General features: G+C 44.7%; 1 protein-coding gene across 1 annotated transcript; it reads left to right on the plus strand.

The window, feature by feature from the left end:
- Positions 1 to 2,423: 2,423 nt before the first annotated feature.
- CNMD (chondromodulin) lies at positions 2,424 to 107,727 on the plus strand. The gene is made up of 7 exons (XM_069205319.1): positions 2,424 to 2,579; positions 6,105 to 6,245; positions 25,714 to 25,854; positions 45,312 to 45,425; positions 48,298 to 48,451; positions 66,059 to 66,246; positions 106,933 to 107,727. Exons 1-7 carry the CDS (start codon positions 2,508 to 2,510, stop codon positions 107,152 to 107,154), a joined length of 1,032 nt encoding a protein of 343 aa, XP_069061420.1. The 5' UTR covers positions 2,424 to 2,507; the 3' UTR covers positions 107,155 to 107,727.
- Positions 107,728 to 144,179: the final 36,452 nt, after the last annotated feature.

The raw sequence follows: 144,179 nt of genomic DNA on the forward strand, positions 1-144,179 counted from the left end.
GTGTGTCTGAGTGAATTCACAAGGAGCTGTCAACTAAGCCCAGCCAGATGTGGATTGTAAGGCACAGAAAGATTTAAGTGCAAAGAAATGCTCACTTTCTAAAAGTGGCATTTCTAGAATAGTAATATTAAATCCGACTTCACCAGTCAGCAGGATTTTGTATTACCATTCTGGCCATACTAAATATGACCTTCCTGCTCCTTTCAGATCAGCAGCTGCCACTTCAACAATGTATGAGGGCAGCCCCAATGTTAGCCTATGAAGGGAGCAGGCCTCACAGTAGTGTAAAAACGAATTTAGGAGTTTTACACTACCAGGACATATAACTACACAGGTACATGTCCTGCCTTTTACCCTCACAGCACCCTGCTCTAGGGGTTATCTAGGGCACACATTAGGGGTGACTTATATGTAGAAAAAGGGGAGTTCTAGGCTTGGCAAGTACCTTTAAATGCCAAGTCGAAGTGGTAGTGAAACTGCACACACAGGCCTTGCAATGGCAGGCCTGAGACAAGGTTAAGGGGGCTACTTAAGTGGGTGGCACAACCAGTGCTGCAGGCCCACTAGTAGCATTTAATCTACAGGCCCTAGGCACATATAGTGCACATTACTAGGGACTTATAAGTAAATTAAATAGTCCAATCAGGTATGATCCAAAGTTACCATGTTTAAAAAGGGAGAGAGCATATGCACTTTAGCACTGGTTAGCAGTGGTAAAGTGCGCAGAGTCTAAAAGCCAGCAAAACAGGGTCCAAAAAGTGGAGGGAAGCAGGTAAAAAGTTAGGGGTGAATACCCTAAGGCATGTCAGGTCTAACAGATAGTCTTGTGCAGGCGGCTCCCGTGTGAGGTGGAGCCCAGCACTGCCTTGAAGGGACATCTGCAATAGCTCGCTTTGGGTCTTCACTGTAGAAACAGCAGCAGGAAATGTGAGAGAACACTTGACAATCGAATTAATATATATAGTCCTCTCCCCAGGATAAATGTCAATAGAAAGTCATTCTCAAAGAAAGGAATACCTTTCAATCACCGTAAGCCTACGCTCCACCAAGAGTTCTTCTTACACTTCGGAATAATCTTCTGGAGTGTTTCAATCCTTCTGCAGTAAAGTGATAGACTCCTCAGCCCCTCTCAGCCATGCCGTGTCTAAGGGTGAAAGATTCCAGAATCTATGGTATGGTAGGGGTAGAAGCCCCAGCCCCTGTGCCCTACCCAAAGCCATGAGTAGGACAATCCAGTCCTCTGGTAGTCCCCTGGTGGCTGTCTTATTCTTCCAGATATGGAACTATCCTAATAATTACATTTGAAAAATGGTCCATAGCATGCAGTACTTGCTTCCATTTTTGTGCAAAGTTTTAATGGTGAGCATGCTTGATAAATGCTGGGTGTGGTTGCTGTGCGTGCATTCCTTAATTTGCAATTTAATTTAGCCTTAATGTCCAGGGCTGCTTTTGGGCCCCTGTCTAGCCCTTCTTTCTCCATTTGGTTTGTCCTATATGTCTTGCTCTGTAGGTTTGTTCTGGACTATCACAGGTGCTGCCCTTTCTTTCAATTATCTGCTCTCACCCAGTATGTAAATGGTTTGTTGGTTGTCTCTGATACATTGGATCAGTGCAAATGTGATGTTTTATGTCTCCTTATTGAGTTACCAGAGAATTAGCATAAGACACCCAAACATGTTATTGCGCTGTCTCCCATGTGTGCACTATCTGTGTAATCATAGTTCTGAAGAAGGAAAGCACCTCTCTAATGATCGTATTTAGATAATTCTTAAGGATGCTTGTCTCACTACTGTAAACCAGATGTGCGCATTTCCAAGTGTGGCTTGTCATTCCCAGGAATGGATTTTAGGTTAAGCCCCTACAAGATATCACAAAAATATCTGAATCTTTACCTTGGTCCCAGGAAGAAGAGCAAACCCTCCCTTGTTTGAATAAGCAAAGTCACCTAAAGGCTGTATTTTTTAGCCTTTGTCGGTACACACTTCAAACACCAGATATAAATACAAAACACTTTTAAATGTGTTCTAGATCTTCTTCAAAGATCCATGGCTACTAATTAAAGTAAACAACGACAGACAAGTCCTGTTACAATAGACTATTTACAATTTTGTGTAGTCCTCTTTAGTATCATCTGGAGGCCTTTGCAGACTTAAAACAAGAAAATGGCTGCTATTTTTCACTTGGAAAGATGGCAACCCTACCAGTGGGTGGTATGGACGGCGGGGGGTGCACGGCTGGAAGGGGGTGCACTGACGGGGGTAGGAGGTAGGAGTTTGACGGACAGGCGCTGAGGCCTGGGAGGGAGGGCTAGGGAGTGAGCGTTAGGGAAATGAATAGTTGCGCAGCGGTAGGATGGACTGAGGGGCAGGAGTGAGGATTGTGACGGACAGGAGAAGTGGAGGGGCGCTGGAGGAGCAGGGGCCGAGAGGGGGTGGACGGAGAGGGCGGGCCCATCTTGTTGCACTGCGTGTAGAGCGGGGCCCAGGGTCAGACCCGGAGCCGCAGCCATGGGAGAGAGTTCAGAGAAAGTGCCCATCGCTCTGGCGGGGCCCGAGGACGTGGAGCAATGCCTACCGCCGGTGAGTACCGCTGCACCGGGGTCGTGCATAGAAAGTTTCATAGAACAGCGTCCGGTGCAACTCACGCCTACTTTAGGGGGAAGCGGTATTTTAGGTGCGATAGTGGCTAGGTAAATTAACTGTGCAGGGTACAGGAGAGTGCCTAGATGCAAAGATGCAGGGAGATGTGTGTGCCTAAATGCGGAACTGGTAAACACTGTGGGGGCACTCGGTTCGGTGATTCCTTCGGGTGCAGTTGTACAGGTTTGTGGATGTAGATTATATTGTGATAATCTCCGGCAGGGGGGGTGGGGGGTGAAGTGAGCGGCGATCACTAGTTAACTTTAAAAAAAGACTTTGTGGCTGGACGTTGCTGCAGAGCTTCACCTGTCATCTCTAATGACATTACAACTAGCACCGCTGCTGGTGGGAACATGTCTGAGCAGCTCTGTGCCTCAAGCCCAGCGATCTGACGGGGCTTGCTCTCGCATGCCAAAAATACAGAGAGCCCAGGCTGGCGGCCAGCCCAAGAAATACAATTCACGCCCAGACAATAGTTATTGGAATGATAGCAATCCATATATTCACTGTTTTATCTGCTTACTCGGGATTGTTTGCAGGTGCCATTTGAGAGCATGGCGGCTGATTTATTCGATGCTGGTACTGTCCCTGTGTATATAAATTCGTTCAACTCAAGGGGGTAAGATGCTCCCATTAAGTATGTCAGCTCCTTTGAGGATTGTTGACACTGCCCAGTTCTCAGCAGGAGTGCAATCCTTTTAATAAGAGTACCCGCACTTCTCACTACTCTGGGATAGTGAGTACCTCCACCTTTATAGTGCCATTTCGAGCTCTGGATAGGCGCTCTACTAAACAAGCCACTAGTGAGGAGGAGTGGTGATACTTCTCCATGAAAAGTCGAAAAGTTCTTCTAAGTTATATTGATGCTGCCTACTGGAGTATCTGCTAATACTTCCCATTAAATAACTGTTGATCGGCGTTCTCTGCCCCTTTAAATATTTGCCAGTCCTGTCGAAAAAGGAATTGAGACTACCAAATTGTGTTTTTCGCAGTTTTATACAGCGTAAACTTGACCCGAACGCATTGGAACACTTTACCTGAGCGCCAGCTACGTTACACAAGGGCACATTCATTCTTTGGTGGGCACGGGCACATTAAGTGATTTACCCAGAATCACTGAATGCCGACGCCGAAACTCAAACCTGGTCCCCCAGTTCTAAAGTCGCCAGTTCTGGCCGTTACGCCACATCCTCTTACAGTTCTACCTATAATTGTTGGTGATGTTCCATCATGCATTTGCCTGGCGTTGGTCCTTCCAACTATATCACACGCAGACCATGCCAATTACATATATGACAGTTCAGCGGAAGAATTCTGAACCGGTACATTAAATATGCGTAGGCATTAATTCACTGCCCCATTAAATATACGTCACTCACTCTGACGAGTGGCACTGCTGCCCCGTGGCAAATTCGGCAATTCGATTCGCGAACTGCCACACCACATTTCTGGTTGTTCTGGCGGGGTATGCAGGGACTTAGTGTGGGAGTTTTTTTGGGGGGGGTGCACATGAGCAGCGGGAAGATGGCTAGCCGGGCTGTGGGTGAGCTGATGTATCAGCGCTCTGCGTGTGGTGTGTGCACTCTTCGGGAGGTGATGTGTCGTGCGCTCTGCGTGTGGTCTGTGCACTCTTCCTGAGGTGTTGTATCGTGCGCTCTGCGTGTGGTGTGTGCACTCTTCGGAGGTGATGTGTCTTGCGCTCTCCGTGTGGTGTGTGCACTCTTCCTGAGATATTGTATCGTGCGCTCTGCGTGTGGTGTGTGCACTCTTCCTGAGGTATTGTATCGTGCGCTCTGCGTGTGGTGTGTGCACTCTTCGGAGGTGATGTATCGTGCGCTCTCCGTGTGGTGTGTGCACTCTTCCTGAGGTATTGTATCGTGCGCTCTGCGTGTGGTGTGTGCACTCTTCCTGAGGTATTGTATCGTGCGCTCTGCGTGTGGTGTATGCACTCTTCCTGAAGTGTTGTATCGTGCGCTCTGCGTGTGGTGTGTGCACTCTTCGGGAGGTGATGTGTCGTGCGCTCTCCGTGTGGTGTGTGCACTCTTCCTGAGGTGTTGTATCGTGCGCTCTGCGTGTCGTGTGTGCACTCTTCGGAGGTGATGTGTCGTGCGCTCTCCGTGTGGTGTGTGCACTCTTCCTGAGGTATTGTATCGTGCGCTCTGCGTGTGGTGTGTGCACTCTTCCTGAGGTATTGTATCGTGCGCTCTGCGTGTGGTGTATGCACTCTTCCTGAAGTGTTGTATCGTGCGCTCTGCGTGTGGTGTGCGCACTCTTCGGGAGGTGATGTGTCGTGCGCTCTCCGTGTGGTGTGTGCACTCTTCCTGAGGTGTTGTATCGTGCGCTCTGCGTGTCGTGTGTGCACTCTTCGGAGGTGATGTGTCGTGCGCTCTCCGTGTGGTGTGTGCACTCTTCCTGAGGTATTGTATCGTGCGCTCTGCGTGTGGTGTGTGCACTCTTCCTGAGGTATTGTATCGTGCGCTCTGCGTGTGGTGTATGCACTCTTCCTGAAGTGTTGTATCGTGCGCTCTGCGTGTGGTGTGCGCACTCTTCGGGAGGTGATGTGTCGTGCGCTCTCCGTGTGGTGTGTGCACTCTTCCTGAGGTGTTGTATCGTGCGCTCTGCGTGTCGTGTGTGCACTCTTCGGAGGTGATGTGTCGTGCGCTCTCCGTGTGGTGTGTGCACTCTTCCTGAGGTATTGTATCGTGCGCTCTGCGTGTGGTGTGTGCACTCTTCCTGAGGTATTGTATCGTGCGCTCTGCGTGTGGTGTATGCACTCTTCCTGAAGTGTTGTATCGTGCGCTCTGCGTGTGGTGTGCGCACTCTTCGGGAGGTGATGTGTCGTGCGCTCTGCGTGTGGTGTATGCACTCTTCCTGAGGTGTTGTATCGTGCGCTCTGCTGTGGTGTGTGCACTCTTCTGGAGGTGATGTGCCGTGCGCTCTCCGTGTGGTGTGTGCACTCTTCCTGAGTTGTTGTATCGAGCGCTCTCCGTGTGGTGTGTGCACTCTTCCTGAGGTGTTGTATCGTGCGCTCTGCGTGTGGTGTGTGCACTCTTCGGAGGTGATGTGTCGTGCGCTCTCCGTGTGGTGTGTGCACTCTTCGGAGGTGATGTGTCGTGCGCTCTGCGTGTGGTGTGTGCACTCTTCCTGAGGTGTTGTATCGGGCGCTCTCCGTGTGGTCTGTGCACTCTTCCTGAGGTATTGTATCGTGCGCTCTGCGTGTGGTGTGTGCACTCTTCCTGAGGTGTTGTATCGAGCGCTCTCCGTGTGGTGTATGCACTCTTCCCGAGGTGTTGTATCGTGCGCTCTGCGTGTGCAGTCTTCGTGAGGTGATGTATCGTGCGCTCTCTGTGTGGAGTTGTATCGTGCGCTCTGCGTGAGGGGATGAATCGGGCGGTCTGCGTGTGGTGATTTATCGTGTACTCCTCGCGCGGTCATGTTTGTTGTGATCTCTGCCTTCTCTTCCAGGCTTACACAGCTGTGTCGCTGAAGCCCCCCAGCGGTAGTCGCCTACTGAAGATAGGGGCCATTGCGCTCATCTCCGGGGCGCTGCTGCTGCTCTTCGGCGCCATCGGGGCCTTCTACTTCTGGAAAGTCAACGACAAGCACGTAAGTGTATAAGTGACAAGGCCGGTAGTGGTAGGTGCTAGCGTAGGAGACCATGCCACTGTCTGCAAACTGCGAAGTGAAAGTTATGAATGAAAGGTTAGATGGTCTCTTCGGCTGCGCCAGGGCCGAGAGGTGTTTATTTTCTCCAAGGAGCTTGCCTGCTCTGGAAACAGAGGGTTCTTTCACACCACGAGAACTCGTGTTTGCAGGTAGGAGAGCTGGAGGCAGGATTCATTCATTCTCCTGGCCATGTAGACTTCATTACTCATAGGTTATACATTCGCACACACGACAGATACGCTTTCACCGCAGGAGTGAATATTAATGAAAAATTCAGATTCGGACCGAGACCACGGCAGCTGGAGTTTCCTCCGCAAACCATCAGTCTGGAGCCGAGTGTATGAAGATTCCACACCAGAGCCCACACCCTTCTCCCCAATCTAGAATAAATATGTGGAAGGAATTCATAACTACAAACAAGCAAAAACAGCCAATTACATACTATTTTATATGGATGGGTGGGGTAGTGGCTGGATTACCAGGTAGTAACAATTTATTCTCCACCCCAGCACAGGTTAAAATGCTCTAAAATTTGAATCACGAGGGTCCCCTTTCTAGTGGTGTCCCATGTAGCCAGTGGAAGCCCATATTGCCATAGAAGGAACCGCTACACAACACATGCAACATACATATAAAACAAATGTAGGTTCACATCGATTTCTTGTTGCAGAGAGTTCAAATATTTATCCAGACAAAGACAGTTTTGGGTAGATTTTTTTTTTCATGGGATCTTAAAACGTCATACAACTCTGAAGATATACATTCTGGCGAATCCATGCAGAGGCAGCTCAGCATGGATTCCACTCAGTGTTCGACTGAGCAAGAACCATCCACACACAATGCACAGAGGGTGCCGAGATTTCTTGCTGCACATTGAGATCTTTTGAAAAAAACCTTTCCAGCTACCAAAAACAATAGCTAAAAGGAAACAGAGAGTAAGAGAATGCTGTTTAAGGTAGAGGCTATGGAGCAGTAGCAAGAGCAGTCAGAATTAAGGGCCTGGGAATCTTCCCTGTCATCAGTGTCACACTACGGTACTCCATGAAACACCAAAATCAAAGCTGCTTACACCCCAGGACGCCTGGTATACATTATAGCAAGCATCCTGAGGTTGTCCGAGTGCACTAACCTCCAACATTCATTAAAAGCATCTCGGATTACCTGTTGAAAAGTGAATCTGGCACCAAATGACTGCTTCTTTTGAGATTGGGATACAGGGATTTCACCTGGAGGATTGTCCCTTTCTGAAAACTAAGGGTCCTACTCCCAATCTGCATTTTGTAGTACCTAGTAGTGGTACAATAATACTACTAGAGTACTACAAAATGCTATTCATAACCTCTGGCTCTCCTCTTTTTTTGCGGAGATCTTTCATGACTGCGGAATCTCTTCACAAGTAAGTATACCTTTTAGTAGTAAATGTAGGAGGGACAGAGGGGAGTGGCATGGAAAATGAGCAATACTTATGACTAAAGGGGAGGGAATTATGGGGTTTAGGGAGTGCTAGGCAGGGGTGCACGGAGGGGCATGCACCCACCCACAAGAGTACACCCATTGCTATTTCTAATCTTAGTACAGCTACAAAGGTGTCCAAAACAGTAGCAAGCTATTCCAGCCCAGAACTGGAATACATTGAACACTGTACATGGCCAATCACTGGTATTGCAACACCCTTCCTTAGAAAAAAGATGGAGATAGGAAATAATGTTGAATCAAATTAGATTATTTAAAATAGTTTATAGATAAACATAATTTAATTTTTTTAAAACATCTTTCAAAATAATACATATTATATGATTATAAAATATTTTAATATACTTTTTAAAGAAAATTAGATCTGGTGATCACAATTTATAATCACATCAAAAACACCCCTTGGAACAGAATTGAGAAAATACATTCAATGTTGTTCAAGGAGGAAGAAAATACCTGCAAAACATGATTTCCTCCTCTGTGAGGTTATTTGGGAACAAGTTATTTAGCGTTTAATCCTAGAATGAACGTAGTGGTATATAAGGTGTTCATTAATCCTGCTAAACGTTTTTACATAGGAGCACAATAACGTTTTTAGAGTAAAAAAACTCAAACAGTGCAAAGCTGGCAGCTCTGACTACCGAGGGCTCTATGAGGATAGATGCAGTGAGTGATTAGGCAGTACTGTTGTACCCCCAAACTTTGTGCCAAAAGCTCACTGCAGAAAAAAGACACATCTTAGTGTTTGCTTATTGTCACAGTTCTCCATTAGAAGTTTTTCACAAAGCACAACGTGTCTCTACGTGTTTTGGAAGCATTACTAACTTGAAGAAGTATTTTTATATCAGGACTGACTTCTCAAATTCAAGTCATCTGTAAGTGGAGCCACAAAACCCAACCTCCAGGATCACTATAAGTGTCTGGCACCGAATGACCCACTGGGAGTTTTGCTGGTATACAATATGTTTCTGTCTCAGCACTTTCTGCACTCTTCATCCTCAAGAAGTAAGTTCCATGGGGGAAAGAGTCTTGAATTGCAGGTGACTCTGGTCTCCTTCAGTCCAGTGGGTCAGTAGGAACCTGGTGTTACCAGTCCTGGATCACATTATTCATATCAGAAGTTCAGGCAGAGCTGTAGGCAACTCTCTCCAATGGGATCACTTAGACAGGCAGCAATTGACCAATGTGGCAGATAGGGCCATATTATTTTCTTTCCGCGGGTCAGTGCAGAGTCTCTCATTGAAGTGGGTCTAGTGGAATGTTTTAAATAGTAAACCAATCAGCCATTGGTGGTGAGATCTAACCTATCCTAATAAATTTACAGGTTTCCTACTTCCAGTTTTTCAGCAAAGTGATCCTCTTAATTTCCTGTGGACACGCTGCGGGGAATAAAAATTATGCCATATCCATACAGCAAAAGCCTTGTGTCAGCTGTACAGATCACTGCCAATCTCATCCCTAACCTTACAGGAAATTGCTCCTCTGTAGCACTTGGCCTGGGTTTCCCGTAAAGCAAGGTGTTATGTGAAAATGTGTACCTCATAACCACGAAACCCATGGTTCTAAAATTAAATCACCAAGAAAACCATAACCACATATTAATTTTGTAATGGGGTACCTTGATCTGACATTGCCTGTACACAATTGTGGGAGTGGGGTAAGAGAACAGTTCCAAAGGAATCACTCAGATGCAAAAGGGGCCCTGGTAATACACACACAGTAAGAAATGGTAACTCAGTAAAGATAATGTGTTTCTTGGTAATGGGTTTCTTTATTTTCACATAGATTCCACTAGGAGGGCTCTGTCCTCTAATCCTCCGTGTTCTCTCTGTTGAATGAGGAATTCTACATCATAACTGTTCTAAATGGATTCGGTAGCTGGACTGTAACTTCACCATGCCTGTTTTCAGCCTGTCATTCATTTTCCAATCAAAAGTTACACATTAGATGCAACATAACTTTTACCTAGCGGTAAACAGTCTTTTGACAGAAATTGGTAGAAAAACATGTAGCCAGATTTAAGTTGAAAATTATGGTGAGCGTAGCTGCGCCAAATTTGGCAGCGTCATGCACCGTCATTTTCAAAATGCAGGGTTCCACCATATTTACAATAATACGGCACACCCCTGTGTTTCCCCCAGCGCTAGTGCAAAATTTTCTGCTGTGTGCCAACGCAACCACCCTTGCACCATAGTGCAAGGATGGTGGGTTGAGAGGGAGATTGTTTCGTGCAGGAAGGGACACCTTCTTCCACAACAACAATCTTCAATGGTGATTTGTTCCTTCTATGTGTCATAGAAAGAGCAAAAAACGAATAGAAATTAAAGCATTTCTCCTCATTGTGCCACTCTAAGGTCACCCCTGGGGTGGGTGTTAGATTTTAGTGCTGCCTCAGGTTTACAAAAACTCGTAAATTTGGGGCAGCCTCAAAATGCAATGGGTGTTGCTGTGGCCCGCCCACATCAACACCCATTGCACACCCCTTCCACGCAAAGTGCTTGGAAAGTCAGTAGCCAGTTGTGGAGAATCAGTACTGACCACTGCTGAGAGCCCCAAGAGACCAATCCTCGATATCCAAATGTTGCACCCGAGTCTGCCCGACCCAGGAGTGTCATCTGAGTCCTATTGGTCACCCAAGAGGGACACTACCTTCCACCAAAGGATACTGCTGTACCTGCTGTGGACAGTGACTGGTAGCAGAGCATGATCTTGCCTTCTACTGGCTCAAAGAGGACTTCAAGGGGCCACAACCTCTGTTGCCAAAGTCACTCCACCTGACCATTGAACCAAGGAGTAACCTCAAGGATACCCCCATCGACAGCACAGCATCAAGAGTATCCTTGAGCATCCTTCCTCTCCTGCATCCCCAGCATCAGGACTCTTTTGAAGTCTATTGCGGTTGTGATGTGAAGTTCAGAAGTGGACAGGAAAATGCTTTGGTGACCAAGTAACTATCCAAAGACTCCTTAGTGGCCCCTTGACCTTCTCCCTCCCAGAGTTGGTCACCCTAGTCTAGTAGTGGTGGCCAAACACAACTCTTTGAAGCTTTTAAAAAGTTTCCAAACTTTACGATCACTAATACTTGTTTGTGTCTAAAAATACTGAGAATCACACTTAATTTAAAACATATATATCCAGAATCCTCAGGTGGATTTTCTTCATCTTGGACTCTAATAATTCATAAAAATACAATCTAATTTTACAAATTACTGTCTGATTTTTCTTTTGTTTAAGAATAGCTGTTCAAAGCCACAGCTACAGAGGGTCAAACTACTTTTGCAAATGAAACCGAATGCACCCAAGACAGTTTTGCGAGTGTATTACAGTAAAGTAAAGTCGCACAACCATACCATATAATATCCCAATCCTTACAAAATGTAAAAATAAAAATTACATCAACATGATTAAAATGCAATGGGGGGAATCAGAGATATACATTTTAAAAGTTTTTGTGTAAAAAGCACCAAATAAAAGTATAGTGCCAATCAGACATCAGTGTGAGCGGTTGACTTGGACCTAGTAGTGATTTCAAGCTGACCATGATAGAGCAGATATCAGACATACCAATGGATTGTTCCAGTCAAAGTTTTTAGCTTTTGATGTAGTCTTTTTCATTGAAGTCAAAACCCTCCACTGTAGCAAGGTTGAAGTCCTCTCATCAGCAGGTATTATTCACACCTTCGCTGGCCAAGACTTCTGGGAGTTAATTTTTTTTGGAGCTCAAAAACCTCCAGAGGGTTATGCCTGGATGCTGTAGTTGGGATTAATATCTTAGCAGTGAGGGTCCACTGAAGTCTTCCTTTAGACAGCAAAGCTGGGAGTGGGACAACCCTTATTTTGTTGCTTGCTGAAGGTTGCACCTTGGGCAGAAAGCCATGTGTTGTTAGCTCTGGTCCTCCGGAGATAGAACATTTTTCAAGTTCCAACTTTTCCAGGCTTTTAAAGTAGTTTCTATTGGTCACTTCAAAGGCTTCCAGGACCTCAGGGACAGCACTTGAAGTCAAAGACCTACTTCAACAGAGGCCACCAGCAAAGTCCAGTATAGGTCCACTAGCCTGGGTGCCCATTGGCTAGTGACTGCATCACCCCTCCCAAGAGCACTTTCCTGGCATAAATATGACACCTCTGGTACCCTAAACCACAGATCACTACAGAATTGGAGAAAGGACCAAAGAAGGACTGCCCTTCTGATACCCGGACCTGGCAAAGGAAGGCTGTACCGGCTGCAAGTCAGTAGCCACTTCTGGAGAATTGGTACTGACTGCTGCTGAGAGCTCCAAAAGACCGATTGTCGATGCCCAAAAGTTGCACCCATGTCTGCTGGGCCCAGGAGTGTCATCTGAGTCCATATTAGTCACCCAAGACGGACACTAGCCTCCACAAAGGAGACTGCTGGAACTGCTGTGGACAAAGACTGGTAGCCCAGCATGAGCTGGCCTACTGGCTCAGAAAGGACTTTAAGGGACCACAACCTCTGTGGTCCTCCTAGTGGTCAGTCGGTCACTTCAGGGAAAGCCCTCTTGCAGTTTTTGATGTCCCTGTAGCCACACAGGAGGTCAGCTAACTGGCCCTTGGGTTCCACTTATTTGGCCTGCATTGAAGTGGCAGCAGAGCTAGTCTTTTAGGTCTCTCCAAACAGGTCACAGACAACACGTTTGTTGAGTCCTCGTTTGTTCTTCTGCAGGTCCAGGTATATTCTGAGGAGCTTAGGGTGAGGGGCAGCTTCTGCACAATTCACTAACCAGTGGGTGTTGGTGACTCCTGGCCACTCCATAAGGAAGGAGAAAAAAAGTTCCTAAGGGCACCTTCCCCCATTTGCAAAGCATCCTATATGTCTTACTGCAAACTATTCTACATTACATTATTTTAAGTGGAATTGATTATGGTAGAACCCTTCTGCCCCTAAAGGAAGCTGGTAGCCCGCCAAGGGTGTGTCTAGGGAAATGAGCGGCCCCTCCTTCCCCCATACTAAACTGGTTCTGGGACCAGCTCTCTCTCCCAGTGCGGTAGTGAAAGTATGGCTACACTGTGTCGTGGGATCAAAAGGACTACTTCTTCAGGCCTCATGTTACATTTAACTGTGAATGGACAGGCCTCACCAGGTCCTTTTCAAGTTAATTGGGTTTCTGAGCCCTTCACTAAGACTCTACCTAAGAGAGGATAAGCCACATTTCTCACTGCTGGGTCTCTCTGCCAAAATAACCAATCCATTGTTACTGCTGTGGGAGCAGGTTTCAAACCTCATTGGAGGGAAAGCACTAACTTGGGACAGGTGCTGGCAGGCTAATACTTAGCCTTCTGAAGCTTCAAACAGGCAAAGTATAACTTTCTAAAGTTTGTCTTTCCTGTCTATTTATTAAAAAAACAACTTTGTCACTAAATTGGATTTTTAATAAATATTAAAATAATTGATTGAAATAATTCTGTAGCTGAAACTTTAGCAAAAATAGTATTTAATTGTGCTTTAGCTTTTCTTATAGGAATTTCTCCAGCCCTTTACTGAATTTGGGGACTAGTTGCTGTAGGAGCATGCCAACCTGAAATTCTAATGTGTCAAGTTTACATACTAAGTACCATACTGTGTGGGGTACAAGGGGTTAAGGGTGACTTAATATTTAAAGTTTGGGTTCTTTCCTGACAAAAGGGTTATTTTGTTAAGTTATCCTACCGGTTTAAAAGCTGCAGCAGTCAGGCACACGTGGGTGAGAAGTCATATCTTTCCTTGTCAGCCTAGTGAATATCTCAATAGGTTCTTCTGTCTACAGGTGGCATTTAACTTTCCATTCATTGCTGTATTTTCCTTCATCCTATGCTATGGCCCTACTGGAAAGTTAAATATGAGGATAAGCACATTTTACCATGTTTTAGGGGGGCAGGGTACATACACTGGGGACTGAACAGGAATACTCCAGTGTGCAGATTTCAAAAAGTGGCAAAACCAGTCATCAAAAAAGGGCGTAACAACACAAAAAGAAGAATTTTTCTTATAGTTGGATATTGCATGCTGATATTATGTAGACTTTTCATGATGTCTTCACAAATATTTGAGGTTTATTTTTTCAGAAAACATTTAATGGGTGATGTGCGAACAGCTGGTATGGGGACCATTCATGGTTAATGTGGGAGTTTCTTTTCCTACTAATATGCTTATCAAATTACTTTCATAAAGCACACTTTAGCCCTTTGGCAAATATCTTGTGATGGAGCTTCGATCTCCCTTTAACAATTGTATGTGGCATCTAACCAGTTGTGGACAAAAGATTGATTATGAAATGCTTTAAACAACAATGAACTCCTTTGAAGATTCTAAAAGTTCTTTCAGATTTTCTAAACTTTTTCACGGGCATGAAAAATGAAGCTTGTGCCTTTTTCGTTTTCTGTATTAGTGGTGGTTTTGGTGTATTTTGGACCTTTTTTCTGCTATTAACAAATCATGAGATAAAAGTCCTCTGTTTGGCTTGTAAATCCTGGGCTGCCCTGCTCACTATGGGCCCTTTCTTTTTTTTTATATATGTATTTCTTTATTGACATTTGAACAAAACAACAACATGTTGCAGAGTGGGCAGCAATATTTCAGTTTCATATTTTCAATATCATGACAAACAGTTGCAACAACCCAACAATCATAATTGCCTCAATGTTGCTGGCCAAAATAGAAAGAGTACAAGGTAGGAGAATATGGTGCATTAATGAACCAACTTAGCAGTGTGATTTGGATCATTGTGTCCCACCCATCAGAAGAGTAGCCAATAATATATAAAAACTGAAATAATAATGAACCTTTTCAAATGTCTGGCTGGAGTCACCACTGGGGGGTGTAGGAAGGGGCAGAGTAGTGAAGGGCAGATATGATGTATAACAGTGTCATCCAAGTGAAGAGATGTGCAGATGTGGTGGTGTATGTGCCGCCTGACAGCATGTCAGGATGCCTGCAGCTATGGGCTATATTGATGGCCAAGTTGCGCAGCAACATATATACACAAAGAGTATGGGGTGTGGTGAGAGGACCAGTGATAGCGAAGTTGCCCTTAGTCCAAGAATCCCGGATTTTGAGATTTGGTGTTGTGTCAGGCGTAACTGTGAAGAGGAAGGGAAAGTTTCCTTTACGGACTAGGTGGTCTCACACACATAATATTGTCTTGCTTCATCTGATGACCACCTAGCCCCACCAGGTAGGACAATGCCACCTGGATGGACTCAGCCTCCAAATTAAAAGAACTAGGGGGGAGTGCTGAAATTAGAGTTATCTGGATAAACAAGGGATCCAGTTGTGCTATGGAAGGTGTAAAAATACCTAATCAGTCACCTGTTTAATGATACACCTTTAATCGTGGTGACTGCTGGTATGGATAAAAGAAATGATGGGACACCTACTGAGAATAATGACTCGAATGGTCACCTAATTGTTGATACATGGCCAACATGTTTCTGCCCACTACGGAGAGCAAAGGAGGTCTGGGGGCATTCGTCAGGGCCTAGGATCCCTAAATATCTATATTAAATAATCTAGTAAAATGGGATTACCTCCTACAGAGGTGCTTTAGTAAGGAAATGAAAGGAAGCCTACCTGTTGGTAGCTTGACCATGGTAGTCTAGAACAAGAACGATAATTTTTATAGCGTTTCATCAAAGTGTGACACCGCAAACAACAACACACGAGTGAGTGACTCAGCATGCTTAGATTAATCACAAGTGCATGCTCTAACATGGTGAAGATCTGACGCCCTAAATAGTGGTAGCAGGTCTCATTTAAAGGAACTAAGGAACACACTTTCTTACCCTATTCCTGGTAGGCTATTTGCCTCTGGTCTATGGGAGGGTGGGAGTCCCCTTATAGTCACACACTAGAAATAGAGAGGAAATAGAACGCAAGAAAAGCTAAAGGTAACTACTAGGTAAGAGGCAAAAACGTCAATGGTGTGCACTGATTACAAGTGCAAAATGTAGGTAATCCCTGAAAGGTGTTGGTTGTAAAGGCAGGTTTAGAGGAAAAAGTCATAGTCAGTACATACGCGCTCAAATAAAATAACAGAAAATAAAAGTTGTTACCAAGGATCCACGGCTACCCTGGGATCGTATGGGTATCGTTGGAAAGAATGCAAAATTAGCGAAAGAAGGTCTACAAATGCCCTCATACACATACATAATAGCAGCGTAGACTGGAGGTGAAAAGCTCACACACAGACACACATAAAAGTAAATAATTCAAGTACAAGGTACAGTTAGCACTCGTCATCAAAATACAGTTTTATCTGCACTAAGGTCCTTTGCGTTGGTATAGCGCGAGGTAGGTTCCAGAAAGGACTCGCTACTGCAAAGGGTGGCACCCACCTTTAGCACCTAATCCGATCCCCTCCCTGACCGCTTGTCTGTTGAGGTCGGGGAGGGACAGAAGTTTAAATGGCCCAGCGGCGCAGTAATAGCGTCGCAGTAGATGGTACGTGGAGCACGACGCTCCACTGGAACCGGAGGATTGCCGGCCCATCCGACTCGCGCCAGGCAACATATGAAGGGTAGTTCCACGGCTGCCTGGGGAGCCGAACGTCAGAAGGCACGGACTCAGCTGAAAGTCAGAGTCCTTGGGAATCATGGGAATTGTAGTCCCATGATTCCCCGAAGTCCGCAAATTGTATATCCTGGGTTTTAGCAGGGGCAGGGTAAAAGGGGGAGGGGTGGAGGGGGGGGAGAAGGGGGAAGGAGGAGAAAAGGGGGGGGAGGGAAGGAGAATAAACACAGGGGGAGAAGAAGCAAAAACGAGGGGAAGGATAAAGAGGAGAAAGAGAGGGGGAGGAGGGAGGCGTGAGGGAAATGAGAAAGAAAAGGGGAAAGGTGGGGTAAAGAAGTGGGAGAGGGGGAAGGAAAGGGGGAAGGGAAAAACAAAAGGGGGAGAAAACAAACAGACAAACAAAAACAAAAAGGGGGTGTTTATGGTGGGGACATGGACAACAGGAGAGGAAAGAAGCAAGGAGGGCGAGGGGGAAAGTGAGGGGATGGAGGGCACTTGAACGAACGGGAAACAAAAAAGACAAGAAAATACCTAAGACCTGGAGAACAGACAAGATCAAGAGCAAAGATCGAAGAGAACAAGAGAGAAAGAAAGAAAATAAGAAAAGAAAAGAAAAGGCAGGGCTGCAGGCGCCTTCTCATCGTTTACCTCAGTATGTATGCAAGTATTTTAGCAGACAGTGTTTCTGTCAGGTTATTTATACAGGCGGTGATGTAGCAGTGCATTGGCACACCTTAATATTCTGAACGATTGCGTATTTCTTACAGTTGACCCATCATGGCCCTTATTGAAGTAATGTTCAACGCCTTCCAGTGCGATACGAGCTCGACCCAAATATCTTTATTTTGAGGGAACCCTTCGCCTCCTTTACAGTCTACAAAACATCCAGAGACACCATGAGAGCATATTCTCAAGACCAGTGAACCCAGTGGTGGCCGGTAATCTTAGAAGGGAGGGGGGTGGCGGGGACGTACATGCACACATGCACATTCACACACATTCATTCACACATGCGCGCACGCACACATCCATTCACAACACGTATTATCAAATATTCAAACATACAGGCATGCACCAAACATTCATAAAAAAAAAAAAACACACACACACACACTTACCTTCAGCTCTGCCTCAGAGGTCCCAGGAGGTTTGGGACTGCTGCCTTCCCTCGCTGGCTAAGGCAGCAGTCCAACCTTGTCACAGAGTGGTATGTGGTCAGTGAGACTGCTTACCCCACCCCACTCTGTGACGCGGAGTCACTGATTGACATTCGGCCCTGGGCGCTTCCGAGCTTAAAACTGAAGTGCCCAGGTCTGAAGCAATCAATGACGTTCCCCTTGTTATGAGGGTGGGCGCCTTGAGACACCTTTGCTAGGCTGAAAAGGTCACGCCCACAGGGCTGTGACTTCTTCAGCCCAGCAAAGTTCAGGTCAGGCAGCCGGGTGCTTGCGCTATCTAGCTCCTGACTGCCTGACCTGAAAATGAAGAGTGTTTGTCAGGCTGACCTTTGCTCAGCCTGACAGACAGTGTTCTTGAGGGGCCAAAGGTGGAGGGGCGTGGCCCCTCGGCCCCAAAGGATGGCCACGGCTGAGTGAACCTTCTGCACTGTAAGTGTAACCAGGCTCTGCTCGACTGCCTTTACCAGGCGTGCCTCATCTTCCTGCAAGTAGATTCACTATGCATGAAAAATAAAGACAGATACCCACAACTAATCAATGTGAAATATTTGTTTTTCTGAGAATAAGAAGATGCCATTACGGAGTCGGCTGATCCAAAGTGCACAAAAACGTTTGAACACATAATGTCCGGAAGTCGGTTGGCTAAGTATAGGAGTGATGGATTTCTGTGGCAATGTCGATGGTTCTGCTCCAAAACCCGGCGCACAAATACATATATCATCGCCTGAAAAGGCGTAATTACATACGTGAGAGTCCTTCCTGGGAGAGAAAGGAAAAATCAATAACTATTTCTCGCCGAAGGGAAATTATATTTTTTAAGTTAATGGATTTGGCAGTCTCCTATTACACTTGTGAGAAAGTAGTGTATCCACTCGTCTCCTAGCACCATGGGAGGGAGGACTGGGATAGAAAAAGGCACAGGAATCAAAATAAAAGTGCCCCCTGATAATTAATTAGAAAGCTAAATAAAATGGCCAATGTTTGCAAATTGGGGCAGTTTTGAACTTGTAAAGACACGCTGTGTAAATGTTTTGCACGTTTTGGGAGACTGCATGCATTTGAGCTTGCTACAGGGAAATCGACAGTAAAAACCGGCTGGAAAAAAATATAGAACAGGTTAACAGCCTAAATAACTGGCGCACACACTGAGTTTCCCGTGGAGCACTGCCTGATTTCCCTATAGGCCAGTCCAAACCCGGACCAGCACTATACTCAGTATGATATTGCCTGCCTTGTACCCTTTTATTTTAATATATAAATATGTTTCTAGTTTTCCTAAGAGATTGTCAGAGGTGACTCTGGAGAACATTGGTGTATGTGGTCCTTTACCTCTTTTTTCATTATTTGCATACATAAGATACACCTGTGACATTGCTACAAAGACAATAGTACATAGCATTATGCATGCAGTACACAACTTGCTAGGATGAAAGAGCATGCTACTGAAGTGTGGCACATAAATCGCCTTATCCTACCTCTTATGGTAACTCTTTGGGTATCACGTTGAGCCGCACCTTGGCATAAGTAATATTTCATCAGATATGACAACTGCTTTCTATGTACCTGTGCAGATCCACAGATGGCATTAGCAGTGGAAGCTCTACCCCCACCCCACTCTGACAGGAAGAACTAAGAACCCATCAGAAGGCTACACACAGCAAGGGGAGCATTGAGCTGCCGCAGCACTGCATTGGACCTATGTTGGACCTCATGAGTAGAAAAGGCCTTTTTCGATTTGCCCATAATGATGGGCCCTATAAATGGATCTGAACCAAACTTAACTCTCACTTCGGAAGTGCCAAATTTCTTGAAGCTCTGCGCAGGGAAAACCGTTAAAGGAGAGGGTAAAAAAAACACGTGTTGTCCCATTGTAGCTCCCACAACACATTTTACTTGCAGCTGCAGCAAAAAGTGTGAATACTGTATGCTGAGCTTGGTATAATAGTAGAAATCTACTCAGAAAATGTGCTTTTCGTTATTGTGATGTAAATTGTTCAGTAGTGTTTTAAACATTAGCAATGGAAAGGATTCCAATGGTTTTGAAAGGACTGATACCCTTTTATATCTTGGACATGTAAAGTCGTGATTTCAAAATCATGATTTCTGTAAATCACATTTGAATTTTTTGACATAAAAAAAAAATTGTGCCATCTTGAAAATTGCGATTTCGACCCAAATCATGGTCATATCGCCATAAGAAAAATATTCAACAGCAAATGGTAAGCCCTAAAAAATTAATTTGTCATTGTAATTTTACTTAGAGCTGATAACACACAGCTGCCATTTTCTATTCAGAAATAGGCTCCCTTTTTTGAAAGTCTCGATTTTAAGATTAATTGTAAATTTTACAATTTGTGATTTTCATGAGAATCACATTTTTTAATAACAAAAAAAACAATGCTGTGGCCCTGCAGCCAAAAATATTCTGCATGCACAAGAAGGCCAGTGTGAGTTGGCAGCCCACAACACGGACTAGCTTCAAAACATAGACAAGTGAACACAGTACAACAAAACCAAAACCCCAAAAAATCACGTAGAAAGTACAGTTAAATGTTAATTATGGTTCAAAGTCCAAAAAACTGAAAAACGCCTGGAATTTTCCATTTATGTAATTTATGCAATTCACAACACGCACATTAACAGACAGACCCCCTCATGCTCAGTACACATATTTAATGATGATACAGAGAAAACAACTGTCTACCAATAGCAAAAGAGGGCAGGCAGGGGGCATCTTTTATAGTGTGCATTTTGCACTGCAGACCATAACAGGTGAATTTCAGGTGCTTTTTCAGTTTTTTATTCTCTGAACCATAACTATCCTTTTTACTGCTTTTTCAGGATATATATATATATATATATATATATATATATATATATATATATATATATATATATATATATTTGGCACAGGACCTCACTTCTAGACAAGCTATCTGTCAATTTCCATTGCACATGATGAAGACCATATGTAGAAGGGGTCGACTGCATGATGGGTTAAGACAGGCCCTGGCCACAGGCTCTGAAAATCCTCTTCCACTGGGCACGTTCATAGACCAATGCCAGCTTGGGGGTGACCACAAAGGTGGCTGCTTGCAGGGCCTAGCAGCATGCCAATCATGGCCCCAGGCCAGACCCAGGGTCCAAAAGTTAGGTGTGGAGTAGAGCTTGACCACAGGCCAATCCATTCGGCTCACTCTCACTGCATAGGGCCAGTGGTCATGTACAGTGCGTCATTGGCCGAATGAGTGAGGGCCATGGGCAACAGTGGTTGACTGCATGTTGGGTCAGCAGAGAGTTTGGCTTCAGGTCCTGCATCACCTCCTTGCTGGTGGGGCATTAGCTGAAAGAGAGTTTGACTGCACTGTCTTCCGTAGACCAGGTCCTGAGGCTGACACTGGGAGCAGCATGCTTTCGGTGCTCACTGAGATCGACACAGAGCTTGGCCACAGCCAGGCCCTTTGGCAAACCAACAATCCACTTGACTAAAGACCGTTAACTGCAGTGAAGTGATCAAGGAGGTTTGCACATAGTGGAATATACTTTTATGGGAGTTTGTTGTAGTATCTTGTGAAAAGAAAAATCAAGAAACTTTGTTAAGGGTAACTAATGGTTCTTTTCGCTCATGAGGCATTGATATATGTTTTAAAAGAAGAACACTGAAATAACCTAAGAACACCCAATTATGCTTTGGTTATGAATCAGAATCACTGATCACCTTACCCGTGACAGCACTAATGACGTCTTAGATGATGTCATTGATGAAATCACATATAACGTCACTGTTGAGGGCTTAAGATAATATCAAAACATACATGACAGAAAAATCACTCAAGGCACGGGTCGGGGGCTTTTTCCACTCCCACCATGAAAGCAATTCCATAGCAAGTAAAATCTATGGCGTTGCTATCCACACAGTATGGCCTGCACTAATGGTAACTATTTCAACTTTTCAGTAGTTTTTCTGTAGATTGTGATTCATAACCATAACAACACTTCACCTGTGTATCTTTCAGAGTGCAGAGAGTAGTGGTATTTCTCACCAATCACCACCATTGTTGGGACTGGGCAAAAAAAGGTCACGATCCACAGAGGTGCAGCCTCGAATTGGTCCCGAAGCCCCTCCCTTCCTTCTCCCGGTGGTCTGCATGCACAGTGCATGCCATGCTGTTTTGACATACGTAGTAGCTATAGACAAAGGTATACAACAGTTTCACCACACACAGGCCTGACTACGTGCAGTGAGACAGAATCACACTAGTTTCCTTCGGTCAACAGCTTCTAAAATGAAATCTGTGAGACAATAAGCATTGCTCGCTCAAGTCACTTGAGCTGAACTGTGTTAATATGGGATTTCACTTTTTCACTGCAATTTTAAGTAAGTGAAAGTTTTTTTTTTACTACTAAACTTATTCAAATATAATCGTCTGTCTTCCCTCACTCTCTCCCCCTTTCACCTTTTTTGACTCTCCGTTTCCCTTTCTCACTCTGTTAGAGTTTCGAGAAATAAAACCCAACAATAACAGATTTGATATGTTCTTGCCAGTTTGCAATGGCGGGTTAAGTTTGACTAGTTTGCCGTCATCTGCGGGGCATTAAATCAATGTCTCTAAACTTATTTTATAGTTTACATGACACATAATGTATACCATTCGATAATAGCTTATACAACCCAAAATACATTCACACCACCTTCCCCTGAGTTAAAAGTGTAGGAGAGCTTTCATTACTATCCCTAACGCCAGTCAGAGACTGGTTGATATCAGGCAGGACCCGATTTGATCACGGCAGATACATAGAAGTCCACCCAAAAATATTTTAAAGACAGTCACAAACTGTTGGAGGGGAACATATTTGATTCCCTCTGTTCTACTCTAAAATACAATATTATGCACTAAGCTATCCACTGCGAGTTTTCACTAGTGGTTAACAAATGTACACAGTGCGTAGAATGGCCATTTTATCGCAATTTTTGTTCGCTGCACTATCGAAGGACCAAGCTAATGACAGATGATCTAGCTGGGTTAGACAACTTAGGTGACCCAGGCTCCTTCCTAGTCTATCTAAGTATTAATGGGGCTCTGTGGCTTTCCCTAAATATCCCCAGACACCCGCCCCCCATGGCCGGTGATACAGGAAGGTGGCAGTCTCTCAAGGCACCAACAGAAAGCAGGTGCTAGACTAGCAATAGAGCATAGGTGCTCACATACATTTTCTCAGGTGCCAAAAGGTAGGTACTGGGATGTGACCAAGGCCCACATTGCGGCCTGCAGTGACTGAAGTTAGAAAAATACTGTGTTCATCAGTGGGTTACTCGTTAAGCCTATTTTTGGAGTTCAATTCCGCAACATTCTCCTCTAAAGTAGGCTGCCAACCTCTCTAGGATATATAGATCTTTCCAGACATTTAGGGGCATACTTAAAAAAAATGGCGCTTTTTCTTGCGCCCCTTAGCGCCCCTTAGCGCCCTGCTAACGCCACCATCTGTGCGCTGTATTTAAAATACGGCGCACCATGGCAGTAGTTAGGGGACTAGTGTCAGAATTTTTTACGGAAGTCCGGCGCTTTACAGGCTTAGCATCAAAAATTCTGACGCTAATCCTGCGAAGCACCCAGAGGCCCATTGTAACCAATGGAAGCCTCCTTTTAATGCCTGCTCTGAGCAGGTGTCAAAAGTCCCAGGAAAAATGGCGCAAGGGAATCTCTTAGATTTCCTTGCGCCATTTTTTTGGCCCCCCTAACAGGGTAACGCCCCCTTTGCATACATTATGCCTGGCGCCGGCATAATGTAGAGCAAAGGGTTACAAAGTGGCACAGTGCATGCATTGCGCCACTTTATGAACATGGTTCGGCGTTTTTGGCCTTCTAAAGCCACATTACCATAAAAAATAATGCAATGTGGTGTTGGAATAGCGCTAGGGGCTCCTCAATATGCCCCTTAGTTTATCACGGATGACAACCATATCTAAGTTTCAGTCCCTTTACTGTCTCCAATGTTAGCCTTGAGTGCTCGCTTACACCAGCCTAGAAGAGTCACGTGGACAAACGGAGTACCTTGATTATCCAATTGGAACTAAGTCATAGTGGGACATAAATGTGAAAAAGGTACACTTAAGGAATGCTGTCTTATTAACTACCTTCTCCCCCAGAAAGAAACGTTTCACAATCATCTTTCAACATTGTTTTTCTTATCACAGAAACACTGGAAGTGCTTAGAAACAGACTTAAGTAGGTTAGTGAGTGCAATAAAAACACACAGATTGCACTACCGACAAGGTGGACAATTCTCAGCTATGTATACACTACAACCCCGTGCCGTACAGTGAGTAGGTTTTAGCCCTGCATCTTGGGGACCTGGTGTCTTATCCCGGCATTAATAACTTGCCCATTCTATTATAAATCAGGCCTTACCTTCTGCCCCTCCCCCCGCAAAACAGAGGCATTTACCTCCAGAGGGCAGACGCTGGGCCTCCTCACTGGAGCCATCCTCGCGCAAGATGTGGTGTTGTGAGCAAGCTAGATATTATGCAGAACGAAGATGTGGTTTTTAACCCCGGCTTCCCCATGTGACCAAATTGTGTGCTCGTGGGCAATGACATTTTGAAATTATTTCTCAGTTTCTATTTTTTTGTTGCTACGATTGAAAGTACTTAGAATCATGCAAAGCACAGGTTGTAAGTGTATATATAATAAGAAAGCTGGGCTGAAACACAAAACACTTCGGATATAGCCCCAAGGTTTTGTCGTTTATTCGCAATGAAAAAAGTTAAACCTTGTAAAAATAGTTCTTTAATCTTGGGTCTCCTGTTGACCAAACTGTTTGATCTTGGACACATTGTGTTGTGCCTATCCGGTTGTCACCTTCGGTACCCAGTGTGTTTTTCATTCATACAGGTTCGTGATGCCATTTTTTATGGTTAAATGTACATAGTAGACAGGTAATGACGACCTGGACCACAGCTTTCTTTAAATAATGAAACTCTAGTGCACAGGCTTTAGATGGCAAGATGTCTCAGTGAGTTGAACGGTCACTAACGAAAAGCATGGTGAGCTGAAGATCTAGAGTTAGAATACAGTCGAGGCAGACATCCTTCCATCCTTCAGGGATTGGTAAATTACGTAATATGAGTTGGTTGATAGTAACATGCATTATTTATAGTGGTTAGAAACATCAGAAGTGCGATATGAATAACTGTGTAAAAAAATACATATCACTATTGTTACTGAACAGACTCAAATCATGTCCCCTTCAGTACATTATGCTGACAAAGCTATGGGGGGATTCCACCTTCCAACACAGTTATGATATAAAATCGATTCCTGAAGTGACGTTTTATTTCCCTTTTTATACAGACTGTAAAATTGCCTAAATTCATGATTCTGCATATCTAATTCGATGGGGTCTTCTTGGTAACTAGCCCCTGGGTGGGCCATTAATTCAATTTCTCTAATGTGAAGGCTTCAGGGCGCCTCTTACTGATTTATGGCCTCTCCTTGCCTGTTAAGTAGGCTTTCACGTCATTCTTAGTAGCCTCTCAGAAAATAAGCCTGTTCCTTAGCTTACGTTGGAAAGGACACTTGAATTCAGATGCTCCTTAACCCCAATAAACAATGAAATAAACACTGGCGCCTCACAAGAACGTTTTCACAGCTTGTATTTAGAATTTGCAGAGCTGTGCAGAGGAGCTTCTTCAAGGGTTCCTTAAGTCTTCACCCTGTTTTCTTAAACTTTATTTTGTCAGCGACCCCAAAAGTAAACAGAAGCAGAGAGCTTCTGTTCACAAAGGCGTCTTGAAAAGATGTGGCTGGCCGGATGTGCTCCCGGGCCGTACAGGGAGTACCCCGGCACCAGAGGCATGAAATATAAACCAATTGCTAGAGAAGGTGATTAGTAAAACGCCATTTCAAGAAGGAAGCCGAAAATCTTTTCATCGACCCTGCGCCCTCCCTCTGGATTCTGTCGCAGTAAAGGTCAATCTAGGCTTGGCTGACACTCTGGGTCCTGGAATGTTAGTCTAAGGTACAATACTCACTCACAATTCCATATCATATGATTTTAGAAAAAAAAGATGAACGATGCTGTTCTGGTGTGAACAGAGTCACAGACCAAACAATGGGACCACAGTTAAGGCACTGCTGGACGGCGACTGGGTCTTGGGTGTAGCTGGTCTTGTGCGAAGGGAACTTGATGACTAGTCAAGAACAAAGCAAGCAGTGTCTGCTCTGCTAACGCTGTTTGGGCTTCATTGCAGGTGTACAATGTCCACTACACGATGAGCATCAATGGAAAAATACAGGAAGGTTCCATGGAAATCGATGCCGGAAGCAATCTGGAGACTTTCAAGACGGGAAGTGGAAGCGAGGAGGCAGTCGAAGTGCACGATTTCCATATTGTAAGTTATCGACAGTTTTTTTAAGGTTTATCAGTCGGTGGTGCAAAAACACTGATATTTTGCACTTCAGCAATTGAAACCTCTCTGTGACACCATTAACCACCCCTCCTTTGCCATACGTCAATGTCTGCTCTGTTCTTAAAGAAAGGTGTGATTGTTCGGATTAATTGGGCTCACTGTGATATTGAGATGTTGCAGAACAAAAAGAAGATTAATATCATGAATAGAAATAGTTTATTTTTTTGTCTCAGTCCCGGTCAAAGTTATTCTCCTAATGTTGACATTGCCGCAGTTCTCGTGCAACAGGACCAGACACAGGGCAGCTGCCATCATTGTGCTGCCTGAGACTAGAGACCAAGGCAAAGACTAGTTGTTTCATAAAGTAGAAATGTGCTTCTTTTCAGCATCTGTAAGACCCCTCTTAAGACCCCCAATTGCCCTGGGTGCCTCCACCCCTGCCTGTGCCGCCTCTCCCATTCCAACTGTGTCACTACTCGTGTGCCCTTAGTTGTGCCACCTGTATCATCCAACCTGTGCCCAATGTCATGCACCCGCACCGCCTGTGTCCCCAATCCATCGTTCTCACCACCATTCATGCCCCCTGTGTGAGCATTCAGGCGGAGCCTCCCTCCAGCAGCCCAATGTGAGGCTCTGTTTTAATGTTGCAATGAGATGAGATCAGAAGCAGGTATGACCCCAGCCTTGCTCTTTCTGGTTGCCTCTTGAGCATAGACCCAAAGTCAGCAACTGCTTCCTGCACTCTCGCCACACAACACACAATCACTGAAAAGAAAACTGGATGAAAAGTGCTCACCGAAAATATACATGAACAAATCTAGGAGTGGCCCAGGAGAGAAAATAAATAGCAGGTGGTGGCAAGGGCTCTTTCTTCCTGGAGGTCAGCTGCTTAAAATATGCAAAATGAGGAAGTGGCTGACATTAAACCATTTCCCTGACATTGAACTATGTTCAATCATGTCTCTGGCCCCAGACAGTGGCGTAACAAAACTTGAGGGGGGGCCCCCTGCAAAGTCCCTGGAGAGTCCCCTTCCCTCTAGACCCAGTCAGCGGCCTGCCCCCCGTGCACAGTGCACACCTGGAGCTCAGTCGCCCCCGCAACGCGGGGCTCCATGGGCCTTTGTTATGCCACTGGCCCCAGAATGCTTGATAACATCACCTGTAGACTGACAACTAGTTCATGCCACTGTATGGCAACATTGTGTTCTGTACATCCTACAAACTCCTAAGCATCAGCCTCTGCTCATTGCTGAGTATGTAAATCTTACTGGGCCCTTTTTAATGCCCTAAAGTGATATGTTCACTGGAAGCCATGTGTAGGAAGTTGACTCTGTATATACTATTTCAAAGTAAGAAATAGTGTGCACAGAGTCCAAGGGTTCCCCTTAGAGGTAAGATAGTGGCAAAATTAGATAATTCTAATGCTCTATTTTGTAGTAGTGTGGTCGAACAGTAGGCTTATCAGCGGGTAGTGTTAAGCATTTGTTGTACACACACAAGCAATAAATGAGGAACACACACTCAAAGACTTACTCCAGGCCAATAGGTTTTTATATTGAAAAATATCTTTTCTTAGTTTATTTTAAGAACCACAGGTTCAAGATTTGCAGTAAACACATTAAATGCAAGGTACTTCGTACTTGTATAGCGCACTACTCACCCGTTAGGGTCTCAAGGCGCTGTACACATACCGCTGTGGAACCCCTCCTGGCTTTTCCCTGTGAGGTGCCCACTCCTGGGCAACCTCCAAGGTGAAGCCAGGCATCCCAGCACTGTTGGGGCCATTGTGGAGATTAAGCAAGCTATTGCCCAGAGTTACAGAGTGGGAGCCATGAATTAGATTAGGCACCGATGCAAAAATTACCAGGTCCGGGGAAATTGAGCCCAAGACCCGCCGAGGCAGGAATTGAACCCTGGTCCCAGGCCAGATTTCTACACCAGGGTCTGCCCCTCTAACCATTGAGCCACACTTCTCCACTTAGATACGTTAGGAACTTTGAATAAAAGCAATATCATATACAGTCTTTGTACAAATGGCAATAAGCTATTTTCAAAGTGGACACTGCAAAAATCAACAGTTCCTGGGGGAGGTAAGTAAAGGTTAGATTAGGAGGTAAGTAAAACACTTAAAAGTCTCAGTTCTGGGGCATAGGCAGCCCACCGTTGAGGGTTCAAGGCAACCCCAAAGTTACCACACCAGCAGCTCAGGGCCGGTCAGGTGCAGAGGTCAAAGAGGTGCCCAAAACACACAGGCGCCTATGGAGAACAGGGGTGCTCCGGTTCCAGTCTGCCAGCAGGTAAGTACCTGCGTCCTCGGGGGGCAAACCAGGGGGGTTTTGTAGAGCACTGGGGGGGGGGACACAAGTAGGCACACAAAACGCACCCTCAGCGGCACAGGGGCGGCCGGGTGCAGTGTGCAAAGAAGGCGTCGGGTTTTAGGTAGAAAACAATGGAGGGACCCGGGGGTCACTCTAGCGGTGCAGGCAGGCACAGGGGAGGGTGTCTTCTCGGGACTGCCACCACCTGGGCTAGGCAGAGGGTCGACTGAGGGTCACTCCTGCACTGAGGTTCGGTTCCTTCAGGTCCTAGGGGCTGCGGGTGCAGTGTTGGTTCCAGGCGTCAGTTCCCTTGTTACAGGCAGTCGCGGTCAGGGGGAGCCTCTGGATTCCCTCTGCAGGTGTCGCTGTGGGGGCTCAGGGGGCTCTGGTTACTCACGGGCTCGCAGTTGCCGGGGAGTCCTCCCTGAGGTGTTGGTTCTCTGAATCTCAAGCCGGGGGCGTCGGGTGCAGAGTGAGAAGTCTCATGCTTCCGGCGGGAAATGTGCAGTCTTTGGAAGTTGCTTCTTTGTTGCAAAGAAGTAGCTGTTTTTTTAACAGGGACGCTGTTCATGGGAGTTTCTTGGTCCTTTAGTCCAGGGCAGTCCTCTGAGGCTTCAGAGGTCGCTGGTCCCTGCTGAATGCGTCGCTGGTTGCAGGTTTTCAAAGTCGGAGACAGGCCGGTAGGGCTGGGGCCAAAGCAGTTGTCATCTTCCTCCTTCTCTGCAGGCTTGTAGGTCAGCAGTCCTTCTTGTTTCTTCAGGTTGCAGGGATCTGATTTCCTGGGTTCTGGGGTGCCCCTAAATAATGTAGGGGTGTGTTTAGGTCTGGGAGGACAGTAGCCAATGGCTACTGTCCTGGAGGGTGGCTACACCCTCTTTGTGCCTCCTCCATGTGGGGAGGGGGGCACATCCCTAATCCTATTAAGGGAATCCTACAAAATCAAGATGGAGGATTTCTAAAGGCAGGGGTCAACTCAGCTCAAGACACCTTAGGGGCTGTCCTCCTTCTTTTTCTCATGATCTCCCCTGGACTTGCCACCATAAGTGGGTTCTGTGTCCAGGGGCGGGCATCTCCACTAGCTGGAGTGCCCTGGGGCATTGTAACACGAAGCTTGAGCCTTTGAGGCTCACTGCTAGGTGTTACAGTTCCTGCAGGGGGGAGGTGTTAAGCATCTCCACCCAGTGCAGGCTTTTTTTTTGGCCTCAGAGAGCACAAAGGCTCTCACCCCAGGGGGTCAGAAACTCATCATTCAGCAGCAGGCTGTCACAGACCAGTCAGTCCTGCACTGAAAGATTGGGTAAAATACAGGGGCCATCTCTAAGATGCCCTCTGTGTGCATTTTTAAATAACTCCAACAGTGGCATCAGTGTAGGTTTATTATTCTGATAAGTTTGATACCAAACTTCCCGGTGTTCAGTGTAGTCATTATGGAGCTGTGGAGTTCGTTTTTGACAAACTCCCAGACCATATACTTAATATGGCCACACTGTACTTACAATGTCTAACAATAGACTTAGAAACTGTAGGGGCATATTGCTCATGCAGCTATGCCCTCACCTGTGGTATAGATCACCCTACCTTAGGGCTGTAAGGCCTGCTAGAGGGGTGACTTACCTATGGCACAGGCAGTATTTTGTGTGCATGGAATCCTGAGGGGGATGCCATGTTGACTTTGCCTTTTTCTCCCCACCAACACACACAATCTGCAATGGCAGTGTGCATGTGTTAGGTGAGGGGTCCCTTAGGGTGGCACAACATGTCCTTGGTCACAAGGCCCTTGGTACCACTGGTACCTTTTACAGGGGACTTATCTGGGTGTCAGGGATGTGCCAATTGTGGAACAATGGTACATTTTTAAGTGAAAGAACACTGGTGCTGGGGCCTGGTTAGCAGAGTCCCAGCACACTTCTCAGTCAAGTGAGCATCAATATCAGGCAAAAAGTGGGGGGTAACTGCAACAGGGAGCCATTTTCCTACACCATGTTGTTGAGGATGTGCCTAATCGTATGTGCAGGCGTTTACAAGGTGTCCTATCTGCAGTTTCTCATTCAGCGCATCACAGTATTCAAAGAAAATCACAAAGGGAAAGGGGGAGTCAACTATGAATAAGTATTGCCATATTATCATTTAAAGTATTTACAGCAGATGTTTAAAAACTGTGGGGTGGGTTTTCACCCCGTGGGTTGATGAATTGATGTTGATGGGTGCCAAGGTCTGGCCAAAAGGAGCAATTAATTTGCGCCTGAAGAAAACAGATAAACATCATGTTGAACAACAGCACTGTGATTTTCTTGAATGAAAAGTATGGAGGTGATCAGCTGTCTGGTAGGCAAACAGAAAATTTTATCATTTGTGTTTTGTCTGGAAGTAGGTTTCAAAGAAGAGCCTCCCAATAAACCCCAATGTCTCGTACTCATTTCTGATAAAATATCACACTGTAAATACTTTCAGTGTAAGTAACATCACCTAGGATCTGGAACAATATCCCTGTATCCATAAGGACTGCCCCATCATTGCTGTAGCTTAGGAAAGAATTGAAGACACATCTCTTTAAAGAACACTACAACACCATGCAGTAACAATACAAAATCAGCTTCCTCTCCTATCACACGTTGACTAAATGCTTGTTTTTGACTGCAGTGCTCCGCTGCCTTTTCAGCTAGGTTTGCACTATAGAAATACTACATCCATGCACATATACATACATACATACAACATAACAGCAATGTTTGAATTGTTAAATATGTAAAAATTGCCAAGTGGTGCAACTGCATTCATTTTGGGACTTTTAATATCTAGTATGTAAGGATCAGAATATCCGGTCTGCAAGCTATTTTTTAATTACTGAAGAACAGTGGTTCGGTAAGTTCTTATTTCAAAATACATGAATATTTGCAGAGCATCGCTTATTGAACAAGACAATGTTAGTCTACAGCCATAATTAATGACACTAGTCTCTCACTTGTAGACACTGTTTTAATAAATATCAACAGTTTTTGTACATTTTTACCTTGTACATATAGAATAACAGACATATGCTTGGTTTTCCCATGTTCACAGAAAACAAATAACAATGAATGTAACTAAAATGTGTAAATAGAACAAAACAAACAACCAGAAAAATACAGGCCTAGATTTACTAGGCCTTTGCATTGCCCTTGCTTCTCGCAAGGTGACGCAGGGCAGCGTAAAAGCTTATTTGGAATTTACAAAGCCAATCAAGGCCTGATTTGCATGACCTTGTATGGCTTGTAAAGAAATGTAACACAACACAGCTGCTTGCGCTGTGTTACGTTACATTTCAACTTGGCAGGCATTTCATGAGTGGAGCATGGGCGTTTCTTTATATCCGCCCATGAATTTTGTTTCATCCCCAGATTTACTACAGCTATTAAACCTGGGAATATGTTAAAACGATACACTTTCCCCAGTGAGGTGAAATGAGGAGAAATATATTTATTTCTCTTTCTTATTTCTTCCTTGAACGTGTGCTGCATTCCGCCATACACATAGAAAGAGGAAAATGCGTCTAAGGATTGTTTTGTGCAGGAATGTGTCACTTCCAGGACAAAGGCAACCCTGCCAGTAACATAGGCATCCTTGCACCGTGGTGCAAGGGTGCCTGCATTGGCACTGGGCAGCACCAGTGCACCAGCATACGGAGAGAGCAGAAATGCTTCATATCTTTGAAAATATGGAGCCTTTCTGCTCTCTCCCTTTCATGCAACGCAGCACAGTGCAGCAACTTTGCTTGCTGCCCTGCGTTGCATGAAATATTAGTAAATATGCTCCACAATGTTTCATATTCAATCTATTTCCACAGCATCTATTTCGTTTAATGTGAAGGAGCCTCAGTTTGTTTGTTTCAGTATCACCAGGACTGGAATATTTATGGGACACATAATAGAACAGTAGAATGTCCCTTAAATTATGCATACCAGTTCAACCATAAACATGCCTGGGGATATTGAATGGTCTTTTCATGAAAGATCGATATTCTGCGCTGCCATGCGTAGAATATCGATCTTTGGTGCTAATGTCCCCAAAATTCACCTCAGGACAGCTGGCATAGATTCATCAGATGATCTGCCATCATTTGGGTGGCGTCACACCGAGGGATACCAGATCAGTGGGGGAACTGGAAGATTCTCCAGCATTGGGTTGTCCACCTTTTGACACCCTGAGGGCCATATTTATACTTTTCGACGCACAACTGCGCCAACGCAGTTGTGCGTCAAAAAATCGAATGCCGGCTAACGCCATTCTGAAGCGCCATGCGGGCGCCGTATTTATTCAATGACGTTAGCCGGCGGAGCTGCCTGGTGTGCGTAAAAAAAAATGACTTACACCAGGCAGCGCCGGCGTAGGGGAATATGGAGCTTGGGCGTCAAAAAATGGGGCAAGTCAGGCTGAGGCAAAATTTTCGCCTCAACCCGATTTGCGCCATTTTCTTTGACTCCCAACCCCCATTGAAATGACTCCTGTCTTAGCAAAGACAGGAGTCATGCCCCCTTGCCCAATGGCCATGCCCAGGGGACTTATGTCCCTGGGCATGGTCATTGGGCATAGTGGCATGTAGGGGAGCACAAATCAGGCCCCCCTATGCCACAATTTTTTTTAAAAAAAAATACTTACCAGAACTCACCTTAAGTTCCCTGGGATGGGTCCCTCCATCCTTGGGCATCCTCCTGGGGTGGGCAAGGGTGGCAGGGGGTGTCCCTGGGGGCATGGGAGGGACCCTCTGGGCTCCTTCCGAGCCCACAGGTCCCTTAACGCCTGCCCTGACCAGGCGCTAAAAAACGACGCAAAAGCGGCTGGACGTCATTTTTTTTGACCCGCCCACTCCCGGGCGTCATTTTTGCCCGGGAGTGTAAATACGGCACACATGCCTCTGAGTCATTTTTTAGGAGGGAACGCCTACCTTGCATATCATTAACGCAAAGTAGGTGTCCACGCTAAAAAATGACGCAAACTCCATGAACTTTGGCGCTAGACGCGTCTAACGCCAGAGTATAAATATGGAGTTTGTTTTGCGTCTAATTTGCGTTAAAAAAAACGACGCAAATCCGGCGCAAACAGAGTATAAATATGGCCCTAAGTGGCCTGTTGGGAAAGGTAGATTTCCATTGATTTGTGGCAGCAGCTGCGTTTCCGTTCCTGTCTTAATCGGGTCCTTAAGCTACTTCAGTGAAGCAGCGACTTTGAAGGCTTTGAAGCAGTTTTAAATGAGTCGAAAAAGTTTGAGCAGTAAATGAGAAGTGGTCAATGAAACCTTTCTAGGAAACATCCACCTGGGGTTTGGCACCTATAGCTGAGGGTGGTTTCAATTACATGTGAAATAGAATCCTGCACTTGAAAGATTCCTAAATAGTCTTACTGGATTAAGAAGAACTAAATACCTGCATGAAACAATGTACTTATTTAACAGACTGTAGAGCACCATTGTCCTGGACCCTAAGCAATAGAATATGCTACAAGATAAAATGTAAAAGTATGATTAGATAACTTGGTTATTCAATTGGAATGACATTGTATGTTAAACCCGGGACACCAAGGGCAAATTACAGTGTCCAGTGTGTTGCTCGCCCACGTGTCACGGCGGACACTTCTGAATACTTTCCATAGCAGCTGCAATGGTGCAATAGAGGCCTCTAAGGTTCCTGCGTTTTTTTGCTTTTCCAGAGCTCAGCCCTGGCATGTCCTGGCCTACATGGAGCGCTGCAGGCTCAGTGACAGAGACGTTTGATCCTCAATTGAAAGTGAATTGACTAAAAGTGACCCGATATAATTTTTTTATTTTTGAGTAAAAATAGATGTATTAAGATCGACATGTGCATGAGAGTGGATACGAACAGTGTTGATTAAATGTTTGAATGTTAAAACATATAACTAAAAAACATTTCCACTCCATGTGAATAACATTCACAGCATGGGGCAGATTGACACTGCAGACAGAGGCAGGTTAGCCTGATGCAGATTGTTAATCTGGGCTGAGTGTGCATGTTAATTCCTTCCAGTGTAAACTGCAAATGGCACTTAAAGTAAAGTTCCTGCTTCCTTGAAATAGCGTGGCTCTTGCTGCTCGGCCTACCGCTGTCAGGTTGGGTTGAGAATTGAGTGTCCTCAGTCTGCAGCCTCAGGCGCCATCATTTAGAGCCCTGACGGTTAATACCTCGTGGCCCTGATGTCCCATTTTATGATTCATGGGGAGATTACAAAAATGTCCTCCAGGGCTGACTGACAGATGTGCCGTGCACTGCATTCATCTCAGCCTGACTGCAATTTATTACGTTCCCACTAACACTTCGAGGTGTTGAAAACAACATCCCATTTACCTCATTACATTTCTTTGTAGATTTGTATTGCCCAACATATAATTGGTAATATTTTGTTTTTTTACACGTTATAAAGTATATGAGGGAGAATTTTAGGTGATATGTAAGAGATTTCTTTTATCAAAAAACAACAAATATTAATTTAGATCTTATGTTACAGGCCCTTCAAAGTTGTCAGCTAGGCATCACCAACCTCAGATTCGTTGTGACACTGTCATAAGTAAACACAATCTTAACCACCAGCAAAAGACCGAATCAGACATTTATTTGAGCCTATCTGTCTCAGGCGCGTTGTTGGATTCGGTTAAGATGATCGCATAGGAATCCACTCGGTCACGTTGAGCGACTGTCACCAACAGTTCTATTATGTTGTGCTATGTTATGTAATTCTTATATGACTCTCCATCCCAGGAAGTGGCTTCCTGGCGCTAAAACCAAGCCTGTGCTACACAACGAAGATGGTAGTTTCCCAGAGTGTCCTGAAGTGGCCTTTAGGTAACATGTTCAGTATATATACAAAGACCTATTAAATAAAGACATAAATAAAAGCTTCTTATTGCAAGTTGCGTGCATTCCAGAGGTTTTTCCAGAGCACGAGATCGTAATCCACGATAAAGAAGGAAAATTCGGACATTATATTACTGCAAAAGCTTTGCAAAACAACTTAAGAGCCCTACCATTTCTAAATACAAGATATGTCTATATGGATGCTCAACTCCCTAGCAAGGTGTGCTGGATGGATGGCTGGTTTGTTGGGCTGAATTGGCCACCACCCCTTTGTTTTCAAAATCTAGTAGCCGCAAACATTTGTAAATCAAAAGGTTTGCAAACATTTGTAAAAGGTAGGAACTGTGTAGGAAAGATGACTTGTTTTTAATGACAAAGTACCCAAGGCTTTTCTTATGTCTTCCAGAGATAACCATGATCAGACCACACAGGGCTGTAGAATTAAGGGTCTCATTTACAAGTGCCTTGCTGCGCCACCATGCGCAACAAGGAAATGGCAGAAATGCACCATATCTACAAGATACAGCACATTTATGTCCTCCCCCCCTGCACTGGTGCACACATTGATGCCATGCACCAATGCAGGCACCCTTGCACCATGGTGAAAGGAAAGGGTGCCTGATTTGTGGGTATGATTGTTTATGTGCAGGAAGGTGCGGGAATTATTGTTTTTGTGCAGGGAGGGACACCTTCCTGCACAAAAACAATCACAAGAGGTATTTTCCTCTTTTTGTGTGGAAAAGGAAAAAACGGGGGGAAATAAAGATATTTCTCTCCATTGCGTCACTCTTACGTCATCCCTGAGGTGATGTAGGAATCTGATGCGTTCCCAGACTTGTAAATATGGGAATGCGTTAGATTCCTTCTAGTTCCATGGGTGCTGCTTGGGACTACAACTACAAATAATAATAAAGATGATCGTGATTGTAGTAAGCTGGTTCTTTATATAGTATACCAAAATAAGGTACACTGTGTAAAGAGTACAGGGGTTCCCTTACGAGTGGATAGGGGCTTGCTCTAGCAATCCCAATGTGCTTTTTTAGGGGGGGTAGTGTGGTCAAGCAGCCTTAGGCTTATCAGAGAGGAGTGTTAGACATTTATCAAAGGCACACAGTCAATAAATTAGACACACAACTCAATAAGGAGATCCACAGCAATTTACAAAAATAATAAGTATCTTTATATATGTTTAGCCACCAGAATCAATACGATCAGGTAAGTACATTTTGCAACAGAAATTATCACAAGTTTGAAAAGTCAGCACAGTGCAATTTTCTGAAGCTGCAATGTTATCATATGGAGGAAAAACAAATATGGCACACAGGTACTCAGCAGTGACCTACAGGACCAATATTCCAGACTTTAGGTTAGTATGGGATAGGGTTTAGGCCCCACCAACAGGTGAACTCGGGCTGCACTGGGGCAGTTGGGTGCAGCAGTTTAGTTCAGCGTCGGGTGCTCTGTTGAAGTCAATGGGGGTCGGTCCGGTCAGAAATGCACTGCAGGCAGGGACTGGAGGTCCAGTCTGGTTGAACCAATAATGGGGTTCCGTTCTTGCAATGCTTAGGGATATAGGTACACAAGTGGTTCTCTTCTCCCCAGTCCACAGCAGCCAGGTGCGGAGGTGCAAGGGACCTACAGATTCCCATCACCGTTTGCGGTTGTGGTAGAGGGGGATCTGCAGAAAGAGGCTGCAGGTGTGTACTGGGGGTCCAGTCCCACCGAACCATCAAGAGGGCTTCAGTCTCACAAGGCTGAGATGTAGGGGCACCAGTATTCCTCTTCTCTTTGATCCAGGGCAGTCGGGTGCAAAGGTGCAGTTGACCTTCAGGTTTCTGTCATCGGAGGTGGTCACGGTAAAGGGGGTCCTACACAAAGAGACTGCAGGGGTTGGTGTGAAGGTCACACTGCGGAGACCCATGATGAACTTTGTCTCTGGAAGGCCTGCGGACTGCACTGGCACCGTCGGCCCACCTCAACTCGGGCTAGGGGGCACTGGGGGCAGTGGTGATGTCCAGCATCGGGTTTTGGCTGTCCAGAGTCCTCCTCAGAGTTATGAGTGCCTGCAAGATGCAGGGAATCAGCTTTGCTACTCCACTGGCGTTCCCTGTGGTGGGGTGAAGGCCTGCAGTGCTCCTGGGCTTTTGGAGGTTTCATCAACTAGAGGACAAGGCTTCTTTCTTGCAATTATCGAAGTCAGCAGGCAGGCTGGCAAGGTTGGTGCCGAGTCAGTCGCTGGTCTTTAGTTGTTGCCTTTTGTGTCTCTGAAGTGTCGTTCTTCTTCGGGTCAGCAGGATCTGATTTCCTGGTGCCAGGGGCTCCCCTAAATACTGAATTTAGGGGCATCTAGGAGAGTGTAGGGTAGTAGCCAATGGGCTACTTGCCCCTAGGGTCACTATGCCCCTATCTGACCACTTCCTCACTTTGGGGGTGGAACTGACCTGAGAGTGGACCCGCCTTACTGACTACTAATTTTCCTGCCTGTAAAGGTGCCATATGTGCCCTGGGGCAGGGGGTTGTCATCTTCCTTATGAGGGAAGCTAGATCTGTATTCCAAGGGCAGTGGGCTTATTTGAAGCCCCCTGCCTTGGAATGCAGCTTTGCAGGTCATCCTGTTTAGAGGAGTGTGCTAGCGGGCTTTGTTCCTGACCGCCCAAGAGCAAAAGCTCTCACCCTTGGGGGTCAGAAACCTGTCTGTTGGTGGCAGGCTAATTGAAACTAGTCAGCCAGCACACAGGTAAATGGCAGGTTTTAAGGGGGCACCTCTAAGGTGCCCTCTTGGTGCATGTATTATTAAATCTATCACTGGCATCAGTGAGGGTTTATTATGAGGTGGTTGATACCAAACATCCCTATATTCAGAGAAGCCATCATGTAGCTGTGGAACTTGTATTGACCAGTGTGCAGCACATGCACTTAAAATGGCTTCCCTGTTCACTCACTATGTCTATGAATCAAAAAAGACATAGCAGAGGCATATCTGCTCTTTTAGATATGACCATGTCAAAAAGGGGTAATTTCCAACAATGGTAATAATAAAAATCATATTAATAATAATAACAATGAAAATAATAATAATTATAGTGAAGCTTTCCTGCACATGCCCAAGACTCCAGAACTGTCATCTCAGCCCTCAAACTCTCCTTCTGCCAGCATCTTCATGCAAAACCTAAACATGCACCTCATCTTCGTATTCCTCCATTCAACAAGCTGACTCTGACTTTCCTCTTCCTCCTATCCCTTGTAGACACCCCGGGGTTCCCCCATCTCAGCATTTTCCTTCCCCGTCCCCAGTAGCTATTGCATTCCTGTATCCTGGCAACTAGGGGCTAGATGTAAAAAGACATTAACAAACATTTTGCTCTGGGTTCATGTCACCTTTGCAAAATGTTTTTGGGGATTTAATTTGCCCGAAGGTAGCGCAAAGCAGCACAAAGCACTACTTTGCATTACTCTGCATTAAGGGCCATTCCATCAGTGGTACATGGGCATTCCCATGCAACCACCCATGGCTTTTGACCCAAAACCTTATCTACCAACTATAGTAGACAGAGTTTTGTGCCAAAAAATAACGCCACTTGAAAGCAGGCAGTAAAAATGATAAATGCTTTTGTTTCTCTTAACATTTTTTCCCACTTTGCATGTGTGCTGCACAGTGGAGGACACATCCGAAGTGTGAAATGTTTTAAAGTTTTTCTAGGCATAATATTTTGTACTGGAAGGGCACCATTCCAGCACAGAGCCTATTATAGACTCGAGCAGACACCTTTGCAGTATGTTGCAAAGATGTGTGCATGATGCTTGGCGGTTTAAAGCAGTCTAAGTGCTAGGGAGAGAGCAATGTAGTGCCATATCTTTGTAGATATGGCGCTTTCTTGTTCTCTCCCTCGCATTCAGTGCAGCAAATTTCAGTGCAGCACTGCATTTTGTGAAAGTTTTGTTAATTTGGGCCTTTGTGTCGGGTTTGTGTTATATATTAACGCCGACCGACGCAAAGTCTATTGGTGGCATTTGCAATCCAACGCAAATAGAGATTTGTGTTGAATTGTAACCCAAAGCAATGCAACGCAGCACAACATGCTGCATTGCATTACTTTGCATCAAGGGGCCTTTCTTTGGTCAGTGCTTGGGCAAGTAACCACCCAGGGATTTTTCCGCAAATCAATATCTACAAGTAATTGCAGACAAGCACTTGCATCAAAATCCTGTACCTCCCTGAGATAAGTGTAACGAGGAGAAATATTTTAATTTCTTCTATCTTTTTTCCGCGTCGCATCTTTGCTGCGTTCTATAACACACATACAAAGACAAAAATGGCTCAAAGCAGACATTTTGTATCGGAAGGGACCCCTTCCTGCACAAAATCTATGCTGACCACAATGCAGATACCCGTGCACTATGGCACAAGGGTGCCTGCATTGGCACATGGCTGTCAAAAGTGTGCCAGCAAAGGGAGAGAACAGAACTGAACTACTTCTTAGTAGAGAGCCACAGTTCTGCTGTCTCCCTTTCACACAACCCAGCTCAGCAACTTTACTTGCTTCGCTGTGTGAACTCTTAGTAAGTTTGGCCTTAGGTAAAAAGCTAACTCTCCTCTTCAACCGCTCTCCCGGAACTATCCCTGAGGTATATGCCTTCAACCAATGAAGTAAATAATATATAATCAGTGATAGCATTGCTTTTCATATGTTTTAAACAGTTTTGTATATATTAAGAGTATGGATTTTTATATATTGAAATTTTTAGAGTATGATAAAACACTTTAACATTGTTTTATTCAATCCCCTATACATTAATTGAATGCCCTAAAATATGGAGAAAATTCTCTAACACAAGTAATTTCGAGCAAAAGATCAAAATCTGTGTGCTTTGCTTTTAGTAAATGTAATTAACTTTCATTAAGTAAATGTAACACTTTAGTTAGCAGTACCTCACTATAGGTGAAAATCATGTAGGGAAAGTCAGACATTAATGATTCTGCTGCTGTTGGTGCCTGTTGGCTCTGTACCAGAGAGACATTTTCTAGGATACGTGACCTTGGGACATTGTTGGTGGTTGGCAAACTGTTTTGACATACTGGAAATTCAAAAACGGGCATTGGATAGACAAAGTCTGTAATCCTCAACTATGAAGATATCACATATGGTAGGTGTGACGCTGTGTACGAAATCTATACCTTATGTCGCATTCCGTGAGGAAATTGTAACCAGGACTCAACTTTTGTCTAAATTATTCTATGCACTGAAAGCAATGGGTCTCAGATACGTGCTATTGTACCCCTCTGGCTGCGGGTGATCTCAGAGGGCAAACCCCACTTCTTTGGCTCGCCTGAGGACGTTTGACAGTGGCTATAAGTGTGAGACAGGGTGCACTGGGAGCAAAGGAGCTTCTGGAGAGGTCTGGAAGACCGTGCCACCTGGACTGGAGGGCATGGGATGAACAAACACGTAGGCCTAGCCAGGAAGGCGATGGTGGGAGTTCCCCAAGGATCAACATCCAGAATGATTGCACCATGTCCATAGTGGCCTCCACCTTGGGGTTTAGCCCACAGAGCGACTCAATGGACCTAACAATGGACATGGAGATAAGTAATGCCCCCTGGGGGTCAGGGAGAGACATGATCAACCTGGGTTCCCTTTTTTGTGGAAGGGACATGTTAGTGGGGGGCAATAGGAATTTACTTTGCTATAAATGTGTGACAATGGTACACAGTATGTGCTGTTAATGTCAAGCGAGAGAGGCAGGGGATGCTCTTTCCAAGCGAAGTGGTAGGCCTGTTTTTGGGGAGGGAATTTAGTTTGTAAGTCCTGGTAGCAAGACAAAGATTGGGTGAATACACAGTTCTGTTGTGTGGTGGTTTTTCCGGGGCAAGGGATGTTATTTTGTTGCTGCTTATTTTACTCCCTAGTTTTTGTGGGGACTTGGTTTGTTGTTACAGTGCATGTGCCGTTGCAAGATGGGAGTACCGGTCTTCCCTCCAGGGGATGGATCATCTGGTTTCAGGTGGGGGCCACATGTGTACATGACTGACGATACTCACATCATCACCTGGAACATCATGGGGTTGACGGGTTATGCCAAAAGATATAGAGTTCATTTGTACCAACACCAACAGGTCCAGATAGCCTGTTTGCAGGAGGCACATCTGATGGATACTGAAGCTCAGAAGCTGGTAAAAGAAAGGAGAGACCAGTTATACTCTGCAACCTATTCATCCTATGCCAGGGGGCTGACCATTTGAATGGCTCACTGGGGTGCCATTCCGACATATGCATAGCGAAGCAGATGGGGAGGGATGCTATGTGCTCCTTCAGGGCACACTAGATGGCAAACATATCACTATTCTCAACACCTATGGCCCGATGTTGATGATGGGTAGTTTTATGGGATAATACAAGAGTGGCTCAAGGGCAGTGTGGGTTCCTCAATAGTGTGGGCGGGCGACTTAAATTGCATCCTCGATGGGAACAGAGACTGTCATCCACTGCAACATGGTATGAAAGCCCAGATGGCGGAGTCCCCGGCCTGGGTCATGCAAAACCTGGGGTTCCTTGACTGCTGACATACCCTTCACCCACAATCGCAGGAGTATATCTGTCATTCCTTGACACACTCCACAGACAAGCGACCTACTCCTTATCGCAGAGGTAGACCTTGGGTCATTGCAGACGGATGACCATCTAAGAAGATTTCTTTCCAATCATGCATCAGTGCTGCTTCATCTGTATGAGACCTAGACAACATCCTCATGCTGGAGGAGCTTGGTTCTGCTCTTTAGGAGTTGCACAGAGCCAAGGACCCCAGGGGAGATAGATTAACTGCTGACTTCTATCAGACCTACTCTGAAATTCTCATGGAGAAACTGCTGGAGGTCTTCTCTGAGGTGCAGAGAATTTAAACCATGACCCCCATTATGCACAAGGCAGTACATGCCTTATGCTGAAACCGGGGGCAGAGGGGTGGGGGCTGAGGACCCCTCCTCATACAGGCCAGTCACCATGATCAACTCTGATGTTCAGGTCCTTTGCAAATTGCTGGCTAAGCGGCTGCAGGGGGTGGTCTCTGACCTGGTTCATGAGGATCAGTGTGGATTTATACCCTCACCAGCACGGCTCTCAATCTCAGGCAGATGACCCATGTTCTACATGAGACCTTGGGTGCGAATCAGGAAATAGCACTCATGTTGATTGTTCAACATGGTCAGGTGGAGCTATGTCATGACGGTGTTGCAGGGGATGGGCTTCGGTTCAGTCTTTACAGAATAGGTACAACTGCTGTATGCAAACCCTGTGGCCCGTACCAGAGTCAAAGGGCGGAAGTCTCGGAGGCCTGGACTGTGTAGAAAGGGCACCCATCAGGAATGTCCCCTTTCTCCGCCCCTATTTGCTTTGGCGCTCAAACCCATGGCAATTTTACTATGCAGGAAGATGAAACCCTGTGGCATACGGGTAGGAGAGTCGGCCCACATTATTTAATTGTATGCTGATGATGCATTGGTATATGTTCACTCGCCTGCAGAGGTGGTACCTTTGCTCATGAGCCACCTAGAGGAGTTTGATTGGGTATCTGGCCTGTGCGTTAACCTTAAGAAGACCTTGTCATTTCCAGTAGGGAGGTTTGCCAAGTCACCTCCGGAACGGTTGCCTGACATTGGACTCACATAGGAAAGGGAGAGTTTCAGATACCTCAGAATTATGGTAATGAGCACGACAGCAGACCATCAGCCTCTTAATGTAGACAGGGTGTTGTGGGGTTGAGGTGGGTTGGTCGAATTCTGGAACATGGTGCCCCTATCAGTCATGGGGAGGGCGGCTATCACAAAAATTGTATTCCTCACACAATGCTTGTATTTCATTCAAAATGCACTGTTCCCCCTTGGAGAGAAATTTTTCTGCAAGCTGAATAGCCCATTAATGTGGCTGGCATGGGCAGGAAAATGTAGTCTGCTGGCTCTGTCTGTCTTGAAAAGGGACATGGAGGAGGGAGACTTGGCCTTCCCAGACATACAATTTTACTATTTTGCAGCACATCTGCAGCATGCAGTCTGATGGCTGACCAAAACCAACAACTGACAGGGAACTACCCCTCTGGGATCTTGAACTCTTCCACTCTATTGATCTTGATATGTCCATGGAAACATGGAGGGAGGGTGGATGCCTCTTAGCAGGCGATTTGTACCCGGGAGAGGGTTTTCTTATTTTCCAGGAGGCGCAGGAAACATTCAAAGTAAGGCGGGCCATTTTATGCAGTATTCCAAGTTAGAAAACACTGCAAAGGATATATAATGCATATCCTGCAGAATCATTAGCTCTCATGTACTGGGTGGGTTGATCAGATGGCGGAAGGGTAGACATCTCATCACTCTATCCTACAAAGCTCTCAGAGGAGGCATGACAAAGGGTTTGTACAAAGCAAGAACGGCATGGGAGACAGACCAAGCGGAACCCATTGCGGACTCGAACTAGGGACATGCGAGCAGCTTGGTGGAAATGGTGACCTGTATCGGCAGGTTTGAATTGTTGTACTTCAATTATTTACACCACACTTAAGCAGTGCTTAATTTGTGCTTGTTGTTTCCGGTGCTGAGCACCGGCACTTATTTTTGAGGGCCTGCCCTTAGTCGTCTGCGAGCAAAAGATATGTTTGGGAAAGATGGAGGAAGAGAAAAAAGAAAAAGCGTCACAATGGGAGAAAGTAGAAAGCTGCAAGAGTGAGCTGAAGGGGCAGGAAGTGGTTTTAAATGGATTGAAGAGGTTTGAGATGGCTTCGGGATTACGCTGCCTCAGTATTCTGTGTTCGTACATTTAATGGCAGCAGCCACGTGTTAAAGAGGAGGGCTTTTGGCACCGGCACCTTTTCATTTACAAATTAAGCACTACACTTAAGTAATACCATACCGGTTAAATAGTATTGACCCCAATAGGCAAAGGAGGAGGGTGTCATGTTTTTGCATCTGGCATGGCAGTTTGCAGGGCTATATAGCTTCTCGGAGGTGGTAGTACCTCGAAATGAGAGGGCCATATGCATTGACATCCTCTAACACCCAGGGCGTGTCTGCTGGCATGGGAGTAAAGCAAAGGGGATGCAAGATTTTGTATGATCACCTAGAGTTGGTGCTGCTTCATGCTAAGCACAGAATGGACATTGGGTGGATGTAGTAATGAGTAGGGCCCTATGGGTCAGAAATGTCCTTGAGTGGGGAGCTGCGGAGGAACAACACCTGCATCTCTCTCACTCTGATCACAGAACTGCTGAGGATTTGGCAGCCTGGAGGTTAATGCTGGACACTTTTAATGAACACAGCGACTCAGACACTGAATCAGACCAGGGAGACCCGGAGTCATGAGGGTGTGCAGAGCACTGTTGCATAGGAGGGATATGATTATCAAGTGAGGTTCTGGGTTATGCACATCTATGTTCACTTACGGACTTGGTATGTGTGATATTATTTACTCTGTGATGGCCCTCACTGTCAATCAACTCAGATGTCTAATATAGCACCTAGACTTGTTAAAATGCTCTGTATGTTGTGTTTATTTTTAAACGCAATAAATGCAAAAATAAAGGTTTTGATTTTTTTTTATTAAATTCACTGAATTTTTCAAGTCAACAAAAAATAGATAAGATAAAGGAATGATTGGGTACGTAAGTGGAGTGCAGTGAATTTCACAAGAGTGTTATTTAGAGCAAGGAAGATTAAAGAGGAAAAGATGGATTTCAAAATGATCTCCAATTAAAAAAATTGTCATTTCAAAAATTTGGTGAATGAAAAGTAGTGGACTCTAATAAACCATACATTTGCTGTCATGGGCTTTCTTTCTACAAATCCTTATTTTCAATTGTGTCTGTCCAAGTGTTGCAAACAGAATGCCAGGAACAGAAAAAAAGAGAACATTTTCTAAGTGTTCACACAACGTAGGGCAGCAACCAAGGTTTCTGCAATGCATTGCAAGAAAGGGAGAGGGCAGAACAATGCTGTGTCTACTAAGATATGGAAGTTTTGTTCTCTTCTGTAGTGCTGGCACACTTTAAGGTGACAGAAAGAAAATCCAGTGGAAACTGTGGGCGACATGGATTCTGTCTGTCTCTTTGTGACTTGGATTGACCCAGTATCAGTAACCTTATGCGAAATTGGCTCAAAACGCTTCTTTCAAGGTCAATTATCATTTTGATTTTTACTAACGTAAATGTATTGACCTCTGAGTTCAGGTTTCATCTGTAACTACTTCAAGCATGGCTGACGTGCAATATTATAATTTGAAGTGTTCCTTGTTTCTAGGGCATAACAGGGATCCGCTTTGCTGGAGGAGAGAAATGCTATATAAAAGCACAGGCGAAAGCTCATATTCCTGATGTTGGCACCACGACAAAAGAGACACTCTCCTTTGATTTGGTAGGTATCTCTAGTTACTAACAAACGTTATTTGTACTTGATCCATTATTCACCTTTAAGTGGAAAAGTAAAGCATTGTGAATGAGTGAAAATAGCATTGAATTTTGAGCAACAGTAAACTTGAGAGTGTAACAAGAAGATAATGTACCTCCAAAAAGGCGGAAATTGTCAAATCTTGATTGTACGTTTCAGGAAATAAATTTTTGAATCAAACATGGACATCAAGCGAACATTTATGCTGCAGTATAGCTTTCCTCTTCCGTTTCACATTCAACGGTGGGACTAGCAGTGTACTTTTCAGTCATTTGCATCTGCAGACCTCTGCTTGTATCTTGATTTCCTGGCGAAATGTCGACCTGCAGAGGTGCAGGTGAATGATGTGTAGTATATATAATTATGGGCCTATTTATGTTTCTACTGAAGATAAACAGCAGTAATAAAGAATACTTTTCCGACCAAAACACAACAATTCATGTTCAAATAGGATTGTTGTTTGAGACTTCACTTGACTGTTAAAGTGTTACATATTTATCTGGCAAGCTTAAGCGTCCTTTTTTTATTTTTTTGATTGTACAATTTAAAAAACCAACAATGTAAAATCAGATACTTTCGGATGCTACCATTTATAAATAGGCCAGGGCCGGCCTGACCTCGGTAAAATTAATCCCTTTGACCAAAAGTAAAATGAATTTACGACGTATCAGCCTTTAAGTAGTGTTGAGCCATGTCCATTACCCCTTTGATGCCCACATAGTACAAATAAATACCACCATCGTACCAGAGCCATCACTTTGTCACGGTGGATACAGTTCTCATAAAACACATGCCTCACACAATGTCACAGACATGCATTTATGCACACATAAACACATACTCTCGAAGGCATGCACATTTTCTTTCATACTTACATTTCTCTAGTGTATTTATTTACCCCTAAACTTTATGGATGCTTAATTCCTCTTTCTTGCATAATTGTTAGTTGCTTCAATTAAATCAATTAATCCTGCCACAAACCTTAGCAATCTAGTCTACATTGTTTGCAATGTATCACCTTAATTATTCCTAAATTGGTTATTGTACTAAACTACTCCATTACTAGCTGCAGGGTCATCTGTGCCACCACAGCTATGAACGTATAGGGTTTGCAGAGATTTCCTTCTGAACCATAATATGGATTTACTATTTGGATTCTTATGCTCGGGCTATTTTGTGTGCAGATTGGCTCGTATCAAGGTAGTGCAGTGCACTGTGACAAAATGGCCTGACAAATTAAAAACATGCTAGCAGCATTATCTCTATGTAAAATGTCTCTCTTGTGGACTGTGGGCCAGATTTAAGAATGCCCTAGTGCCACCTTGTGCCACAATGGTGTCATTATTTTTACGCTTATGTGGCATTAGGTTGGCAAAAACGCAATGACATATTTACAAAGTGGCGTAATGCATGCATTGCACCACTTTGTAAACCCTTGTGCCACCTGATGCCTGCACCAGGTATAGTGTATCCAAGGGGGGCATCCCGACATTAGGAGACCCAGAAAAACGGTGCAGTGAAATCTATAGTATTCCACTGCGCCATTTCTAGCATAATTGTTTAACGCCTGCCGAAGGCAGGCATTAAAATGAGGCTCCCGTTGTTTTCAATGGGCCTCCTTTCACTTTGCAGGATTAGCGTCAATATTTTTGGCGCTAATCCTACAAAGCACCAAACAAGTGACAACACTTCGCCCATTCATACAAGCGGTGGAAGTGTTGACATTATCATTAGAGATTTTCAGGATTTCTCAAAGATCATTAACTATTTTGTTTAACTGTAACTCTTCATTTTCAATATGTTTTTATTTGGTATAACAATTTATGTGTCATATCTTGCGCTTGTCATTATCCTTGACTGATTTTATTTACCGCTACTTATTATTATTTAAGAGAGCTTGGGTTAAATATTTACAAATTGAGCATTGAGGCCTTCAGTGCCATTTTTTTACTTATTATGGAGGGACACTAATAGAATTTGAGACTCCTGACCTTCTAATGAGCCTCTGAATTATTCACAAATTTATCTTGAAGACGCATTGCTTTTAGCTTATCGAAATGGACCGCCTAGGTACATCTGTTTTAAAACGCTTTCCTAAATTAATTTCAACTTCATACTTTAAAAATAGATAGGAGCTAACAATTTTTATGTACTGATTTTATTTTATTTTTAGAAAGAGGCTACTTTCCAATCGAAAATGTTGCAGATAATATAATTAAATTAGGTGTGCCTAGGGAAAATTATAGTGTTCCAATAAATATTTTCACATGGTTTACAGCATTTATAATGTAGAAACATTTGCAGGCAATTTCATTTCCTGACTCTAACCCAAGGGGAAAGTAATAACTACTCGTGCATTTATCTGAATTTGCGATGTTGTGGCAAAGCCGCCCACAGGCCAACTGTAAACCATGATATGAAGAAGTGTAAACTGTTTGAAAAATGATCAGTCTATGCAATACGTCAATGACTTACTGAAATCAGAATCAGCAGTTAAAATTACAACCCTGGATTATTTGTGCGTCTCAATTCTACACAATTGTTCTTCCATTAAGAGAATAAGGCGGCCATGCTTGAGGATAGTAAAAAGAGAAATATGTGCACCGAATGTAAAGAATGCAAGATGTGAAAAGTACTGAATGCTTTTAAAACTAAGGCGTCCACGTGCCCTCGTCCTTTTGGGGCACTTTAATAGATAGTATTTTTAAACGCTATCTTGTAGTTTAAAGATTGTGAACTTTGACCTTGCTGTGAACAGGCAAGGGTAGTTCCAAAATACAAAATTGCAAACGGTCCAGTGTTCTGAATTCTCACATTGCAGGCGTGTGCTCTTTTCCAGGAAGATGAAATTATGCCAGCTAAATTTGATGAGAATTCTCTTATTTGGGTGGCTGCAGACCAGCCCGTCAAGGACAATACCTTCCTGAGTCCTAAAATCCTAGAATTGTGCGGAGAACTTCCCATTTTCTGGCTGAGACCAACATATCCTAAAGGTAAGAACCCGATAAAAATGTTTATTTTTTATTTTTGAAGGAATGATAACCCTACTTATTTTACTTTACTGTTGGGTATGCCAAGATTCTCGTAAGCAGGGGCGGCCCGTCCTTTAGGGTGGAGGGGGCACGCTCCCCCACCTTTTGCCCCCTCATCAAGAGTGTCTGTCAGGCTGAACAAAGGTCAGCCTGACAGACACTCTTCATTTTCAGCTCAGACAGCCAGGAGTGAGACATGCGCGATTTGCGCAGACTCTTGGCTGCCTGAGCCAGTGGCGGCCGGCAGCCTTAGGAGGGCGGGCGACACACACACACTCATTCTTTCACACACAGACATGCACGCAGGCACACACATCCATTAACAACACTCATACGATTCAAACATGCACGCACCAAACATTCATTTTAAAAGATCGCACGCACTCATTCTTTCACACACACATGCACGCACCATTAACAACACTCATAACACTCAAACATGCACGCACGCACCAAACATTCAATTTAAAACATCACACACACACTTACCTTCAACCTCCAGGTCCCAGGAGGGTTGGGACTGCTGCCTTCCCTCATTGGCTGACCTGAGGTCAGCCAATGAGGGAAGGCAGCAGTCCCAGCCTCGTCACAATGTGGGATGGGATCAGTGAGACTGCTGACCCCACCCCACTCTGTGACAAAGTGTCACTGATTGACACTCGCCCTGGGCACTTCAGGGCTTAAACTGAAGCGCCCAGGGAGAGTGTCAATCGGTGACGCTTTCCTCGTCATCCAGGGCAGGGCCTCGAGGCACCTTTGCTGAGCCGAGGAGGTTACGCCCATAGGAGCTGTGACCTCTTCAGCCCTCAAAGTTCAGCTCAGGCAGCCAGGAGTCTGCGCAAATCACGCATGTCTGCTCCTGGCTGCCTGAGCTGAACATGGAGAGTGTCTGTCAGGCTGACCTTTGTTCAGCCTGACAGACACTCTTCATGAGGGGCAAAAGGTGGGGGGGCGTGGCCCCTCTGCCCTAAAGGACGGGCCGCCACTGGCCTGAGCTGAACTTTGCTGGGCTGAGGAGGTCACAGCTCCTATGGGCGTGACCTCCTTGGCTCAACAAAGGTGCCTCGAGGCCCTCCCCTAGGTGACGAGGAAAGTATCACCCATTGACTTCGACCTGGGCGCTTCAGGTTTAAGCCCTGAAGCGCCCAGGGCGAGTGTCAATCAGTGACACTTTGTCACAGAGTGGGGTGGGGTGAGCAGTCTCACTGACCCCATCCTACTCTGTGACGAGGCTGGGACTGCTGCCTTCCCTCATTGGCTGACCTAATGTCAGCCAATGAGGGAAGGCAGCAGTCCCAACCCTCCTGGCACCTCGAGGCTGAAGGTAAGTGTCTGTGTGTGTGATGTTTTAAAATGAATGTTTGGTGTGTGCGTGCATGTTTGAATGTTACGAGTGTTGTTAATGGAGGTGCGTGCGTGTGTGTGTGAAAGAATAAGTGTGTGTGATCTTTTAAAATGAAAATTTGGTGCATGTGTGCATGTTTGAATGTTATGAGTGTTAATGGATGTGCGTGTGTGAAAAAATGAGTGTGTGATGTTTTAAAATGAATGTTTGGTGCGTGCATGTTTGAATGTTATGAGTGTTGTTAATGGATGTGCGTGCATGTGTGTGTGAAAGAATGAGTGTGTGTGAACTTTTAAAATTAATGTTTGGTGCATGCATGCATGTTTGAAGTTATGAGTGTTGTTAATGGATGTGCGTGTCTGCGTGCGTGTCTGTGTGTGAAAGAATGTGTGTATGTGTGTGTGTGTGTACTTCCCACCTGCCCCCCTCCCTCCTAAAGCTGCCGGCCACCACTGCTCATAAGGTTTATAATTCGGTTCTCCGTGTAATTTAGAGGTTGTACTATTACACCTAAAACACTTTACGGAACAAATAATGTGTAGAAATGAACTATAAGGCTGTTCCTTCAGAATGGGAGAAGCAATACTGCTTCAGCATCTGCAAGGATTATTCACATGCAGATGAAGAGGGTGGCACGCAGTTGGGTCAAGCCCTTCATTTTAGTTTTGACTTAAAGGTGTATATTTACTAGCTTTTTGCGCTGGGTTTGCATCATAAAAGTGAAGAAAACCATTGCAAAATATTTATATGGATTTTACTTTCCATCACAAAATTTGTTTGCCCTGAAAAGTCACCCAAAGGTAATGCAAAGCAGTGCCTAGCTGCTTTGGTGTTTTGACATTGGCCTTATCAAGGAGAAATGCTTTTATTTCTCCAGTTGTTTCCAGCTTTGCATTTGGGCTGCACTGTACAGCATACTTACAAACTAGGAGAAGTTTAAAAGCAAGTCTAGGCATAGTATTTTGTATTGGAAAGATTCTCTTCCAGTACAAAATCTATGCTAAACATCACACACATAGCCTTGCACTAAGGTGCAAAGGAGTGTGTGGCGCTGGCAGCCTGATTGTGCGCTAGCCCTGGGGAGAGAGCTTTCTCCCTGTCACGCAATACAGGGCAGCAACTTTGGTTACTGCGCAGCTTTACAATACATTTTAGGAACTACACCCCAAAGCATTAAAATGCTCCTGTGAGTGTGCAAAGTTACATCATGTATGGTTATATTTTAGCATGATATGAAAAAAATTACAATAAATCAACCTATTCACATATTATGGGTTTTCCCAGTAAGTGAAAACATTTATGTGGTCTGTTTTGTCTGGCCAGCCATACAGATGTGTATAATATGCGTCTAGTATTGCTTCCACTGAGCAACAACTTCTTCCATGCATTTGAAAACAACCCTGCAGCAGAGATGATGTGGAAATGTTAAAAACTGTAAAGGAAGTGCAGCCACATCAAACTTAAGAGGTATTGATGGTGGAGACAAATTTCAACAATGCAGCCTTAAAGCCAAGACTAAGGCGCTGTTTAAGGATGCAATGCAGGATACTGTGATATTTATTTCATCCGGGAAAATCCAGTACCATGGGTTCTTGACCGGCTGGTGTCAGGGATCTTGGACCGAGGAATTGTGGCCTTGCATGACAAAGAGATACTTGACATAGCACACTGGCAGTGTTATTTCCTAATGCCACAGACTGTGAAGCTAAATTATAAATATGTGTGCGCTGGAAAGTATGGCGTGTGAATCACCATCTTTGACCCTTGCCTGGCGACTCTGTGTGTGTTTAAAAGGATGGTGGAAATAAGATGAGAAAGGCCAGATGCATTATGACACAATATGTATCTTTAATGTTTCACCTAGTATCACCTCATTTGTTCTTGTCTGGATCCATGGTGGCTAACACAGATATCCTGGGTTATCTGAAGTTTAGTACACATCACATAACCAATGCACAATATTTGCTTTATCACACCTTCTACATATAGAGATACAGACAAAAGCTCTCTTCCGGGATGCCATGGAAACCTTTGACTAACTAAAGTGTTACTATATGTTTGAGATGCTCTAGAGAGTTGGTCTGAGGACTGATTATGTTTACTTTGTATAGCTTGAAGTCAGTCTAACACGATGACGCAAGTGAGTGTGTACTGTTCAGTTTCAGACCCAATAACGATGCCTTTGGGCACGCAACTAGGGGGCCCTGTGTGACTTATGACCATTACTATTTATAGCTCTTTAGCTTACGTCTTGTACACTGCAGGTGCACCACTCACTCAGAGGTATGTCATTCAGCAAACACAGAATTGCACTGACTTTATACACAGATTATATTGTTCTTTATGTGACCGGTACATCAATTTATCATCAATCACCAAAGAGATTCTAAGGTTTGGGGCTATGTTAGGATTCCAAGTGAAATAAATTGTAAATATTTCCCCTGATTCCAGGAGCTGACAAGGTTGAACTTGACTTCTTAAAATGGTGCACAGCACCAGTCTGCTACCTCGGAATAGATATACATAGTAAGACGGATGCTATCCTTACAGGCAGCTACAGCCCAGTGATGGAGAGATGAGTGGTTTGGTGAACTTGTGGATGGCACTCGTACTATCGAAATCATAAGGAAGGCTGTGCAAGGTTTGGTGTCACACTGAATTGCTTATTTGGTTTGATTGTGAAGTGCAGTTAGTGAGTCAGTGCATTCCTGATTGGTTGGTAGGTGCAACTGCTCCATAGTAAAGTATTTATATAAGCTAGAGGGAGCTCACCTCAGTACCAGGGCCACTATGTGCTAATTCATGCAACATAAATCCTAACAATGCAGTTGTTATGTGCAAGACAGATTTGTTTCACACTTATATGAAATAGTAGTTATTCATTCTTCTTCAGTTTTCCTTGTTCTCCACTTTCTTAATAATTTTTTCTACTTCTGAGAAATACTGATGTGTGGAGTCACAATTAGTCATAGGCTTTGGGCTAAATGGGGCCCCCCTGAAGTCTGGGGCAACCTGAAGGGTTGGGGGCCTCCCTGCACATCAGGAGCCGGTGTTAATCTCCTGGCATATTTTACACAAACTAGGCTTGACACAGGATCTCAACAGCTTCAAGAAGAGACACTGTGGGCAGATTTACTAACATTTTGCTCTGGGTTTGCGTCACAAAATTGATGCAGATCAGTGCAAAACCTTTATTTGGGATATACTTTCCAGCGCAAAACTTTATTTGTGCTGGGAAGTTGCCCTAAAAAACACAAAATAGCACTTTGCACTGCTTTGCATGGATGAGGCTTACAATGGCTGGTGAAGTTTCCCATGCAATGAAGTTTCCCATGCAACCACGCATGGTTTTTGACACAGATCCCTATCTACTAACAATTGTAAAGAGGGCTTCACACCAATAAAGAACCTGTTTTTATTTCCCCAAACATTTCTGACTTTGCATGAGCACACATATAAAGTGGGAACATGTTTAAAGTTTGTTTAAGCATACTGTAGTATTTAACTTTCCATTACAAAACCAAATCTAGACATCATGCAGACACCTTTGCACTATGGTGCAAATGTCTGCGCGTAACACTAGGCAGCCTGATTTTGGGCGAGCTCTAGGGAAGAAAACAGGAATGCTTTATCTTAGTAGCTATAACCCTGTTCTGCTCTTTCCCTCTCACACAACATAGCACATCACTTTGGTTGCTGCACTGTGTTCAGCGACAACATGTTAAATGTGCACCATTACCTCCTCCCGAATTCCCACTTGCAAGCAACACTTGACTCCCATTTTTGTTTGAACATGAGGACGGCATCCTGCTTACTAAATCAGACTTGATCTACAAGTGAGTCATATATCCAGGTGGCCTCCTCTTCACACTCCCACAATTTAACATACAGTGGATAAGTGTGCACTCAGCTTGTTACTGTGTTGTAGGCTGTGTGTTACACTAAATGCCTTATATCCAATTTTTCTGGCTGAACTCCAGTCCATGTTGCACTCTCATTTTATCAGTGGCCCTAACCTGCAAAGACTGGTTTCACACATTTTTATTACTGTACTCAGTACTTTAGAGAAGAGGGGTGCACCAGTTAGACATCTATGGGAAGTACGTACCCCAGCAAATGAACAGTGGACATTTTGCAGGCCTCAAATAGGTGAATTCTGGTTTAACACCTAAATTACTCTACTATAAATGAATCCAGTGTAAAATGGATCACTGACAGAATATCGGTAACAAAAATGCTGTGTGGACAGAATATTGTGTCAAAAATATCGAGGACCAAAATATCGAGAAGGTAAGTGCAAATAGGACATATTTATTTATACACATATATATGTTCAATGGCATGTGTAGCTGCAGATACACATGCTGTGCATTATCCTGCCATCTAGTGTTGGGCTCGGAGTGTTAAAAGTTGTTTTTCTTCAAAGAAGTGTTTTCGAGTCACAAGATCGAGTGACTCCTCCTCTTCTGTTCCATTGCGCATGGGCATCGACTCCATTGTTAGACTGTTTTCTTTCCGCCGTCGGGTTCGGACGTGTTTCCTCTCGCTCAGAGATTTCAATTCGGAAAACTCTAAAAATCTCTTTTCGTCGGTATTGTCTCGATCGGGTTTATATCTTCCATCGACACAGCAGTACCATCAGGAAAACAACTGTGTTCGCCCTTTGGGGTGCACACACCCAACTCGGGCCTATTCGGGTCGATCGCGTGGAAGCCTCATGGATCAGACTCCATTCCGATTCTGTCCTCAGTGCCACGCGAAATACCCGTACACAGACCAGCATCTGGTTTGCAACCTTTGCCTTTCCCCGTATCATCGGGAAGAAAATTGTGAGGCCTATCAATCCTTCCGATCGAAAAAGACTCTTCAAGACAGGAGGGCACAAAGACTCAAAATGGCGTCGAGAAGCAGTGAACATCTCGACGTAGAGGAAGAAGAACTGATGCAAACAGTGGTCTCGGTTTGAGATTCAGAATCCGAACAGAAATCAGAAGAAGACAGACCGGTCATGGCAGGACAACATGTGAGTACGCGTGCCCCTGTACCCTCACAAAAGAAAACACACAAGGCCTTGGGTACTCCACTGCCAGAAGGTCATGGCTCGGCCCGAAAAAAGACTAGCGGTGACCAACTTACCAGTTTGGCACCAAAAAAGGCCACTCCTCCGAAAACATCTGAGGCAACAAAAAGCTCCATGTCCTACTCCAGTAAACATCATTTTTCAGAGTCTAAAATTAGAATACCACTTTCGGAGCTGAAACCTTCGACCGCATCATCTTTTTCGATCCCGAAAAAGCATGCTTCGGAGGCAAAAAGGCCAACTTATAGAGAGGAACATGGACTTTCAAAAAGACTTAAAGAAAGCCACAAAACCTCTGAAGAGGAGTTTGAAGTGCAGCCAATAATTGAAGTTATGGATGAAAGACAGTCCAGGATTCACATCCATAAGGAAACAGGGAGAATTCAAACAGCACCTCCTTTGAAAACAAAAAGGAAGATAGCCTTTCAGGAGGAATTGGACACTATGCAGCCTCCAGCAAAAGTGCCAAAGCAGAAGGAGAAACCACCACCTCCTCAATCTTCTCCTCCTCATTCTCCTCCTCACTCTCCACACCTACCTACCTCTCCTCCTACTAGTCCTACACCAGTGCAGTCACCCACTCACTCTTATGACTCACAACAAGACATTGTGGATCCATGGGACCTTTATGATCCAGATCCCATTCCTAGTAATGATCCAGACAGCTATCTCTCTAAACCATCACCACCTGAGGATAGCACTGTCTACAACCAAGTTATAGCAAGGGCTGCAGCATATCATGGTGTCACCAAGCATACAGAACCCCTAGAAGAGGATTTCTTATTTAACACCCTATCCTCAACACACTCTAAATATCAATGCCTTCCCATGCTCCCAGGCATGGTAAAACACGAGGATCAGATATTTAGTAAACCTGTTAAGGTACGTATAATAACACCTAGGATAGAGAACAAATATAAACCTGCACCCTCTGATCCTGATTACATCACCCATCAGGTGCCTCCAGATTCTGTGGTAGTTAGCGCTGCCAGGAAAAGAGCAAACATTCAATCATCAGGAGATGCGCCCCCACCTGATAAGGAGAGCAGGAAATTCGATGCTGCAGGGAAAAGAGTTGCATCCCAGGCAGCAAATCAGTGGAGGATAGCTAACTCACAAGCACTATTAGCTCGCTATGACAGAGCCCATTGGGACGAGATGAAAGACATAATCTAGCATCTCCCCAAAGAACACCAAAAAAGGGCATAACAAGTAGTGGAAGAAGGGCAAGCCATTACTAACAATCAAATACGATCTGCCCTAGATGCAGCAGATACCGCTGCTAGAAGTGTCAATTCTGCAGTCACAATACGCAGGCATGCATGGCTCAGATACTCTGGATGCAAACCAAAAATACAGCAGGCTGTGTTAAATATGCAGCTCGATAAAAAACATATTTTTGGGCCAGAAGTTGACACAGTCATAGAAAAATTGAGAAAGGATTCTGACACAGCAAAAGCAATGGGCGCACTCTACTCTGCATCATACAGGGGGTCCTTTTGAAAACCTCAGTTTTGAGGTGGCTTCAGACCACAGACAGATGAGGCATCCACATCACAGGCAAAGCCAACCTACCAACCGCAATACCAACGGGGTGGTTTTAGGGGCACATATAGAGGACAGTACCCCAGAAATAGAGGAAAATTTCAGGCCTCTAAGCAACCTCCACATCACCCAAAACAGTGAATTCTCTCATTCCCTTCCGCTCCACACCTCTCCTATGAGGGGAGACTACAACTGTTCCACACAAATTGGCAAAATATTACCACAGACAATTGGGTGCTATCAGTTATCTGCAATGGCTAGTGCCTAGAATTGATACACACTTCTCCAAATATCCCACCAAGATCACACAAACTATCCACAGAACACATCAGTATGTTGAAAGAAAAGGTACAATCTCAAACAAGCAATAGAATTAGTGCCACAATTTCAAATAGGGTCAGGAGTTTACTCACTATATTTTCTAATTCCCAAAAAAGATGGCACCCTCAGGCCAATATTAGACCTCAGGACCCTCAATCTTTACATCCTGTCAGAACATTTTCACATGGTAACTTTACAGGATGTAATCCCACTACTACAAAAACAAGATTTCATGACAGCATTAGACCTCAAAGATGCGTGTTTCCATATACCCATCCATCCTGCACACAGAAAATATCTCAGGTTTGTCATTCAAGGAAAGCACAATCAGTTCAAAGTGTTGCCCTTTGGAATAACAACAGCTCCAAGGGTATTCACAAAGTGCTTAGCAGTAGTCGCAGCCTACCTAAGAAGACAACATATACATGTCTTTCCATGTCTAGACGATTTGCTAATAAAATCAAACAGTCATACGCAATGCCAAAATCATACGCATTATGTAATATGAACCTTGCACACACTAGGGTTCTCAATAAACTACCAAAAATCACACCTTCAACCTGCACAAATACAACAGTATTTGGGTGCAATACTAAATACTCAGCAAGCTCTAGCATGTCCAAATACACAAAGGATACAAGCTTTCCAAAATATAATCACACAAATATAGACAAATCAATGATACACTGTCAGATTTATCATGAAAATTTTAGGAATGATGGCATCATGTATTGCAATTGTTCCACACGCAAGACTAGACATGCGGCCCTTACAACAGTGTCTTGCACAACAATGGTCACAGGCACACGGTCAACTTCAAGTTCTAGTGTTGATAGACTGCCAAACATGCATGTCCCTTCAGTGGTAGAATTCCACAAATCTAAGCGAAGGGCGGCCATTTCAAGACCATGTACCTCAGACCTTAATTACAACAGATGCATCAATGATTGGTTGGGGAGCTCACCTAAACAATCACAACATTCAAGGGCAGTGGGATGTCAAACACAAACAGCTACACATAAACCACTTGGAGTTATTCGCTGTCTTTCTAGCACTCAAAGCTTTTCAACCTCTTCTCACACAGAAGAATGTTTTTATCAAAACAGACAGCATGACAACCATGTATTATCTAAACAAACAGGGAGGGACACATTCATCCCAACTCTCCCTTCTAGCCCAGAAAATGTGGAAATGGGCAATCCACAACCAAATTCATCTGTTAGCACAACACATTCCATGGATAGACAATCAATTGGCAGGTATCCTCAGCAGAAATCACCAACAAACAAACGAATGGGAGATTCATCCTCAAGTACTTCAAAAATACTTTCCAAAGTGGGGAACACCAAACATAGATCTGTTCGAAACAAGCGAAAACACAAAATGCCAAAACTTCACATCCAGACACCCACATCCCCTATCCAAGGGCAATGCTCTATTGATCAATTGGTCAGGGATATTTGCATATGCTTTTCCCCCCTCCCACTCCTTCCGTTTCTAGTCAACAAGTTGCGTCAAACTTCACTCAACATGATACTCATAGCACCAACATAGGCATGTCAACCGTGGTACACAACAATATTAGATCTGTCAGTAGTACCACACTCCAGACTCCCAACCAGACCGGATCTGTTGACACAAAACAGAGGTCAAATCAGACATCCAAATCCCAAAACACTCAATCTACCAATTTGGCTCCTGAGGTCATAGAGTTTGGATATTTACAACTCCCATCAGAATGTATGGAAGTTATTAAGCAAGCAAGAAAAAACCCACTACTAGACAGTGCTATGCAAACAAATTGGAAAGATTTTATATTACTGTCAATCCAAAAATATTGACCCTCTTACAGCATCAACACAAGACATTGTATGTTACTTACTTCATTTACAAAAAGCAAATTTAGCATTCCCTTCATTAAAGCTTTCATGGAAGGTTTAAAACGCATCGTTCCACCCAGAACACCACCAGTTCCTTCTTGGAAAATTCTGAGGAAGAGCCTGAAATTGAACCAATTTTACAGATTATGGATGAGAGACAATCCAGAATACATATCCATAAGGAAACAGGAAGGATTATCACTGCACCTCCTTTAAAGACAAAAAGAAAGCTGGCTTTCCAAGAGGAATTGGACTCTGTACAGCCACCAGCAAAGGTGCAAAAACAAAAGGAGAAGCCACTACCTCTCCATACTTCTCCTCCTCAATCTCCACAATTATCTTTCTCACCTCAACAGCCCACCCCCACTGCCTTCTCCAACACATTCTTTATATTCACAAGCAGGTACGGCAGACCCCTGGGATCTCTATGACCCTAATCCCATCCCAGATAATGACCCAGATATTTACCCATCAAAACATTCTCCTCCAGAAGATACCACTGCATACAACCAAGTAATATCCAGGGCAGCAGCTTATCATGGGGTAACCATGCATTCGGAGCCATTAGAAGAAGATTTCTTATTTAATACACTGTCTTCTACACATTCAAGGTACCAGTGTCTTCCAGTGTTACCAGGCATGGTTAAACACGCAGGCCAAATTTTTAGCGGGCCTGTAAAAGCTAGGATTATCACACCTAGAACTGATAAAAAGTATAAGCCTGCACCTTCGGACCCAGATTACATTACTCACCAGGTCCCTCCTGAGTCAGTGGTAGTCAGTGCAGCAAGAAAGAGGGCAAATAGTCAGTCTTCAGGAGATGCACCACCTCCTGATAAGGAGAGTAGAAAATTTGACGCAGCAGGGAAAAGAGTTGCTACACAAGCAGCAAATCCGTGGAGAATTGCAAATCCGTGGAGAATTGCAAATTCTCAGGCACTCTTAGCCAGGTATGATAGGGTCCATTGGGATGAAATGCAGGATATTGGACAGCATCTCCCAAAAGAGCACCAGAAAAGGGCACAACAAGTAGTAGAAGAAGGGCAAGTGATTAGCACTAATCAGATAAGATCCTCCCTTGATGCTGCTGATACAGCTGCAAAGAGTATAAACACTGCCATCACAATCAGAAGACATGCATGGCTGCGCTCCTCTGGTTTTAAACTAGAAATTCAACAAGCAGTACTTAATATGCCTTTTGATAAAAAGCACCTCTTTGGCCCAGAAGTGGGCACCACTATTGAAAACTGAGTAAGGACTCGGATACTGCAAAAGCAATGGGTGCTTTATACACCACCCCATATAGAGGTTCCTTTCGCAGGCCACAGTTTTGAGGAAGTTTTAAGCCACAATCCTCAGATACTTCCACCTCCCAAACAAAGCAATCACAACAAACCCAGTATCAATGAGGTGGGTTTAGAGGATCATATAGAGGTCAATGCTTTGGAAATAGAGGTAAATTCCAAACCTCTAAACAAACAACATCACAGCCTGAACAGTGACTTCCTTCCCTCCCTTCCACTCCACACATCTCCTGTGGGGGGAAGACTACAACAATTCCACTATCATTGGCAAAATATTACCACAGACAACTGGGTATTATCAATTATCCAAAATGGCTATTGCCTAGAACTAATATCCACCCCTCCAAACATTCCACCACAATATCACAAGTTGTCCCCAGAACAAACAGTTCTGTTACAACAAGAAGTACAATCTCTACTGTTAAAGCAAGCAATAGAATTAGATTGTCAGTCTCAACAAGGAACAGGGGTATACTCACTATACTTCCTAATTCCCCAAAAAGATGGCACCCTCAGGCCCATATTAGACCGCGGGCCCCTCAATCTATACATCTTATCAGAACATTTTCACATGGTAACTCTGCAAGATGTTATTCCACTACTACAAAAACAAGATTTTATGACTGCTCTAGATCTCAAAGATCCGTATTTCCACTTACCCATCCACCCAGCTCACAGAAAATACCTCAGGTTTGTTATAGCAGGAAAACACTACCAGTTCAAGGTGTTGCCATTTGGCATAACAACAGCTCCAAGAGTGTTCACAAAGTGTCTAGCAGTAGTAGTGGCTTACTTACTTTTCCCATTGTAGCAGGACCAATACTGATTTGCATAAGGCTGGGTCTAATCTGAGGTGGCATGGTGACAAAAGGAAATGTGGTCTGAGTAATTACTAGTGCCTCAGATTAGTTCAAGAATTCCACCCATCACTTTTTTGTTACTTTTGAAGATACATTTGGCAGCATCTCGGGTTCTAAAATAAATTGTTTAAATCTATCTTAATTCCCATTTCAAGAGTGGTCATTTTCCACAGGTCACTCATTTTGAAATGAAACTTTTTTTCTGTAAACCAAAGGCATATTAGGCATATAAGAAAGCAACGTTGTTTTTTACAGCACAAATTGCCCTCTTGGAACTTTAGTAGGGTAATATGGAATAAGTGGCAGGAATATTTGGATGCTTGGAGTAGCTTAGAAATGGCTTTGTTTCAATACTAATGTTTATTGTCTGAATTGTACTCTACTGCTACTGCCTTGGCTACAGCCCGCAAGAAGGTGCACCTTTAACCCTCATGTTTCAATGTAAAATATTAATTGAGATAACAGAAAGGAGAGCTGCATAATCTCAGAGAGGCACATTCCATTTTCGTCAGAAAACATAAGCAGTATTTGAAAAATTAAATTAGTTAAGATTAAAAAAAAACATTTTAGGCATGCAGAGGCAATGAGACTGGCTGTTAACAGATTAGGCATCTATTAAGATACCAGACCTTTGAGTTAATGATTTGGCTAAGTATATGCTCTTTACAATGATAGTCAGAACAACATTCCTATGATTAACGCCTTATCTTTTGAAGCCACTCAAATTAAGGGTGCAATTGATCAGATTACTGAATGGATAATGGTAAAGTGTTCAGAACTATAGCTCCTGATAGTCTAGAAGGCTTTATAGCATCTTAAAATATGAGTCACACCGATAAGGGAAGTGCTCCTCCCATTTTATTATGCCATACTAAGTGGGTTTTCACTACCCCAGGAACAGAGAGGGGCACTTTCATTTGCAGTCCGTAAGAAAGGAGACCCTAAAAATCAAGATGACGATCATTTTGTTTCCATCTGGCGCCCATCTGTTAAAACTATTCTCAAAGATTATTTTAGCAGAAATACAAGCTTTGTTTGACTCCAATAAGGCAAATTATGAAAACAAGCTTTAGCATGGGCATGGGTTATCAACAATGTACTGGAGAGTCACACTAAGGGGCAGATTCAAGAAAAGAGGCGCTGCATCCAATTCAGCGCCACTTTTCTTGCGCACCTTAGCGCCCCCCCTAATGCTACCATGTGTGGTCCATATCAAACATACGGTGCACCATAGCGGTAGTTAGGGAACTAGCATCAACATTTTTAACGCTTGTTTGGCGCTTTGCAATGAGGCCCGTTGATTACAATGGGTGTGTCCTTTTAAAGCATGCTTTCAGCAGGTGTTGAAAATGACCCCACAAATGGTGCAATGAAATCTTGTGGATTTTTGCAGGTCTCCTTGCACCAGAACGCCCTCTTTGTATACATTATGCATGGCGCATGCATAATGTGGTGCAAAGGGTTACAAAGTGGTGCAATGCACCCATTGCGCCACTTTGTAAATATGGCGAGGCAATTTTGCAAGACTAACGCCACATTTGTGTCAAAAAAATGACGCTAATGTGGCGCTAGGCCTTCTTGAGTTTGGGCTTAAGTCTTTTTCAAAAGAGGGGCCATGCAGCCTTGCTTAAATTGTCCTGGGGTGAAGCTCCCCTGTATAGGCAGGTTAATGAGTCTGGCTAATTAAGCTGAAAATTTGTGCAGCAGTCGGGCTGGTGTATTATCTTAGGTGCGTAAATAGGCCTGACAGAACTTATCTTCTTAAGCATTTTTACTGAGATGGTTTCATTGGGACATGTGGTGTAAATGCTACTGGAAGGTCTGAGCTCCTTGTCTCAAATGATGATGAGGAAAACTGCTTAGCAATCATGTCCATTCATCCTGTATGATTTTAGTTTTGTCAATAAAGTAGTAGCTGAGCTGATAGTATAGGAACTATGGGGGTCATTACAACTTTGGCGGGCGGCTACCGCCGCCCGCCAAGCTGTAACCACCAGGCGGCCGCCAATGCGGCCACACTCCTGCGGTGCCCATTTGAACATCCGTGCTGGGCCGGCGGGCGGAAACCAAGTTTCTGCCCACCGGCCCAGCGGGGATGTGGGCCGCAACATGGGAGCCGGCTCCAAATGGAGCCGGCGGTGTTGCGGCCGTGTGACGGGTGCAGTTGCACCTGTCGCGCTATGCAGACAGTGAAAAGCTGCATGGGGCCCTGTCAGGGGGCCCCTGCACTGCCCATGCCAGTGGCATGGGCAGTGCAGGGGCCCCCAGGGGCCCCACGACTCCCTGTACCACCAGCCTTTTCCTGGCGGTTCATACCACCAGAAAAAGGCTGGCGGTCGGGGACTCGTAATCCCCTAGGCAGAATATCACCGCCGGGGCATAAGTGGCAGAATACCGCCGACCCCGGCGTGAAGTGCTGCGGTCGTAATAGGCCAGGAAGCACCGCCAGCCTGTTGACAGCGCTTCCGTCATTTTAGCCCTGGCGGTCTCGGACCACCAGGGTCAAAATGACCCCCTATGTTTGGAAGATGATAGTGATCATGAATGTAGGATTCAGGAGAGAGATTAGTTTGGAAAGACTGCAAGGTGAGTCTCCCACTTTATTAATTATAGATTCCCAGTATGGTCCTTTAGGATAATGGGGTGTTTATTGTTTTTTTTAGTGTAACAAAGTAGGCAACCTTATGCTGCTGTCACCTGTGTTTGTCGTATTTATTTTCCACTCGTGTTAGCCTGCTCATGCATTTGAGCTCCAGTTTTAACTATATGAACTGTCATTGCCTTCAGGAACTTCTATATGTTTTAAGGCTGCTCACAAATCTAGTAAGTGAGTCTTCAAGAGTGGCAAGGCCCTGTGGCAAATTATTGGAGGAAGAGTAGAGAGGTGCACAATATCTTAAAACAGCATCAATGTTTAGGGCAGATATGATCTTTTTAACCAGAGGAATAATAAATGTAGCACTCTGATTCTTGGCACTTTTAATCTGAGTGTTAGCTGAGATCAGTCTAACCAGATGATTGGTAAGACTTGAACGACACTAAAGTTTGTATGTTTGGAAAAATCTCCTCAAGGTTATGGCCAACAATTGCGCTGGGTTCATTGATGATTTGTGTAAAATATCTTTGAAAGGCTATAGGGTGAAAAAAATTGAAAAAACAAAGTTATGAAATACAGGAGCACTTTCTCCAGATATCTGAGCATTTTCTATTATCAGACAACTATTGATCCTTGCAAGAATGAAAAAACAAACCAATGTGGACAATCTCCATGTGAACAAGTGCATATTATGCGCTGATCTTGGGCACTGTTGAATAGTTTCTTCCATCGAATGTGCTAGGTAGAATCTTTGTTGTTTTGGCACAAAAATGTCTATACTTTTATTTACTTATCAGAGTCTTGTTCGTCGTTTTACTTTTCCGTTTTTTATTGCAAGATTTTCAAAGTGCAAAGTTGTTTGCCAAGACTCCCCTGACTTGAGGCCTGACTATGAGTTTGGTAGAATGTAATAACTACCATGTAACAGTTATAATTGGCCCAGCCTATTTAAGATAGGGTGGCCGCCAATCATTTTTCCTCCCAGTGCAAGGGGAAGGAAAATGTAGTATGATTCCAATATGCAGGGAAAAACTCCCTGCAATTCAGGCCATTTCGTTTTTTGTATTGAGAAAACAAACTCCTACTTTGCTAAATACTTTAATGCCTACACAGCTACAGCTCAGTGAATTTAAAGAAACATGCATTGCATTGACTCCCTTTCTTGGACCATGATTCCTGCATGGCAAGCGGAGATCTCTCAATCGGGTGGAAGTTTGTCCACGAGGGTAGTCGAGGTCATGACTTTCACCACTATAGCAGGCTGGCTGGCCATCTGTCAGAGCCAAAAATACAATATTGGTCTTTTCTTCTTTTGCCAGAAAAAAACAGGATGGCATTCTGATGTAGGCCAACCTGGATGCAGCCAGATGTATGATGCTGCTAGCTGCTGTTGCTGAAGTTCTCTCCAAATTTCTGCCCAGAATGTTTTCTGAATGTCTTTTTCTCACTTAGACTCTGACTCTCCCCTTTCTCGGATAACAGCATAAGCATGGGGACACTATGGCAACCTAGGTCATTTTGGTTTTAACTCAGTTGATAGAAATTGCCTATCACAGTGGCCCCGTCTCAGCTTGAACTACTGAGAGTGACTATATGATGGAGTGAATAATGATCACCCACCGTTTCCTGCCCAATACTTATAGCTGTAGGAGTGTAGGCCTAACAATCACAGTACCACAGTAATGGCTGGAAAAGTACACTAAAACTGGCCTTGATTCAGGAAAAGAAAATAGTCCTCTAACCTTTCTTCCACGGTCAGTATTGCTGCAGCTAGAAAGATGCTTCTGAGGAAGGGCCCACACTTCTCACCAATTATGGAATGCTATGTAGAGACTGGTTTCTGAATTTAAAGAAGCTGCAAGGTAATGGACCCCTCAACACTCTTGTGAATGTGAGCAAAGCATGGGAATCTTTTCAGACCTAGAAGATGGGAAATGGAGTCACGGTTGTATTTCTGAAGCTTCTTAAGGTAAAGATCTGAAGTTCAACTTTTACTCACAAAGGTTATGAAGGTTAAGAATACACTAAGAAGGGTCCATTTGATTTTGACCACCTGAAAGGTCCCACCCTAACTCCAGAACAAGTGAGTGCTCAGACTTCAGTGATCTCAAGGGGACCTGCTCACACTCATCCCATCAAAGTTTTTGCTAAGCCACTTCAGAGGACAAAGTAAAAAGGATATGAGGAAGAGATAAAGAGAGCCTGCAGGAGAAAAGGAAGACAGTCATTTTGGACAGAACTTAGATAACATACAGGAGAGGCATAGGTCATTGCTCAATCAGCATATGTGACTACAGAAACCATCACACTGATATTTGCAAGGACGTAACTTAGCTTACTCACATTATCTTTTATATTCCTTGTTAGACCACATCATTCTCCACAGCCTTGCTGCTTTACTCCTATACCCTATCTGCTTCCAAACTCTACACTGCCTGGCAGCCTTTTCCACTCCAGAAAAATAATGAAAATACCAGTAGGTTATCTAAATCGACATAGGTCGTGAGGCAGATCTTATGTTGTCTTAAATTTTACACAGTATAGGATTCTAGTAGAACTAGTTATTTGTCACTTGAACATTCTGAGAGCTCTTGAATCAGGAGTGTTTTTAATATTTTTAATAACTGCTTTTTTCAGAAAGCCAGAGAAAGAAAAGAGATGTTGGGAAAAAGCGTCGGCAAGCACAACACCAAAACCAGTTGAGTCAATTTGAAGCTGCTGCTGAAGAGGCAAACACCCGACGCCGTGGAAACCAGCCAGCTCAACCGCCTACTCAGCGAGCAAATGCAACAAGCCCACCCTTCAATCCCGAAAACCCTTACCACGTAAGTGTACAGAAATATTGCCATGTGTATCTGAGAAATAAGAATAAATGGTAATTTGTAATATCAGGTATGTCATTGTCGTTTGCACTATGGGCCATATTTATGGCCAAGTCACAGAGCGCAGCGCAAGTCACCTTGCTGTGCTGCGCGACAGGGAAAGGGCAGGAATGCACCGTATTTAAAGGAATACGGTGCATTCATGCCTTTGTATCTGCACAGGCACTATTTTGGCTGCCTTGCGCCAATGCAAGCACTCTAGCAACATGGTGCAGGGATGCCTGCATTGTAAGGTTTGCCTTTTTGCGTGAAGGGGCACCTTCCTGCACAAAAACAATCCACGGAGGCATTTTCCTCTTTCTATGTGTGCTGCAGCACACACAGAGGGAAAAAGGAGAAATACAGATATTTCACCTTGTTACTCCTCACCGGGAAGGAGTAGCATTGTGACACATTGCCAGGTGTACCACTTTTGATGATGCTGGGAATGCATCAATATCCATGGATGTTGCTCGAGAACACCCACACAACACGCTTGGGACGCCTCCTTGTGGCAGAGTAACGCAAAGCTGCTATTTGACTGCGTCACTGTACTCCAGATTCATGAAGGAACTCAGGGCAACGCAAGGTGGCCTTGCATAGCTTCATAAATTGCATTTTGGGCTTGCGTCGCATATGCACCACGTTGCATGGTGCAAGAGTGATGCAACCCCATTATAAATATGTCCCTCACTTAATTAACGTCATTTGATGAAAAGCTGAACTCACCTAGGTGGGATACAATTCCCTGAAGAAGCAAAGACAGCTCTGTAGCAGGTGCATCTCAAGATTGCGCTTTTTTCATAGGTCATCGAATATTTATAACTTTTCAAGTTTAGCACATTATATGGTTTGCATTCACACTTTGCTTAAACAGAAGCAATGAACAGCAGATGTGCATCTCAGCATGCACCAGACATCTAAGAAAATATGATTTTAAAGTCTTGTTTCTTTGTGTGTTTTGAAGTATTTATATCATGCCCACATCTGTACCCTTTTGATCATTAAACCTTTTAATTTAGCTCCTGGTATTTCTTTCACTTTTTACTGCTGTGCCAAGATAGTCCCAATTAACATTAGAGTGCTTTATATTTGCTTGATATGGCATCCTGTAGGTAGGAGACATAGAGGATAAAAATACAAAAATAACAAAGCAAGGTGTAAGTACATTAAACGTATCCTTTGTGAGAGGGAGAGAGAAGGAGATTGAGAGAGAGTGTGTGTGTGTGTGTGTTTGTGTGTGTGTGTGTGTGAGAGAGAGAGAGAGAAAGAGATTGAGGTCTATATATCTCTATATATCTGCATAATACAGCACACATAGAAAGACGAAGTAACAAGGAGAAATAAAGATAATTCTCCTCATTACGCCTCCCCTGGGAAGGAGTATCTTTTTGGAGCATTCACAGGTCTGTCACTTCTGGTAAATCTGTTAATGCATCAAAAATTGTGGGAGTTGCGTGGGAACACCCACGTAATGCCCATGGAACGCCTTCCCCATACAGAGTAAGGAAATTCAAAGGTCTGTGCTGCTTTGCCTTCCTCCAGATTTCTGGCGCCACTCAGGGCCACACAAAGTGGCTTTGCCTAACTTCATAAATCACATGTAAGGTTTGTGTCCTGCATGTACCACGTTACGTGGTTCATACGCAACGCAAACCAACTCATAAATATGCCCCTGAGTCCACAGGCGTAGGGCCAAATGAGCTCTGTGACCTTCCAAATGTTCATAGAGGAACATTATATATTCAAAAGGTGCAATCCATATTTCATAAATGAAACCCAAAAGTGCAGCATTTGTGACAAGCCAAAATGCAGGAAACTCTATGAGACAATAAGGAACTGGGATGAAAACAAAATAATAAATGCATTATTGATACATAAATAGGAAGTAAAAAGAGAAACTCAATTATAATATTATATATCTAGAAAAACAGCATTTTATTTGACGAATTTTAAATTGGTGTCAAAGTTTTTACCTTTCACCACAGATAGATGATAAAACTGTTTCTTTATAGGGCTTTTATTGATTTTCTTCATACTAGCTTTCAAATGACTGAATTTCAAAATATAGATAATAGAAGCTTTCAGATAATCAGAAAGCTAAGGAGAAAATCAAGAGCTTATTTGACTATGAAGTAGAGGTGGCATTTTAAAATGATTTTTTACTGCATGTGTAGTGTTATAGAATATGTTATAAAAAATGTTTATCCACAAAAATAAAACAGTTTGTTTGCGAATTGATTTTTTTAGGTATGTGTCTGTGTCAAAATCATGAATTGTGCGACCTGTTTAAGTGGACGGTAGCTACTCTGTAGTTACAGTTAGGTTTACCAGAGATAGGAATTCCTTAGATTTTTTACTCTTAAAAACTATGCACTCGTTTGATAAATTCCCACAAAACTTTCCAGACCTTTTCTTCCTTCTACATTTGCAGATGATGTAAAGTTTTGTGGCAATTGGTCATAACGGGTGCAAATTAAAAAAGGGAGCCCCACAACCCGTTTTGTCCCCAATGCATTTTCTATGACTTTTTGCATTGGAGAAAGTGGCCAAACAATGATTCAGATTTGGAAGATATTTGGCAGGATTATACATTATGGCATGCAGAAGATCCTTTTTGGGGATAGTGGTAAATAGGGTTTAAGCTATAAGGGTGTAAAAATTAATTATGTATGTTGTCCTGAATTAATTATGCAAAACTACCGAAGTACATGCCGAAGACAAAGCATTACATCATTAGCTAGTGACTGCCTTTAAAAAAGTTAAAGGAAGCCATGTCGTTTTTTGTGCAGGTTGGCTGTGTTCTAGACGTAAAATACAGGTAAGTACTGGGTTTTATTATTTTTCCCTGCCTTTTATCACTTAATTAAAGTGGTAATAGGTAGTGAAAAATATTTATAATATTTAATTCTTTTTTTAAAAAATATTACAGAGTACTGCAGTACTCCTTGGGAGTACTGTGGAACAAAATACATATGCTTAAAAAAGAAAAAACACTGTCATGCACTATACTTTATTAATATAGTGTACTGCAGTTACATTTCAAATTTGTACATTAAAAAAAAAGAAAAAATGTATGGTGTAGCTCACAAATTGTGCTAAAATACTACCCAAGTTAAAGAAAATTAAGGAAAAAAGGTAAATTGGTAAACAAACAAACAGGTACTTGTAAACTACTAGCATGCTACATCATAAATCATTTTTAAAATATATAGAAAAATAAAAATTATTTTCTATACCTAGTAACACTTTAATAAAGTGGTAATAGGCAGGCAAAAAGAAGAAAGCCTACCAGTTACAATAGATATATATATATATATATATATATATATATATTCGTAGCATGTGTTGGCCGTATATGTTTATGCTCAGCATACTCCTGCTATGTAGTGTTAGGCTCCGACATATGCAACTAGTTTTTCTGCAACGAAGTCCTTCGAGTCATGAGGTATAACAACTCCTCCTATAGTCTGTGTTATGCATGACCACCGGCTCCTTTGTCAGATTGTTTTTTCTACTATCGAGTTCGAACGTCGATCTCAGAGCTCCATGACCGAAGCTTGAATTTTGCCATGAGGCCGTTCCAGCACCACGTTTTCATCACCTGTCGACAGAAACCTTTACAGCGACTGCACCTATTGGTGTTCCCTCCATTTTCAAACCGCCTGCCCAGGCTCAGGTCTGCTTTGACTTTGTTTCTTTTTCAGACATCATCTTCTTTTACTCGACGACGACGAGGGATGGAAAAGATGCCTTTTAATTTCTGTCCAAAGTGCCACTTCAAGTACTCAAGGCAGGGCCAGCACTCTTTGTAATCTGTGCTTGTCCCCTGGGAACACAACGAGGGGTTGTGTGAGGCATACTGGGCCTTCCATTCCAAGAAAACGCTTAGGCAACAGAGAGAACTTCTTTGGGCCCACTCCACCATGTGGTCACGGCAACTCAACAATGTACATGATAATTTCAGGGACCAGCCGGAAGAGCCCGACGAGGAAATTGAGGACGCCTAGGCACAAGCTGTGCCCGTGGACATCCCCATACTGTTAATGAGCAGTGGTGAGAGCTCTGGCCCGAGCCCTGATCCCTCCATGACACAAGAACAAGTGAGTACATCAGCAAAAGTCTCCCAGAGGCATTGGAGCCAAAACTGCCACCTTTGGACCGAACACACCTTCAGCATCAAAACTCCATCAGCCATCAAAATTATCATCAGTGTCAAAAATCCTGTTTTTGCCGAAACTGCCCTCGATGCCGAAACTACCCTTGGCATCGAAACTGCCAAAGACTGCGTTGGAGCCCATACAGAGGTCCTTTGAGCCAGTTCTTGAAAAACTTCAAAACAAATTGGATAAAAGTCAAAAGACTTTGGGCCTCATTCCGACCCTGGCGGTCATGGACCGCCAGGGCCGGGGTCAGAGGAAGCACCGCCAACAGGCTGGCGGTGCTTCTGGGGCAATTCTGACCGCGGCGGTAAAGCTGCGGTCAGAAAAGGGGAACCAGCGGTTTCCCGCCGGTTTTCCCCTGCCCCAGGGAATCCTCCACGGCGGCGCTGCATGCAGCGCCGCCATGGGGATTCCGACCCCCTTCCCGCCAGCCTGTTCCTGGCGGTTTACACCGCCAGGAAGAGGCTGGCGGGAACGGGTGTCGTGGGGCCCCTGGGGGCCCCTGCAGTGCCCATGCCACTGGCATGGGCACTGCAGGGGCCCCCTAACAGGGCCCCATCAAGATTTTCAGTGTCTGCAAAGCAGACACTGAAAATCGCGACGGGTGCAACTGCACCCGTCGCACCCCAGCAAATCCGCCGGCTCCATTCGGAGCCGGCTTCATCTTTGCTGGGGCTTTCCCGCTGGGCCGGCGGGCGAGCTTTTGAAGATTGCCCGCCGGCCCAGCGGGAAAGTTAAAATGCTCCCCGCGGTCATTTGACCACGGGGCGGTGTTTGGGCGGTTTCCGCCCGCCAGGCGGCGCCCGCCGCCCGCCGGGGTCGGAATGACCCCCTTTGTTTATTCATCCAGAGACTGGCAAGGTAGTGGCAAAACCACCTCCAGTCGTAACGGACACACTTCCAAAAAGGAAGAAAACATTTGAATAGGAGATCATGGGGCCAAACCCACCAAAGGCTCTCATGAAAAAACTTAAAGATAGGGGCACTAGCCCTATTCTTATTTCTTCAACTCCACCTCCTCCACTCATTTCTACACCTATATTTCTTCCTCCTCCACCTCTGCCTCATGTATTGCCACCACCTGCAATATCACCAGCTGATATACACTCACCTGAGCACCTACCTTTGGAGGAGCCCTACACATCACCCTCATCATCCTCCATGGGTGACATTGATACAGGGGAGGATATAGCACCATATGATTTGCCATATTTTAGACAGTGTGTGCCTAGCTGGCCAAGATGGCAGACACACCTCGATAGTGCTCTAGCCGTCTGCCCAATAATCAGCATTTATCCTGGTTGCCAGAATGCATCGGAGGCCGCTGAGGCACCAGCAGGCTCCCTCAGACTGTGATCCAGCCCTGTCAATTCAGGCCCCTCGACCACCCTGAGACCCTCCAGCAGATCCCACCACAAGGCTGAGGCCAGACCTCAAGCCATGGGGTTGCTTTTACAGCCACTTCGGAGTTCCTCACGTAGCCCAGCGTTTACTGGACTCCTTGCTTCCGGGCCGCCCCCAAGCGGTGTAAGCAGCATCTCATCACAAGACCGCAGGAGCCTGCCAACAGAGCCAGAGCGGCTCCTGAGGCCTTAGCATTGGCCTTAACCGCACTCTTCAACGTAAAGGTAGAGTACCAAGAGCAACCCCCATGGTTCATCTCATTGGCTCCTGGCATCTCCCCAGAATTTTAGACACTATTGGAGTATCACACACCCGCAACTCCAGCACCAGGTGGCCCTGATGGAAACGCAACCCATACTGTTCCCTCCCCCCCTACACTGCAGACTCACCCTTTTACCCTCACCCACGCGCACCACTGGTTTTGAGTGCAGTTGCCCCAAATAATCAATAGCCACAACAGCTCACCGGATATAAACTGGGAGGAGCACCTTGTGGCAATTTAGCTCCCCCCATTCTGCAGTGCCCCGGGACGATCCATAACAGAGTCAGGCACCACTGGAGATGAACCCCCCCTGGGCCTTAAAAATCTAAGGAGGCAGACAGATTTCAGCCTGAACCTTGTCGATTATCCATCCGCATGCTTTCAGGAGGTGTGTGACTGTCCCTTCTTCATTTTCCAGGAGACAAACTCCTCTCAGCTCTCTCTTTCCTCTCTTCTCCTTTGAACCCCCTCCCATATTGGAGGACCTTGTGTTGGGTGGTCAACAAAGTTCCAGGGCTGTTCCACCTCTCTACTTCCAGGGAAGTGGTATCAGCCAACCCTGATAACTCAGTGGGGGGGTTCTCCATTGTCCCTGCCTCTGCACAGAGGGGCCAATTAGCTATAACCTACCCAAGGAAAGTATTACTACCAAGAAAATCCATGTAACTGGTCACCGGCTCCAACCCTCCTGATGACCCACATACTGGGGCCTGTTCACCTCCTTGTTTAACCACTCCCTGAAAAGACTAGTACCTCTTTTAACTTTGACGACTCCTTGACCTAGGCGTCCATAATCAGGCATGGATTAACTGCTCTTCCTGCTCTTGCAATCTGCCTCTTCTGGATCAGACATTGGCCACTCTTCCTTTGAGACTGTTGTGCCAACTACAGCAAGGACCAAAAAGATATGATGCATCTGAGTCTGCAACAGTTACCCTTTGGAACTGGCCATATTCCCACATCGCAAAAGTGAGGAGGGTGTTCCTAGAACTTTGTCCCTCTCTCCCATCTTGTCTGTCCCTGAGGCCATTGCCTCAACCTGAGAGCCCTCCTACATTATGGGCAGGTTTGGCTGTGCCACACCCACACCGCCTTCTGCTCTGCGAACCCTCGCTCCATGGTCCCAGATACACTATCTTCGTAAGGCACTCCACAGCTCTCCATGTCTGATAAACTGGACAAAGTCCTAGCAGCAATAGAATACTCAAGAATTTCCATGGAAGAACGCCTGGGTTCCCTGGCCTCAGAGCTTGGATTCTTGTACGACAACCACTGTAAACTCGTAGATAAAGTAATCAATGGTGAGAAAACACTAGCAGCCCTACAACCACTGGCAGAGGATAACCGAGTAGCGATCCACAATTTGTAGGAGCTGGTGAGACTCCTCAAGGACAGGCCTGAAGATGCGAAAGACTGCTCACAAAATATCAACCTAAGGATCCTAGGACTACCGGATGGCATGGAGAGTCAAGACCCCCATCTCCTACTTGGAGAACTCGTATCAGGTGTTTACTCAACATCAGTTCTCTTGCCCTTTTTCTCTTTGGAGATGGCCCATCAGGTCTCTGCTCGCCGTCCTCCCACCAGGAACCCCCCCACATCCCATGTTGGCAAAACTCCTCCACTATAGATACCTCAATGCTATCCTGCGGGGAGCCATTCGGCCTGATCCACTTTTAGTGGGAGACAAGGTTGTAATGCTCTTCCCGGACTACACCTGCAAGGAACAGAGCCAATGCTTCTCACTCATGGAAGTTAAGCATCATCTATGCCAATTGGGAGTCGAGTACTCACTTTTATATCCAGCCCGCCTTAAAGGCATGGTCAATGGTACCACCTCATTTTTCACAGACCCAAAAGACACCTGGGACAGAAAAGTACAAAGGTGGTTGCCCACTGGAGAAGAAGGAACCCTCCCTCCCTCGGCCCCACCTAAATCCAAAGAAGACTCAATGCAAGAGGCAGGAGAGGGCAGTCACACAACAAACCCCCCGACCTGGACCTTTAAGGTGGTAACGAGAGCTATATGCATGCAAGAAAAAGTGGGAGTAGGCAGGACACTTGATAGAGAGATATCAACAGCCAACCACTGCCTAACGGATCTAGGGAAGCAAGCAGACCAAACCCCCACATCCCTCCCACAGTATACTGCAACAAAGACAAAATACATTGCTTTGTTGGAGCGCCCAAGGCGCTTCAACTTTGCGGCCCACACAGCTAAAGTTTACAGAGAAGGTAACAAATCTGGTTGTCTCCTTGCTTGGCTCATTAGACAAGAACACACCTTAAATCCCAACACTGAGATAATTTTTGTACCTGGGACCACGATACACACACGATGAGATACTATAACCATTCCACACATTCTACTCTTCCCTCTATAAGGCACTGACACTCCATACCCCAATGCAACATCCGCATTCCTAAGGGACATTCTCCTCCTTTGCATAACCGACTCCACTAAGCTCGCCCTTGACTCAGCTATAACAACACCTGAGATCACCCAGGCCATTAAGGACCTAGTGCACAATAAAATCCCAAGACTAGGCGGGTTACCCCTCGAATACTATGTGCATTTTTCCATGTGTCTTGCTCCTCGCCTTACCGAAATGTTTGAGGCAGCCACCCAATTAGGTGAGCTCCCACACACCCTACAGGAGTCCTTCTTAGTCACAATGCTTAAACCTGATAAAAAACCCACGCTCCTGGGGTCTACCGCCCAACGGCCATCCTCAGTACAGATTATATTATCCTGGGAAAAGTCCCAGCAGCCAGATATACTCATATCCTTTCAGAACTAATCCACACGGGCCAGAGCGGGTTCATCCCAGGCCGGAGTACATCCCAGAATATATGGCACCTTTTCCACATTTATGATTGTGTACAGGGCAGCTATCCATGAGCAGCCTGTGTCATATTAGATTTGGAAAAGGAGTTCAAGTTTCTTGTCCATTTGCTAGCCCACATGGGTATAGGGCAAAGACTGCTTGCATACACCAAATTTCTTTACACCAATCCCTCTTCTTGGATCCCACTAGGACGCTTTATCTCAGCACCCTTCCTGATTGAGCGCGGTACCCAACAGGAATGCCCACTCTCCCCACTCTTGTTTGCAATGGCAATGGAACCTCTAGCAATATGACTACGCAGGGAGTGTCGAAATTGGGGCATACCCCTGGAAGACAGTACGGATATATGCAGATGATCTAATGCTCTACATCCAAGATGTGACGGCTAACTTCTCCCCTATTCATGAAACCCTCACCGTTTTTTAAAGAGCTCTAACTCCCTGTGGGACAAGGAGGACTCAGCGCCCCTTCCATTGAAGCATGCTTCCTAGCTTCCCAATTACAATGGCTTTTGTGCTGGACAGCAAAGAGACATATGGGGGAGCCTACCAATGAACAAGGACCCATTCCCTTAGCCACCCTCCATGATTTCTTTTACCTAAGGCCGTAACCCCTTGCCGTAGCCGTTACAGGTGTCAGTAGCATGCTCATGTATGCTCCGCATACGCTGCCTTATGACTGAAACTCCTGAAATACGCCATCCCTGCCCCTCATCGGCCTCCCTCATTTCTCGGATTATTACAGGACCAGAGCCCTGCGGCTCTTGACTGGTAAGTTTGTAGCTACGGTGGTTGATCTCTATTCGGAGGGCCACTTACTAACATTTAAACAGCTATCTGTGGATTATGGCCTTCCCCGGAGACAATTTATTTTCCACCATCAGCTCCACACCACAGTACAAACCCTATGGGGCTCACCTGACACTGAACCACCTACCCACCAAGTATTACATGCAATATTCCTTATGGATGACTACCCACACCAAATTACATGGCTTGATAAAGCCATCCTATGAACTTACGAACACCTCACTTACTACACTGTGACACAAGTGGGAGGATCATATTGGGAGGGCTCTTATTGACAAAGAGTGGATGCAGGTGCTAGAACACCCCCAACAGCTTTCACATAAATCCTGCTTCAAAAACAATCAGCTCTTCATACTACACCAAGCTTATCTTTCCCCTGCACAACTGAACTGCGAATACACAGGTGCATTGCCCCCAATGTCACACACAAGACACAGAACCTATGCTTATGCTGTGGTCATGCCCGGCCCTGTGATTCTACTGGCAAGCAGTGCACAATATGTTACAGGAGGTCAGAGAATCCCCGGATCTCTGCACCTGGGAGGCAACGTCCCTGGGCATCTTCAGGCACCGAAAACAATATAAAGTGCGTGTCTGATTTGCAGCACTGGCACTTCTCCTAGACTAAGTATACACTTACCCTTCACTGGCCGTCGCCGATGGTCGGGTCGGTGATGGCCTGGCATGGGGCGGAGCGGAGAAATACGCCCTTCATCAGGAAGAGGTACAACATCTCCTTAAACATCCCATCTCTACACAATGGGCCACATTCTATACACAATTTCTCAATTTGTCGAATTCGATGAGCTCCCACAAACCGTGCAATGAACACTCTAATACCCAAAACGCGACAGATAGTCGAGACACTACATGATTTTCTCATTGCTGTAGATCACCACCCACCCGCTACGCTCACCTTTGTCCCGAAGTAGGAGTGGACACCCAGAGAGGTTACTCTTTGCCTTTCCTACCTTCCCTCCATCCTACCATCTGATGTACCTGATCTTAGTCAGATTATGGCATAAACATATCTTTACCAACAATTACTGAGTAACCTCCGTGCAATCACATGTTTGCCGCTGCCAACCGCTCCAAACATTCCCTTTTATCCCCAGTTCTTGTTAATCTCCCCAGTTGCTAGTCATATGATGGAATACATGTAGTACCATCCTGTCTTTTATATTCGTTTCCACTCTCTTTCCCCTACTATTAGATAAGTTGTCAGTTACCCCCGACTTTATTTGTATTTTCGATTATGCTACCGTACTCCTTTCTAATAGATTGTTTCATTGCCATTTTGTACCACAATGGCTTGTTTTGCTATATGTGTTGACTGAAATGAAAAAACACAATAAAATATATATTTTTTAAATGTATGCCATATTTGCATACCCACAAGGGGACCCAGACACCGTACAGGATCCATGGGATCAATATGATGTAGGCCCCATGGAGGATACTGACCTGGACCTGTACACCTCTAACCCCTCACCACTAGATGATATCACAACCTATCATGAAATCATTAGTAGGGCGGCACAGTATTATAAAGTGGACCTCCATAGTTTACAGGACGAGAATGACTTCCTAGTTAAGACACTAACTAGATCCGATAGAGCAGTGCAGTTCTTACCTATGTTGAAAGGAATGCTTAAATCCAATGATGAGATTTTCAAGAAGCCAGTACAATCCAGGGTAATAACCTCAAGAGTAGACAAAAAATGTAAGCCTTGTCCATCAGACCCTCCATACATCAATGGTCAAGTTCCCCCTGATTCCTTGGTAGTTCACACAGCTAGAAATAGGGCTAATTCCCAGGGCAATTGTGATGCCCCTCCACAAGACAAGGAAAGTAAAAAATAAGATGCAGCAGGAAAATGTGTTGCTGCACAAGCGGCTAATCACCTCGGCATGGCTAAATCAGTAGGTTTTCTTTCACGTTATAATAGTGCCCAATGGAGTGAGATGCAAGAGATACTGCAGCATCATCCTGAGCAATATCGCCAAAGAGGGACTCAATTGATTGAGGAAGTCAGATTGATTTCTAATGCCACCATTCAGTGTGCACTAGATTCCACCAATACTAGTGCAAGCGAAGACAATACAAGTATTATTAGGCACCATGCATGGGCGAAGGTATTGTGCTTTAGGTCTGATGTACAACAACATTTACTCAATATACCTTTTTGATGGTCATCATTTATTTAGACCACAGGTGGATGAGATGTTACAGAAAATTAAAAAAGATACAGACACAGCCAAAACCATTGGTGCCATACAAACTTCCCAGCTCAGAGGTTCCTTTCCGAGAGGACAGTAGAGAGGTGCATCAAGACCTGCCACATCTACAGAATCAGGCAATGCAGAAAAAACAGCAAGGCCCATAACAGTCCCATTATACGAGGAGGGCCTACCACAAACCACAATACAAAAACAATAGAGGCAGATGTTGTGGTTTTATCCTCCACATATGTCACCAGATCATCTTGCACTCCTCCAGTAGGGACTAACTCTATAGCCCCTTCAAAAAGGGGCTATAGAGTTAGTCTCAAAATAATATCAAGGACAAGGGATCTACTCCCTATACTTCCTCATTCCTAAGAAAGATGAGAAGTCAAGGCCTATTCTAGACCTCGGGCCACTCAACAGATACATCTCCTCAGAACACTTTCACATGCTCACACTACAGGATGTGATATCATTGCTACAGCAAAGGAGATTTCAACAATGCTTATTTCCAAATTTCCATACATCCCACACCCCATCGCTATCTTTGTTTTCAAGTCAATGATCAGCACTACAAATTCAAGGTATTACCATTGAGAGTAACTACACGAGTATTCACCAAATGCCTTGCAGTGGTAGCAGCTCAGCTCAGAAGAAGAGGAACACATGTGTTCCCATATCTAGACGATTGGCTCATCAAAGTTCCCCCAGTCAGCTACATTTAAAAGATACAGAGAAGGTAATCAACCTTCTACATGAATTAGGCTTCACACTAAATACAGCAAAATCTCACATGCAACTTTTGCAAGTGCAGCTTTTCTTATGTGCAATATTAAACTCAGTTACAGCTAAAGCCTATCCCAGTCTGGACAGGATGCCAAAGTTCCCGCTAGCGTTGCCTCTGTTCAACCACAGCATCATGCCACAGTGAAGACAGTCATGAGTCTTCTCGGAATTATGCCATCATCCATATCCATAGTACCAAACGCCCGACTACATATGTGCCGCCTTCAACACACTCTTCAATCACAATGGTCTCAAGCGTATGGGCATCTACAGGATCTAGTGTTGGTAAGGCCATCGACCAATTGGTCTTTGCAGTAGTGGAACAGCAGCAATCTGTTGCAGGGTTGGCCTTTTCAAATCCCCACTTCTGCAGTTAACCATTACCACAGATTAGTCCTTGCAGGGTTGAGGGGCACATATACAGAAACTCACAGTACATGGTCTATGGTCACAAACTCAGAAGCGCTTTCACATCAGTTATCTAGAGCTTCTAGCAATTCAACTAGCTCCTAAAGGTTTTCAGAAACATCTTCACAACAAAGTAGTCCTGGTCTGCACCAACAACATAAATGGAATACATTATATTAAAAACAGGGCAGCAGACACTGTCAACAGCTTTGTTTCATAGTAGAGCATGAATTGCATTGGGCCATACATCACAAAACCCACCTCCTAGCAGGATACCTACCAGGAGTGGACAACAATTTTGCAGATATGCTCAGCAGGATGCATCAGCAGGTACTCGAGTAGGAAATCCACACAACACTTCTGCACTTATACTGGGGATAGACCTCTTTGCAACATAACAGAAGTCAAAATGTCAAAACTTCACCTCCAGGTTTCCTCATGACCAATCCAAGAGCAATGCCTGTGAATCAACTGGTCAGAGATATTTGCTTACTCTTTTTCTCCTCTTCTGCTCATTCCATATGTGGTTCAAAAGCTCACACAAATATCGCTCACACTAATCCCAATAGCCCCAACATGGGTATGCCAAGCATGGTTCACAACTCTACTACAGCTATTTGTAGTGCTACACAAGATGTTATCTCTCTGGCCACAGCTTCTAACTCAGGAAAAAGAGAGAGTAAAACATCCACATCCTTCACAGCCCAATCTGCAGATTTGGCTTCTGAGGTCTTAGAATTTGGACACCTTAACCTCCCAAAGGAATACATGGACATTCTAAGACAAGCAAGAAGACAAACTACACCAGCATGTTATGCGGCCAGGTGGAAGAGATCTGTACATTACTGGCTAAACAAACAAATCCAACCTCTATTGCCAACAGTACAAGACCTCATTCAATATCTCTTTCATTTACAACAAGCAGGCCTTGCATATAAATCAATTAGATAACATTTAGCAGCTCTAGCTGCTTACATGCAAAACTGACAGCATGTGTCACTTTTTAACGTTCCAGTCATGAAAGCATTTATGGAAGGTATAAAAAGAGTCATTCCAACTTCCACACCACCATCACCAATTTGGAACCTTAATATGGTTCTCACTAGGCTCATGGGACCTCCCTTTGAGCCACTTCTTTCTTGCTTGGTACCTATCACATACCTTAGAAGGATAAGTGAGCTACAAGCACTCACATTCAAGTATATTCATCGAAGTTAGTACTGCGGACTAACCCTCAGTTTCTCCCTAAAGTAGAATCCTCTTTCCATGTGAACCAAACAATAGAGCTACCAGTTTTCTTCCCTAAACCAAATGCAGTAGCAGAAAGAGCTCTCCACACACAAGAAGCTAAAAGAGCAGTGATCTATTACATAAAAAATTTTTATGTATTCATAAGACGCAACACCTCTTAGTTGCATTTCAAAACCACAACAAGATTCTCCTATATCCAAGGCGGGAATAGCCAGATGGATAGTAAGATGTATTCAGATATGCTATTGCAAAGCAAAGTGAGCACTTCCTACTATTCCAAGAGCTCATTCTACACATAAAAAGGAGCTTCAAAGACTTTTTTAGGAAACATCCCACTAGCAGATATTTGTAAAGCAGTTACGTGAAACAACCCACATACATTCACAAAACACTATTGTGTTGATGTCTTAGCTAATCATTAGGCTAGAGTGGGTCAAGCTGTATTACAAACACTTTTTCAAGCTTCTAGTTCAACTACTAGCTAACAACTGCTTTGGGGAGCATTGCTTTACAGTCAATCCTAAACATATGTATCTACAGCCAACACACGCTACGAACGGAATATGTTATTTATCATGTAAGCATCTCTCCGTAGTGTGTAGTGCCGTATATTCATATGCACCCGCCCTTCCTCCCCAGAAGAAACTGGTTGACGTACTCACTTCTTTGTTAATGTTCTATCCTAATCTGTACTCACGTGCTCATCTTTTCTCTCACTATATTGCTACTAACCTATGCTCACCTGATGAGCTTAAAACAATCTAACAAAGGAGCCAATGATCATGTGCAACACAGACTATAGGAGGGGTCATTATACCCTATAACTCGAAGGACTTTTTCACGCCACCAGGACCACCACCTCCCTGGGGCCTGTTACAATTTTTAAAGTGGGAGGGGGAGTCGCGCCGACCCTCTTCCGGGCCATGTACTGCCCATGCCAATTAAAGTATGGGGGAGCATGAACCCCCTCCTGGAGCCATTAATGGCCCTGGGGACTGCCAACCCCCAGGGCTGGCTCCTGTTATCTCCCAAGGTGCCCACCTTTGGGAGAGAGCTGTTTGCTTTTGCTTGGCAGGAGCTGGGCCTGCTCCTGCTAAGCAAAAGCAAACACCATCTTCACTCCCACAAAGCGGGAGCATGAAAACTGCTCCTGCTTGCTAGGAGCAGAGTTTTCAAAGAAATTCACCGAAATAAAAAAACGTTACAGGGATGTTATAGTTAGGAAGCAGAATTAAAAAAAACACCGAAATTCACTTAAAAACCAAAGGCTACGGGGACGTTATAGTTAGGCTCACATTTCAGTTGTAAAAAACCACAGAAATGCAGCAGGTACAGTTATTTCAAGTAACTATAACTTGACCCCTAAGGTAACTATAACTCACACCCTTGCCATGCACTGATAACTACCCCCCTACATATTACATCACTCATGACATCCTCTATAATATCATTGATAATATCAATGTAACATTTGCTGTAAAATTATTGATGAGATAACTGTGCATGGCAAGGGCGTGATTTTTAGTTACCTTAGGGAACAAATTATAGTTACTTGAAATAACTTTATATATATATATATATATATATATATATATATATATATATATATATATATATATATATCAAAAACGAAGTTGTCCTCATGTGAAAGCGCACTCCCAACAGGTTATATAAACGGGCAAAAAAAGCAAAGCCAGCAACTCACAGTGAATTCTTTAAGCAGTTTCATTATTCCAGGCCTTAGGTGATAAAATCATCTCTGGAAAAAATTGCAGGACCACCCCAACCAGCATGCACTGCTCATTTGAGAGGCCCACTGGGGCGGACTAGTATTTAAAGAGACTAATCAGGTGCCTGTAATTAGACAAGCTGAAGCCATGCCGGTCTTTTCAGTAAGAAAGAAATGCCTGGAACACTTCCAGCACTGGCTGCGCCTATGAGGGTGAAACACTTTTATATTTTTCTCTGCTGAAGAAAGGATTGACCTAGAAACACGTGTCCAGAGATGATTTTATAACTTAAGGCCTGGAATAATTAAACTGCTTAAAGAATTCACTGTGAGTTGCTGGCTTTGCTTTTTCTTCCCGTTTATATAACCTGTTGGGAGAGCGCTTTCACATGAGGACAACTTCGTTTTTTGATATATATATATATATATATGTTCGATGGCATGTGTAGCTGCAGATACACATGCTATGCACAGGTCCTGCCATCTAGTGTTGGGCTCGGAGTGTTACAAGTTGTTTTTCTTCTAAGAAGTCTTTTCGAGTCACGGGACCGAGTGACTCCTCCTTTTCAGCTCCATTACGCATGGGCATCGACTCCATCTTAGATTGTTTTCTTTCCGCCATCGGGTTCGGGCGTGTTTCTTTTCACTCCGGTTGTTCGAGTAGGAAAAGTATTACAAACTCTCTAAATTCGTCGGTATTGTTTTCGATCGAGTACCATCTATCATCGACACCTCGGTACCGGCGGACACAGATCTCTACTTGCACTTCGGGGCACTCGCGCCCAACTTGGGCTTGGTCGGCCTGACCAAACGTTTCATTGAAGCCTCATGGACCGGACCCGTTTAGATTCTGCCCTCGGTGCCATGCCAAGTATCCTTACACGAACCAACATCTAGTCTGTAACCTGTGTCTATCTACAGACCACCGAGAGGATACTTGCGAGGCCTGCAGATCCTTCCGCTCGAAAAAGACTCAGAGAGACTGAATAGCGCGAAGGTTAGAGATGGCTTCCAGAAGCACCGAACGCCTTGACGCAGAAGAAGAGGAGATGATCCACATGTAGTCTCCGTTCGGGGATCCGACTCCGAGCACGAGTCCGACAACGACTGACCGATAACAGCGGGCCAGCACGTGAGTACGCTTGCCCCGACCCAAACCAAGCCCAAATACAAGGCCTTGGGGACACCACTGCCAGAAGGCCATGGCTCCACCTGTAAGAAAGCTACCGGTGGCCAAGCAACTTCTTCGACACCGAGAAAGGCCACACCAACGAAGCCTTCAGACTAGAGCCAAGGCACGGGCTCCGAAATTCTCAAGCACCGGCCCATCGAGTCAAAGCCCCGAAAATTCCTCTCAGAGCCGAGGCCAACAAGTACTTCAGGCATTTTGATCCCCAAGAAACCGGCTTCGGAGCCAAAAAAACACACATACACAGAGGAGAATGGACTTTCCAAGCAATTGAAAGAAAGCCATAGATTTGCGGAAGAACTTACGCAAATGGAGGATTTTGATGAAAAACAGGCCAGAATCCAAATTCATAATGACACTGGCAAAATCGTCACTGAACCTCCTCTAAAAACAAAGAGGAAACTGGCCTTTCATGGACATTTGGACACTGATCAGCCACATGCTAAATTGCCAAAACCGAGACAAAAATCTCCGCCTCCTCAGTTTTCACCTCACCAGTCTCCTCCTCATTCTCCTCACCTAACTGTCTCCCCGCCTGCTACCCCCACTGCACACTCTGTACAGTCACACCAGGATGACACTGACCTGTAGGACCTTTATGATGATCCCATTTCAGACAATAGTCCAGAGTGCTATCCATCAAAGCCATCACTTCCAGAGGATAGCACCTCATATACACAGGTTCTAGCTAGGGCAGTGGCATTTCACAACGTAGCCTTGCACACAGAACCTCTTGAGGATGGTTTTTTATTTAACACGTTGTCCTCAACTCACGCCACCTACCAGAGTCTACCCATGCTTCTTGTCATGTTAAAACATGCACATCAAATCTTCCAGGAACCAGTTAAAGCAAGAGCAATTACTCCAAGGGTAGAAAAGAAATATAAGCTGCCGCCTTAAGATCCAGCTTTTATTACCCAACAGCTACCCCCAGATTCCGTAGTGGTCAGCGCAGCAAGGAAGAGGGCTAACTCCCAGTCCTCTAGGGACGCACCCCCTCCAGATAAGGAAAGCAAAAAAAGTGATGCTGCGGGTAAAAGGGTGGCATCACAGGCAGCTAATCAATGGCGTATAGGCAATTCCCAGGCGCTAATGGCCAGATACGACAGGGCCCACTGGGATGAGATGAAAGACATTATCCAGCATCTCCCCAAAGACTAACAAAAAAGAACCCAGCAGGTAGTAGAGGAGGGACAGGCAATTACCAACAATCAGATCAGGTCAGCGTTAGACTCCGCAGACACAGCCTCAAGAACTATTAATACGGCTGTCACCATTAGGCGACACGCATGGCTTAGGTCGTCAGGCTTTAAACCTGAAATTCAGCAGGCTGTTCTGAACATGCCTTTTAACGAACACCAACTATTTGGCACACAGGTTGATACAGCCATTGACAAAAGGAAAAAAGATGCCGACACTGCCAAAGCTATGGGGGCGCTTTACTCCACTCAATACAAAGGCTCATTTCGAAAGCCTCAATATAGGGGAGGCTTTAGACCCCAACCATCTGAGCCATCTACCTCCCAATCCAAACCCTCTTACCAGACACAATACCACAGAGGGGGGTTTCAGGGAACCTACAGAGGACAATTTCCCAGATCTCGAGGAAAATATCAGCCCTCTTAGCAACCCACGCATACCAAACACTGACTTCATCCACATCTTCCCTCACCACACTTCCCCTGTGGGAGGAAGACTGCAAATGTTCCACACCCACTGGTTACCCATCACAACAGACAATTGTGTCTTATCCATTATCCAACATGGTTACTGCATAGAGTTCACACAAACTCCTCCAGATATACCCCCAAAACCACACAAACTCTCATCTCAACACATTTCAATGTTGCAAACAGAGGTACAGGAACTATTACTCAAACAAGCCATAGAGCTTGTGCCACATCATCAAAAAGGAACAGGGGTTTACTCCCTGTATTTCCTCATTCCCAAAAAAGACAAAACATTGAGACCAATATTAGATCTCAGAACTCTCAATCTTTACATCCTATCAGAACACTTTCACATGGTAACACTACAGGATGTAGTCCCACTGTTACAACAGCAAGATTTTATGGCAACACTGGATCTATTTTCACATACCCATCCATCCAGCGCACAGAAAATATCTCAGATTTGTTTTAGAAGCAAAACATTACCAGTTCAAAGTATTACTTTTCGGGATAACAACAGCTCCCAGAGTATTTACCAAATGCCTTGCCGTAGTCGCAGCTTACATATGAAGACAACATATCCATGTCTTTCCATATCTCGACGACTGGCTAATAAAAGCCAACAGTCAAACACAGTGCCAATATCATACACGTTATGTAATAAACACCCTACATACACAAGGGTTCTCAATAAACTACCAAAAATCGCACCTACAACCAGCGCAAATTCAACAGTATTTAGAAGCCACATTAAACACCCAAAGAGCACTTGCAAGCCCAAGTCCACAAAGGGTACAATCGTTCCACAACATATTGCCAAAAATCCAGCCAAACCAACAGTACACAGTCAAATTTGTCATTAAACTGTTGGGCATGATGTCGTCATGCATCGCCATTGTTCCAAATGCAAGATTAAACATGCGGCCCTTACAACAGTGCCTTGCAAAACAATGGTCACAGGCACATGGTTAACTTCAAGATCTAGTGTTGATAGACCGCCAAACACACATCTCGCTTCCGTGGTGGAATTCCACAAATTTAAACAAAGGGCGGCCATTTCAAGACCCTGTGCCTCACGCCATTCTTACAACAGATGCATCAATGATTGGATGGGGAGCACATCTCAACAATCACAACATTCAGGGACAATGGGATACCAAACAAAAACAACTTCACATAAATCACTTAGAACTGCTAGCAGTATTCCTAGCACTAAAAACTTTTCAACCTCTTCTTGTTCACAAACACATTCTCATCAAAACAGACAAGATGACGACAATGTACTACTTGAACAAACAAGGAGGAACCCACTCATCACAACTTTGCCTCCTAGCACAAAAAATTTGGCATTGGGCAATTCACAACAACATTCATCCTGTAGCTCAGTATATTCCAGGGATTCACAATCAATTAGCAGACAGCCTCAGCCGGGATTATAAGCAAACACACGAGTGGGAAATTCACCCCCAAGTGCTTCACAAATACTTTCGCCAGTGGGGAACACCAGACATTGATCTATTCGACACCAACCAAAACGCAAAATGTCAAAACTTCGCATCCAGGTACACACACCCTCGATCCAAGGGCAATGCTCTATGGATCAACTGGTCAGGCATATTTGCTTACGCTTTTCCCCCTCTCCTGCTCATTCCATTTTAGGTCAACAAACTACGTCAAAACAAACTCAAACTCATACTTATAGCACCAACGTGGGCACGTCAGCCATGGTACACAACATTGTTAGACCTGTCACTAGTACCACACATCAAACTACCAAACAGGCCGGATCTGTTGACACAAAACAAACAACTGATCAGGCACCCCAATCCAGCAATACTCAATCTATCAATCTGGCTCCTGAAGTCTTAGAGTTTGGATATCTACATCTTCCACCAGAATGTATGGAAGTAATCAAACAAGCAAGAAAACCCACTACCAGGCAGTGTTATACAAACAAATGGAAAAGGTTTGTCTTTTACTGCCAATCCAAACACATAACACCCCTTGCCCCATCCATACAGGACATTGTGAGTTATTTACTTCATCTACAAAAATCAAAATGAGCTTTTTCATCCATTAAAATACATCTCACAGCTTTTTCAGCTTATTTACAAAATATACAAAACAAGTATCTTTTTAGATTGCCTGTCATCAAAGCCTTCATGGAGGGTCTAAAACGTATCAGACCTCCAAGAACACCACCAGTACCTTCATGGAATCTCAATATTGTACTCACACGACTCATGGGTCCACCGTTTGAACCTATGCATTTGTGTCAAATTCAGTTTCTAACATGGAAGGTAGCATTCCTCGTTGCAATCACTTCATTACAAAGAGTTAGTGAAATACAAGCATTCACTATTGAACAATCCTTCATACAAGTACACAAACATAAGGTTGTACTTCGCACAAACCCAAAATTCCTAACTAAAGTCATCTCACCGTTTCATTTAAATCAAACAGTGGAACTTCCAGTCTTCTTCCCACAGCCAGACTCAGTAGCAGAAAGAGCGCTCCATACATTAGATATTAAAAGAGCTTTAATGTATTACATTGACAGAACAAAATCGTTCAGAAAGACTAAACAGCTGTTTGTCGCATTCCAAAAACCCCATACTGGTAATCCTATCTCAAAACAAGGCATAGCCAGATGGATAGTAAAGTGCATCCAAACATGTTACCTAAAGGCTAAAAGATAGCTATTAGTAACACCAAAAGCACATTCCACCTGGAAGAAAGGAGCAACAATGGCATTTCTAGGAAATATACCAATAACAGAAATCTGTAAAGCAGCCACTTGGTCAACACCCCATACATTTACCAAGCATTACTGTGTAGATGTGTTAGCAACACAACAAGCCACAGTAGGACAGGCTGTACTAAGAACACTATTTCAAACAACTTCAACTCCTACAGGCTAACCACGCTCACTTCTAAGGCACATTCTACAAGAAAGAAAGGTGCATCAATGGCTTTTTTAGGAAACATACCAATGGTTGATATATGTAAAGCAGCTATATGGTCAACCCCTCCTACATTTACAAAACACTACTGTGTTGATGTGTTCTCACAGCAACAAGCCACTGTAGGCCAAGCTGTCTTAAAAACGTTATTTCAAACAACTTCAACTCCTACAGGCTAGCCACTGCTTTTTGGGAGGACTAACTGCTTTGTAGTCTATGCATAGCATGTGTATCTTCTTCGAAGAAAAACAACTTGTAGCACTCTGAGCCCAACACTAGATGTCGGATTGGTATGCATAGCATGTGTATCTGCAGCTACACCTGCCATCGAACATATATATATATATATATATATATATATATATATATATATATATATATATATATATATATATATATATGGAAAATGTCACTTACCCAGTGTACATCTGTTCGTGGCATGTTCCTCTGCAGATTCACATGCGCCCTCCCTCCTCCCCGGGAGCCTGTAGCCGTTTAAGTTACATTTAAATTTGTACATATGTATATATATATCTCTATTCCATTGCATGGACATCTTTTTCTTTACACTCTATCACTCCTACCTTACCCTCTGCGGGAAAACAATCTAAGATGAAGTCGATGCCCATGCGCAATGGAGCCGAAAAGGAGGAGTCACTCAGTCCCGTGACTCGAAAATACTTCTTCGAATAAAAACAACTTGTAACACTCCGAGCCCAACACTAGATGGCAGGACCTGTGCATAATATGTGAATCTGAGGCAGAACATGCCACAAACAGATGTATACTGGGTAAGTGACATTTTCCATATACTGTATATATATATATATATATATATATATATATATATATGTTCGATGGCAGGTGTAGCTGCAGATACACATGCTATGCATATCCATTCCGACATCTAGTGTTGGGCTCAGAGTGTTACAAGTTGTTTTTCTTCGAAGAAGTCTTTTCGGAGTCACGGGATCGAGTGACTTCTCCTCTCGGTTCCATTGTGCATGGGTATCGACTCCATTGTTAGATTGTTTTCTTTCCGCCTTCAGGTTCGGACATGTTTCCTCTCGCTCCGAGATTTCGATTCGGAAAACTTTAGAAAACCTTCCCTTTCGTCGGTATTGTCTCAATCACGTTATTCATCTAGCATCGAACCAGTAGTACCGTCAGAAAATCACTTTGTTCTCCCTTCGGGGTTAGCGCGCCCAACTCGGGCCTATTCGGGCCTACTGCGTGGAGAGCCTGATGGATCGGACACCGTTCCGATTCTGCCCTCGGTGCCACGCCAAGTACCCATATACAAACCAGCATTTGGTTTGCAACTTGTGCCTTTCTCCAGACCATCAGGAGGAAAACTGTGAGGCCTGTCGATCGTTTCGATCGAAAAAGACTCTTAGAGATCAAAGAGCACAACGACTTGAAATGGCGTTGAAGAGCAGTCAACATCTCGACGTCATTGAAGAGCAGGCGCAGACAGCAGTCTCTATCCGAGATACAGACTCCGAACAGGAATCTGAAGACGACAGACCCATCACAGCTGGCCAGCATGTGAGTACGTCTGCCCTTGCACCCTCACACAAGAAACATCCTAAGGCCTTGGGTACACCACTACCGGAAGGCCATGGTTCGGCCCGAAAAAAGACTGACGGCGACCGACCTCCGGGTTCGGCACCGAAAAAGGCCACTCCTCCGACTACTTAGGAGTCGAGTAAAATTATAATGGGCTCCATTTCGGACTCCAGCAGAAAACACAAAGTTTCGGAGTCGAAAATTCGAAAGGCAGCTTCGGAGCCGAGACCCTCCACAACATTTTGGTACCGAAAAAACATCAGACTTCGGAACCGAAAAAGACATCATACGCAGAGGAGCAAGGACTTTCCAAGAAATTAAGAGAAAGCCATGAAACCTCTGAGGAAGAGTTGGACATTGAGCCCATTCTACAAATTATGGATGTGAGACAATCTAGAATACACATCCATAAAGAGACAGGGAAAATTATTACAGCACCTCCTCTAAAAACAATAAGAAAGCTGGCATTCCAAGAAGAACTGGACACTGCACAGCCACCAGCAAAGGTGCAAAAGGAAAAAGAGAAGCCAGTACCTCCTCAGTCTTCTCCTCCACATTCTCCACAGCTATCTGTCTCTCCTCACACTAGCACTCCACCAATGCCTTCTCCAACACACTCTTTTTATTTGCAAGAAGACCTAGTAGATCCATGGGTCCTTTATGATCCTGATCCCATCCCAGATACCTACCCGTCCAAACCATCTCCACCTGAGGATACCACAGTATACAACCAGGTCATAGCCAGGGCTGCAGCTTATCATGGGGTAACAATACACAATGAACCACTAGAAGAAGATTTTTTGTTTAATACATTATCTTCAACACATTCTAGGTACCAATGCCTCCCAATGTTACCAGGCATGGTAAAACACGCAGACCAAATTTTTAATGAGCCTGTGAAATCCAGAATCATCACACCTAGAATAGAAAAGAAATATAAACCTGCACCCTCTGACCCAGATTATATTACTCATCAGGTGCCTCCAGATTCAGTGGTGGTTAGTGCAGCACGAAAGGGGGCAAATAGCCAGTCTTCAGGAGATGCACCCCTTCCTGATGAAGAGAGCAAGAAATTTGACGCTGTAGTGAAAAGAGTTGTGTCCCAAGCAGCAAATCAATAGAGAATATCTAATTCTCAAGCACTACTAGCCCACTATGATAGAGCTCATTGGGATGAGATGCAGGATATCATACAGCATCTTTCAAAAGAACGCCAAATGCGGGCACAACAGTTAGTAGAGGAAGGACAAGCCATCAGTAACAATCAAATAAGATCTGCCCTTGATGCTGCTGATACAGCTGCAAGGTGCGTTAACACAGCCATTACCATTAGAAGGCATGCATGGCTACCCTCCTTTGGTTTTAAACCAGAACTCCAACAGGCTGTGTTAAACATGCCTTTTGATAAAAAGCACCTCTTTGGCCCAGAAGTGGACACTACAATAGAGAAATTACGAAAAGACTCTGATACAGCAAAGGCAATGGGTGCTCTATACACTACCATATAGGGGGTCATTTCGGAAGCCTCAGTTTCGAGGAAGTTTTGGAGCACAATCCTCCAAGGCTTCTACCTCACAAACAAAGCAACCATATCTAACCCAGTACCAACGAGGCAGGTTTAGAGGAACATACAGAGGCCAATACTCTAGAAATAGAGGTAAATTCCAAACCTCTAAACAACAAATAACACAACCAAAGCAGTGACTTCCTTCCCTCCCTTCCACTCCACACATCTCCTGTGGGGGAAAGACTACAGCAGTTCCACTCTCATTGGCAAAATATCACCACAGACAACTGGGTATTATCAATTATCTGCAATGGCTATTGCCTAGATAAACACCCCTCCAAATATTCCACCAAGATATCACGTTATCCCTAGAACCTACAGTTCTGTTACAACAAGAGGTTCAATCTCTACTACTCAAACAAGCAATAGAATTAGTTCCACAGTCTCAACAGGGAACAGGGGTATATTCACTATAATTCCTAATTCCCCAAAAAGATGGCACCCTCAGGCCAATATTAGACCTCAGGCCACTCAATTTTTACATCTTATCCGAATTTTTTCACATGTTAACTCTGCAAGATGCTATTCCACTGCTACAAAAACAAGATTTTATGACTGCCCTAGACCTCAAAGATGCGTATTTCCACATACCCATCCACCCAGCTCACAGAAAATACCTCAGGTTTATCATACAAGGAAAACACTACCAGTTCAAAGTGTTACCTTTCGGCACCAAGGTGTGTTCACAAAGTGTTTAGCGGTAGTAGCAGCATTCTTAAGAAGACAACACATCCATATCTTTCCATATCTAGACGATTGGCTAATAAAATCAAACAATCGTACACAATGCAAAAACATACATGTTACGTGATACAAACTCTGCACACCCTAGGATTTTCTATAAACTACCAAAAGTCACACCTTCAACCAGCACAAGTACAACCGTATTTAGGTGCTATCCTAAATACTCAACTAGCTCTAGCGTATCCAAATTCACAAAGGATACAAGCTTTCCAAAATCTAATTCCACTTATACACCCAAATCAACAATACACTGTAAGATTTTTCATGAAGATCTTAGGAATGATGGCATCTTGCATAGCAATAGTCCCACATGCAAGATTAAACATGAGGCCCTTACAACAGTGCCTTGCACAACGATGGTCACAGGCACACGGTCAACTTCAAGATCTAGTGTTGATGGACCGCCAAACACATATGTCCCTTCAATGGTGGAATTGCAGCAATTTAATGAAGGGGCGGTTGTTTCAAGACCTTGTGCCTCAGATCATGATCACAACAGATGCATCAATGATTGTTTGGGGAGCTCACCTAAACAATCACAACATTCAATGTCAATGGGATGTCAAACAGAAACAGCTACACATAAACCACTTAGAATTATTAGCTGTATTCCTTGCCCTAAAAGCATTTCAACCTCTTCTCAAACAGAAGAATGTTCTTATAAAGACAGACAACATGACAACCATGTATTATCTCAACAAACAGGGAGGGACACATTCATCTCAACTGTCCCTTCTAGCCTAAACAATTTGGAAATGGACAATTCACAATCAAATTCACCTAATAGCACAGTGCATTCCAGGGATAGACAATCAGATGGCAGATGTCCTCAGCAGAAATCAACAACAAACACACGAATGGGAGATTCACCCCCAAGTACTTTCAAAGGTGGGGAACACCAGACATAGATCTATTCACAACAAGCGAAAACACAAAATGACAAAACTTCACATCCAGGCACCCACATCACCTATCCAGTGGGAATGCTCTATGGATCAATTGGTCAGGGATATTTGCTTATGCTTTTCCCCCTCTCCCACTCCTTTCATTTCTGGTCAACAAGTTACGTCAAACGTCACTCAACATGATACTCATAGCACCAACATGGGCACGTCAGCCTTAGTACACAACACTACTAGACCTAACTGTAATACCTCACTCCAAACTCCCAAACAGACCAGATTGGTTGACACAAAAGAAAGGTCAAATCAGGCATCCAAACCCCAATGCTCTCAATCTAGCAATTTGGCTACTGAAGTCATAGAATGTGGATACTTAAAACTTCCATCTGAATGTATGGAAGTCATTAAACATGCACAAAAAGCCACTACTAGACAGTGCTACGTAAACAAGTGGAAAAGATTTGTCTACAATTGTCAATCTAAAACCATAGATCCACTTACAGCATCTATACAAGATGATGTATGTTACTTACTTCATTTACAAAAATCTAATTTGGCTTTTTCCTCCATAAAAATACATCTTACTGCAATATCTGCATACTTACAAACTATTCAACATACTTCTTTATTCAGAGTTTCTGTTATTAAAGCCTTCATTGAAGGATTAAAACGCATCATTCCACCCAGAACACCATCATTTCCATCATGGAATTTAAATATTGGCCCACCTTTTCAACCGATGCACTCTTGCCAAATTCAATTTCTAACATGGAAGGTTGCCTTCCTTGTAGCTATTACTTCATTAAGAAGAATTAGTGAAATACAAGCATTCACTCTTGAAGAACCTTTTTTCCAAGTATACAAACATAAGGTTGTACTAAGAACAAATCCAAAATTTCTACCAAAAGTAGTATCTCCTTTTCACAAGTTGTTTTTCTTCGAAGAAGCTTTTTTCAAGTCAAGGGATCGAGTGACTCCTCCTCTCGGTGATAGTGTGCATGGGCATCGACTCCTTTGTTAGACTGTTTTCTTTCCGCCGTTGGGTTCGGTCATGCTCCCTCTCGCTCCGGGATTTTCAGTTTGGAAATTCTCTGAACTTTTTATTGTTTCTCTTACCGTCGGTATTGTTTCAAATAAGGTTTCTTTCTGCACTCGATCGTACCACAGGGCTCAATTAAATGCTCATCCGGGTGCCCGAGCACTTCTCGAGCCTCTTAGGGCCTACTGAGTCATAGGCTCATAGATCGGACTCATTCCAATTCTGCCCTCGGTGCCACGCCAAGTTTCCATACACCGACCAGCACATGGTGTGTAATCTCTGCCTTTCTCCAGAACATCGAGAAGAAAGCTTTGAGGTGTGCCGGTCTTCTTGATTGAAGAAAACGTTGCATGATCAAAGGGCAAGACGATTGGAGATGACCGTCAAAACTTACAGGGACCACCACCGACATCCTTGGCGAAGAACAGGCACAAACATCAGTCTCGATTCCAGATTCCGACTCTGAGCAGGATTCAGAGGAGGACAGCCAGGCAATATCTGCGGCGCAGTACGTGAGTACACCAGCCCTAACCCCGATAACTAAAAAAACACGCAAGGCCTTGGGTGCATCACTGCCTCTTAGCCATGGTTGCACCCGAAAACAAATAATCGTCGACCAGCCCTTGAGTTTGGCACCGAAAAAGGCAAAGGCACTCCCTCAACGGGGTACCACACCTGTTTCGTTGTCCTGGTCGAGCCGAAAGATGCATACTTCTACCTCTGAACCGAGACAGCATCCCACAACATCGGATCCAAGACAACTGCGAACTGCTTCGGAGCTGAAACCTCGGATTCCATCTTCAGAGGCGAAAACATCTTCCTATACAGAGGAAACAGGACTTTCGACTCGAATGAAGCATGTGCCCAAGAAACTTACTGAACATTTCTTTAAAATCACAAAACATGCTTTAGAACATCAAAGGGATGAGTCAGACATTCAACCCATTCTGGAGGTTATGGACAGTAAACAAAGGAGGATTCAAATCCAGAAAGAGCCTGGAAAAATTATTGCTTCTCCGCCTCCACATACTAAAAGGAAATTAGCATTCCAGGAAACTCTGGATACTGCCCCACCACCGGAAAAGATCTACAAACAAAAGGAAAAGCCAAAACCTGTTGAGCTTTCTCCACCACATTCACCGCAACTCACTTTTTCACTCCAACCTCTTACTCCACCACCATCACCTTCGACCACACACTCTCACACTTCATCACAAGACAAAGAAAGGGGTGATACTAGCTACACCACAGCAGGGCACATTGGGATGAGATGCAAGAATTCTTGCAATAATTCCCCAAAGAACACCAAAAAAGGCGTTGCAAATTGTTGAGGCAGGACAGGCCATCACAAACAATCAAATTAGGTCTTCTTTAGATGCAGCTGATACTGCAGCTAGAGGAATAAGTACCAGCATTACCATCAGGTGATGTGCTTGGTCCTCCGGTTTTAAACCTGAGATACAGCAGGCGATCCTTAATATGCCATTTAATAAACAACAGCTTTTTGGACAAGACGTGGACACAACTATTGAAAAACAATAAAATGAAAAAAGACTCAGACACAGCAAAGGCCATGGGAGCCCTTTATACTACACCATTTCGGGGTTCCTTTAAAAAACCACAATTTAGAGGAGGATTTAAATCCCAAGCTACAGAGGCTTCCACGTCCCACTCAAAACAGGGACAACAGTATCACACAAGGAGGTCATTCAGGGGTTCTTACAGAGGACAACATTTCGGGTCCAGAGGTAAATTCCCTGCCTCAAAGGGGGCTTCTACCTCCACAAAACAATAATTTCCCATACATTCCACAGCAAAATACATCTGTGGGAGGAAGACTGAAACAATTCCATTCTCACTTGCAAAAAAATAACAATAGATCAATGAGTACTCTCAATTATCCGCAATGGTTATTGCCTAGAACTCATCTCTACTCCACCAAACATTCCACCCTGTTCTCACAGGATCTCTATAGAACACACTACTCTGCTGAAACAAGAGGTACAATCTCTACTACTAAAGGAGGCAACAGAAATAGTTCCCATCACTCAGCAAGGAACAGGAGTATATTCCCTATACTTCCAAAAAAGGATGGTACTCTCAAACCTATTCTCGATCTCAGGCTTCTAAATCTATATATCCTGTCAGAGGATTTTCACATGGTCACTCTACATGATGTCATTCCCTTGCTACAAAAACAAGATTACATGACAGCGTTAGACCTAAAGGATGCTTACTTCCACATTCCTATACACCGAGCTACCGCAAGTATCTAGGGTTTGTGATAGCAGGCAAACACTATCAATTCAAAGTAGTACCCTTTGGGGTAACAACAGCACCAAAAGTGTTCTCAAAATGTCTAGCTGTTGTCACAGCATACCTCAGAAGGCAGTACATTGTCTTCTCTTATCTAGACAACTGGTTAATAAAAGCAAGCACCATTTGAAACTGTCAACAGCACACACAATACACAATAGATACCCTACACAAATTAGGGTTCACAATCAATTACCAGAAATCTCACCTTCAGCCAGCGCAAATTCAACCTTATCTAGGAGCAATTCTGAATACTCAGCATTAGCCTACCCAAATTTACAACAAATACAAGTGTTTCACACTCTCATATCCCAATTGCAGGCCAATCAAACTTACACAGTAAGGTTTATCATGAGGTTTTTGGGAATGATAGCATCATGCATAGCAATAATGCCAAATGCACGTCTAAACATGACTGCAACAGTGTCTCTCGCAACAATGGTCTCAGGCACAAGGTCAACTACAGGATCTAGTGTTGTTGGACCACCAAACTTACAAATCTCTTCAATGGTGGAATCACACCAACTTATCAAAAGGGTGGCCATTTCGGGACCCTGTGCCACAGACCATAATCACAACAGATGCATTAATGACAGGTTGGGAGCCCATCTCAACAATCTTACAATACAAGGGGAATGGGACTCAATCCAGCAAACTTACCACATAAACCACTTGGAATTACTGGCAGTGTTCTTAGCCATCAAAGCATTCCAACTACGGATCACACACAAAACAGTCTTAATAAGGACAGACAACATGCCAACAATGTATTATCTGCAAAAACAGGGGGGACACACTCAAACCAGTTGTCCCTTCCAGCATAAACAATATGGAAATGGGCAATTCACAATCACATTCAGCTGCTAGCGGAATACATCCCAGGGATACATAACCAGCTAGCGGACCGCTTAAGCAGGACGCAGCAAGAAATATGCAAATGGAAGATTCTCCCAGTAATTCAATATTGCTTTCAAATGTGGGGAACACCAAACATAGACCTTTTTGCAACAAGCGAAAACACAAAATGGCAAAACATCGCGTCCAGATACTAATACCCTCAATCCAAGGGCAATGCTCTATGGATCATTTGGTCAGGGATATTTGCTTACGCTTTTCCCCCTCTCCCGTTAATTCTGTTTCTGGTCAACAAAATGCGTCACACTTCCCTCACTGTGATACTCATAGCTCCCATGTGGGCACGTCAACACTGGTACACAACACTATTGGATCTGTCAGTAGTACCACATCACAAGCTTCCAAACAGACCTATTGACTCAAAACAGAGGTCAAATCATGCATCCCAATCCCAGTATGCTCAACCTGGCGATTTGGCTCCTGAAGTCATAGAATTTGGATACCTACAGCTTCCATTAAAATGTTTGGACATTCTAAAACAAGCACGAGAACCTACACCGCCAAATGGATGACAGACAGTGCTTATGAATAAATGGGAACGTTTTGTATATTACTGCCAGCCTAAAAACATTGATACATTTAAAGCATCAGTACAGGATATTGTGTGTTATTTGCATATTCATCTATTAAAATTCATTTAACAGCAATATCAGCCTACCTCCAAAACAGACAACACACCTCTCTGTTTAGAATTTCATAAAAGCATTTATGGAAGGGCTTAAAAGAGTTGTTCCCCCTACATTACCACCAGCTCCTGCCTGGAATCTTAACAGTGTACTCACAAGACTTATGGGTCCACCATTTGAACCCATGCACTATTTTGCCTCTTCAATTTCTCTCACGGAAGGTTGCTTACCTTGTAGCAATTACTTCCTTATGGAGAGTAAGTGAAATTCAAGCATTCACTTTAGAAGAACCCTTCTTCCAAATACACAAACACAAAATAGTATTTTGGACAAATCAGGACAAATCCAGACAAATCCAACATTTTTACCCAAAGTGGTTTCACCTTTTCATATTAATTAGTCAGTCGAATTGTCAGTCTTCTTTCCACAGCCAGATTCAGTTGCTGAAAGAGCTCTCCACACTCTTGATCTCAAAAGAGTTCAAATGTATTATGTAGACAGTACTAAAGACTTTAGAAAATCTAAACAACTTTTTGTCACTTTCCAACAACTTCATAAAGGTAATCCTATTTCAAAACAAGGATTAGATAGATGGATAGTAAAGTGTATCCAAACTTGCGATCTAAAAACTAAAAAGCAACTATTTGTAACTCCTAAACACCAGGCTCCTAAAGCACATTCCACTAGGAAGAAATGTGTTTTAATGGCATTCTTAGGAAATATACCAATAGCAGACATATGCAAAGCAGCCACATGGTCCACACCACACACATTTACTAAACACTACCGTGTGGATGTGTTATCTTGACAATGTTGGTCAAGCAGTGCTTAGAACACTATTTCTAACTACTTCAACTCCTACAGGCTAACTATAGCTTACTTGGGAGAACTGCTTTTCAGTCTATGCACAGCATCTCTATCTGCAGCTACACAAGCCATTGAAAGGAAAATGTCACTTACTCAGTGTACATCTGTTCGTGGCATGTAGTGCTGCAGATTCACATGCACCCTCCCTCCTCCCCGGAAGCCTGTAGTCGTTGTATTACTTTTTGATGTGAATATGTATATACACTGCATGAACATCTTCACTTTGCTACAAACAGATGTACACAGGGTAAGTGACATTTTCCATATAAGGTCCTAACCCAAAATACAGCCAAAAGCTTGGGAAAAATTAGACGATGTAATGCCTTCCCATCAGAATGTTGGGCATAGTTGCCCCTACTTTTTGCCTGATCTCAGTGTGTTTAGACTGTAGTACACTGGGATCCTGTTAATCAGGACCTCAGTGTCAGTGCTCTCTCCTCTAAATTTGGATGTATGGTAACTTTTACACCCCACAATTGGCATACTGGTGCACCCATGTAAATCCCTAGTACATGGTACTTAGGTACCCAGGGCATTGGTACACAGGGGGTCTCCCATGGGCTGCAGCATGTGTTATGCCACCCATGGAAGCCCATGAAAAACTGTTACTGTAGGCCTGCCATTGCAGCCTGCGTGGAATGGCGCATGCACCTTTCACTTTAGATATAAGGCTTGCCTTATATCACAGTCACTTCACTTGGACACTGTAAGTCACCCCTGTGGTAGGCCCTTCAGCCCAAGGGCAAGGTGCCTGGCCCTGAATGTGAGGGTACCCCTGCATGAACAGAGGTGCCCCTACAGACCCCAGACTCCATTCCCTGGGTTTTGTAAGTGCGGGGAAGCCATTTTGAGGTATATAGTGGACACTGGTCAACACAAGTAGCCCAACTACATAATGGTTTCACCAAACCTAGGCATGTTCAGTATCAAACATGTTGGAATCATGCAACTACACTGATTCCAGTGTTAGTTGCATGCTACCATGTACTCTGGGGGATCCTTCTTGCAGGGTCTGCACGGCAGCCCGTGCTGCTGCCAACCCCATACCCTGTTTTGCCTTCCTGCTGCTGAGCCTAGCTCAAGCAAGGGAAGGCAGAACAAAGTGTTTCCCGTAGGAGGGAGGTGTGACCTCCTCTCCTTTAGAACTAAGGCCCTCATTACGACGCTGGTAGTCCGAAGACCGCCAGGGCCGCAGTGGCGATCTCACTGCAGACAGGCCAGCGGTGAAGACCGCCATATTACGAGTGTGGCGGTTTGGCCTCTGCCAAATGGCCACATCTCCGCTGGTAGGATAGCTGGGCTGGCAGACAGCACCTCCAAGACCGGCTGTCCACTGAAGATCACCGGCGGTATTACGAGTCTCCTTTCCCCCAGGGTTTCCACAGCGGTAGCACCTCTATGAAAACCCTGGTAGAAAGACTCCCGGCGACAGGAAATTTCTTTCCTATTGCCGGCAGACGACTCCCCCAACCCCCCTTCGATTCCATGACCCCCTTTTCATGACAGCACCCCCCGCATACACGCACACACACCCACATGCACCTCACATACACGCATTCCCCAACACTTACATACACTCATTCACCAACAAGCATACATACACTCATTCACCAACACGCATACATACACTCATTCCCTCAACCAACAGACACGCATTCACACAAACATACCAACACGCACTCACTTCAACAATCACACATGCATACACACTTACATTCACACACACATACACACATCGCACATACATACACACTTACATTCACACACGCAGACATCCACCGCCACCCTCCCACCCCCCTCTCCTGTTTAACAATCAACTTACCTCATCTGGCAAGGAAGTCGTCCACCAGAGAACGGGACCCCATGCTTCCAGCACCAGCAGCACCCCACCATCAGGGTACCACCACAGTGTATTACTGCTCATAATATGGCAGACGGAGTCCTTTTGGCATGGTGGTGATAGCTGTGGAACCTCCTCTGCGTCGCCGACTGCCAGCACGACTGTTGACAGACTTCCGCCCAAATTGTGGCAGTAATCCTTCAGTATTTGTAGTATGGTGGTCAGAAGACTCTTTGTAAAAGACCGCCAAAGTCGTAATGAGGGCCTAAGTGTCTCTGGGCTGAGGTGAGGTGGCCTCTCAGCACCACCAAACTGCTTTGAAGGGCACATTTAGTGCCCTCCTTGCATAAACCAGTTTGCACCAGTGCAGGAACCCCCGGTTCCCACTCAAGGGCAAAACCACACAAAGGATATGGGAGTGACCACCCCCCTGTCCAGCTCCTCCCCTAGGGAGGTGCACAGAGCTCTGCCAGGTGGCCACTTGATTCTGCCATCTTGGAAATAACGTGCAAAGGTCACTGGGAGAAACTGATTGGTTAGGCCAGGTGGGTGATGTCCCTGATCCCCTCTGATAGGTGAGTCACCACAGACAGTGTCCAATCCCCTTTTAGGATTACTTAAGTCCTCCCCCAAAGGTGCATCCCTAGATTCATCAAGCAAGACTCTTCAGGGAACTCTCTGCAAGACAGCTTTTGCAACCTGGTCTCAAGAGCTGCTGCTGGTCTGCCTTAGGAACTGAAACAAGACTGTATCCAGTTGGGAGGGCTCCCACTGCAACATTGTTTCTCCAGCTCCTGCAAGAATTCTGCAACATCCGTGGCTGCGCATCCTCCAGGGTCACAGGGACTTTGTTTGCATCAGGAAGCAAGAAGGAATCTCCAGTGGACCCAGAGGCACCTCAATGACAACGAACAGCTGGGGTATCCTGCTGTCCCAAGGACATTGAAAGGCTTTGCTACACAGGTGGTGGTTCTGTGGCCCTCTCAAGGTTCAACTTGTCTTCTCTCTAACGTGGGAGACAGTGGGTCCTTGCTGTAGCCACTGGGACAAAGCCCCTGTGCATTGTGTCTGTTGCTGTTATCAAGGATTGTTGACTCTTCATCCAGAAGACCCTTGAGCTCCAAGAAGCCCCCGCCTCCAGCACCCTGCAACTCTAAGAACAGACTCCACCCTGCAACTCTAAGAACAGACTCCACCCTGCAACTCCTGTGGTGTGGGACTCCTTCTTTGTGGTGCTGCTGAGGTCACCCTGCAACTCCCTGTGTCTGCTGCCAGTGAGCTCCAACGTTTCCTGCTGGCTCTTCTGCTTGAGGGCCATCCCTGATTCCCCTCCAAGGCTTGCTGGACTCATAATCCTGTAAACTTCCCTGCAGCTTATTCCTGCTTTTTCAATGCTTGTTTGTGGTTCTGCTGACCACTTACCCCTCTAAAGTCCAGTGACCGACGTGGGACAGATTGTGGGTGACTCCAAAGAGCTTCCTGCATCTCCTGGACTCAACAGCTGTACTTCTTCCTTCACCAACCTGCAGGAACTTCTCCATAAGAGGGTGGGCATTGCCTACCTGCACCGCCTGGACATCTCCAAGTGGTCTGGGCACAGTCCCTTTCTTTTTCAGGTTCCTCTTGTTTGGAATCCTCCCATGGGTTGCACCAACCTGGTCCACTGGTCACAACAGCAGCTGAATAAACAAGGCTCCCATTGACTCCAACAAAGGTTTCAGATGTTACTTCACCCCTATGCACTTGGGCTGCCTGATATAGATCTACTTGTGGGGTCACTATTAAACCTTCCTCGTGCCAACTGGTTTCCTCTGTGTCCCCTGGGATGGGTCTTGAATCCTGAAAATTCCAACTGCAATGGTCCCGTATTAGCCTACGGGGCAACCGGGTAGATAACACCTCTGCACACAGGAGCATGGGGAGATTTCTATTACTTACTTTGGGTGATTTTGTACTCCTCCAGCCCCTAAGATCCTAACACACTGACCTTTGTTGGGCACCTCCATTCTTAATCAAATCAATCAATCAATCAATCAAAAAATTTATTAAGTGCACTACTCACCCGGAAGGGTCTCAAGGCGCTGTGGGGGGTGGAGGAGTAGGGGGGATGCCATTTACTGCTCAAAAAGCCATGTCTTGAGGTGCTTTCTGAAAGTCAGGAGGTCCTGGGTCTTGCGTAGGTTGGTGGGGAGGGAGTTCCAGGTCTGGGAGGCGAGGTAGGAGAAGGATCTGCCTCCGTAGGTGGTGCGTTGGATGCGGGGGACTGTGGCGAGGGCGAGGTCAGCAGAGCGGATTAGTCGAGTGGGGGCGTGAAAGTTCACTCGTTCGTTGAGGTAGGCTGGTCCACTGTTGTGGAGGGATTTGTGAGCGTGGATGAGGACTTTGAAGATGATCCTTTTGCTGATGGGCAGCCAGTGAAGGGATCTGAAGTGAGCGGAGATGTGCTCGTGGCGTGGGAGGTTGAGGATGAGAGGGTGTTGTGGGTGGTCCTAGGGTGGTGGGCCACCAGGAGTCGTCCCATACTGTCTTGTTGGGGCCAAAGATGATGATTTCTGTTTTGTTGGAGTTGAATTTGAGGTGGCTTGCTGTCATCCATTTGGCGGTGTCGAGGAGTTCGGCATGGAGGTTTGTCTTGGCGATGGAAGGGTTCCTGGTGAGGGAGATGACGAGCTGGGTGTCGTCTGCATACGAGATGATGGTGATTCCGTGGGGGTGGAGGATTTTGGCGAGCGGGGCCATGTAAATGTTGAAGACGGTTGGGCTGAGGGAGGACCCTTGGTGGACCCTGCAGATGATCTTGGTTGCTGGGGACTGGAAGGGCGGGAGGCGGACTTTTTGGGTTCTTTCAACAAGGAAGGAGGTGTGCCAGTCCAGGGCCTTGTGCCGAATTCCTGCGTCAAAAAGGCGTGCACAGAGGATTTGGTGGCATACAGTGTTGAAGGCTGCGGAGAGATCCAGGAGGATGAGTGCGACGGTCTCGCACTTGTCAAGTCTGGTTCTGATGTTGTCAGTGCAGGTGAGGAGGGCGGTCTCAGTGCTGTGGTTCTTGAGAAATCCAGACTGGGAGGCGTTGAGTGTGTTGTTTTCCTCTAGGAAGTGAGACAATCGGGCGTTCACTATCTTCTCAGCGACCTTGGCGGGGAATGGGAGAAGAGAAATGGGGCGGTAGTTCGTGAGGTCTTCCGGGTCTGCTTTGGGTTTTTTGAGGAGTGCGTTGACTTCGGCGTGCTTCCAGGTGTCTGGGAAGGTTGCGGCATCGAAAGAGCTGTTGATTACGGCGCGGAGCTGGGGAGTGATGATTGGGCTGGCCTTGTTGAAGATGTGGTGGGGGCAGGGGTGTGGGGGAGCCTGAGTGGATGGAGTTCATGTTTTTTTTGGTTTCTTCGTCGTCTGTAGGGGTCCAGGAGTGTGGTGTGGGGGGTGTGGTGTTGTTGGTCATGTCAGTGGTGTCGGTGGTGGTGACGGTGGGTGCGGGTGATGTGAACCTGTTGTGTATGTCTAAGATTTTGAGGTGAAAATAGTTGGAGAGGGAGTTTCAAAGGTTTTGTGTGTGAGGGGGGTTGATGGTGCAGGATTTGGGTTTGGTGAGCTCTTTGATGATGGTAAAGAGTTCCTTGCTGTTATGTGAGTTACTATCTATGCATTCTTTGTAGTAAGCCCTTTTGGTGGTCCGGATGAGTTGGTGGTGTTTGTGTATGGTCATTCTTATACCACTTTCTTAGTATATGGTTTAGTCCCCCCGAAGGGCTCCATGTATTTCTATGCTTTTCCTGTTTGTTTCAAGTATATTTTTTGTAGGTAGATATCTCCAAGTGGGGATATACCAACTTTATCCCACTGCAGTTTTCTCCACTCCACTATAATCCACTCTACTACACTTAATCCCACTGTACACCACTGTATCATACTGCGCTTTAAACTGCACCACTGTCCGAAACTCTGCTCCACTGTATGCAACTCCAGTCTACATTATACTACATTCTATGCCACTCTATAACACTATACTTCACTATTTGCCCAGCCACTGTACGCCACTGTGGTACACTGCATGACACTCACCGAGACTCCACTCTTCTCCATGACATGCCACTCTACTATATGATATGCCACTTGACTGTATAACACTTTCCTCCACTGTACTCTATGACACTCCTCTCAATGTTACTCCATGGAATGACAGTACTGCACACTACTCCACTCTATTCCACTCCTCTCTTCAGCTCTGTACTTCACTCTACAACATTCTACTACACCCTGCTGTACTCTACAACATGTCACTCAACTGTGCAACACGCCTCTCCACTCTATGATAATCTACTCCACTATACGGCACACCCAACCACTCCACTGTATGACTTTACTCCACTCTATGCTATCCCACTCCACTCTACACTACTGCGCTGTACTCCACTCTACAATACTCTACGCTATCACACTACACTCTACGACACTCACCTTCATTCTACTGTATCACACTAATTAATGACACAGTAATAAATGACACTCAACACTGCGATTTAAAACACATTTTTATTAAAAAATAAAAATCATTGAAATTCAATAAAGAAAACAACGGTTAAGTATAAGTTATAGTTAGGAAAACTTTATTCTTTCTTTACAAACCCAACTTAAACGCACATTAGAAATTCTAAAGTTATAGTTGTAACTTAAATTTGGAATTTACGCACCACCTTCATATTACTATGTCGTGCACCTCCGTACCTAGTGTTGTCACCTCACTCGCCACACTACGGTAACTCACACCTTCTCAATGCACCACTAATTTTAAGGTGGTACATTAATTATAAATTTTAGTTGTAACTATAACTTTATAATTTCCAAAATTTGTCTAGTTTAAGAGTTTAAGTTGGGTTTTTATAGAAAGGATATTTTCTAACTATAACTTATACCTAACCTTTGTTTCTTTCATTGGAAAAAAAAAAAATATATATATATATCTTCACTGCACTGCACAAGCAGCAGTGGTTTCAACGGCAGGGGTTTAAACACTGATATTTTACAAGGATGGTGTCATACCAGTAAAATGTTTCCCATATTTCATTCACAGATAGTAAATTATTCTTGTGAAAATATGGAATTCATCGAGGAGGAGGCCTTGTCTCAGCCTGATTTCCTCCCTTCAAGTTAATTATCCTCTAAGCATGATAGCGCTTTTAAGTAATGGGAACCTCAAATTACCCTTATAAGCTTTACCATAATCCATTGTTTAATTAGCCCACTCCTCATGAAAGGTCAATTAAGCCTGTGCATTCTAATTGCATTCAGCATACATTGTTATTAGTACCTTGCAGGTAACATATTCATATATCTCTGACTTCAAGAGAAAGATTTTTTAAAACAAAACAAAGCCCGTTGTTCCTAAAATCCTACATTCTAAACTCCGTAATTACATATTTTTCTCTCATTTTTGCTACAGGAGCTGAAGCAGTGTACCCTAGTATTTCATTTACTCTTTGCAATTAACATTTCCCTTTTTAAAAAACAAAAATTATAAGCTATCTTCATCAAAATAAACGTGCAATAACAAATAAATAGCAATTCTATAACTTCTATGTTACATTGATCCATAAAATCCATGTGATGTGGTCTTGTATTGCCATCTCAGATTTCTGGGAATAAATATTTCCAGGTATAGTGCACAAACTCAGTGAATTGTATTTAATTAAGGCATTGCTTGGGAAACGCTAATATCTTATAATCAACAAACCACCATTGGAGAATAACATAACCAGTGTCTCCCCACCTTCCCTAGTTCTCACGTAGATAGCATATAGTCAAGACGTTGCTGTTTCTTGTGTATTTGCTATCCATTTTTCTGATTGCTCTATGTTAATAGCTTCATTGTCAGTGACACTAGTGCTGGCCTTGCACCATTCTAATGCCACAATAGTGTCATATTTTTTACGCTAATGTGGCGTTGTAAGGGGAAAAACGAGGTGCCCTATTTACAAAGTGGTGCAATGCTTCCATTGCGCCACTTTGTAACCCCTTGCACCACATTATGCCTGAACCAAGCATAATGCATGCAGTGGAAGGGCGTTCCGGCGATGGGGGCCATAAAAATGGTGCAAAGGAATCTATGAGATGCCTTTGGGCAATTTTATCAGCATTTTTTAATGTTTGCTAAGTGCAGGCGTTAACCAGAGGCTCCCATTGATTACAATGGGCCTCTGGGTGTTTTGCAGGATTAGCGTCCTAACTTTTTATGCTAATCTTGCAAACCTCTAGTGTAAAAAATTATGACACTAGTCACCCTAACTACCGCCATGGTGTGCCCTATTTTACATATGGTGCTACCCTGGTGGCATTAGGGGAGCATTAAGGGGCTCAAGAAAAGTAGCGCTGCACTAAGTGCAGCGCCACTTTTCATATATCTGCCCCTAGGTCTGCAGCACTATATAAATTTGTTAGTAAAGAAGGTGCCCATGGTTTACCATTTAACTTGTGTTGCATATAGTCTTAACATACGAAATGCAAATATTACCGAGGGTTTTGCACATTGACACTTAAACATGCATATTTCCTTTCTTTTCAGCAATTAGAAGGTGAGGATAGTGGTATGACCTTTGATGTTATGCTGGATCACCAAGGAGTCTGTTGTATTGAGTGCAGACGAAGTTACACACACTGCCAAAGGATTTGTGAACCTCTCTATGGCTACGAGCCTTGGCCATACAACTACCAGGGATGTCGCTCAGCCTGCAGAGTCATCATGCCATGCAGTTGGTGGGTTGCACGTATCTTGGGTGTCGTGTGAGAATTTGACCAAGAAAAAGGCAACAAAAGCAGCAAAATCAAAGTAATAATAAAGGACCAACAACAAAGATCTATCAGAACTTTCAAATTCTGAGGACTTAGGTGTTTCAAATATCAAACATTCTAGATGTAAATAGAGCTTTCATTAAGTTAATAGTGTTCTTATCGAAGATGTAGGGCCATATTTATACTTTTTTTGCTCTCCATTTGTGTCACTTTTTGACAAAAAAGTGGCGCAAACGTACAAAATATAATTGTGTTTTGTAAGTTTGCGCCGCTTCTGCGTCAAAAACTGACGCAAATGCGGCGCAAAAAAAGTATAAATATGGGCCGTAGTGTGCAAATTGTGCACTTGGAACTGAATCTTGAAATTAAATGTGCAATATCAGACCTAGAAACTATTTGATAAGTGTTTCATAGAAACAGAATAATGATTTTTTAAACAAAGTTTTCTTTTGCATTCCATGTGAACGCTATGATGAGCTGAATAAAAAAAAAATATTGTATAAATGGGAGTGTACCTTCCACTATGTAGCCTTTTTAAATAAATCATATGCTAAGTGTCTCTACAGTATGCGGTTGTTGATAGTCTCCAAATCATCTTCATTTCCATAAACCAACTATTGGCAGGTCTCATCTTTCAAGTGGAGGTCTGACTTGCATCACGTATAAACTGTGCTTGTGCCAAGACACATTTCTGACTCTGTCAATGGTCATCACAGCATCCTGCCCTCTACAAACTGAATAAGACAAAGTCCGAATCACTTAAATATCTATATGTTTTGCAAGATGGCAAACTTGACACATTCCAGTATTGAATTTTATTTTAATTAATTAAATAGGTTAATTATGAAATGAGAGGCAAAAGCTTTCCAGTAGCCTGTAGAACAAAAGCAGAAAAAGGTGTGCTGGTCCCATGATGTTGTTTTGGGCTTTCCACTGAGGCTTCCTCTTAGAAACGGGGTCTTTGGATGGCAGTCAGATTACCCGCTGTCCAAGCAAGGACCCTCACTGTAATCAGGGTAAAGGAGAATCACCCTCAGCCAACCCCCGCTCACCCCCTTGGTAGCTTGGCACGAGTAGGCAGGCTTAACTTCAGAGTTCTACGTGTAAAGTATTTGTACCAGCACACACAGTAACTTAATGAAAACACTACAAAATGACACAACACAGGTTTAGAAAAATAAAAAATATTTATCTAACCAAAACAAGACCAAAACGACACAAATCCAACATACACAAGTCAAGTTATTAATTTTAAAAGCAAAAACAGTCTTAAATCCTTTTGTAAAGAAGTAAAACACTGTTAGCGTTGAAAAGTACCTGGGTCACGTCAAAATAACACGCACAGGCGAGTGTGTGTAGAAAAAGGTAAGCGGTGCGGTGATTTCTCACCCGAGAGACTGCGTTGTTTCTCCTTCTCCAGCCGGGTCTGTGTGCATTGTTTTTCCACACCCAGCAAGGTTTGCATTGAAAATCCTGCTGCACGGCGTTAGCAAAACCACGCTGTGTGGATTGCGATGTTACCAGCCTCTGTTAGCGATGTGGTGCGTCGTTTCTCCAGCCGCGTGCGTCGATCTTCCAGCCGCGCTGCAAGTGCTGCATCAATTTCAGCTGCGGAGCCAGCGGTGCGTCGTTTCTTCAGCCGCATCTCGGAGGTTGCGTCGGAAATTTCCCCGCAAGGCGGTCTTTGCGCGGAGTCTCAGCAGAGAGTCTAGTTGCTGGTAGGGGAAGTCTTTGATGGCCCTGAGACTTCAACAACAGAAGGCAAGCTCAGGACAAGCCCTTGGAGGTTTTTTCACAAGCAGGAATGCACAACAAAGCCCAGTCTGTGTCCCCTTTCACCAGGCAGAAGCAGCAACTGCAGGATAGCTCCACAAAGCACAGTCACAGGTAGGGCAGCACTTCTCCTCAGCTCTTCAGCTCTTCTCCAGGCAGAGGTTCCGCTTGATTTCCAGAGGTAATCTAAAGTCTGTGGTTTTGGGTGACCTTCTTATACCCATTTTGCCGTTTGAAGTAGGCTTACTTCAAAGAAAAGTCTCTCTTGTTTCTGAAATCCTGCCTTGACCAGGCCAAGCCCCAGACACACACCAGTGGGTTGGAGACTGCATTGTGTGAGGGTAGGCACACACCTTTCAGGTGTGAGTGACCACTACACCTGAAAGGGCTCATCAGGATATGCAGGGTACACCCCAGCACAGATGGCTCATCAGGATATGCAGGCTACACCCCAGCTCCCTTTGTGTCACTGTCTAGAGAGGTGCAAACAGCCCAACTGTCAAACTGACCCAAACAGGGAATCCACAAACAGGCAGAGTCACAGAACGGTTTAAGCAAGAAAATGCCCACTTTCTAAAAGTGGCATTTTCAAACACACAATCTTAAAACCAACTTTACTAAAATATGTATGTATACATTGTGAGTTCAGAGACCCTAAACTCCATATGTCTATCTGCTCCCAAAGGGAATCTACGCTTTAATCATTTTTAAAGGTAGCCCCCATGTTAACCTATGAGAGAGATAGGCCTTGCAAAAGTGAAAAACAAATTTGGCAGTATTTCACTGTCAGGACATATAAAACACATTAGTATATGTCCTACCTTAAACATACACTGCGACTGCGCCCTGCCCATGGGGCTACCTAGGACCTACCTTAGGGGTGTCTTGCATGTAAGAAAAGGGAAGGTTTAGGCCTGGCAAGTGGGTACACTTGCCAGGTCGAATTGGCAGTTTAAAATCTGCACACACAGACACTGTAGTCTGAGACTCAGTCTCAGACATGATTACAGAGATACTATTGTGGGTGGCACAACCAGTGCTGCAGGGCCACTAGTAGCATTTCATTTACAGGCCCTGGGCACCTCTAGTGCACTGCACTAGTGACTTACCAGTAAATCAAATATGCCAATCATGGATAAACCAATCAACCATACAGTTTACACTGAGAGCATATGCACTTTAGCACTGGTTAGCAGTGGTAAAGTGCTCAGAGTTCAAAAGGCAACAACAGGTCAGAATAAATAGGAGGCAGGAGGCAAAAAGATTGGGGATGACCCTGCATGAGGAAAAAAGTCCAACACGACCCCCGACCAGCCTAAAGCCAGAAGAGACCAATCAATACCTTGATGGATTTCCCTGATTGGGGCGATAGAACAGGGACCCAGGCCCACAACAGCAGGGGCATGTTCCAATTCTACGCCTTCCTGAATACTATTGGATCCCTCTGTCCATACTCTCAGGGCTCACTAAGCTAACCCATGGGGAACCCCTCTCCTCATCTGCAGATACCATCTGCGCAGCACCTAACTTTACTTGGCTCACAGATGTATCCCAGGGGACAGATAGTACCACCAGGGCCAACACAGTGGTGTTGCCTCTCTACCCCACCAACCCCAGGGGCAACTCTTTCCACCAGGGCAGCAAGCCACAGTGATCACTGACAGCTGTCAGGTATGAGAGCCAGGCCCCAGGCCTCTCAAGGCTCTCCAACCACTGTGACTGTGTAGAATGGGGGCGGTAGCCCCAGGTGCCTGGCATCCTTTGACCGCTCTCCCTTCCACCAGGTCAGGGATGACAGCCTGACCTTGGGAATCCCCTCTAGGGTTCTGTACCCTCCCTCTAGGAGCGGCACCCCCTGAGTCTAGAATTGCCAGAGTCCTTGTAGAAGCAGTCCTGCACAATTCTCCCACCAGTGCAGGGATGCAGGGATGTTAACCTGCAACTGATCTTCTAACCTGGGGTCTGTACCTTCAGGTTGGACCAGGGCAAGGGGCAATGCTTCCCTCCCCCTGCCCTTCTTTCTGGGGTCCTGCACCCCCCCAACAAGGAGTGGCCCCCCAGAATACAACACAGTAGGGGCACTGTTAGCAGTAGCCCCTGCCTCCAGGTCAGGGGATACACCCTGAACCTAGCCTTTCAATCCAGGGTCTGTACACTTAGATTGAACTGGGGTCAGGGGTGAGTCTCTCCCTCCCCTGCCCCTACTCCTAGGGTGCTTCACCCTCCCACCCTAGAGAGTACCCCTAGAAGTCACATCAGGGAGGGTGATTGGGCAAACAGCCCCCCTTCAGGTCAGGGTTTACCCCTGCACCTGATGCTCCAGTCTAGGGTCTGTACCCTTGGACTGGCCACTGCCTGGCAACCCAGGACTTCCTGAGGGGCACACTTACCCCCCACAAGGGACACACCGTCCCCAAGGGCCTCACAAGAGTCTGGCTGGCGCAGGTCTCCTGACCCCTGCCCATCTGGCAGAGTCTGGATTCCCCCAACCCAGAAATGGTCTCACCAAGGTCATTCCTGGAGGGCTCTGCTCTCAGAGCTGACCCCTGACCCTCCAAGTTCTCCACTGGGGTCCGCAACGCCCTCTCAACCCTCTGTCTGAACTTCTGCACCCCCTCACTAGGAGTGGTACTGCCAGACACCAGAACTGGTGGGACGCTGGCTACAGCCACCCCCTCAAGTTCTGCTGACACTGTGGGGTCTCCCTCAGCAGATGTCCCTACTGTACAGGCTAGGCTCCCCTCCTGGTGTTCCCTCATGGAACCCTCTAGGACCTGGGACTGGATCTCGGGCACCTTGGGCTTCAGCCCATCCCCATTCCCTCTCCTCTGAGACTGGACATGGGGTCCCTCACCCATCCCACTACACTGGGACCTACCTGGGACACTGCAATCCTTCCCTAACTCACCTGGTTGGAAAATACCTAGACCACTTCCCTCAGGAGCATTCCCAAATGCCTCTTCAGACTCCCTGGTACTCACCCAGAGGTCTGCCTCCAGTGTAAGTCCCCTTTGGGTCAGAGAACTCACACTCCACCTGGTGTTGACGTAGCTCTGGAAAATAAGGACTAGACATATGCTCTCCAGCTTACATCACTCAGCCCCTTACATGAATTAACCAAACTACCCTTCACCCAACCATACAGTGACAGCCTTGAAAAAGCAGCCCACACCACCCTCCTGAGACTGGAGAGACAGTACACCTGACTGTCCCTGACCCTCAACCCACACTCTTCTGGGATGTCTCCACACTCCATAACCAAGACTTCTACATGGGGGGAACCCCTCTCCATGTCACTCTCACCTTGAGTCGGTAGAGTGTCCCTCCCATCACTAGGAATATGACTCCCCATGCCAGTTCCCCAGTCCACCTGAGGGACCCTGTGCATCATTGGAGCTACCTCATACCCCTGAACTTCCTGATGTGTGTCAACGCCCTCCTTCAAGTTGGGCACCAAGTCTCTGGGGATGTGCACTTCTTAATCTGCACTGGATACAGGATTTTTGCTGCCACCATCTGAACTGGACTCAGCCCTCATAGCTTCCAGCTTCAGCTCTTCACAGCTCAGCTCTGGAGCTGTAAACATTTATTTTCCCAGGGCTAAGGCTCTCTCTGCCTCAGCCCTCTCAAGCTCTTCATCTAGCTCTCTCAGCCTCTGCTCTTGAGCTAGGAGCCATTCATCCCTTTCTGTTCTCCTCTCAGGGCCACTGCCCTCCTCCTCAGAGTAGTCCTCCTCAGACTCAACTGTTATGGTTGCTTTCCAGTGTTTCATCTCACAATGAAACAGGGCTGTCTCGAGGACCCACCTTTGAGCCCTTCTCTTTACAGCCAGCCCCTTTTCCTTGCAGAAAGCATGTAGCTCCCTCTTTGAATAGATCTCCAAGTGCCAGAAGTTGACTTCCATTCTGCAAAGGCTTCACAACCAAAAACCAGAGTCCCACAAAATCAACAATATATCCAGGAGGACATCAGAGAACAAAAAGAAAAACTGTATGTGGTCATATAATGGTCTGCACTGAAAACAGTAGTGTACACTTAATCACTGTATGTCAAGTACAAATACAAGTCCAATCCCAACCGCTGATCACCAATGTTAGAAATAGGGTCTTTGGGTGGCATTCAGGTTACCCCCTGTCCAAGCAGGGACCCTCACTTTAGTCAGGGTAAAGGAGAATCACTCTCAGCTAGCCCCCGCTCACCCCCTTGGAAGCTTGGTATGAGCGACAGGCTTAACTTCAGGGTTCTAGGTGTATTTGTACCAACACACAGTCACTTAATGAAAACACTACAAAATGACCCAGCACAGGTTTAGAAAAATAGAATATATTTATCTAAAAAAAAACGACAAAAATCCAACATACACAAGTCAAGTTATTAATTTTAAAAGCAAAAATAATCTTAAATACTTTTGTAAAGAAGTAAAACACTGTTAGCATTGAAAAGTACCTGGATCACGTCAAAATAACACGCATGGGCGAGTGTGTGTCAAACGTAAGCAGTGCGTCGATTTCTCACCCTCAAGCAAGACCGTGCATCATTTCTCCTTCTCCGGTCGGGTCGGCGTGCATCGTTTTTCCTCTCCGCAGGAGAGCGATGCGTCGATCCGGGCAGCACTTGGGGCCGGGCAGGCGTTGCGTCATTTTTCCACGCCCAGGAAGGTTTGCGTCGAAAATCCTGCCAAACGGCGTTAGCAAAACCGTGCTGTGTGGATTGCGATGTTACCAGCCTCCGTTAGCAATGTGGCGTGTTGTTTCTCCAGCCGCGTGCGCTGATCTTCCAGCCGCGCTGCGTCGATTTCAGCCACTGGTCTGTGCGTGGATTTTCAATCTTGGTCTGCCAGCTTCACCTGTCAAGGCCCCAGGAACTGGATAGGGCACCACTTGGCAGGGCAGGAGTCAGTAGAGAGTCCAGGTGGTGGCAAGGGAAGTCTTTGATGGCCCGGAGACTTCAACAGCAGGAGGCAAGCTCAGGACAAGCCCTTGGAGATTTCTTCACAAGCAGGAATGCACAACAAAGTCCAGTCTTTGTCCCCTTTCACCAGGAAGAAGCAGCAACTGCAGGATAGCTCCACAAAGCACAGTCACAGGCAGGGCAGCACTTCTCCTCAGCTCTTAAGCTCTTCTCCAGGCACAAGTTCCTCTTGATTTCCAGAAGTGATCTAAAGTCTGGTTTTGGGTACCCTTCTTATACCCATTTTGCCCTTCGATGTAGGCTTACCTCAAAGAAAAGTCTCTCTTGTTTGTGAAATCCTGCCTTGCGCAGGCCTGGCCCCAGTCACACAGCAGGGGGTTGGAGACTGCATTGTGTGAGGGTAGGCACAGCCCTTTCAGGTGTGAGTGATCACTCCACGCCTCCCTCCTAGCAGAGATGGCTCATCAGGATATGCAGGCTACACCCAAGCTCCCTTTGTGTCACTGTCTAGAGAGGTGCAAACAGCCCAACTGTCAAACTGACCCAGACAGGGAATTCACAAACAGGCAGAGTCAGAATGGTTTAAGCAAGGAAATGCCCACTTTCTAAAAGTGGCATTTTCAAACACACAACCTTAAAACCAACTTTACTAAAAGATGTATTTTTAAATTGTGAGCTCAGAGACCCCAGACTCCACTTGTCTATCTGCTTCCAAAGGGAATATACGCTTTAATCATTTTTAAAGGTAGCCCCCATGTTAGCCAATGAGAGAGATACGCCTTGCAACAGTGAAAACCAAATTTGGCAGTATTTCACTGCCAGGACATATAAAACACATTAGTATATGTCCTACCTTAAACATACACTGCACCCAGCCTCTGGGGCTACCTAGGTCCTACCTTAGGGGTGTCTTACATGTAAGAAAAGGGAAGGTTTAGGCCTGGGAAATGGGTACAAGTCGAATTGGCAGTTTAAAATCTGCACACACGGACACTGCAGTGGCAGGTCTGAGACATGAGTACAGAGCTACTATTGTGGGTGGCACAACCAGTGCTGCAGGCCCACTAGTAGCATTTCATTTACAGGCCCTGTTGCAGAGTCTGAAGCACCTCCTTGAGGTGGTGCAGGTGTCCCTCCAAGCTGGAACTGTAGACAGCTATGTCGTCCAGGTAAGCTGCACAGTAGGCATCTTTACCAGCTAGGACCCCGTTAACCAACTGTTGGAAGGTAGCAGGGGCATTTTTCAACCCAAATGGCATCACCTGGAATAGGTAATGGCCATCACGGGTGGAAAATGCGGATCTCTCTTTAGCCCCCTCAGTCAGGCCGATCTGTCAGTACCCTGAAGTAAGATCAAACGTACTCAGGAACTTGGCAGCTCCTAGTCTGTCAACGAGCTCATCAGCTTGGGGGATGGGGTGAGCATCAGTCCGGGTGACTGAGTTGAGACCCCGGTAGTCCACACAGAACCTGAGTTCTGGCTTTGCACCTGGGGCAGTAGCCTTAGGAACCAATACCACAGGGCTGGCCCAGGGACTACTGGATTTCTCAATAACCCTTAAAGTCAACATCTTGGAGACCTCCTCCTTGATGCTGGCCTTCACCTTATCCGATAAGCTGTAAATTTTGTTCTTCACAGGTGGACTGTCACCTGTGTCAATGTCATGAACACAGAGGTGGGTCAGTCCAGGAGTAAGGGAGAACGGGGGGAACTGCTCTAACAGCTCATAGCAGTCTCCTCTCTGGGTTAGAGTCAGGGAGTCAGAGAGAACGACGCCCTCCACTGGCCCATCCCCTTCTTTGACAGAGAGGAGTTCGGGGAGAGGATCACTCTCCTCTTCCATGCCATCATCTGTGACCAGGAGCATACTGACATCAGACCTCTCAAAGTGAGGTTTGAACCAGTTGTGATGGAGGACCCTTAGGGGGTGCCTTGGGGTCTTGAGGTCCACTAGGTAAGTGGCCTCCCCTTTACGCTCCTTGATCTCAAAGGGGCCAGTCCAGCGGTCCTGGAAAGCCCTGGGCTCTACTGGCTCCATCACCCAAACTTTGTCTCCAGGTGAGAACTCAACCAGAGTGGTCTTCCGGTCATACCACTCCTTCATCACCTCTTGACTGGCCTCGAGGTTACTCTTGGCCTGCTTCCAGAAGCGTTGGGTTTGGTTGCGGAGGGCCAGCATGTAGCTGACCACATCCTGGGAGGTGACTTGGGAGCTTTCTCCCAGCCCTCTTTAACAATGCTTAGGGGTCCCCTGACAGGGTGACCATAGAGAAGCTCAAAGGGACTGAACCCCACCCCTTTCTGGGGCACCTCTCTGTAAGCAAACAACAGGCATGGTAAGAGGACGTCCCACTTACGCCTCATGGCATTAGTCAGGCCACTAATTATGCCCTTCAGGGTCTTGTTGAATCTCTCAACAAGCCCATTGGATTGAGAATAAGGGGTGGTAAAGTGGTAGGTCACCCCACACTCATCCCACATGGACTTCATGTATGCAGACATGAAGTTTGTGCCCCTGTCAGACACAACCTCCTTAGGGAATCCCACACGGGTAAATATTCCCAACAGGGCTCTGGTCACCACCGGTGCAGTCACTGTTCTCAGAGGGATTGCCTCTGGATAGCGGGTGGCATGGTCCACCAAAACCAGGATAAACCTGTTGCCCAAGGCAGTTTTGGGGTCCAAAGGACCAACAATGTCAATGCCCACCCTTTCAAAGGGGTTGCCAACGACTGGGAGTGAGAGCAGGGGAGCCTTAAGCTGTTTCCCTGTCTTCCCACTAGCCTGGCAGGTGGGGCAAGCTCTGCAGAAGTTATCTGAGGCTGTCCTCATTCTGGGCCAATGGAAGTGGGTGACAAGCCTGTTAAAGGTCTTGTCTTGGACCAGGTGTCCTGCCAGGGGGATGTTGTGTGCCAGACCCAGTAGGAAGGTCCGGTAACACTGGGGGACCACCAGCACACGGGCTGCCCAAGGACCTGGAACCTTAGGCTCAATGTAAAGGAGATCATTCTCCCAGTAAATATGGTGAGTGCCAGAGGCGTCACCTGCTGCTTGGGCTGTGGCTTGTTGCCTCAGACCCTCAAGGGCGGGGCATTCCTTCTGCGCCTTGCAGAATTCTGCCCTGGTTGGCCCCCCTCTACTTGCCAGCCAGCAACTTCAGGTAGGTTACCCAGGCCAGCTATGTCCTCCCCAGTTGGCTCAGGGGCCTCCTGCTCCTCAGGGGCCCGGTCCACCACCGTGGGAACATTTGAGGCGGGTTTCCCGTGCCTCTTGCCCTTCCTCTTTGCAGCTGTCTAGGCCATTTTTCCAAGCTCCAGACGCCCTTGACTCCCTTCCCAGGCAGCCATGGACCATGTGGTCATGCAGACCCACTCAGACAAACCAGGTGGGATCTGAGCTCTACCTCTTTCCAAGCAGTATGCTCAAGATCATTGCCTAACAGACAATCTACAGGCATGTCACAGCTACTTTCAGAGTACCAGAGACCCCCCCCCCCCCAATCTAAGGGAACCAGGGCCACCGGTAGGTGAGTCTCACGATTGTCAGCGACTATGACCTGGTGGAATGTATTAGGGACTATCTGCTCTGTTGACACCAGCTGACTCTTGACAGTAGTCATACTGGCTCCTGTGTCACGCAGAGCCTCCACCTTTTGCCCATCAATGGTGACCCACTGCCTGTACTTGGAAGTATTTTGGGGCATGTGGGCTTTGGGCACCATTTCTCTTTCTCCCAGGGACACTAGGGAAACCTCTGCCTGCTCCCCAAAGCTATCTGGGTCCATCTCCCCCCTGAGCACTACAGTAGTCAACCCAGGTGTCTGTCCGGTAGTGGGCGGTGCTTTCTTGGAACACTGGGAGTCGCCCTTAGAGTGACCATACTGGTAGCACCCTAAGCATTTGGAGTTGAATTTTCCTGATGATTTATCATAAGTCCCTGGCTTTTTCCCAAATCGGGAAGAGGAATAGTTGCCACCCCCAACCTGGGAATTCTTTTGGGGGCCTTTTGAGAGTTCCTTATCTGTAAGTTTATCTCCCCCCTCTTTCTTCTGTTGGGAACCCTGGCCACCTTTGTGGGTGTCCCCCAGATACCTTTCTGGACAATCTGGTGCTAACCCAGAGGTCCGCCTCCTCAGCAAGCTTCCTGGGATCAGTCAGCTTACTATCTACCAAGTGCTGGCGCAACTCTGTTTAGGTGACATTGAGTATATGCTCTCTCAAAATCAAGTCATATAACCCTTTGTAATCATCTACTTTGTTGCCCTGCACCCATCCATTCAGTGCCTTACTGGAAAAGTCAAATAAATCTACCCATGTTTGTGTGGATTGTTTGGTGCTGTCCCTGAACCTCTGACAGTATCCCTCAGGGGTCAGCCCAAACTTGGGAAGTAAAATGGCTTTCTGAAGTGGGTATGTGTTTTGATCTGGTTTATCCAATGTGAGAAGTGTGTCCCTCCCCAATGGTGGCACATAACCCCACATAGCTGTACCCCATTGCCCTTCAGGAACCTCATGAGCCCTTAGTGCAACTTCATAAGCAGCCAACCATTTATCTATGTCATCTCCCACCACAAAACTGGGCACCACATTTTTGGGTATACGAACCTTCTTTTCTCCAGCAGGTCCTGTCTGTATGCTGCCACCATTACTGCTGGATTCAGACTGTCTTGCCTTGATCTCCAGCTCCTTGAGACTCAGTTCATGAGACAACAATAGTTTATTTTCAGCCAAAGCTCTCTCAGCTGCAGCTTCAGCTCTTTCAGCTGCCATCTGTTTGGCTGTTCTTTCAGCCTCCTTGGCTTCTCTCTCTGCCCTTCTTTCCTCCTGTTGAGCCTCAATTTTCAGTTTTGCCATTTGCAATTGGAACTCCCTTTCTTCTCTCCTTTCCTCTACGGTCAGACTTTGCTCAGAGACACTGCTCCCTGGTCTGGAAGGGGGCACAATTGCAGTGGTAACATCACCCACTGATGGCAACAAATCCTCTGAGGGGCCATTTTCTGGCTCCTCTTCCTCATCATCCTCCTCTAAATGGGCTTCTGCCCAGGCCCTCAGCGCCACTTGAAAGTCTTCCTTTTTCGAGGCCCCTTGGGTGGGTACTCTCATCACCCTGCAGAACCCTTTTAGCTGTTTGACAGTATATGTCTCCAACAGGGCTAGGTCCAAATCTCCTGCTTGAGACCCAGCCAGAGACATGTTGAGTGAGGATTTAGTTTTTGAAAATTGTCAAGAAGAATGAATTTGCAAAAAGAGATAAAAATCAAGTTGACCTTCAACTGTGGGTAGGTAGTGAAATACTTAGCTGCTGTATGCCACTGCACAAATACAAGTCCTATCCTCACCGCTGACCACCAATGTTAGAAATGGGGTCTTTGGTTGGGAGTCAGGTTACCCCCTGTCCAAGCAAGGACCCGCACTCTAGTCAGGGTAAGTCACACACAATCCAAATTATCCTGTGCCCACCCTCTGGTAGCTTGGCACTGAGCAGTCAGGCTTAACTTAGAAGCCAATGTGTAAAGTATTTGTGCAATAATCATACAATAACCCAAAATAGCACCACAAAAATACACCACACAGTGTTTAGAAAAATATATAATATTTATCTGGATATTTGCAGGTCAAAACGATAAAAGATGCAAAATGAATTTGTAGAGATTTCACTGAAGAGTGATAGAAAGTGTCATAAGTCTTTAAAAAGCAAACAAAGTCTCTTTCAAGCACAAAGTACCTGGTTTGGAGTGGAAAATCTCTGCAGAGGGCCGCAGAGGAGGAGATGTGTGGAAAATTGGTGTGTGCGTCAGTTTCGCTCTTTCACACACGGACTCGTGTCGTTATTTTTCACGTGGGGAAGTTGTGCGTCATTTTCCGGCACGCGGACAGTCTCCTTCTGTGGGTCGCGGGATTACCAGATGTCCCGGGGTCTGTGTGTGGAGCCCGGGGCTTGTTATCCGGCTGCGCGTCGTTCCGGTGGGCTGTGCGTGAAATCTTCTCCCTCACAGCAGGCGTTGTGTCGATGTCCTCTCTGGAAGTCGGGTGGCGTTGTCCAGGCGGGCCGTGCGTCGAAGTTTCCGGTCGCACCGCAGGCGTTGCGACGATCTTTTCCTTGCGGGGTCGAGCGGCGTCTTTCAGGATCGGTGTGCGGTGAATTTGTCACAGCGGAGCAAGCTGTGCGTCAAATTTTTTGGCGCACAAGGAGTCCAGTTGAAAAAGAGAAGTCTTTCTGGTCCTGAGACTTCAGGGAACAGGAGACAAGCTCTATCCAAGCCCTTGGAGAGCACTTCTGCAGCAAGGCAAGAGTTGAGCAAGGCAGCAGGCCAACAGCAAGGCAGCAGTCCTTTGTAAAAAGCAGTCAGGTGAGTCCTTTGAGCAGCCAGGCAGTTCCTCTTGGCAGGATGCAGGTTCTGGTTCAGGTTTCTTATCCAGCAAGTGTCTGAGGTGGTAGGGCAGAGGCCGGGTTTTATACCCAATTGTGCCTTTGAAGTGGAGGAGACTTCAAAGAGTGGCTTATAAGTGCACCAGGTCCCCTTTCAGTTCAATCCTGTCTGCCAGGGTCCCAGTAGGGGGTGTGGCAGTCCTTTGTGTCAGAGCAGGCCCTCCACCCTCCCAGCCCAGGAAGACCCATTCAAAATGCAGATGTATGCAAGTGAGGCTGAGTACCCTGTGTTTGGGGTGTGTCTGAGTGAATGCACAAGGAGCTGTCAACTAAACCCAGCCAGACGTGGATTGTAAGGCACAGAAAGATTTAAGTGCAAACAAATACTCACTTTCTAAAAGTGGCATTTCTAGAATAGTAATATTAAATCCAACTTCACCAGTCAGCAGGATTTTATATTACCATTCTGGCCATACTAAATTTGACCTTCCTGTTCCTTTCAGATCAGCAGCTACCACTTCAATAATGTATGAGGGCAGCCACAATGTTAGCCTATGAAGGGAGCAGGCCTCACAGTAGTGTAAAAACGAATTTAGGAGTTTTACCCTACCAGGACATGTAAACTACACAGGTACGTGTCCTGCCTTTTACCCACACAGCACCCTGCTCTAGGGGTTACCTAGGGCACACATTAGAGGTGACTTATGTGTAGAAAAAGGGGAGTTTTGGGCTTGGCAAGTACTTTTAAATGCCAAGTCGAATTTGCAGTGAAACTGCACACACAGGCCTTGCAATGGCAGGCCTGGGACAAGGTAAAGGGGCTACTTGAGTGGGTGGCACAACCAGTGCTGCAAGGCCCACTAGTAGCATTTGATTTACAGGGTCTAGGCACCTCTAGTGCACTGTGCTATCGATTTACCAGTAAATCAAATATGCCAATCATGGATAAACCAATCAACCATACAATTTACACAGAGAGCATATGCACATTAGCACTGGTTAGCAGTGGCAAAGTCCTCACAGTTCAAAAGCCAACAACAACAGGTCAGAAAAAGTAGGAGGCAGGAGGCAAAGATTGGGGATGACCCTGCATAACGAAAAAAGTCCAACACTTCCTTTATATAAAAGGTGGCTGCTCATCTGGAGAAGACGATTTATTGCAGAGAAGCTGTTACTATTTTGTAGAAAATGTACATTTAAGTTGCTTTCAGACCAGTTGTGTTACATTCCTTTGAGGAGCTCAAAAAATAGTAAAATACATATCCGGAATTAACCTCAATATATTTACTGTACTAGAGTTGCCCTAATGCAGCAGTGGCAGGGGCTACTGACACAAAAGATGAGGTATAAGGAAGTTGAGAAAGACGAGCTGTATGGTACACGACTACAGGGTCCACAAAACAAAGCACAACTAGAAACAAAGAAAGGGCAATTTAGACAATGAAGTGCCCCTGTAAGTGATTTGCTGACCTAATACTGTTGTATTGTTTGTTTTCAGACAATGGAGGTGGTCCATTAGGTCAGCAGTATAACCTATCCTCAATTATAAATATATCACCCAGCCATCAATGTAAAGCATGAACACTTTAGAAAAGGCTGTGGTTGCATATGTACCTGCATCACAGGAAAATGTGTCCAGACAAGGGTGAGGGAAGGGATATTGTAGTGAACTAGTTTTAGAAAAGCATGGGGGGGGGCTATTGTTATGGGCCAAGTGGTCAGTTGTGAGTGCAGATGGCTTGGATCTGGGGACAACAATGGACTTGTCCAGGGACCACTAGCCTTCCTTGCCCCAGAGGTACGTGAAGTGGCAACAGTGATCTCAAAGAAGTCCTGCCAGTTACTCTCAAGTTATGTCCCCTTTCTCTGGCTCTTTCTAGACACAGTGTGGAGGCCACATGCTCACTGTGGGCGTTCCACCTCACAAATGTACTCTGTGTCTGGGGCAAATTATCTTCTGCTCTCTGTGGACTCTCTTGTTACAAAAGTCACAAAATGCCAGACATTCACATGTAGATTTACCACTGTTATTGAATAGCAGCAGTCCACCAGAGACTCTGAACTAGGCTGGTGAACTTCCAATTAGAGAGCTCAATGCAGGTAGTGCCCTACCATCACAATGCTTTAAAGAAGAAGCAACAACATGAGTGCCCCCTCCACCTTCGGGGGTACTGTGTGACATGTGTAAGGGAGAAGGAAGACTAGAAAAGGCATTCCAAAATTTGAAATGATTGCTATTTCATTGATGGAACTGCTCTTCCTTGTCCTGGTGCTTCCAGACTGTGCCCATGGAAACAGGACATTTCTGTAATGAAAGATTCAATTTTAGAAGATGCCCCACTGGATTAGGAAAGGTAGCTGGGAGACAGGTGATTGTAGGAGTAGAGGAAACTAAGAAAGCGAGAAAGTGTATGTGTGTTGCCACCTGACCTCAGGGGCACCACGATATGATTTTACTCCTTAATGTAAGGTGAGAGTTCTTAGGTCTAAGATGGCGCCATCTGGCATTGGATGGCAGCATTCTGGTCTAAAGCAATAGGGGCTTTAATGGCATTCTATCTTCTGATACATTCCTTTTGATGGGTTACTAACTGACAAAGGACAAAGATAAGCATTATTCCCCCACTACCATTTGTTGCAGGCATTTTCTAGTTGGGTAGTAATACACTGCATCACTAATTGCTCAAATGATGTAGTACAAGTATTTCCTTTGCATCCAGGGTTACCTGGAGCACAATTTTCCAATCTACATGCACACAACCCTTAAATACTTTAATATTTCCTGAGTTCCCTTTAGAGCCATCAATAACCAATGGATTTCTGACCTATGGATTTCTGGCCAATGTTCATAACCAACTGCTGAGAAATGAACTATGTGAATAGATCCTCTAGAATATTCTTGGGAAAGAAGCGCATGAAACTCCCTGGTTATAAAGTTCATATACAACAGCTTTGCATTTGAGGGTTGGTGTTAAAGCTCCACTTATTTCCATATTCAACAATCCCCACGGCATACAGAGTGGACAGCAGTGATTTTCTAGGGAGACAGGCAATGCTTTATTTGATTCAGTGGTTTGAGGTGGGGCCCACTGGCACTCATCTGACTTTGACCCAGAACAAGAGGGAGAAAGCAGAAAAGGGGGAAAAAGAATGGAGAGAAAGGTGGACCATTAGTGACAAAGGCAGAAAGAACTTGCAAGGGTGAGATAAAAGGACAGGGAGTGTATGATAGTGGATGAAAGGGGCATGTAATGGAATCAAGATTAAACAGCCTCGGTACACCCATAGAATGCCTTTCTGGGGCAGAGTAACACAACAGAGAGATTTTCAGGGGATTTACTCCAGATTTATGAAGCCACCCGGGGCTACACAAGGTGGCCTTGCCTGGCCTCATAAATTTAATTTTGAGTTATGTTGCATATCCAATCCTATCCAATCCAAAATCGAATTATAGAGTGCAATTTATCACCTCGGGGGGTATCCAGGTGCTGGGAGTCATGGCTGCAAGCTGGTTAGGTTATTCCTTAAAGAGCCATATCTGGAGCTTCTTCCTGAATTCGGTGAGGGTGGGTGTAGATCGTAGGTGGGTAGGTTGTTCCAGTTCTTGGCTGCAATATAGAAGAAGGCGCGGCCTCCGCTTCAGGTATGTCAGAGTCTCGGGATATGGGCGAGAGCAAGGTTGGTTGATCAGAGCTCTCTGGTGGGTCGGTGGAAAGAGATTCCCGGGTTGATGAAGTTGGGTCTGATGTTGTGGAGGGATTTGAAGGCGATGGTGAGGACTTTGAACTTGCATCTTTTGTGTACTGGCAACCAGTGTATGTCCCTGGGGTGGGGGGTGATGTGGGTTCTTCTGGGTAAATCCTGGACTAGTCTTGCTACTGCGTTCTGTGTGGTCTGGAGTCTTCAAAGGAGTTGTGCGGGGAGACCCAGATATAAGACTTTTCCGTAGTCCAATCTGCTGGTGACAGTGGTCTGGGCTACTGCCTTTCTGGATTCAGTGGGGATCCATTTGAATATCTTGTGAATTGAACGGAGTTGGTGGAAGCAGGATGAGGCAATAGTGTTTATTTGTCTTCCGGAGATGAGCTTGTTGTCCATGATGAAGCCTAGATTTTGGGTGTGTTTCTTCGGGGTTGGGGTTGTCCGATAGCGACAGACCACTATATGTCATCCCAGGGGTAAGGGTTGTTCCCAAAGATGATCACTTCTCTTTTCTCTGTGTTAAGCGCTACGTGGCTCATGACTTTGCTGAAATTTACTCTGGGGTAGGTGTGGTCTTTGGGTGGGGTCTGTCCTTCGGCGAGGGAGAGGACAAGCTGTATGTCATCGGCGTATGAGATGATGTTGAGTCTGTAGGAGCCCATGATCTCTGCAAGTGGTGTCACATAGGTGTTGAACAGGGTGGGACTGAGGGAGGAGTCTGGGGAACTCTACATATGATGCCGTTGGGTTCTGAGGTTAAAAGAGGGAGGCAGACTCTCTGGGTGCATCCTGTGATGAAGTTAGGATCCATTAGAGGGTGTTGCTTCTGATCCCGATGTGGTGAAGTCTTGAGGTGAGGGTGTAATGTGAGATGGTGTCGAAGGTGGCGGAGAGGTCGAGTAGTATAAGTGCCACCTTATCTTCTCTGTTGTCTGTTGCAGCGATGAGGGTGGTCTCGGTGCTGTAATTGGAGCGTAAGCCACATTGGTGTCTAGTAAGTTATATTTTTCCAGGTGTTCAGAAAGTTGTTGGTTATGGCTTTTTGCAGGATTTTAGCTGGAAATGGGAGCAGTAAGATGGGGCGATAATTTTGTATTTTGCTGGGGTCTGCAGTAGGGTTTTTGAGGAGTGGCTTGACTTCAGCTTGTTTCCAGGTTTCGGGAATGGTGGCTGTTCTGATGAAGGTGTTAATGTTGGGATTGAGGATTTGGTTGATTTCCTTCTGGTCCAGGTTGAAGATGTGGTGTGGGCAGAGAGCGTTGGGTGAGCCATAGTGGGTGGATCCCATGAGGTCTGCTGTTACCTGGGTGGATAGGGGCGTCCAGTCTGTGATCAGGTGGTTGTGAGATCCTTCTTCTGAGGTGAGTACATGTTTGACATTGTTGGGTTGGTGAAAAACATTACTGTAGACAGCTGTGATCTTTTGGAAGTATTCAGCCAGTGAGTCTCAGAGGATCTGTGATGGTTGGATGGCGTTTTCGGTGGCAGCTGGGCAGGAGAACTCTTTAATGATCTTGAAAAGTTCCTTTAGGCTGTTTGGTTTCTTTAATGCGGGGATGGTGTTTTTTCAGTGCTTCTTTGTAGATTGCGCAGTCTGTTTAGTCTTTGCTGGTGAGCTACCATCTTTCCTGTCATTTGCAGTCTCTTTTGAGTGTGTGAAGTTCAGGAGTGAACCATTTCACCGGTTTAATGGATATTCTAGAGGCAGAACTAGTGATGGGGCTACTTCATTGGCGCAGTTGAGGAGCCAGTTGGTTAGTTTGCTGGCGTCTTGTTCCAGGTTGTCAGAGAGTGTGGGTCTGTTGGCATGGAGGGTATTTCTCCATTGAGTTTCTGTGATTTTCTTCCAGCTGCGGACGGGGGTGGTGGAGGAGTGGTCGAGGGTTTGGGTCTGTAGACAATGGAGAAATGTACCAGGTGGTGGTAGGTCCATGTGAGTTCCAAGGTCTGGGAAAATATGACTTTGTTGCTGGCTGTGAAGATGGGGTTGAGGATGTGGCCCACAGTGAGGGTGGGGGTAGTGACCAGTTGTCTAAGTGCTATGTTCCTGAGGTAGTTCAGGAGGTTGGTGGAGTTGTGGTCAAGGGAAGTCATCCAGGAGAAAAATGCACCATGCACCACGCTGATGTATCCAAGTGCAACACATTTGGGCTCATATGTATGGCCCTTATTGTTTTAGGCATTACGCTCTGGACACAGGTACACATATTAGAGAGAAGATAAAAGGAATTTAGGGAAAACAAATTCACATTCTCAGCATGAAGTATAGTCATTTCTCTGCAGTGGTATTTGAAAATATGTTTATATTAGACATGTTGGGAGGAGCAAAAGTGACATCACTTTGGTAAAGCTGGTTCTGGCACATATTCTGGTCTCTCTTCAGATCCTTTATCTTCCTTTAGCCTCCATCACACTCTCATGACTTCAGGGATGCTCATGTATTTCCAAGAGTGCCTCATCTAGACATGACAACAGCTTACGGTATGAATGTCTGCCATGGCATTGACAACAGAGGGACCTAGAGGAACCAAGCAACATGAAAGAAGTCAGCAAATAAAACAAATCAGTAGAGGCAACAAGTTATCTATAATAATGCATCCTATGAAAGGTTTGCAACCTATCCATCTCATCTATACTGTTCTATCTGCAGATTCAAATATTTATCTTTTAAGGCATTCCCCAGCAGTATCTATTTAGAGTGAGGGACCACACATAGCACATAGAAGCCTGTTGTAATGTACCTTTGAACTGTATTGTAAGAATCTTTAAGTGTTGTCATGGAAGCAGTGACATTCTACTTCAGACAGTTGCAAGGAGCTGGCTGAGGGAGAGGTCACTCCTGTTCCGTTGGTTTATTAAACCTTTTTATTCAAAAGGATATGTGTCATTACACTTCCTTCGCAACATAAATTTGGTGACGAGCTCTAAGCCAGCTCTGACCGTAGTGACCGCCATGACCTTCATCCCAAATTGCAGCAGCAGTGAATTCTACTCGACTGCCTGATGAGGGGACAGCACCACGTGTAAAAAGAAAATGTAAATCCTCGCCCTCCCCAAGACAATATTTTATGAATAAGCGGCTTGACTAAAACTGTGCTTCACCCTTGTTCCAGACTTTCAAAGTGTTTGAAGGTAAGCCCCCGACAAACGGCACAGTGCTGGCCTAAGCTTCTCAGCGTTTTGTTTGCGTAATACTCAGTCCACTGCTTCATGCCTGGATGTCAAAATGTTTTTCATGGGTAATGACTGAAAACTGAGGGCCTATGTGTGTACTTTTTGCTATAGCTTGTCTGCTATCGTGATCGCAAGGCTCGCAAGCACAGTAATAGAAAATCAACATCTTACACGCGCAATAGAGCAACTCAACGTTTGGTTATCGTGCTCATGCTCAGAGCACGGAACAGTGAACAAATGCACAGAACAAAGCATTTAACGTGGTAGAGCAGCAAGATAAAGACAGAGGGGGTTATTCTAACTTTGGAGGAGTGTTAATCCGTCCCAAAAGTGACGGTAAAGTGACGGATATACCACCAGCCGTATTACGAGTTCCATAGGATATAATGGACTCGTAATACGGCTGGTGGTAAATCCGTCACTTTTCCGTCACTTTTGGGACGGATTAACACCTCCTCCAAAGTTAGAATAACCCCCAGAATATTTACATTGTGGAGCAACGAAATGTTAGCGCACGGAACGGCGCACGATAAAAACATAGGATTTACACTGGGGAGCAAAGCAGTTAGAGCAGCGTGATAAAGACAGTGTATTTACATTGTGGAGCAAGGGAGTAACAATGCACAGAACAATGCACTATAATAACTAGAGTGTTTACTCTAGGCAACAAAGCATCTACAATTACTCATTGTCAACACCGTCAACATCTTCCAGCAGCAATTTCTCTTTGCCTATAGTGATCGGACCAACGCTGTCTGGATTTCAACTCGGAAGTGCTTCTGGATCCTAGAACAGAGAGAACACTTCAGCTTGCACGATAATTGTTCGGAGGAAAGGCCCTCTAGGGACGTGTGATGGGAGTGGTTTAGGCAAACTGATTTATCGTGTTTTTCATTATTGAATACATAGTAGAATTGGTTAACAGTACTACTTGACCTACTTTAAATCCATATTGGGTAATAGGTATTTTTAAGTGAGAGTGACTGTTCCAATCATAACACAAGATGGATATGCACTCTATTACACCACCACCTCTATTTTTGTGTCAGCCAGGAGAGTGGTTTATTAAATTAGAAGAATGGTTTAATTTGTTTGATAATTACTTAGAATCATTAGATGGCCAAAATATTCCCCCAACCGAAAAAAGGCAATTTTACTGAAAGCATTAGGAAAAGAGGGGCAACATATTTTTAAATACTTACCTGCTTGGCCTATTCAGGAAGGTCAAGCTGACATGGATGTGTTTGCTGAGACACAAAAAAATTGGAGAACAGGTATGCGAAAGGCAACCACAACGTGTAGGAGAGTCAATTGATGATTTTGTTCTAGGATGAGAGAATTATCAGTAAAATGTCAATTCGGTCCTATGACCCATGAGATGATACATGGCCAGTTCATTGTGAAGTGTAGCAGTCGCAAAATACAAGAGAAACTATGTGCAGCAAAAAATCCTACTTTAAAAGATGCAATATAGATAGCAAAAGTAGTAGAAGAATCTGAATATTGAATGAAGGAGATAGCAAACAAATGATGCATCTGTAGTGAACAAAGATGGGAGTGTTGTGGATAAAGCAGGAAAGAGGGGTCAATTTGTGAAAACATTCAACAAAATGTGTGGTAAATGTGGCAGTTATAGACATGCCACAGGAGCAAAGAACTGTTTTGCAATAGGGAAAAACAAAAGGGACATTTTGCAAGCATGTGTCGTAGTTTAGCAAAGGCAAAAGTAGCAGTACTGTTAGATGATCTCAGTTAAGCCACAAGTTTGAGTACAGATAGGGTTTTATTTACTGAGGATCAATCAGGAGAACAGAGGACAAAGACCAACAGCTGAGTGTCTCGTGCAAGAAAAGTTGATTGAATTAATGGTTGATTCAGGATTGTTATATACTATTGTCCCCAAAAAGATGTTTACAACAGAATGGCCAAACGTCAGGTTACTGCCTAAAGATATCAATCCTGGTGGCTATCAGGGGTAAGAAATTGATATCATAGGATATATGTTTGCTGACATTGCCTTTGAAGGAAAAAAGACAAGAGGGAAAGTATATGTTGCAGGGTCAGGTACTCCAATTTTAGGAAGGGTTCATCAATATGATTTACACATAGTGATACATGCCCGTCCTGCAAAATCCTATTATGGTAGTGCAGGAAGTGACTTTAGAAGACATCATCAGGGGTGCAGATAAAGTGTTTTGTGATGAGATGAGAGATACTCACACAAAATTAAGTTAAAACAGGGGGTAAATTATTGCAGTACAACACAAAGTTAGAAGAATACCTATAATGGTTATAGAAGTAGTTAATAAATTGTTGCAAGAGATGTTGAATGGTGCTGTGATAGAACCTTTAGAGACTTCAAATTGAATATCTCCAGTAGTTATAACTCACAAGGTGGATGGCACATTGAGGTTCTGTGTCGATTTCAGAAGTCTGAATCAAAGCATGGTGGCGGATAATTTTCCCCTACCTAATATAAATGAGCTTCTAGCTTTATTAAAAGGTGGAAAAAATTTAACTAAACTGGATTGGAGACACACTTACCATCGGTCAAGTTGCATGAAGACTCCAAACCTCTCACAGCGTTCATAACCATAGAAGGCACTTTTCAATTTACGAAAATGCCTTTTGGGTTATGTTAAGCCGCCAGTTTTTTCCAAAGAGTAATGACAGATGTATTTAGAGGTTTGAGAAATGTTATTTACTTTCAGGATGACATTTTAGTCTTTGGAGATTCTGTGGAGAGGCATAATTTCACACTGAAGCAAGTCTTTGACAGAATTTCAAAGGCAGGTTTTACTTTGATAAAGGAAAATGTGTATTTATGGTCAGGGAAATTGAGTATCTTGGCCATACATTGTCAGCAGAAGGGCTTAAACCTGAAATAAATCGACTAGATGCTATAAAATTAGCTCCACCACCTCAGGACAAGGATCAGTTGAGGTATTTTTTAGGGATGAGCAAATATTATTCTAAATTTGTAAAAAAAACTTTGCCTCCAAGTCTCAGAATCTTAAGGTATTGTTAAGAAAAGGAGTAACATTTTCTTGGTCCATTACACAAAATAAAAATTTTGAGGACATTAAGAGAGAGGTATGTGATCCTGGCATATTAACTCCATCTGATATTAAAAAAAGATCCTTGATCACGGTGGATGCAAGTGCATGTTATATAGGGGCTGTTCTGTCACAACTTCGTTCAACTGGTGAAAAGACACTTACATTTGCTTCACTTCCTTGACAAGCAGTGAACGTAAATATTCTGTTATGAAAAGGGAGGTGTTAGGGGCAGCATGGGGAATGGAATATTTTAGAACGTATATATGGGGAACTCAAGTGAAATTGCGTTGTGATCACAAACAATTGATGAAAATTCTGTCCTCCAGAGGAGCGGGCAAAGGTTTGGCAAGACATGCTAAGTTAGCTGCTAGGCTGCAAGAATATGGCTATGTTTTAGACAAATACCTGGTTGGAAAAATTAAGCAGACTGCCTTTCACGTCTGCCATTGTATTGGGAATCTGTTGACTAAGAGGCTGTAATAAGGAGTTAGGGTGCAGTTGCAAGCGCTTATGATGTAGTGTTGTAGATTGGGGGCTGTAAGTAAGAAAGAGTGGAATGATGCTATGTCACAAAATGAAGTATTGAGAGGAGTGGTCAAAATTATTTTGATAGGAGGATGAAGAGAGAGTACCCTACCTAAAGCTTTGAGGACATTTGGAAAAGTAATCAATGAATTGGCTATAATAGGTGATGGTATCTTAGTACGAGGCAAAGGGTAGTGCCATCAGTTGGTGGTAGGAAAAAACTATTTTGTATAGCTCAGGAAGAACATCTTAGACAGATAATGACAAAAAAACATCTCAGAGCAGAATTTTGGTGTCAGAATAGACGAGAATGTGGTGAACTGGATCGAAAGGAGTGCTGAGTGCAATGAGAGCGAGAAAAGTTTGAAGGTGGGCAAGCATACTGAAAGTGAAAATATACAAGATCCAGGAAAGGCATGGCACACAGTGTGCGGAGACTCTGTTGGTCCAATTGCTGGATTTGAGCATAATCAAAGATTTGTTTTTGTGTTAGTTGATGCACATTCAAAGTGGTTGGTTGTGAAGTATATGTCAGAAGTGACAACCACATCCACCATAAAGGTCTTCTCTGAGATCTTTAACGAAGAGGGATTTCTGAAATGTCTTATAACAGACAATGGTACGCAATTAACTTCTCATCGGATGAGGGAGTTTTTGGACATGTGTGGAGGGAAACATTCACCTACTGCTCTTTACAATCCCCCAAGGGAATGGAATTGTAGAAAGGGCTAACAGGATGGTTAAGGGTGCCATTCAATTAGTGTTTGTTAATAGGATGTATGTGGGAAAGGTTGTGAATGATTTACTCTGGGCGTATTGCACAACGGAAAATGCCACAGTGTGTCCTTCACCTTTTTGGTTGATATGTGGTAGAAAGCCTAACACCAAATTGATGCTGTCTTGGTTGAAAGCCTTATTAAAGGGTAATGCAGGAGTACTAGGATGTGAAGCTGAGGCAGGCGGACACAAAAATAAGATTGTGCTGAGTGATTGGGTGAAAGTTAAGTTTGGACAATCAACTGGAGGACTGAATAAGTTTTGAGGTCCTTGCAGGGGAACGAGGTTCATAAGTGGCAAGTGGTCTTAAAAATGGTGAAAAGTGGAATTACAGAAGGGTGGTGAAATTTGGTAAAGAGGACTGTGTGCGTAAATATGGTGAGGAAGAGGATGGTTCTGGTGGGTTCTTGATATTGGAAGAGAAAGACATAATTTACACTTTCCTGACTCTGAAGCTTCCCTAAAATTAAACACTAATTGCTCTTCAAGTGTGGATATCAGAAGTAGAGACAGAGAAGTTTCCAAGGAAAATAATAGTTCTAGTTCAAGGTCTGAAAAGGTTCAAAGACAAAGATGTCCTCCCTCGTACTTACGAGAGTATGTGAGATAATTTGTAACATTTCTTTTGTGTTAAGTATTCCTATTGTTTTTTTTTTACTATGTTAAAATATTCATTTTCTTAATAGTGTTTTGATAATTGAGTTGGAGGAAAGAAAGAGGATATGTTGTAATGTAGCTTTAAAGTGTATTGTAAGAATCTCTAGGTGTTGTCATGAAAGCAGTGGCATTCTCCTTCAGACAGTTGCAAGGAGCTGGCTGAAGGAGAGATCACGCCTGTTCTGTTGGCTTATTAAACCTTTTTATTCACAAAGATGTGTCACTACGTCTATTTTGCAACAAGGCCCACTTCCTGAAAACATGGAGGACTACAGATCTTTCAATCAAAATGGCCTTGTCAGACTGAGTTTTATTGGCTGCATTATGCAATCCAGAAAATGACTGTAATAACCTCAGTGCTTTTTATTGATCTCTACAGGCCATAGTTGCCAGCCTTTGGCCTACTTATCAATTCTCCAAATATGATGTTTAAGAGCTGTTCAAGGGTCCAGTCTATGCACCATCTCCTCTGCCTTAAATGAACCTGGCAGAAGAAAATGTCTGACGGCTGCAAGCACTGGTTTAGATAAAAATCTGCCACAATTCTGGGTAGAAAAGATAGTTTAGCTCCAAGAGCTGGCAGTGCATGTAATTCGCTTGCCGTTCTAGCGGGAGGATTTTCAATAAGAAACACAGATTGGAGTCAGTTACTTCAAACCAAGGATATATAAACAGTGAGAAGGGACCACTATATGAGTTAAGAACTAGTACATGCTCCACCATGCAGGAAACAAAGTACTTTCCTATTTGCATTAGTGTGACTGGATATGGGACATGCCACGTGAAATAATTAATTATGGGCCATATTTCTCTCAGGAGCCAGTAAGCCGAGCACCCGGCAGCCCAAAAAATAGTTTTGTAAATTGGTTCCAACCAAAGAGGAACACTCCAGGGGATATGATGATGTATGTGTCCTGAAAATACTAATTGCACTCATACTCCTCCTTAAGCCTCCAAAAATAAAAACTCCACTTATGCATAGCGGAACAAAATTTACTTTATTTCCAAGTTGCCACTCTAAAAAAAGCAGGTAATCAAAATAATGAACAAGACTGTAATGTGTGTGCAGTGTAGAAAATGCAAATGTAGACTCCCAGTTAATAATGGCTGATGTCAGGTTGATCTGGACCACCTTCAAACTCAGCAATGCAACAGACCAGGTGACTAAAGCAAAGTACACTTTCATTTTTCGAAAATGAAGTAAAAGAGATTAAGAAACAGGTTGCAGCTTTGAGGTTTATGCCAGTGCTTGTGAAATGGACTGATGGGTCACAGGGGAGGTTAAGGAGAAGCACCATAAGGACTGTGAGGCTACCCAAAGGTACGCAAATATGACACTGTGTTTGGGTGTAGGATTCAGAAGCAATTAAACCTTTGCAACATGTCATAATTATTTACAGTTGAAAGAGCTACAGAGCCCCAGCAGCTCGGTGGATTTAGCTACAGAACCCCAGCAGCACCCCAAGGGAAGTGGAAGGAGGTCAGCTGCTGCTTCAGTTTGCCAGCATACCTCTGTTTCCAGACAGCACTCAAAGTGCCGATGATGAGTAAAAACTGTTTGAGTCAGTCGAGTGCTGCTTGGCAATAGAGTTGTGTCAAAACAGGGAGACACACAAGAAGACTGATGGTGAAAGACTAGTGGACAACTCAGGTTCTGACAGGCAAATAAAAGTGTGCTGTGGAGGATGCTGATTCGAAAAATCCATATATTGGGAGGCTGTATCTCTAGCTGTGTCACGGAAGGAAGACATTGCCAGTGGCGATCTCTGATAGCCAGGATTGGTGGGATGCTGATACCAGCTGGGGTGGGCATTCACTATGATCCTTGCTATGTTGCAGAGTAGTGGTTCTGCATGAGGCAAATGGAACTCTGTCTTCAAAAACATTGTGGATCCAGTTTGTTGGGATGTACCAGGGAAGCACCACATTAGTATTTTGGGTGGGAAACCTAGATATTTAGCAGATCATTCAGCAAGGTATGTCAGAATGAGACTGAATTGCATATACAGTAGTGAGCAGTGGCCAAGTATCTGCCTAGACATACTTTTATAAAGGAGAATTATGATGGGCCATTGTATTTATTTATATGGGAAGAAAACAGCTCAGTGCAAATCATTTGGCTCCAGATGTATCCATTGAGGAGGTAGGTAGATGAGTGACTGCAGTTTTTCTCTAGCCATTGGTCAGGTGTGGATTGTGGACCTCTTAAAACACTCTGTATCTGAGTCTGATGAAAAGGGTCTGTTCCTGAAAAGATGGAGACCTTATTTCCTCAGTTGGGCAGGGCAATATACATAATATTGGGCAGGGCAATATTAATGATTTTCATTTAGTAGGATATGGATGAAAGATGTCTGTCAATGTATGCCTTAGTTCTGAAATAACATGCACAGGTTAGAAGTTCTCCAATCATTACTCATGCTGGTTCTGGGTGGGTGGTCAGGATGGAATATCTCAATAGCATTGTGTGGGTGACACTGAAGAGCGCTAGACATTGTTTACTGAGCACAGATAATTAATATAGGCATAAGACACTGTTAGGTAGAAGTGTGATGAGCATAATAGGTTGTTAAAGAAAATTGAATATTCACTAACTTGATAACAAAGAACATTAATATACCAATGATCTAGGAGACACATTTGTCTGAGGCAAAAAGTAATAAAGTACAGCTTGGTGGGTTTGGAGGTGTTGTAGTGGGACAGGTGAACTTTTGCCTGCGATGACTGATCTTTGAAGATCAGAGCATGTTTTTTGATGGTGTTCATCTTGGTAAATATCAATATGCTTACCAGTCCAGTTTCATTTGACAAACCCAAGAGCAAGTCTTCCATATATGTTAGGACTAGTAGATGAATTTGGAACGATCTTGCATCTGGAAGTTAACTGGGATAGATTTGCATAGTGCCCACTGTTAGGGTATATGTAGGAACATTTGCAGAGCCTACAGCTAAGAGTAATGGTTAGGCCCACAAATGAAAACTTTTAAATCAACAGTGTAATCAACAGTGTCATGTGCAAACAATGTAGAGTGAACAATGATAAATCTGGTGAGCAAAGTGGCCTTGGCATAGCTGGTTATGTTGCCTATGTCTAAGTTTGTATGTGTTTAGCAGATATCACTCATGCTAACACCCAGGGTTTCTGTTCTGCAGTGAAAAATCTGCAAGGGTAGCAATGTAGCAACGTCCACAGTGCAGTCACGGTATGAGCACAGGGGCTCCTGCCTTCATGTCCCATTACTATATACCAAATGCAGTACATATTCTTACCATGATATTTTGTGAAATTTATAAAGTGCTTACCACAATTAAATTGCGCCTTTCATCAATAAGAAGTGGACCGAAACAGTAATTTTCAGCTTTTTAAAAATGTCACAACCACATTGGATTCCCATTTGATGTCTTGTTTTGTTAACACCACACAAATGTTCTGGCAGAGCTGCCAACTCACACAGTGCCACTGTGTGTTGCACAATTTCGGCTCACTTCATACAGCCACCCAGTTAGGAGCCGAAATTACACAGTAGGAAGAAATGCAGCTGGAAAGCACTGCTCAGAGTGACTTACCAGCCCTTTTCTGGAGTCTGTAACCAGCTGAATCCCATAATGGGGTGTGAAAATACCAAAGGACATCGGCGACAGCCTCAGTAGCCCTTTGTGTTTTTGGGTGGTGAGGGGGCATGAGGGGATTTGTGGAGGGCACAATGCTTCTCAGGTCGCTGTAGGCTTGAGATTATGTCCGCTTCAAAGCACCGCCCCCTCTTCACACTGAATTTCTTTGCAGGTTGGCAGGTCTGGTTCTAGATCGCCATATATGTTTTTTAGGTCAGAATCATATATTTGCCCAGAATCATAGAATGTTAAGTCAATGCTGAGACTTGAACCTGGTTCACCAGTTCTAAAGTGGGCATCTCTGCCATAACACCACATCCTCTCCCTTATGATGTCTTCTTATAAACTATAGCATCAATCTACTTCTCTGTGCCATTGCCTCCTACCTCCCATGGTAGAGAAACTTTGAGGCTTTAAATTTACTAGTTCTCAAAAGTTCCCTTCCCCTGACCGAGGCATCCACAAGGGGCATAGAGCTGACTTTCTCACTTAAACATAGTATCTCCCTAGTTGAATAGCATGAAGAAGATATTAAATGTACCTAACTTCCACTGGGAACGAGTACAGGGTTACTTCCAGTCTGGGAAATATGATATTTTCTCCTAGCATCGGCCACCAATCGGACAATCATATTTCAGGCTTTCTGTAAGAAAGTAAACCTATTTTTTGGGATTACCAAACAGAGGGCATTTCTATACTCTAGTCTCGATTTCACCTCATTGGCGTAATGTAAACTAATCGTCCCACCCTGAAAAAAATGATGAGAGCCTCCTGGGTCTCCCATATCTCACAGATATTCATTGGCCTTGGCTGAATGGGGGAGGTTCCTATGAAAGAAGTGGGGGCCACCTGAAAGGTTGGGGACCCCCATGCACTGCAGGAGCCCGTGTTAGGCCCCGGTTCACCAGAATGACTCTGAATCACAGCAGAACAAACTGGATTTTGTTTTTGTTTATGACACTTTATCGCCTCTCCAGAGTTTAATGTTTTTATATAGTACTTCACAGGGAAAAGGTAGAGCAACAGCCAGAAACTTTGTAAGGAAGTTCCATTCCTCAAAGTTGGGCTTTGATATTGACATGGAGAATCCTCACTCTGCTTCCACTGAATTTGAAAGATTTGTACTTTTTCCAACATTGCATTGTTTTCTAAAAACAATAGGAACATATTAGAGTCAACATTTCTCCCAATCCACCCTATTTTAGTATTATTGGTGTGGGAATAACATTTTTGATTGTGCTTTCTGTAGACATAGACTAGTAGCAGAAGGTAAATGTTACAAAATCATAGGTTTTAGTCAGACCCTTGAGAACCTCCTTTTTCTTTTATTAAAACTAGTTGGTAACAAGTTACAGTAGTGTTCCAAGAGACTATCCGCTGCCTCTGCATTGTGTAGCGTTAGGCATAAATGAACAATCACAGATAAAACAAATATACACAACCTAGCAAATGGCTTCTCATTCCATTTCTGATTCGCAAACTCAAACAGACATCACTAACTATGATACTAGTGGCTCCAACAGGGGCAAGTCAACCTTGGTGAACACCACTTTTGGACCTCTCCCAGGTTCCTCACAAGTAGCTCCCCAACAGGCCCGATCTTCTCACTTAGGACCATGGACAGATCAGACACCCGAAGCCCAAATCACTAAATTTAGCGATATGGCTCCTGAAGACATAGAATTTGGATACCTTAAATTATCTCCTGAATGTATGTACATTTTTGAGGGGGCATGCAGAACAACTAGAGCATGTTATGCTGCATAATGGAAGTGTTTTGTTTGTTACTGCCAATCAAACATATTGATCCAATTAAACCATTGACTAAAGAAATTATTTGCTATTTGCTACATTTACAGCAAGCTAAATTGACTTACACTTCAATCAGATTACATCTTGCAGCTTTAGCTGCATATTTACAAAACAGGGCACATATTTCGTTCAGAATACCTGTAATTAAAACCTTCATGGAAGGACTCAAACGGGCAATCCCACCTAAACTTCCACCTGTTCCATCATGGAATCATAAAAAAATTCTCACTAGACTCATGTGCCACTCCATTCGAGCCACTTCACTTCGTCCTATTCAATTCTTTACCTGGAAAGTAGCATTTATAGTTGCAATCACACCACTTAGATGTGTCAGTGAGCTCAAGGCATCACCTTAGAAGAACCTTTCTTTCAAATACATAAATGGTGGTGCTACGCACAAATCCAAGGTTACTAACAAAAGTAATATCTCAATTTCAAATCAATCAGATCATTGAATTGCCAGTGTCCTTCCCGAAACCGGATTCAATAGCAGAGAGGGCACTGCACACTTTAGATGTAAAAAGTGCACTCATGTATTATTTTGACAGGAATATAATTTTTAGAAAAACAAAACAACTTTTTATAGCTTTTGCGTTACCTTTCAAAGGAAAACCAATCTCAAAGAATGGTATAGCCAGATGGTTTGTTAAATGCATACAAACATGTTATGTAAAAGGAAAAAGACAATTACCACAAACTCCTATGGCACATTCCCCTAGGAAAAAAGGTGCTACTACGGCATTTTTAGGGAACATTCCTTTGGCTGACATATGCAGAGCAGCTACTTGGACTACATCACACACGTTCAATAAAACATTACTGCGTGGATATACAAACACGACAGCAAGCAAATGTAGGACAAGCTGTCCTCAAAACACTTATCCAGATAATTCCAACTGCCACAGGCTAGCTACCGCTTTTAGGAGGGACTGCTTTGCAGTCTATGCAAAGTATGTGTATCTACAGCCACACATGCCATCAAACAGAAAATGTTGCTTACTGAGAAGACATCTGTTTGTGGCATGTAGTGTTGTAGATGTGCATGTGCCTACCCTCCTCCCCGGACGCCTGTGGCCGTTTTAGGTGATTTGAATTTGTATACATTTATGTACACATGTGAATACAATTGCATGGACATCTCATTCTGTATACTTCCTTCTCTTTACTCTTACACACCTGCGGGAAAATAATGCCCATGCGCAGTATCACCAAGAGGGAGGAGTCACTCGATGATGTGACTCGAAAAACAACTTCTTAGAAGAAAAACAACTTGTAACACTCCAGATCCAACACAAGATGGCAGGATAATGCAAAGCATGTGAATCTACAGCACTACATGATACATACAGAACACCTTCCTGCACATAAACAATCATTAATGGCCTTTTGATCTTTCTATGTGTGATGTAGAATGCAGGGCCACACTAAAAGTGACACTCTGGTGGTGCTAGGGGCATGTAAAAATGCCACTAAAGCTTGTGGAGGCATGGACTTAGAAGGTGCCTGGGTCAGAACCGTCAGTCAGCTAGCCCAAAGGAGAAGTGTCCACCAATGAAGAGTGGACGAGAGGGTATTGAGGTATCCTAAAGATGTCCAATATGGCCTGATGAAAGGCCTCAACCTGGGTGGGTTGCACAGATTCAGTCAGACATCCCAGCTAACCTTCGGCAGCGTCTGAATTGACTCAGAGGAGGTGGCCTGATTAACTGCCGCTGTGACTCCAACGATTCTAGGTACAGGATCATTTTCCAAAGGAATGAAAGGATTCTCCGTTATATGTCCCTTTGTGAGTTTTTCTGTAGGAACACTGTAAGGAAATGCCTCCTTGGCATGGTTGCCCCCTGACTTTTTGCCTTTGCTGATGCTATGTTTACAATTGAAAGTGTGCTGAGGCCTGCTAACCAGGCCCCAGCACCAGTGTTCTTTCCCTAACCTGTACTTTTGTATCCACAATTGGCAGACCCTGGCATCCAGATAAGTCCCTTGTAACTGGTACTTCTAGTACCAAGGGCCCTGATGCCAAGGAAGGTCTCTAAGGGCTGCAGCATGTCTTATGCCACCCTGGAGACCTCTCACTCAGCACAGACACACTGCTTGCCAGCTTGTGTGTGCTAGTGAGGACAAAACGAGTAAGTCGACATGGCACTCCCCTCAGGGTGCCATGCCAGCCTCTCACTGCCTATGCAGTATAGGTAAGACACCCCTCTAGCAGGCCTTACAGCCCTAAGGCAGGGTGCACTATACCATAGGTTAGGGTACCAGTGCATGAGCATGGTACCCCTACAGTGTCTAAACAAAACCTTAGACATTGTAAGTGCAGGGTAGCCATAAGAGTATATGGTCTGGGAGTCTGTCAAACACGAACTCCACAGCACCATAATGGCTACACTGAAAACTGGGAAGTTTGGTATCAAACTTCTCAGCACAATAAATGCACACTGATGCCAGTGTACATTTTATTGTAAAATACACCACAGAGGGCACCTTAGAGGTGCCCCCTGAAACTTAACCGACTGTCTGTGTAGGCTGACTAGTTCCAGCAGCCTGCCACACCAGAGACATGTTGCTGGCCCCATGGGGAGAGTGCCTTTGTCACTCTGAGGCCAGTAACAAAGCCTGCACTGGGTGGAGATGCTAACACCTCCCCCAGGCAGGAGCTGTGACACCTGGCGGTGAGCCTCAAAGGCTCACCCCTTTGTCACAGCCCAGCAGGGCACTCCAGCTTAGTGGAGTTGCCCGCCCCCTCCGGCCACGGCCCCCACTTTTGGCGGCAAGGCTGGAGGGAACAAAGAAAGAAACAAGGAGGAGTCACTGGCCAGTCAGGACAGCCCCTAAGGTGTCCTGAGCTGAGGTGACTCTGACTTTTAGAAATCCTCCATCTTGCAGATGGAGGATTCCCCCAATAGGGTTAGGATTGTGACCCCCTCCCCTTGGGAGGAGGCACAAAGAGGGTGTACCCACCCTCAGGGCTAGTAGCCATTGGCTACTAACCCCCCAGACCTAAACACGCCCTTAAATTTAGTATTTAAGGGCTACCCTGAACCCTAGAAAATTAGATTCCTGCAACTACAAGAAGAAGGACTGCCTAGCTGAAAACCCCTGCAGAGGAAGACCAGAAGACGACTACTGCCTTGGCTCCAGAAACTCACTGGCCTGTCTCCTGCCTTCCAAAGATCCTGCTCCAGCGACGCCTTCCAAAGGGACCAGCGACCTCGACATCCTCTGAGGACTGCCCCTGCTTCGAAAAGACAAGAAACTCCCGAGGACAGCGGACCTGCTCCAAGAAAGGCTGCAACTTTGTTTCCAGCAGCCTTGAAAGAACCCTGCAAGCTCCCCGCAAGAAGCGTGAGACTTGCAACACTGCACCCGGCGACCCCGACTCGGCTGGTGGAGATCCAACACCTCAGGAGGGACCCCAGGACTACTCTGATACTGTGAGTACCAAAACCTGTCCCCCCTGAGCCCCCACAGCGCCGCCTGCAGAGGGAATCCCGAGGCTTCCCCTGACCGCGACTCTTTGAATCCTAAGTCCCGACGCCTGGGAGAGACCCTGCACCCGCAGCCCCCAGGACCTGAAGGACCGGACTTTCACTGGAGAAGTGACCCCCAGGAGTCCCTCTCCCTTGCCCAAGTGGAGGTTTCCCCGAGGAACCCCCCCCTTGCCTGCCTGCAGCACTGAAGAGATCCCGAGATCTCTCATAGACAAACATTGCGAACCCGACGCCTGTTTCTACACTGCACCCGGCTGCCCCCGCGCTGCTGAGGGTGAAATTTCTGTGTGGACTTGTGTCCCCCCCGGTGCCCTACAAAACCCCCCTGGTCTGCCCTCCGAAGACGCGGGTACTTACCTGCAAGCAGACCGGAACCGGGGCACCCCCTTCTCTCCATTCTAGCCTATGTGTTTTGGGCACCACTTTGAACTCTGCACCTGACCGGCCCTGAGCTGCTGGTGTGGTGACTTTGGGGTTGCTCTGAACCCCCAACGGTGGGCTACCTTGGACCAAGAACTGAACCCTGTAAGTGTCTTACTTACCTGGTAAAACTAACAAAAACTTACCTCCCCCAGGAACTGTGAAAATTGCACTGTGTCCACTTTTAAAACAGCTATTTGTCAATAACTCGAAAAGTATACATGCAATTTTTATGATTTGAAGTTCCTAAAGTACTTACCTGCAATACCTTTCGAATGAGATATTACATGTAGAATTCGAACCTGTGGTTCTTAAAATAAACTAAGAAAAGATATTTTTCTATACAAAAACCTATTGGCTGGATTTGTCTCTGAGTGTGTGTACCTCATTTATTGTCTATGTGTATGTACAACAAATGCTTAACACTACTCCTTGGATAAGCCTACTGCTCGACCACACTACCACAAAATAGAGCATTAGTATTATCTATTTTTACCACTATTTTACCTCTAAGGGGAACCCTTGGACTCTGTGCATGCTATTCCTTACTTTGAAATAGCACATACAGAGCCAACTTCCTACATTGGTGGATCAGCGGTGGGGTACAAGACTTTGCATTTGCTGGACTACTCAGCCAATACCTGATCACACGACAAATTCCAAAATTGTCATTAGAAATTGATTTTTGCAATTTGAAAAGTTTTCTAAATTCTTAAAAGACCTGCTAGGGCCTTGGGTTAGATCCTGTTTAGCATTTCTTTTAGAGTTTAAAAGTTTGTAAAAGTTTGAATTAGATTCTAGAACCAGTTGTAGATTCTTAAAAAGTATTCCAACTTTTAGAAGCAAAATGTCTAGCACAGATGTGACTGTGGTGGAACTCGACACCACACCTTACCTCCATCTTAAGATGAGGGAGCTAAGGTCACTCTGTAAAATAAAGAAAATAACAATGGGCCCCAAACCTACCAAAATACAGCTCCAGGAGCTTTTGGCAGAGTTTGAAAAGGCCAACCCCTCTGAGGGTGGCAACTCAGAGGAAGAGGATAGTGACTTGGAGGAAAATTCCCCCCTACCAGTCCTATCTAGGGAGAACAGGGTCCCTCAAACCCTGACTCCAAAAATAATAGTCAGAGATGCTGGTTCCCTCACAGGAGAGACCAACACCTCTGAAATCACTGAGGATAGCCCCAGTGAAGAGGACATCCAGTTAGCCAGGATGGCCAAAAGATTGGCTTTGGAAAGACAGATCCTAGCCATAGAGAGGGAAAGACAAGAGATGGGCCTAGGACCCATCAATGGTGGCAGCAACATAAATAGGGTCAGAGATTCTCCTGACATGTTGAAAATCCCTAAAGGGATTGTAACTAAATATGAAGATGGTGATGACATCACCAAATGGTTCACAGCTTTTGAGAGGGCTTGTGTAACCAGAAAAGTGAACAGATCTCACTGGGGTGCTCTCCTTTGGGAAATGTTCACAGGAAAGTGTAGGGATAGACTCCTCACACTCTCTGGACAAGATGCAGAATCTTATGACCTCATGAAGGGTACCCTGATTGAGGGCTTTGGATTCTCCACTGAGGAGTATAGGATTAGATTCAGGGGGGCTCAAAAATCCTCGAGCCAGACCTGGGTTGACTTTGTAGACTACTCAGTGAAAACACTAGATGGTTGGATTCAAGGCAGTGGTGTAAGTAATTATGATGGGCTGTACAATTTATTTGTGAAAGAACACCTATTGAGTAATTGTTTCAATGATAAACTGCATCAGCATCTGGTAGACCTAGGACCAATTTCTCCCCAAGAATTGGGAAAGAAGGCGGACCATTGGGTCAAGACAAGGGTGTCCAAGACTTCAACAGGGGGTGACCAAAAGAAAGGGGTCACAAAGACTCCCCAGGGGAAGGGTGATGAGACAACCAAAACTAAAAATAGTAAAGAGTCTTCTACAGGCCCCCAAAAACCTGCACAGGAGGGTGGGCCCAGAGCCTCTTCACAAAACAATGGGTACAAGGGTAAAAACTTTGATCCCAAAAAGGCCTGGTGTCATAGCTGTAAACAGCATGGACACCAAACTGGAGACAAGGCCTGTCCCAAGAAAGGTTCCACTCCAAACTCCCATCCAGGTAACACTGGTATGGCTAGTCTCCAAGTGGGATCAACAGTGTGCCCAGAGCAAATCAGGGTCCACACTGAAGCTACTCTAGTTTCTGAGGGTGGGGTGGATTTAGCCACACTAGCTGTCTGGCCGCCTAACATGCAAAAATACAGACAGCAACTCTTAATTAATGGGACTAGAATAGAGGGCCTGAGGGATACAGGTGCCAGTGTCACCATGGTGACAGAGAAACTGTTTTCCCCTGGCCAATACCTGACTGGAAAAACTTACACAGTCACCAACGCTGACAATCAGAGAAAAGTACATCCCATGGCAATGGTTACTTTAGAATGGGGAGGGGTCAATGGCCTGAAACAGGTGGTGGTCTCCTCAAATATCCCAGTGGACTGTCTGCTTGGAAATGACCTGGAGTCCTCAGCATGGGCTGAGGTAGAACTAAAAACCCATGCAGCAATGCTGGGTATCCCTGAACTGGTGTGTGTGAAAACAAGAGCACAGTGCAAGGGACAGGGTGAACAAGTAGAGCTGGAGTCTGGAAGAATGGCCCAGCCTACCAAGAGAACAGGAAAGTCAGTTGGGAAACCTCTCTTCTCAGGAAGAAGTTCTGCCCTCTGAGGG

Source organism: Pleurodeles waltl, chromosome 8 (genome assembly GCF_031143425.1).
Source record: "Pleurodeles waltl isolate 20211129_DDA chromosome 8, aPleWal1.hap1.20221129, whole genome shotgun sequence".
Lineage (NCBI taxonomy): Eukaryota > Metazoa > Chordata > Amphibia > Caudata > Salamandridae > Pleurodeles > Pleurodeles waltl.

What these genes read in the sequence shown, in the direction of transcription:
- CNMD (XM_069205319.1), top strand. Translation starts at nt 2,508, where the DNA reads ATGGGAGAGAGTTCAGAGAAAGTGCCCATCGCTCTGGCGGGGCCCGAG. An exon ending in GGAAAGTCAACGACAAGCAC is followed by an intron (nt 6,246 to 25,713) that starts GTAAGTGTATAA and finishes GCTTCATTGCAG; the next exon opens with GTGTACAATGTCCACTACAC. An exon ending in AAGTGCACGATTTCCATATT is followed by an intron (nt 25,855 to 45,311) that starts GTAAGTTATCGA and finishes CCTTGTTTCTAG; the next exon opens with GGCATAACAGGGATCCGCTT.